Below are 144,179 nucleotides of genomic sequence, written 5' to 3'. Positions count from 1 at the left end.
CTAAGTTTGCTTATAACTTGGTCGAATGACACGAGGGTCTGTGACACTTGGTGAGAGAGTTAAGCTCACTTATAACTGGGCCGAATAGCACGAGAGTCTAGGATATATAGTGCGAGAGCATGCTCACTTATAACTCGGCTGAACGACACGAGAGTCTGAGACATTTATCGTGAGAGGATTCTCGCTTATAACTTGGCCAAATGGGGTGAGAGTCTGGGACACCTGGCGCGAGAGCATGGTCATTTATAATTCGATCGAATAGCGTGAGAATCTAGGATACTTAGGCACGAGAGCTAAGCTCGCTTATAACTCATCTGAACGACATGAGAGTCTGGGACACTTAGCGTGAGAGTTAAACTCACTTATAACTCGGTCGAACGGTATGAGAGTCTGGGACACCTGGCGCGAGAGCATGCTAGCTTATAACTCGGTCAAACAACACAAGATTCTGGGACACTTGGCACAAGAGCTAAGCTTTCTTATAACTTGATCGAACGACACGAGAGTCTGAGACACTTGGTGCGAGAGCTAAGCTCACCTATAACCCGATCAAACAGAGTGAGAGTCTGTGACACTTGGCACGAGAGTTAAGCTCGCTTATAACTCTTCCGAATGACATGAGAGTATGGGATACTTAGCGTGAGAGCTAAGCTCGCTTATAAACTGGCCAAATGACGCGAGACTTTAGGACATTTAGTGTGAAAGCTAATCTCGCTTATAACTTGGCAAAATGACACAAGGGTCTCTGACACTTGGCATGAGAGCTAAGGTCGTTTATAACTCGCTTGAATGACACGAGAGTCTGGGACACCTGGCGCGAGAGCATGCTCTCTTATAACTCGGTCGAATAGTGTGAGAATTTGGGACACTTGGCGCAAGAACTAAGCTCACTTATAATCCAACCGAATGACATGAGAGTCTAGGATATTTGGTGTGAGAGCTAAGCTCGATTATAACTCGGTAGAACAGTGTCAATTTGAGATTATTTTCCATTATTGTCATTAAATGGCGCAAGAGTTTGGGATACTTAGTGCGAGAGCTAAGCTCACTTATAACTTGGTCGAACGACGTGAGAGTCTGGGACACTTGGCATGAGAGCTAAGCTTGCTTATAACTTGGTCGAACAGCATGAGAGTCTGGGACACTTAGTGCAAGAGCTAAGCTCGCTTATAACTCGACCAAATGACACGAGAGTATGGGATAATTAATTATTTTTCACTTAAACATTCCTGCATTCATGGAACAATAATTTTTACAATTTACATAAATTTAACGCAAGCTTACTATCGGCTCGATAGGGCTATAGATGGTTTCGCTCCATGGTCGGTCCAAGATTTCTTGGAAAAACTGTAGATTTATTCGCTCTGGAGAATCGTCGGTTTTGAGTGCTTTACCCTTACGAGCATCTCGAGTGGGCGCGTTCTCGAAGGACGATCCTTGTATCTTTCTGCCCGACCATGCTCTTCTGAAGGCATTTTGAATAACACTTTTTGGTATAGGATCAACGCATTGGGCATTGGTGGTAAGTTGGTCGGTGGAATTGGTGCTTCGTGGAAAGTGTCCATTGGTTGGTGATTCAGCTGGTGCCCTACGTGACCCTCCACTTGCGTCTCACGTTCAGCATGTTGGCTAGTAGCGAACATGGTCGGGTCATTTAGCGTCTGACACTCGGCTACTATTTCCTGTTGTTATTGCACCATCTTTGCAGCTCGAGCATTTATCAACATCTCTAACTCTTTTGGGATTAACGTCAATGTGGTGAGCCATCCAACGTCCTCCATCTTCACGTCTTGAATGCAAATCAGATTTCCATAGACAACGCCAAATATAATCCTGTATGAAATTAGTGAAGGTGGTGAGCTGGGAACATGGCTCTGCTGACTCGTCGAAGACTCCGCGCTGTACTGCAACACAAGAAACATTAGTGTCAAGCAAGGGAAGGGGTCCCTGAAGTTGGCTATCCAACACTCAAGTCAATGCTTGATTTTGGAGAAGAAAGTAGTAGTTGTGAACTGTAGCAAATAGCATACGCAAATAAGAAGTATTGTATACCTCCATATACAGATGGAGATCCTCTTTTATAGTGTCATTGTTGCGTTATGCATGTATCTCAAAGCATTAGCACATTTCCCTAAGCTTTCCTAAGAAAGGACAGGACATAAAGTACCGCTGACACCTTTTCTTAAACGAGTCTACCATTCTCTGTGACTTGATAGGCTGGAAACTTCTAAAGGACGATTTGCCGACGGAATATTCTCTACCTTTTCGGCATAAACTTCCAAAAGAATATGATATGATAGGTAGTTGGGTCCCGTCGTAGGTCGACCGACAGTTGCTCGACCGGTATATCGCCAGCTCAAACGTCTAGAATGCAACTACCAATCTGTTCTTCACTCGGCCTTTATGTTGTTGGTGAGGCGCGCTGTGTCCGATCGACTCTTAGGTCCGATCGACAAAGACGGTGGACCGGATAAATTAGTACTTAACTCTAAACTTTGTTTGCAAGTTGCGGAGGATGGCTGTTCGGATGGTTTATCCGACCCTTTACATCTGACTGGCACTGCGAGTTCACTCGGCCATCCTTGCCTAATCAGCAATCTCTAAGTTCATTCGACTCTACGATTTTGACCATTTAACTTTAACCTCCACGTCAATTGATTCTCATAGCTGTGCCCCCATTTTTCAGGGGCATCTTTATCACCATATCAACATTCAAAGACACTCACCGGTAAAGAAGATATATGCAGTTGTTTTGTAGATGTCAGCATGATAATCATAGATAATAATCAATCACGGTGAACAAAATATTCGAGTTAAAATTAACTCACAAGGACCAGAACACAATACATGCAGCTGTAAATAAATAAAAACTAGAAAAAATAAAAGCCTTGAGTTAAGTGAGTTGCAGGGTTATGTGTATAATTCGACTTAATTAATTATCTTGTGGCCGGTTTGTTTGTTTGACTCCATGTCTAAATTTTTTACAGGGAGTTGCCATGGAGTGCGAGTTCAAAGAGGCTGATTGAAGCTCGTATGGTTTGCAGAAGGTGCGCACACTTCAATCAAGGTGGATCGTAAGTAGGTTGAGTCAGGAGAATGTATAGTGCATTCTAGGTGTAACCGAGTAGCTACGCTGGGTTCACAATGGGAATAGTCGATCTCCTTTGTTAGGGTTTAGATTAGCTCACTAAAGTTAATCAGAGTTCATTTGAGATAACATGGCTAAGTTGGCATGTGAATTATGAGTTAAAGTATAACCGTGCTCATGGCCATTTCCCAAAGGAAATGTTTTCTTTGGTCCTATTGTGGTTAATTGAAATGATTTTACTAGCACTACTCACGTTTATAATTGGATAAAACTTAAAATGGAACCCTTATATTGAAATCATCAAAAAAATAAACTCCACTATATTTCTAATTGAAAATGTCTTTACAACATTGTCATAGTAGCTATTCCATAGCTACTATAATGCGCAAAATTAAATTATTATTTTTAATTTAATTTAATCAAAATACTATATAAAATAGTTTTGATCAATATTAATTGATCTTGAAATGTTAAATTGTTTTAAAAGACTACTTTAACAATTGTAAAAAAAAAACCTCCAAATGACTATTACAATACTAATAGTAACACAAAATGGATGGTACAATAATGTTAGTAGTCAATTGCATGTAGCAGCTGTAGGATCGTTGCGGTCGGCTAGAAGGGGGATGTTGAGTAGTCCTGCAAAATCAAATTAAAAACAAACAGCTTTCTCGAACTCTTTAAGCTAATACTTACATAAATAAAGCAAAGCAATAATTAAAATCATAAAGAACGAGGCACACGATATTTACTTGGTTACAACCGGGGAGGTTGTTAATCCAAGGCAAATGTAGTACTAAATACTCCTTCAGGCGGAGAAGCCTCGTACAACAATGAAGCGCAGAAATAAAAACTTAACTCTAAACTAAAGCACACAAGTGTTGAAATTATAATTCGTGAGTTCGTTGAAAAGCTTCTGGACCAAGACTATATTTATAGCTTTGGTCGGGGCGCCCCGAAGGGTTCCGGGTGCCCTGGGGGGATAAAACTTTATCCCCCAACGTCTAGATAGCAAAAGACTCGTTCTGATCAAACTTCGACTCCGGGCGCCCCGATACGTTCCGGGCGCCCCGGAGGGAAAAGTCAACCTTGTTGACTTTTTCTAGCCCTGCGTCTTCTGCTCCGTTTGCTTGGGTGATCTCTGCCATCCGGAAAAGGGCTCACCCGAACCCAAGTTCCGGTCTTCTCGAACAGGCTTCCGCTCTGGCTTCTCGTCCTTCGGAATCGCTGCGTGCTTCCTTCTCGTCCGCCAGCGTACTAATCCGCAGTCTTCGTCCCTCGGTCGCATCCCGTGCCGACTTTCTCACTAGCTGCGTCTCTTGCTCCCCGAGCAATCTTTCGCTCCGATTTTCGTCCCTCAGAACCACCGCACGCTTCCTTTTCATCCACTGGGGTACTCTTCCGTAGCGCCTCATCCCTCGGACGCACCGCATGCCGTCCTTCTCGCTAGCTGCGTCTTCCGCTCGACTACATGTGCTCCTAAGTTCCTACACATTTAGACACAGGGTTAGAAACACACAGGACCTAATTTAACTTATTGATCACACCAAAACAATCTTGGGGTTCCAACAGCAGCATCATAAATAATTTGTAACGACCCCATGGGTCATCCGAGATGGTAAATAGTGGTATGCTTGTCACATGAGGTCGCGGGGGTCGAACTGCAAGGTTGTCGTGGAGTAAATCTCCGGACCCTGTGCAACTCACTCCACCACCACTTGTCCTCTTGGCTGTCATGATTTACTTCCCTGGGTCGGGTGCGACGAGAATACTGGAGGCGAGTGATTTTATCTTTTTTGCCACATCATAAACGATTTGTAGTTACTAGATTGCTACACTATGGTAGCTAGCAGTTAATACTTGTACAATAATTGTATAATGATTTTAATCATTGAATTTGATTATATTTAAATAATTTTAATTAAGTTCACGAATTATTTTTTGAATATAAAATGCTCTCTATATAGATTTTTTTTACTTAGTTGAATTAGTTTGTTTTTACATATTATATAACAACTACTCCGATATTAGAATAAGAGAATTTTTAGCAAGTGCGTTTTTTATTTTTATTTTAAAAAGAATGCCCTTCTATAGTTGTATAATTAATTGTGATATATAAAACAAGCTACTGAATGCTATTCAATTAGCACACAAATGCCACTTAACTGAGGAGAACCGTAACCGTCTTCACCTCAATCATGACTAGCGACAACGCCAAGGTCCAGCTCATCTCTACTTTTCTTTGGCAACGGCTCTCCACTCTCCCAATAAAATAAATCCTTTTAGTATATGACAGTAGAAAAAATAAGGATAGACATTGAAAGAGGGAAAAAAGCATGACAAAAATCATAAAGACTTTCTTTTTATGGAATCGTAGAAGGGATATTTATTATAATTTATAATTTATAATTAGAAAGTTACCTTAATCATTTTTAATTATATAAAAAATTACTCCTTCAAATTACTATATTTTCATCGTGTTGGCTCTAAGAAATCATACAGAAGCTCCATCAGCAAACCTTTGTCTGAGACTGCTATAAAAGTAGTCTTACTCATCAAGCAGACATCTTGGTGCTATAGATTATCCATCAAAGGTTGGTGCAAAATGCTGAAAGGGTTTTTATGATTTTTTATTTTAAGATTTTTAATTTGTCATAAGGAGTTTAAGAGTGTTACTTAATTTCTTGGATGCTTTATTAGATTTTTAGGCTATATATGCATTGTTTGAAGACATGTAATAAAGTGCTGTACTCTAGATTTAGACAAAGTTAGATAAATATAAACCTACAGAATTTTAAAATAAGTAATAATTTTAATTTGGGCTTAACTCCATATCACTTTGAATTTACTTATGCTTTTTTTTTTTTTACCTATTTTGTAAAAATTGTTATATGAGTTAATATTGTTCTTTTGTTACATGAATTAATGCAGTCATTTTATGTCATTATTTTTCATTTTTGGGTAATTTTTAGAACCATAGAACAATTTTAATCAAAACTATTATATACACTCAAAAGGTCTAAATTTCACAACTAATCTGTCATTGTGCACCGTAGAATGTATTAAGTCATTTTATACTATAGATTTGATGTTAGGTCCTACGAGATAATATAATAGTTTTACCTAAAATTGCTATATAAACCTACATAATCAAATTTTATGTTCTTTATAGTCGATGTAGTCATCTTATGACTTTGTTTTCCAATTTTGACTTACTTATATTCATATATCTCTGTACTAATTAAATTTTAAAATCGACTCCTTTGTTGTCTTCTTTGGAACTTGTAGGGTAGTTATAATAGGTGAATTGCTTGAGTCCTAAAATGTCATGTAACAAATTTAGTTAAAATTGTTAGAATGACTTAGATTGTCCTCTATTGTGTTCTCTAGAACTTTTTCACTATCTTAATGTGATATATATTAATTCAGATGTTTGAGTACTAAAATGTTTTGATCAAAACTATTATATTATTTTATACAACTTCACAAATAAGTTTTTATTTGTGAAACCTCTTCTAGCTTACTCTCTCTTCAATTTATAGCATGTCTTCAATTTGTTGTAGTGTTATATGATTTTAAATTCTTGTAGTAGATCGCATATAACATATTGTGTAGATAGAGGTGGAAAAAATATTGAAAATTTAGTAGATCACATATAACATATCGAAATATATTGAATCATATTGATATTATCATAATATTCAAAATTTTGATACACTATTATACTATATAGAATATTTTAGTATTAATATGATATTTAGTATTCCAATACAATATATCGAAGGGCATAGTAGATCCTAAATGTACCTGGGGTTAATCATCAAGATATAATAAATTAATTGATTCAAAAATATAAACAAAAATTGATTATTAATTTTTTCAAAATTATAGAACAGTAATATATAATATTAAATACATTCAAAATTAAAGTATAGAGAAAAAAATACTATTGAAATTGTGCTCTTCGATTTTTCTTAGAATCAAACTCATAATTATATCATTATCAATTTTTTTCAACCAACTCCGATTGAATAAACTCATTAAATAAAACTAATCAAATTAATTAATAAATTTTTAATAAATTTAATCAATTTATTAAAAGAAAAATAGTAATTGATTCATACAGATAATATCAAAAGAAAATATACTTACGACAATGGTCGTATCGATATCGTGTGCTATTCGAGAGAAGGGGTACTGTCGCGCATGCACTCGTTGAGTTATTGTCGAGCACCTGTATAGGACATGAATATAAAATACCATGCGAATGATAATGTAAAGATCTTCAATAAATTGAGAGATTATGTCGCCGAGAAATGAGCTCGATTGCTCGAAGGAAATCCATTCTAAAAATAAACAGATCTACTCGAACCTAGTGACAGAAAAAGAGGATCAAAATTAAAATCTTTCGTACCTACGATTTTGTGGATAAAAGGAAAAACAAGGAGGTGGGGGATAGCGACACTTGTGACTCTGCGGATAAAAGGAAAAATAAGAGGTAGCGTGATAGAGTTTATAAAATTTTAATTTAATTAAAATTCCTAATAAATTGACATGTGTTTTGGAAATTTAATTAAACAAAATCAAAAATTTTGATTTAATGAAAAGTGCATGCGGAAAACAAGAAATAATTAAGGAAAAAAATATCGGGATGATTTTTTTGTTGTTTTATTTTTCTAAGGTTGGTGGAGCTGGAGCTCATCCTAGTCCCAATGTGGCTCGTCATAATTGTATTGGTATCGAAATTTAATATAAATAATATGAAATTTATATTATACTTAAAATTTAATATATCAAAATTTAGATATAAATTTATATCAAACTTTTTGATATATGATTTAGGATTTAATATATGGTACTAAACCACCGCTAGTCTCGCTCTCATCTTATCTATCTTCTATAACTATTCTGCGCTTCAGCTTCCTGATCCAGTACATATGCCACAATGTTAGTAGTGTTATGGCACCGTGCACTGTGATAGCTTTTATTTGCGCTCCGTTTCGTATGGGAAGCTTTATCAAGGGAAAGATACACCTAATGTACCAAAATATATCGAATGATATCTATATTATCAATATATTAAAAAAATTTATATGATATTATACCCTCCATAATTTTTCAATATGAAATTTAATATTTTAGTATGTATCTATCATTTCAATATCAAAATTTATTATAAATGTTATAAAATTTATACTATATTATAAATTTATATATATATATAGAAATTTTGATATAATTTTTTTATATCAAACTTTTTAATATTCAATTTAGGATTTAATATAGGATAATGAATCATAGTAGTCTAAATTGAGCAAAAAAAAAAAATACAGTAGGATGAAAAAATCAAATGATTAATAAGTTTAATTGGTGTATTTGACTTCAAGGAGTGGTTAGATTTTTTTTGGAGTGCTAATTTATAGGGATATATTTTTTTTTTATCAAAAACAAGAACACTTAACTATTATAAAAACAATTGGGTCAGGTAGATCCTATAAAACTGGGGATTTAACCTCTCTCTCTCCAGCAAGGTCCTCCTTTTAAAACTCTGTTCTTCCCTGCTCTGCTCCATATCTCATTTTATCTATTCTACGCTTCGGCTTCTTGATGTATGCTCTGTTCTCGACTGGTTGAATGATGAAATCAGTTTGTGTTCATGTTAGTAGTGTATAAATTTTCTTTGAGTTGAGTTTATTGTTGTAAGCTTTCCAAAGGGAAAGATGTGATTATTTTGTTCTTCTCCTTTTAAATGGTGGATGCAGGGTAAGGGGAGGGGGATGATGACGAGCAATTGACAAGCAAGTGGAGTTCGTGGGAAGAGGAAGCAGATCGGGCTGGATTTCTGGTGTCGATGAAGAGAGCAGAGGGAAATAGTGACTCAAGCAAGAGCCTGCCATCGCGGTGGAAGCGGCGTCAAACAGGGGACTTACAGCGGCGGCGCGTGCTGCGCATCTTCTCCGCCGACCACGACGCGACTGATTCTTCCGGCGACGAGGGCGGGTGTCGCCGCCTCCGGCGTTTCGTCCAGGAAGTAAGGATGGAAGACAGTGGGTGTGCGGCGGAGGGTAGGAAGCGCAAGGCTGAGAAGGGAGGCGGAGGCGCCGCCACGGAAAAGAAGCGGAGGGTTACAGCCGAGGCGGGCAGCGGCGGCGGCAAAGAAGGGGGCGAGCGGAAGTTCCGCGGCGTCCGGAAACGGCCGTGGGGCAAGTATGCGGCGGAGATCAGGGATCCGCAGAAACGGACGCGGCTCTGGCTGGGAACCTTCGACACTGCTGAGGAGGCGGCGATGATGTACGACGCCGTCGCCATCAAACTACGAGGTCCGAATGCGATACTCAACTTCCCCAACCTCGCACCCCAGACGAACCTCTCGGAGACCAACCTCACCTCCACATCCGGCAGGTACGACTCCGGGGAGGAATCGCGCGACATCAACTCCCCGACCTCGGTACTACGCAGCTTCTCCTCCTCCTCCTTCTCCTCCTCTTCCTCCTCCTCCTCAACCAAGGTAGAAGAGAAGCACAAACCTCAGACGACGGAACTTGCCGCCAGCCCGCCGCCATTGGAGCTCTGCGGCTTCCTCCCCTTCAAAGAAGAGGACGCAATCTTCGACGGCCTTCTTCAGTTCGACACGCCGGAGCCGCTCGGCTTCCTCGACGAAGAGGCGGTCGCTCCCATCGGCTTCCTGGAGGAGGACTTGAGCGACGCCGTTCTCGGATCACCGCTCGGTGACTTCGGCCAGCTATCCATACGCGAAGAGGAGGCGGCGGCGGCCGACGACCTTTTCGCCGACATCGGCGACTTGTTCGCGATCTAATCCCTCTCCGCCATCTAACTCGAACACCAATCCGCTTCGTTTCCATAGTTCGTCCTTCTAATTCGGTGCTTTTATTTGTTTGGTCACCAGAGAATGTCTCCGTCCGCCTCCCAACGACCGGCGAACGGAGCAAATTCCCGGGAATTTTATTTTCTTTTTTTTTTTTATCAATGAATTAATGTACAAAAAGCGAAGGCTGCAGCAATCGAACAGACCCTCTGTTTTTTTTTAACGGCCTCGGACACGTGGAAGTGCGTCATAGGGAATGGCTGTGCATTTTTGGCATCCCAACGCCAAACACGTGGCCGTCCTGGACCGGCTTTCGTGGCGGTTTGTCGTCGAGTGCATTTCTCCTCCCAGAATTTGGGCCTAATGGGCCGTATCCAGTTGGGCCTTTTCTAGTCAGGCCTTCAGTGTAAACTAGGCCCCGAGCTTGATTGAGGTTGAGTCCGCAGACCAATCGAAGCCAGCTCAATTTTCGCCGGTTTGAATAGAAACAAAAAAGGAGATTCCATTTTTTTTTAGAAAATTTAAATAAAAGAAATAGAAGATGAAAAAGAAATTGTTGTCTTTATTTTGATACGTAATTTAATTAGCCGTAAATATGATGATAATTAGATCACATTGGATTCCTTTGGTTCAACTTGATAATGTGATCATTGAATGCCACATAGTGCGAGGAATAGCACATCATCGATTCAAACTCAGAAAAACAGTTATAAACTTTCAGTATTTATTTATTTATTTATTTATTTTTACCTCACTCGTGTCAGAAATCTGTTAGGTAGCCTAACTGGGAATTTGATGATGGTAGTTGCCATCAATTTGGAATCATGCAGATTCAATGCGGTTCCGGCCATGTCAGGCGCCATGGACCCGGTTCCTGTTTCTGATTCGGAAAGTGTGTGTATTTACTCTGCACGCTCGACAGGGATGGTCGACGCGTGCTTGTCCGCGCATTAACGTCAAGCTTTTAAACCTTAATTATGAACAAAAAAAAACACAAAACACCGAAAACCACACTGCAATCTGTTTGTACCCAACGATTCTGAAGTTTAGGAAGATATTAATATGGTCCCGTCAATTCGTCCTTAGGTTAACACGGAGAAGATTGATTATGCTGAATTTCGATCCCAAGACTTTATATGATAACATTTCATGTTTTAATCATCGCACCGACCCGAAAGGACTAATAGGGACGAAGTATGAGGAAGTATGAGCGTACTGACAGGGACGAAGTATGAGAAAGTATGAGCATACTGATAGGGGCGGAGAGGACATTAATTCAGTATAGGTAAATATGATTACCATTGACGGGCACGCTGCGTAGGACGGGTCATAAATCAAATACTTACAATCGAGATTTAGTCATTAAATTTAACTCGAAAGTAAATTTCAAAAAACATAAAGAGATAAGCGTCGCCGTCTGTTTTCAGGGAAGAAGGAAAATTATTTTTAATTGTGCTTCCTTACTTGTTATAAACAGTAGAGAAAGTGGGCCATGCCAGCTCCACCCTTCGTCTTGCTGAGAAGGCAAGCTTGGTCCGGTCGAATCGTGGCCACTGGACCTACAAATTAAATGCAGGCCCCGACCGGGTCGGGCCGGACAGGATCCCAAAAAGCTGGCCTTAGATTCACCAAACCGAATTAATTGAACCCAGATGGAGCCCGGTCCATACGGCTTAATCGACGAACGGGACCATGCGTTATCAGTGCTCCCCAGGAGCTACGAAACCGGATCCGTCTCCAAAATCAATTGTTTCCGGATCTCACTGGTCGCCCCAATCCATCATCGGCTAATTTTGGTCATTATTCAGATCAATACTATAATTTTTGGGGAAGGTAAATCTAAGAGGGTTGTCATTGGTACGATCGGCGTTAAAATCCGGCCAGATCTGAGAGGAGCTCGGATCGACGGTGGAGAAAAGTTTACTCAAATTCGGTTGGATTCTGATGTCGATCGTGTTGATGGTGACCCCCTTAGGTTCACCTTCTCTAAGAGTTATAATGCTAATCGGGACGATAACTGAAGGCTGCTGGTAGTAGGCTGGAGCGATGAGTAAAATACAGGAACAGATAATTTTAGAGACAGAGGATTTGATCTCAGGTGCTACGTGTGTCATGTGGAGTCGAACGTTACAACTCGTTCCGGTATGTGCGTTAGTTCAGCCCGCGTACGGCGTAACGCCCTTCTTCATTTAACGCGACAAATTGAATTAATGGCTTGGTCTCCTTTATGAATCTATGATATTATCTAATATTTTAGACATGTGACGCGACTTACAATAACTATGTATCTATTTCGGTATTTAAGTGTATGTTGCCCAAAACATGGTAAATAAAGTGCTTGAATAAAAAAAATTATAATATAATAAATATTTAAAATAGTAAATATACTCTTATCATTATATGTCGAGTAGGGAGGATATGGAAATTAAGTTTGGACTAAAATTAGTGAAACGAATTTAAAACAATTTATTGAGTATTTTTTTTTTTTTTAAAAGGCGACATATCGCGCACAATGTGATTTACAAAAATCATTCAACTATTATATTTTGATAATAAAAAATTAAAATAGGAACAATGATTTGAAAGTGTTGAACAAAGCTCAAATATTTAGTATACTAAATATACATCTAGTATAACAAATGATGTTTATACTCATATTTTTTATAGTTCAAGATAAATTATACCGTCAATTTATAATTAACCTTCAAAAAATATAGAACCGTTACATCAACGGCCCCTTAGAGTCGGTCCCACGGATATGGAGGGAGGTAAATACAGGTACACAGGTGGAAAGTGCATAGCGAAGACGTTAACCCCAGGCAGTGACACTCCGGGGATCGACCCCTGGACCTTTCAGCCACAGAACCATACACTCCCCATCTGTGCTACGCCCTGGGGACTATAATTAACCTTCAAGTGGCTATGGCTAGTGGCCAGAGAGTAATTTTTTTTCCGAAAATATACAACCGTCCCCTTATCCCATTGTAAAGTACTAAATATACATCTAGCATCGTATATCAGACACTAAATTAGTGTTGAATAAGTGAATGAAGAAAAAATTGAAGAGGAAAGCGACTCTATTATGAATAAGATTTTAGTCCCATATTGAAAGTTTATGTATTTTTATAGGTTTATATTGATTCATATATATTGAAGATGTGAACAAATATATGAGGAGAGGCTCTTTCTCACGCGTGAGTGCGTAGGGGTGTAAATCTAAGGCTCGGATTGCACTGAACCAAGTTGACTTGTGTGCGAACGCGACTTGCGCACACGAATGCCTCGGACCGGTCGGGGCAAAATTTGCCCAAGTGGAACAACCAACTTTAGCCATTGATCCGAGCTTCTATATAAGGAGGCTCCGATCATAGGCATGAATCTATTTCAAGAAAACTACGACTTGCAGGCCTCGATCGGCCAGTCTCTTTGACAACCCGCCTCTTGGCCTGTCTGCCTCATCTGACCGGCCTGACGTCAGGTCTGTTTCAAGGAAACTACGACTTGTAAGCCTCGGTCGGCCAGTCTCTTTGACAACCCGCCTCTTGGCCTGTCTGCCTCATCTGACCGGCCTGACGTCAGGTCTGTTTCATGGAAACTACGACTTGCAGGCCTCGGTCGGCCAGTCTCTTTGACAACCCGCCTCTTGGTCTGTCTGCCTCATCTGACCGGCCTAACACTCTGCTCACTCAGTCACTCTGAGGTTGACATTTGGATAAAAATCAAGTCCTGCTGGGAGCTTGAGATCATTTGCTCAAATCAGCACAACTTAAGTTGAATTTAAATTTTGTAATATTTAATTAGTTGATGGCTAAAAAGCAGGAATGTATCTTAATAATGACTGCGGTTCCATGATATAATTTATTAGAAATATATAACATATTTTATGGTCTAACACTATTATCTAAAATATGGTTTAATGCGGATAATAATCATGCAAATTTCTACTATATATATATATATATATATATATATATATAAATAATATGTGGTTGTTTCCTTAGATGAGTCTAGTGACTAGCGCATAAGGTATTATCATAATGAAGTCTAGGGTTCGAATCTCGGTAAAGCCGAGGTAAATATCTCCTTTATGTGCTAGTCACTATTCCAAAGACTAGTAGTCGTCCATGATTTACCTTCTCCGTGTTGGCCTTGGGATGGGTTGGCGGGGGCGCTGGGGGTAAGCGTATTCACCTTTTTTTGCCACAATAAATGGTCTATGGTCTACTTTTGTCGTTACGACCGTACTTAAATAGGATCTCTTCTACAACTTAAATTCACCGGATAGTCAATAACATTGATTAGAATTATCATCATAAATAGTCTATGGTTATCTCTTCCGGGCGATGTGATGATTAACATATGAGATATTTCATATTAGATCATAAAATCAAAACTCTACGTATTTGAACATGTCTTTCCCTATGCCTTGGGCACTACACTAATGGTTAATAGTCATTCATGATTTATCTTTTTTGTGTTAACCTAGGAACGAGTCAATAGAGGTACTAGGGATGAATGAATCGTCTTTAGTCACTTTATGGGTCAGCTATAATATGGGGATAATGGTGAACCAGAAATTTTATTTAGGGGTACAATTCATATAAATTTATAAAAAAATAATTTATATCTAATAACCGATGAGTAAAAAAGTTAAAACATTATAACTTTAATTCACATGTGAGTATGTGACTTACATTTATTTTTTTATAATAATTTATGATGTAATCAACATTCTAAAAAGATTTAAGATTCCAACTATCAAATAGATGAAAATTCAAAAATATCAAACTAACGATTAACAATAAAAAATAATAAATAAATAAATATAATATATGTTTCTAAAATGTTAAAATCGAAAGGCTAAAGGAGAGGGAAGTAAGAAAAAATGTGAACCTTCACAGGTCAAGCTGATGGAGGAGAAGGAGAAGATTTTTTTTTTTTTTTTAATGAGAAGAGGGCAAGAGGCTATTTGTTGTGAAAAGAATTGGAAATAAGGTTTGTGGCTTTTTGTTTGTGTAAAACAAATTTATTTTATTAATTACATCTTTAACGAAATACTAATCAATTTACGTTAAAAAAAATGAGAGGGGGGGGGGGGGGGGTCATAATCCCTATTGCCCCTTTATGAGTCCATCAATGCTGGGACAGGTTGTGAGGTATGATTGGGATAAATGTAATCATCTTTTATTTTTTTTTTAATAAATGGTCTTCTGTGGGCCTGAGGTAATGGTTAAACTCTCCAACAGATAATCAAGAGATTTAAGGTGCGACACATTACAGGAGAATTTTTCTCTAGTGAGAAGCAAGCCTAAGAATACTGGCCATTTGGATGAGCCTTCATTAGCGTTTCCCAATTTACCCCGGTGGTTCGTGGAAAACTTACATAAGGCTGGGTCGGGCCGATCACCTCAGGGTTGGTTCGAAGAACTGGATACCTTATGCCAACTAAAAATGATAAATAAATAGTCTTCCGTGGGGCCCATGGTATAGCCGAGTTGGTTATCACGTGACATATTTGCATAATCAAGCAAGGGTTGATTTTCGATGAAACTGACAGAAATACCCTCCCATGTGATGACTTGTTTTGGTTTTTTTATTTACTCCCTCCAAATGATGTGGAATAGTCGTTAAGGGGAGGGGGGGGGGGGGTAAGGTTATTGGATTACAGAGTAAATGGTCTTCTGTGTCTATAAAAAAGCCCGTTCCACTAGGGCAAAATGCCCTCCTAATTTACTTGTTTGTATCTTACCTTGAGACCGACAATACTGACTTAGGGATATCAACTTTTGCTCAAATAAATGGTCTTCCGTGGTTGGTACAGTTGGTACTTGCATGAGTATTTGTTCCAATAGGTCCTGGGTCAATTCCTAGCGAGTGTAAAATACCTCATTGGGTGTCTGACCTCCTCATACAAAGGGCTGTTGTGCTAGGAAAAAATGCCTCTGTGATTTACCAGCTTGTAACTTATTATGGGGCCGACACTATTGAGCCATTTGGGATGAGTAATATCACTTTTTTTGCTCTAATAAATGGTCTTTCGTGGTACCTACATGAGTGATTGATGCAATAATTCTTGGGATCCATTTTCAACGGGTGAGAAAATATATCTTTGGGTGTCTGACCTTTCCCATACAAAGGACGTTGTGTTAGGGTAAATGCCTCCAATGATTTACCCCTTTCAAAGTGTGTGGGGCCGCCCTAGAGGGGTCTCTAAGGTGACAACTTCACCTTTTGATGCAATAAATGGTCTTCTGTGGCCCCAGAGTGTAGCTGAGTTAGTATCCAAGTGGTAGACTGTTGGGATTCAAACAAAGTCTCACATTAAAAATATTTAGTAAAGATCTTATTTTAAAAGGATGTACGATATCTTCGTTGACATAAGACATTTTAGATAGAATCTAAGAGCAAAGCCATGAGGACCTATGCTCAAAGCAGATAATATCATGCTATTGTGGAGATATACGAACATCTTTTGACCACAACAAATGGTATCAAAGTCATGGTCCAAATCAGATACCATGTGGGGTGACCTTAAACGAAGTTGAGGGTGGGCCTGGGGTAGGTTAGGTTAGGTTGACCGGATACTTATGGGAAGGCCCTAGAGCAGGACAGGATGACTGGATGCTCGAGGGAGGCTCGGAGCAAGTCAGAGTGACTGGATGCTCGTGGGGAGGCCCGAACCATGAGAGTAGTTGTGGTCCTTCGTTTGAAAGGAGGATTGTTGAAATTCAATTAAAGTCCCACATTGAAAAGATTTGGTAAAGATCATACCTTTAAAAGGCCTTTTGAGTAAAGCTCAAAAGCAAAGACACAAGGATCTAGGCCCAAAGTAGATAATATTATATCATTGTGGAGATATGTGAATATTCGATAAAATTTTTTAATAGGGTCGGACCGTATAAATGGCGAAAGATTGAACTCAAGCGAGTTTGAAGATGTAAAATTTTCAAAATTTGTGGGCTGCAAAAAACTTTGAACATAAAGAAGACTCTAAAGTCATGCTACAAAGAGCATGGCCAAATTGGACGAGGGAATTTAAATCTGAAGGCCAATGACAGAACTCAGAGTAACAAAGCATTTAAATTTAAAATTCGAATTTTGAATGAGATGAATATTTAAGCAAAAAATGTAATCTCCAGTTACCTATCACATGCCTCACATAAAGACAATGGTACGAATATTTTCTCAGTTTTTAGGTATTTTAATAATTGAATTTTAACTATGGTAGATGCTGAATTTTTGCTAACGTGTAAGAATAAAAAGTTGATGGCATATATATATATATATAATTTTTAATTTTGAATATAATAATCCAAAAGAAAAATCTAAATCCTAGAAGAAAAATTTTATTAATTTAAATCCGTTATAACCCAATTACTATATCTTAAAATCTTAAATCCTAAATATATATAATATACCCCATGAATATTTAAAATTTTTTAATTTTGAATACTATAACTCAAGAGAAAAAAAAACTCTAGAGAGAAAATATTATTAACTCAAATCTATTATAATTTAACTCTTAAATTCTAAAATCTTAAATCTAAATATATATAACATGCCCCAAAATGAAATAAAAACAAAATTAATGAATCCTAGACTGTCCAGGCGTTTAGACCATTGTCATGCACACACCCATGATGACTGATCCGTAATATATATATATTCATTAAAGAAGAAAAGATTATTACTTTTGAGAAAAATAGAGAAGATAAGCTAGAGAGAAGAAGAAGAAGAAGAAGAAAAGGAGAACTTTACTTTTTTCGTTAGCAATTTCAATTAGTTTTGGTGAGCTCGATAACGACACAAAGAAAGCAAGGCAAGGTAAAATATGACTATTCTTGCAGTGCCAACAAAACCCTAAAAACTACGAGAAGAAAATATATGGGGCTAAGGGCTACTCAATCTTGTTGCTGGAAGAGGGCAGCAATTGATGCTGCATTTCTTGCTTACTGAAGAAGAGAAAGGAGAAGAAAAAAGAGTTATTTTGCTTCAGAAGAGGAGAGGAAAAAATTATAGGTTTACTTATGTTGGAGAATAGAAAGAGAAGAAGCAAATGGGAAAAAAGAGGAAGAAAAAAAAAAGGAATGGACGAAGGGGTTGCAACATGGTTAGGGAGAAGAGGGAGAGAAAAAATTGAAAGGGTTTGTTAAAAATATCCTAATTATTTTTAAATTGATCGAACTCGTTTAAACATTAAACTTGCTTCGGTCATAACTCAACTTCAAATCAATCCTAGTTTGAACCAACATAATCCTTATATTCGTATCTACTCGTTGGATTTAATTCAAATCTGATTCAATTTTAATTTAGCTTCCTTACTTCGTGTCTTACAATTTAGTTCATCCGTTTACAATTTAGTTCTTTTTCTTTCTCATCGATGATAAATGTTTTTCTTCCTTAACAATTGGCGTGGAAGTCAAAGTCGGCTGAGCAGGCCAGTTACGGACTAGCGGATGGTATGTCTGAGTGGACGAGCAAGGCCTAACGGATAACTCGAGCTTCAAAGACAAATAGGCAGTGCTTCCCTCGGTTGTCATCCCTGCCGAGCTGGCGCGGAGGCATGTTCGTCTGGATGAGAGGCATCCCTCCGACAATGGAAAAGATAAGTGAAGGGAGATTGTGCTGGTCAACACGACTGAGTGGAGATGTCTTGGCCGAGCACACGTCGATTAGCTTACAGTGGGACCCACTCATGTATCTCCTCGTATCCTTTTGGAGGTTTGTGCTACTGACAATAGAGCATGTTCCGCAAGTAAATCGTACTTTGGAAGCTTCCATCTTGTCATATCAGAGATATGCATGCTCGCTTAAGGAAAGGTGTCAGAGACACTTTTTGACTTATCTTTTTAGAGGAAGTTTGGGAAAACATGGGCATGTTTTGAGATGCATGCATAAACACTATAGTGACACTATAAAAGGGGGTTCCCATCAACAGGCGGAGGTATGCACAACTTTGGTATTCTACATGCTCTTTTGCTATTCTCCACATTACCAGGAAACTGACTTGAGTGTCGGAGGACCAACGTCGGGAACCCATTCCCATCCCAACAATGACACTTTTGTATTGTAGGACCACGTGGAGTCTTCGTCCCATCAAACTTCTAGCCACATCCCCAGCTTATCATTTTCTCTGCTTTAAGACAGGAACATATTTGATGTCGTTTGTGGGAAGTGCACCAGCATCTGAAACGAAAAGATGAAAGATTTTGGATGACTTACTACTATAATGTTAACGTAAGAAGACCTGGAGTTGTTGATCTGAGTGGCAAAGATGGTGGAGAAGTAACAGACAACAGCTGATTGCCGAGCAAACGACCCCGCAACATCAATGACATGCCAGCAACCTGAGCCCAGAGCCCGAGTGGAAAACCATGTCGCTCACAAGCTAAGCAACAGGTCGACTGACACCTTCAGAGAAGTGCCAAACGTGATAATCCCTTACCACCATGCATTATTCCACACACCATCAAAAGAGCAAGGCCAAACGGAAAAACCACAAAGTTCCTCTTTAGAGGGCGCACTCGTCCTAGACGGACGGAAAAGAAAAGTACCCTGGCTTGATGAGTCTCTGGAGCAAATGAATAGGTAGCTCTCTGTTATGCTCCGCAAGTGTACGGAAATGTCGCAAGTAATATAAAAGATTATCGTATCCATAGGACTGGTATAAGCACTAGAAATGTCTCAATGCGAATTAGCTAAACAACTATCCAATCGTTTCAAATGCAAAGTAAGGGTAAACAAATCTAATATTAAAGATCAACAAACAAGAGTTTAGTGTTTTGGGTTATGATAAAGGGAGATTCTAGGAGTTTCGGTTTCTTTGTAAGATTTCTTGAATGTAAATGGTTCACCAATTCTTTTCCCTCAATTGTCAAACACTTGTAGAAAGTTGCCGGTTCTCTCTTGCAATAGATAACCGGCTAAGGACTGAGAAATGTATCTAAATATGATCAATTAGATGTGAACCTACGTTGTCCTTACACAGAAGCGCACCTATTACTATGCCTTCCTCGGATATCAACATAGAAGCCCACAACTTATTAATCTATCAAGATACAAGAAACTAATCACAAAATCCATCCTACTCTCTTGAATATTCATATTTCCTCTTCAAGATTATCTCTCAAACGTCCTTACACGGGCTTGCACCTGTCACGTGGATCCCTCGGATGATCGAGTGAGAGTTTATCTCTACAAAGTCCATAAGAAATCCAAACAATCAATCAAGAATGAGAATTAAGCACAAATCACCATTAATCATTCAAGATCTAATTGATACAAGCAAGACAATGTCATTGAAACAAGAAAATGGCAAATCCATAAGAAATTACATCAATCCATCATACAAATACTCCCTTAATCCTAGAATACAAGATCTACTCCATGAATCGAGGAAGAAAACCCGAAGAAATAAAGATTACAAGCATTTCTTAAATCCCCAATCCAAGAAACCAAGAAGAGGGGGAAAGAGAAAACTTATCTACGAAGAAGCCTCGTCTTCGGATCCAATCCTCGCTCCGGAGTTGAAATCGTCAAGATCTCCCTTAGAATCGCCCAGAAATCCTCCCAAGAATGGGAGGAAACCACCAAATCTTGCATTCTCCCAAAAGGAGAGAGATCTCCTTTCAATTCATGAAGGAAGGTTTAAATAGAGGAGGAAATCGGGCGCCACACGACCCCACGACACGGCCGTGTGAGATTCACACAGCCATGTCCAGTTCCCTCTCTGCCAATGCTGCACGGCCGTGTGGTGTACACGGCCTAGGCCCTTCTGCTCTCTAGAAATGCTACACGGTCGTGTGGTACACACGGCCAACACCTGCTTGGTATCTGGAAACTCCACACGGTTGTGTGATGCGCACGACCACCATCTGCTTGGCCTCTGGAAACCTCACACGGCTGTGTAGATCCACACGGCCATGTAAGGCTTCTGCTCTGATTTCTTCAAATCAAGACACGGCCGTGTGGGATTCACACGGCCATGTCCTCTTCCCTTCCTGTTAAGACTACACGGCCATGTGTGGAACACGGCCTTGATGCTCTCTCCCTTCAATTACTTCCAAGCTTGCCCGAGGACGCATAATCTTCACCAATTTCGACTCCTGTGTACAGAAAATGCACAAAAAGCAGAACTCCGAACCAAAAGAGTAAATATGCTAAAAGGAAAACTGGAAGTATAAAAATGCATAGATCAAGCATGCTCAAAGTATGTAAATATGCGTAAAAACATGCATAAAAGAGTATATAATCTACGCACATCACTCTCCTAGGAGATTTTGGATGACCAACTGCCATGACACTATGGGCTATTGACAATCGGAGAATATACTGGAGCAACCGACCTAGAGGACCATCTGATCAAATTCGACAACATGACCATGCTCCACTAGTTTACTGATGGAGTCAAGTGTAGGGTATTCCTCACCACACTCTCCCGATCAACACAAAGGTGGTTCAGGTGGCTGCTCATCAGATCGATATGCAACTTTAAGCTTGGACTTCCGAATGACATTCCTCCAGCACTTCGCAAGTAGCTGCTGCTATCAAAAGACAAATGTCAACCTATTCACGGTCAAACAAGGGCTTAAGGAAGTCTGGTGGGCCTATATTAAGAAGTTAAACCAAGTGGCCATGGAAGTCCCATTGGCTACTCTAAAAATCTTGGTGAGTTCTTTCTCCTAAGGACTTGTAGACCGTGAGTTCTTTCCCTCACTCATCCAGAAGCCCCTAAGAGATTTCCATCATCTGCTCGGGCGACCACAGAATATATCAATGTGGAGGAGGCCCAGGTAACTCGGAAAAAGGAAATGATTCCTGAGTCAACTGCTGCCCTAGAACGTCGCGTGACCCATACACATTAACCACCAAAAGGGCCCCGAGTGGGGCTGCGTCACAACATCAAGAGTCCTGGACCCATGCGGTTCGGCATGTAGAGGCCTAGCAGACGAAGTTCATCGAGCCCAGACCATGGACGCTGCTCTTCTATTCCTATCATCGGTCACCAACACACAACACCATAGGCTGTTATTAGCTCAAATCGAGGCCACGCCGACTGATACCTTCAAGATTTCACTGTCGATCCCTGACACCCGATCACCACCATCATAGCCAATCGGGAGGACAGCAAGAGGAAGGCAGGCGGGGAGATGAGAAGCACCGACAGTAGCCCCCGCGAAGAGAGTACAAGAGGCCTGAGTGGGCATCTATCGAGCGACCATGTCCGTCAGCCAGGGAAGAAGATGTTAGGACCGATGGTCGCGGCTAGAGAGGGTGGTGTGAATAGCCGACCCAAATCGTTCGTTTCTTTCTACAAATCAAGGTTAGCGCAGCGGAAATAAACAATAGAAACGACAACGGAGAATAGCAAACCTCAAACTCGTCGATGTAACGAGGTTCGAAGATAAACTCCTACTCCTCGGCGTGTCCGTAAGGTGGACGAGCCCTATCAATCCGTCGGTGGATGAGTCCCCGGAGAACCGGCTAATAAATACTCCTTGTGGGTGGAGAAACCTCACCACAATCTCTTTACAACAGCAATAAGGAGTACAACAGTAGAGAAAGCAAACAAGAACAATCGAAATGTAAAACCCTTTGCTTGCCTTCTCGTTGCCGACTGGAATCCTGATGAAGCAGCAACTTCTTGGATCCAAGCTCAGCTAGAAAACCAGCAGGAAGCTCACCCGAAGCTTCGGCAGCGAGAGCTCAGCAGAACTCCGCATGAAGAAGAAGAAGCAAGCATTACTATACAGGCCCTCGAACTCCTTTTATAACCTGCGAAGAAGACACAGAAGAAACTAGCCGTTGCTACGCAACGGCTAGGATGTGGACCGATCAGGCTTCATCCTGATTGGTCCACAAGGGTCCTGATCGGTCACAAGACCGATCAGGCCCTTCCCTGATCGGTCATGGACCGATCAGGTCCTTCCTTGATCGATCCCATGACCGATCAAGCCCTTTCCCTCCTTCTGATCATCTCCTTCTGATCGATCACTGATCGGTCTGCTGACCGATCAGATAAGCAACAGAATGCTTCTGTTTGATTACTGATCGGTCACCAGACCGATCAGATAACCCAGTGTATCACTGGATCGGTCACCAGACCGATCCAGGTTTAGAGCTCCCAGCCCTAAACCCTACTTGGTCCTGAGAACGAGCTACCGAGCCCTCTCTGACTTCGTCCAGTCCAGAGAACGAGCTACCGAGCCCTCTCCGACTTCGCATGCCAAGCTTCCATACTTGGACTTTTCCCGTGCCATGTCTCCATACTTGGGCTTTTCACGTGCCAAGCTCCCTGCTTGGACTTTTCCGTGCCAAGTCTCCATACTTGGACTTTACCCGTGCCAAGTCTCCATACTTGGACTTTTCACCAGATGTCTAGTCAACCTTGACCCATCTGGATTCCCCTTGCCTGGCTTCACTCACCAGGACTTCCAAACTGCCTAGCTTCACTCACTAGGTTTTTCCCCTGCCTGGCTTCACTCACCAGGTCTTTCCCAATTGCCTAGCTTCACTCACCAGGACTTTCTCCAACTGCCTGGCTTCACTCACCAGGACTTTCACTTTCACCTAGCTTCACTCACTAGGATTTTCACCTGGCTTCACTCACCAGGACTTTCCGAACTGCCTGGCTTCACTCACCAGGACTTTCCGAACTGCCTAACATCCCAGTTGGGACTTCCCAGTCAAGTATCCGGTCAACCTTGACCTACTTGACTCTTCTTCATCCAACCTGATCAGACCCTGACCAGTATCTCTCCGCATGGACAACTGCACCTGCATTGTCCATGTCTACATGTCTTCTTGTATTGTCAAACATCGAAACCATGACCAAGATTTACGCTTGGTCAACTAGGTCAACCTTGACCTACTGGAAATTGCACCAACAGAAGAGAATCGAAGTAATACCGCTCGAGGTGACATCAATATTATTGTGGGAGGCCCAACCGACGATAATTCCAACCAGGCTAGGAAGTCACACTCTTGGCAATTGAAAATACACACTGTTAGATGTAGTAAGGAGAAAGTAGAGGGTTCGAAGATCAATTTTGGCCCTCGGGACTTTGCGGGAGTAGAGGTCCCTCATGATGATGCCTTGATCATCAAGGCAATAATTGCTAATATTCACCATACTTTTGTAGATATAGAAAGTTTGGTGAATATCATATTTAAAAGGCGTTTGAGTAGCTTCAGATCGAGTAGAGTGATCTCCAACCCATGACAACACCCTTATATGGATTCACAAGTAATGAAGTATTACCGATCTACCAGGCTTGGCTAGCCATATCACTCTGGGAGGAGCTGCTCTGATGGACGAGAACGACTAACTTCATTGTGGTGGACGTCCCGTATGCTTACAACGTCATATTGTACGGACCTATCGTTAATGAGTTCCAAGATATTGTCTCCACATTCTGCTAGAAGATTAAGTTCTCGGTGGAGAAATCGGTTGAGGAAGTAAAGGGAGACCAGCTAGCTACCCGCCGGTGCTACGTTAAATGGTAAAGATTGAGACGCAAGCCGTTCAGAAATCTCAGTAGTTGGAGGTGAATACAATCCTAGAAGAGCCTCCCACACTAGTCTATGGGGAAAAGGAAGAGGTTTAAGTGCATCTCGCTCGATCAGAGGCCACTACTTTTATAGCAGCTGATCTGAGTACTGAGAAGAAAGCGGAGCTGGTCACCTGCCTGAGGTAAAAGCATGATGTGTTTGCTTGGGCTACTCACGAGCTCCCGAGAATCTCGTTGAGCATAGCACAACATGAATTGCAGGTCCGACCGGACTCAAGGTCGGTGAAGTAAAGAAGGGAGACTTTAATGTATAGCAGAATCAAATCATCCGAGCGGAGGTAGATAAATTACTGAAAGTTGGACATATACGCGAAGTTCAGTTCTCGAACTGGCTCACCAATGTTGTATTAGTCTCCAAGCTATACAACAAATTGTGGATTTGCATCGACTTCTGTGATATGAACAAGGGTTACCCGAAGGATTACTACCCACTGCCGTGTATTGATCAGATGGTGGATTCCACAGCTAGCTGTGAGCTGATCTGCATGCTGGACGCATACCAAAGCTATCACCATGTTCCGCTCGCTAAGGAGGATCAAGAGAAGGTCAGCTTCATCATGATGGATAAAACCTTTTACTACAATGTCATGTCATTCGGGCTGAAGAACGTCAGAGCCACATATTAGAAGTTGATGAACAAGGTGTTCCATCGCTAGATCGGCTGAAACATGGAGGTATACATAGATGATATTTTGATAAAATCTCTTTGAGCTGCTGACCTCTATGCAGACATAGAAGAAATCTGCCGAACACTAAGGAAATATGGAGTCAAGCTCAAGCTGAACAAGTACCTGTTCAGGGCAAAAAGTGGATGATTTCTCAGTTACATCGTCACAGAGCGGGGGATCGAAGTAAATTCGAGCAAAGTGAAGACACTCTAGGACATGCCTCCTTCGTGCAGCTTGAAGGAGGCTCAACGTCTGACCAGACAGAATGCGACCTTATCAAGATTCATCTCCAAGTCGTCCGATCGGAGCCACCCATTTTTCAAGGTTTTATGTAGAGCTACGAAGTTTCAATGGGACGCCGAGTACGACAAGACACTGGAGAAGCTCAAGAGTTATTTAACTTCTTTACCTATACTGGCAAAGCTCATTGCTAGTGAGCTGCTTTGGATGTACTTGTTGTCCATAGAGCGGGTGGTTGGCTCAGCATTAGTGTGACAGAATGGCGTTAAACAACAGTTGGTGTACCTTTTGAGCCACATATTGCAAAATGCTGAATGTCGCTACCCTTGTTTCGAGAAACTGGAGTACGGGATGGTCCTCACCACTCAGAAGTTATGCTCATACTTTTTATCACATCCAATAATTGTGTTAACTAAGATCACTTTATGAAGAGTTCTCCTCAACCCTGAAGAATCCGGTCAGCTAATCAAGTGGACCATGGAGATGAATGACTTCTACATACAATACTAGCCAAGATCGGCGATCAAGGAGCAAGCTTTAGTTGATTTTGTGACTGAGGTACAGAATGCCGAGCCGGAGGCAACTTGGAGGATATACATGGATGAGTCGTCTACCCAGCAGGGCAGCGGAGTGGGGATACTTTTGATATTCCCCTGTGAAGACAGAATACAACTGTTTGTTCAGCTAGACTACCGAACTACAAACAACGAGGCAAGGTATGAAGCACTAATTGCTAGTCTACAAGTATCGAGACATGAGGGAGCCACCCGAGTCCTTATCTACTCAGACTCTCAACTGGAGCACAACAACTGTTAGGAACTTTTGAGATAATCAATGCCAGACTAAGGCTATATGCTGAGGCATTAGAAAAAATTAAAGGTCGGATTTCAAGAAGTGATCATCTAGAAAATTTCCCTAGCGGAAAATCAATATGCGGATGAGATGGCCAAATTAGCAAGTTCTTTGACCCCAATGGTGTTGGATAAGCTAATCAAGAAGGTAATGTTGGTAGCTTACATTGAGAGGCCAACTGAAAGGGAGACTTCAAGCGATTGGCGAACTCCTTTGATTGAGTTCCTCCGATTAGGCAGCATGCCGACTAACCGGGAGCAGGCTCGATTAATAAAAGAAGAGAGCCGGATGGTTTACATTAGTTAGAGACCACTTATATAAAAGGGCTTTCTTAGACCCTTGTTGAAGTGCATTAGAGTAGAATACATTCAATACATCCTATAAGAAGTTCACCAAGGCTCTTGTGGCAACCATCCTGACAGTCGTTCATTAGCAAGAAAAATCTTGTTAGCAAGCTATTTCTGACCTACTTTGCAATCTGATGTCGTTCGAACGGTAGCAACCTGCTTGCCTTGTCAGAAATATCATAACATAATGTATAGACCTACGGAGGAGCAAAAGGCATCTATTATCTCTTGCCCTTTTGACCAGTAGAGCATGGGCATTGTGGGACCCTTCCCATTGGCGATCGGATAGAGAAAATTTCTTCTTGTGGTTGTGGACTACTTCTCCAAATGGGCAGAGGTCGAGTCATTTGCTAAGATAACCGAATAAATGGTTTTCAAGTTCTTGTGGTAGAACATGTCAATTCAGCGTCCCTCACAAACTTGTCTCCGATAATGGAAGACAATTTCAAAGGCAGAAGCTAAGAGTGGTGTGCAGATTATGGCATTACACAAGCATTCACTTCAGTAGCTGACCCCAAAGCAAGGGCTAGGCAGAGGTTACCAACAGAGAAATCCTCAGAGGGGCTCCGGACTCGGCTTGACCACGTTGGGGGGAGTTGGGTAGATGAACTATCGAAGTGCTGTGGGCTTACTGCACCACACCCAGGGAAGTTACCGGTATAACTCTGTTCTATTTAGTATATGGAGGAGAAGCAGTAATACCAGTCGAGATAGGGATTAAGTCTAATTGAATGTAGCTTTTCGACAAGAAGAACCCTGAACGACATCTCATGGAGTTAGACTTAATAGACAAAATCAAGGAGAAAGAAGTCGTGCAACTGATGACATACCAGCAGATGATGAAGCAAAACTACAACAAGAGAGTGATTCTTAGATCCTTTTAGGTCAGCGACGTCACCAAGCTAGAGGCCCCATGAGGAGGACCATACAAAATAATCCAAAAGCTTGATTTAGGATCCTATTATCTACAAGATAAAAATGGAAGGAACCTGAAATGACCTTGGAGTGCAAATCATCTGCAACCCTATTAGGCCGGGTAGTAAGTTTGAAATTGAATTCCTATAAATTGTAAAAATATTTATTCTATGAATGCAAGAAAGTTTAAATGAAAATTCACTAAGTATTCTAGACTCACGTGTCGTTCGGCCTTGTTATAAGTGAGTAAAGCCCTCGCGCTAAAGGTGTCCCAGACTCATGTGTCGTTTGGTCATGTTATAAGTGAGCAAAGTCCTCGCACTAAAAGTATCAAAGACTCACATGCCGCTAGGCCATGTTATAAGCGAGCAAAACCCTCGCAGCAAAGTATCAACGACTCATGTGATGTGCTGTTCGGCTGTATTATAAGCGAGCAAAGCCCTAGCGCCAAAGGTGTTAAAGACTCACGTGCTGTTCGACCGTGTTATAAGTGAGCAAATCTCTCATGCTAAAGTGTCAAAGACTCACGTGCCATTCGGGCGTGTTATAAGCAAGCAAAGTGCTCACGCTAAAGGTATCAAAGACTCACGTGCCATTCGACCGTGTTATAAGTGAGCAAAGCTCTCATCCTAAAGTGTCAAAGATTCACATGCCCTTCGACCTTATTATAAGCAAGCAAAGTCCTCACGCCAAAGTGTCAAAGACTCACGTATCGCTCGACCATGTTATAAGCGAGTAAAGCCCTCACGCCAAAGTGTCAAAGACTCACATGTCATTTGACCGTGTTATAAGCGAGCAAAACCCTCACGCTAAAGTGTCAAACACTCACATGTCGTTCGGTCATGCTATAAGCTAGAAAAGTCCTCATGCTAAAGTATCAAAGACTCACGTGCTGTTCGGCCGTGTTATAAGCGAGTAAAGCTCTCATGTCAAAGTGTCAAACACTTACGTGTCATTCGACCGTGTTATAAGAGAACAAATCCCTTGCGCTAAAGTGTCAAAGACTCACGTGCCGTTTGGTCGTTATAAGTAAGCAAAGCCCTCATGCTAAAGTATTGAAAACTCACGTACCGTTCAGCCGTGTTATAAGCAAGTAAAGCCCTCATGCTAAAGTGTTGAAGACTCACGTGCCGTTCGACCATGTTATAATCGAGTAAAGCCCTGACGCCTAAGTGTCAAAGACTCACGTGTCATTCGACCTTGATATAAGAAAGCTAGGCATTCGCACTAAGTGCGCAAGAGGCACGAGTCGCTCGGCCAAGCTATAATTTCGTTCGGCATACTACATAGACAAATATAAAGAGCCAAGTATACTACGCTAGGGATAAGCTAAGGGATCACAAGGCTCCATAACAAAGAACATCAAAGTGTCGAATGGGAGCACTTGAATTCATACTTAGTAAGCTTTTTACAAAGTGCGCTTGGCAAGTACAAAAAACTACTGATAAACTTATATGTAGGATGGTATATAGTATTTCTGACCAGGCAAACTTACGGCTGCTTCGAGGTAGGCTGGCGCGCTTCGGTACCTTCTTAGAGGGGGAGGTTTCGACAGTTCGATCTGCCAACCGTTCGGAAAGACTGGCCTAGCGGGTAAATGGAAATAGAAATAATGCTCTTTTCGGTGTTTATTAAAGGACGACATTTTGTCAAAATATACAGCGCTCACTCAGGATTGGAAGAGGAAGGTACCCAGATTAGAAATCTTCGGGTAATAGAAGTAGTGGAAAATGCGAGGTACAAGAGGAATCCAGTACAGACGGAATAATACAACGTTTGAAAGAATTGGGCACTAACTGGTGCATGAGAATGTGAAAGTATGTGTAAATTTCAGAGAAAAAGGGATCAATGGGAAAGCGAAGGCCGACAAAAAATTAGTCTTTAAAGAAGGGGAGAAAACTATCAGGAGGCGTATGAAGGCAGTCATAAGCGGAGGGAATGACAATTTGATAATCGTTTGGGAAACGATAGGTCAGTTTCATTTGGTCGACCTTATCACCATTGAATTTGGACTCAGTGGAGGTGTACCACAACCCGGGGCCGACTGGGGTGGAGAAGGAGAGACTGCAATAAAATTGAAGGTCTAAAGGGGGAAAAGAGAGGAAGCTTACTAAGAAGGAAAGCGCCGGCGACGAACTTAGGTTGAGAAGCAAGAAAGAAGAAGACTAAGACGAGGAAGACAATGAGGCGAAGAGAGAAGTTAAGGGTTTAAAAACTTTGTCTGAGGCCACCCAGGGTCGTCATATCTAGGGCTTTGGAAACGGGGCTTCATTGTGATTATTGAATTCAAAAAGGTAGCCATCATATCAAATCTAAATAGACACCTATCACATCACGTATGCAGCGACATACAAGGACAACATGTGGCATTTGGTTACAGGTGACATTAATGAGGAAGCAGAGAGCATGATTACAGGGTATTGCCAAGCATGCTTGGCATCAATGATTGAGAATTTGAATAACTTTGAGAAATTATGGTGAAATCAACGGTAATTAAAAGGTACTACCTGAGTTGAGCGGTTAGAGCAAAGATCAAAAGGAAGTCAAAAAAATAGCTAAGTGTTGACCATGATATTACTGAGCGATGACTATAAACTCTTGTGCCAGTGAGCATTATAGTCGAGCGACGACTTTAAACCTCAGAACACATGGTTGGGAAGAAAGATTTCTGAAATATACTAATTATCCAGTTAGTCAGACTTGCTACCTCCTACGACTAGACTTGAGAGTAAACCTTGTAATACGGTGTTGAAGAGGGGCCCTACCAAAGATAGGTCAAAGTAAGGAAGAACGGTTGACATAGAAGTCAAAGTCAGCTGAGTGGGCCAGTTATGGCCGAGCGGACGACATGTCCTAGCGGACGAGCAAGGCTAAATGGATAACTCGAAGTTAAAAGACAAACAGACAATGCTTCCTCCGATCATTGTCCCTGCCAAGACGGAGGCATATTCACCCGGATGAGAGATAGCCCTCCGATAATGGAAAAGATAAGTGAAGGAAGATTGTTCTGGTTAGCATGGCTGATTGAAGGTGTCCCGGCCGAGCAGACGTCGATCGACCTACAGCGGGACCACCCGTGTATCTCCTCCTATCCTTTTGGAGGTTTGTGCCACTGACAACAGAGCGTGTTTTATAGGCAAATCGTATTTTGAAAGTTTCCAGCCTGTCACATCAGAAATATGCATACTCGCTTAAAGAAAGATGTCGGAGATACTTTTTGACTTATCTTTTCAGAGGACGTTTAGGAAAACGTGTGCATGTTTTGAGATGCATGCACATACACCACAGTGCCACTATAAAGGGATTCCCATTTACAAGCGGAGGTATACACAAGTTTGTTATTCTACACACTCTTTTGCTATTCTCCATATCACCAGGAAACTAACTTGAGTGTTGGAGGGCCAACACCGAGAACCCCTTTCCGGCTCGGTACTGACATTTTTGTGTTGTAAGACCACATGGAGTCTTCACTAGTCAAACTTTCAATTATATTCTTAGCTTGCAATCTTCTTCGCTTTCGAACTAGAACATATTGTTCAAATTAGAGATACTAATTTATGTTTTTCAAATGATGAAAATTTTAAATATTTTTTTATGCGTTATTCATTACATTCTAATAAATGAAGAAAAATATAATAGGAGATAACTAATGTACTTAAAAAAGAATTAGATAAAATATTTTATTTTATTTATAAATTATTTAGTAAAAATTAATTAAACTAAATTAGTAAAAGAATGATGTCAAAATTGAAAAAAAATCTTAATTCCAAATTTAAAAGTCTTGAAATAGATCAAGTAGTGAAGATTTTATAAAATATGAATATTTGATTGGATGTTGAAATGATATTATTTAAAAATGAAATCAAGATTTACCAGAAAAGTTAAATTTGGAAAACATAGCATTGGAGGAATATATTAATATAAATTATTAATATAATTAAAAATTTTGTAAAAAAAAAATTTGTCATTTTGGGATGCAAATGAGAAGATTTATAAATATAACAATGGCTTTTATATTTAATTGAAACGATTGCATAATTTGATCGGTAAAAACACCTTAAACATATTTTAAATGGTGAAATTTAATCATTATCTTTACCATAATATATAAAATGAGTTAATAAATATATTAATATTAGAAATAAATCGTACGTTTCAGTAGTTGTACTAGATGTAGGTTATCAAAAATAAATATCTGGTATATTAAGATATATAGATATTCAATAAATCTAATCAAAATAAAAGAATATCTTTAATAATAAAAGAGTATTTTATAGAATTTTTAAAAGTAGATGATATATTAGGAAAGTCTTTTTATACATTTATTAGTATAATAAAAAAAATAAATTTGATATAAATGACATAAAAGGATAGGAATATGATAATGAGTCTGATATGAAAAGAAAATAACAAGGCGTATAAAAAAGTTTATTAGATATAAATTCTAGAATTTTATATACATTGTGTGGTTGTAGTCTTAATTTAATATCTTTTGATATGACTAAAGCATCTCCTATAGTAAGAGCTCGCGGGGAGATTTTTTATGGTCCTTATAATACTATATCAACATTATATTAATGTCACATCAAAAGTAAAAAAATCTCACTATCTCTCTTATGGAAAACCTCATAACTTCTTTTTGTCCCACTTTTTAATATATTTTACATTATATATATAAATAATATATTTTATATATTATTTATATTTTATGTAGAATATGTATTTAATATATATATATATATATATATATATATATATATATATATATATATATATATATAAAATATAATACATATATATCAAGTTACGTCTCTATTTATTTATTTTTAACTACGTTCTCTTGTATATAATATTGGTTTGATATAATTTTACTAGTATCCTTGATAAGAATTTTAAAATCCTTATTAAGGACCCGGACTTCTGGCAAAGCTATATTTTTTTATTTGATATTCTTTAATATCTTATCAATCCGTGTCGATATTTTATTCTATTTTGTTGGTCTCTCTAACTTTGGATGTTTTCTTCCTTTTTGTTGTCTTTTTCCCTATTAGATGAGTGAAGATTTTATAGTCGTCCACATCAACACTCATATTTGGGTTTGATGTGGAAGTGTCATCCCTTGATTTAGATGTCCTTGTCTTGTTGCTAGAATAATGTCGAACTGATTATGGAATATATGTCTCATACTCTCTGAGAACTCTCCACACATGAATATACTTGAAGTTGTTGTTATTGTTATTAGTTTTTTACATATTTAGTGTGTTCTCTAATACATTCTTGTCACTCCATTCGCTTTAACGAAGAGTATTAAAATTATTGTAATTTGTAAAAAATCAATTCACCATCGCTGTGAACTTATAATAATGAGATTTTCACCGCTTCCAAATTCTTGACACAGTTTCGACTGGCTGATGCTTCTAGTAGTAATTAGCAATATGTTTCCAAAATGCTCAATCCTTTTGGTCATTACCAATGACTGCATCAATGGTGATAGTGACCCATGATTTTGCAAGGACTACATCTTCATCAGGAAACCAAACTGTTCGTTTCGAGTCATCTATCTCTGGTTCATATTTGTGCTCCATGTGTGATGAGTGTGGTGGCTATTGAGTTCTTGGAACAAATGATGGTGCTATGAATTCTTTTTCGTTGATAGATACATTGATACGAGCCCTTCTTGATTCGTTTGAAGTCATGACTGATAGTTGAGAAGGAAAAAATATGTATGATAGAGATGACATCTCAAATTGGTTGCCCATGACCAACCAATCTTAGGGTGAATGCATACCAAAAGGAGCTGGGGTGACGTTACTTAGATTAGTCAAGTTTTTTTTTACTTTGAAAATATGAGAAATTTGGAGGATATTGTGGAACATATAAAATATTTTATAAATTTGGAGGGTAAAGCATGTGAGAAGAAAATTAAGAAATTGAATATTTGGATAAATGCAGATATTTTGGGAAGATGTGTTTTCTTTTATATTTAAAGAATTCAAAAGATTTTTAAAAGAAGGACTAAAATTTTTATCCATCTTTAATAAAATTATACATATAGAATGAAATGAACAAAGAAGTAGAAGGTGGTAAGATGAATGAAAAAAAATAAAGATGTATTTATAGATTCTTTTTTTTAAAAAAAAAAAATTAGTTGTTTGTTCAATGACTAATTTTTTGCCATTGAACAATGAGATACTTTACTATTTTATTTTCTTTATAAAATAAAAATAAAAATTAATTTTTTCAAAAAATTAATTAGGAGAGGGGAGCCGCTCCCAACCTTAATTAGAAGGAGTTCCTTGCCACTTCTTCCATTTGACATGTCGACAAAAAGCTTTCATTGTGGATGCTCTTAATGCTATAATATTTCTTTGGTGTATATATATATATATATATATACTCATTATTTTCTTCTAAAAATGATGAAATTTTTACAAGACTATGTTTCTAATTTGAGTCATAAACCATTATTACAAACAGTGAAAGTCATCTTGAAAAGTGTTAAAGTAATAACATATCAAATTTCATTTATATAAGCGTGTAGAACTAGTGATGATTCTAAAATAAAAGTGAAACAATTTGTTTAACAACATATGAGATTGAAAATTTTAAAATTTTTATTAGGTATGATTATTTAGTAAGATATATTATTCACAATTAATATGGTTAGATAATTTTGTAATATAAAGATATGCACATTGTTATTGCTTTAGATCATTATATTAGGACCCATACGAGCTAGAGGGTGGGGATGAATAGCTCTCATTACTTCTTGTCTTGATTTCGTGCTTGTCATTTGAATGCGCAGTGGAAACTTGAATCAATACCGACGTTGCCACATGCATAACTCTAAGATTTACTTGGTATACGCCTCTTAGTCGACTAATCTAATGCCTACTAGTAATTTCCCTCCACTATGAACATTTTTTCGATTACCTTCCAGAGGTGGAAAATCCTCTTACAGCATGCACTTATAAAGAACACAACAAGAAAATAAATGCAAAGACAAATGAAATAGAAATTGACTTTACAATGAGGAACTTGCTTTGGATGCTTTCTTGTTGATCGAGAATACCTCTTGTTGATCCAGAGATGCACCAACACTTCGCCTAATAATCTCCAACAATCGACATCTTCTCCTCCAAATGAAACCCTACTTATAAGATAGCTCTTTGGGACGAAGCCTGCCAATCAATTAATCTTACTCAAATTGATTGCCACGTCAAATTTGACCGCTTAGACTTGTAGAATGATTACTTTTACCTAGTCAATTGATTGTGTTAGGATTAAAAGAATTTATATATCTCCATAATAATATGATATTATTCATTTTGTGCCTAAGTCCTCATGCTTTTATTTTTGGGCTCTACCCAAAAGGTATTATATCAATGTAGATATATTTTCCTTTATAAATTCATGATCATTTGTATGTATTTTCAATGTAGGACTTTGTTTGTAACCATTGCAACCGAACAATCCCCCCCCCCCCTTCAAACGAAGGACCTCCTACTCAAGCCTACTCGCTTGATGTCATTTAATCCTTGATCCACTAGGACTTTTCTGTCTCTCGATCTAACTGACCTACTAAGACTTTTTTACCTAGCCACAACTAGGACTTTTCTGCCTGGTGTATGACCGTCTTGATCCAGACATGGGGGTCCTCACTTCCTTCGTTAGAGGTCAATATTTCACACATATGACTCAGTTGGACCATGATTCTTGTGCACAGTCGGTGGTTAGTCCTTCTGGCAGTTCTGGTTCTGATACCAATTATTAGGATCAAAAGAATTTAGATATTTTCACAATGGTATGATATTGTTCATTTTGGGCTTAAGCGCTCATGATTTTATTTTTAGGTTTTACACAAAAGGTCTCATACCAATGGAGATATCTTTCCCTTATAAGTCTATGACCCTTTCCATGTGTCTTCAATGTGGGACTTTGTTTGCAACTATTGCAACCTAATAGATCGCACCAATTGATTCTATGTCCCTCCGACGCTCAAGTCAGGCAAAGCTCGACAACAAAGAAGTGACTCCAAATATCGTAGAATGCATACCTCCGGCGAAGTATAAGGCTCCTTATATAGAGCTGTGAAGGAGCTCATGCACGCCTACCGAGGCAAATACTTGTCCTTATCCCATACCTCGGTATGTGCTTGTCAGACAAGCTTACCTGACACCATACTGCTACAGTCCGAGCACGTCTATGATGTGACAAGGGAACCTGATGTCATAAGATCCTGCGTATGGTCCAATCGTCGAACATGCTCGCTGTAAGAATATGCTTCTCTGTCCTGTATCTTCTGTTCCTGCGCCGAGAGTCCTACCAGTTGGCAGTCATGAGCATCGTCCGACCGGTCGTTCATGCTGGTCCACTTAGGAGCTTCCCGGTAATGTGCTCTTGTGGAGACTGTTCGCAGTATCCGCTCGGCCATATGTCTCTGTTCAACGAGCGTCGGAACCCCTAGTCCCATTGGGTCGTCTTTGGTTCAGCTGGGACCCAGTTCGGCCGACCGGTCTCCGCTTCTCCGGTCGGACGTCGGATACTTTGACCTCCCCGTGGCGTTAACTTCCCAGAAAGGGGGTCCCCCGTTCTTGCCGCCGGATCACTTGCCTCCCCTTCAAGTCTAGTCGAAGGAGGCGATCAGTTCGACTGACAGGACCATCAGTTGGGTCGAGCGGCGCCATGAGAATACCATCCGCTCAGACGAATATATTCTAATTCGACAAGAGATTATTCACTGGATATTGATGAAGTACCTTTGGGTACTGGGCCGAGCAGAACGCATAGTTGGTCAAACGATATTAATAGCGATTACAAGTCCTTTTGATTGTCTTCTTCCGCTCGGAGGGTTTATAGACGCCGGCTCGTCTCTCGATTTTTAACGTCGGAGCTCGACGGTCTTCCGCTCGGAGGTTTATAGACGCCGGTACGTCTCTCGATTTTTAACGTCGGAGCTCGACGGTCTTCCGCTCGGCGGGTTTATAGACGCCGGCTCGTCTCTCGATTTTTAACGTCGGAGCTCGACGGTCTTCCGCTCGGAGGTTTATAGACGCCGGTACGTCTCTCGATTTTTAACGTCGGAGCTCGACGGTCTTCCGCTCGGCGGGTTTATAGACGCCGGCTCGTCTCTCGAGTTTTAACGTCGGAGCTCGACGGTCTTCCGCTCGGAGGTGTATAGACGCCGACACGTCTCTCGATTTTTAACGTCGGAGCTCGACGGTCTTCCGCTCGGCGGGTTTATGGACGCCGGCTCGTCTCTCGATTTTTAACGTCGGAGCTCGACGGTCTTCCGCTCGGAGGTTTATAGACGCCGACACATCTCTCGATTTTTAACGTCGGAGCTCGACGGTCTTCCGCTCGGAGGGTTTATAGACGCCGGCTTGTCTCTCGATTTTTAACGTCGGAGCTCGACGGTGTTCCGCTCGGAGGGTTTATAGATGCCGGCTCATCTCTCGATTTTTAACGTCGGAGCTCGACGGTTTTCCGTTCGGCGGGTTTATAGACGCCGGCTCGTCTCTCGATTTTTAACGTCGGAGCTCGACAGTCTTCCGCTCGGAGGGTTTATAGACGCCGGCTCGTCTCTCGATTTTTAATGTCGGAGCTCGACGGTCTTCCGCTCGGAGGTTTATAGACGCCGGCACGTCTCTCGATTTTTAACGTCGGAGCTCGACGGTCTTCCGCTCGGCGGGTTTATAAACGCCGGCACGTCTCTCGATTTTTAACGTCGGAACTTGACGGTCTTTCGACCGGAAGGTTTATAGACGCCGGCTCGTCTCTCGATTTTTAACGTCGGAGCTCGACGGTCTTCCGCTCGGAGGTTTATAGACACCGGCTCGTCTCTCGATTTTTAACGTCGGAGCTCGACGGTCCTCCGACCGGAAGGTTTATAGACGCCGGCACGTCTCTCGATTTTTAACATCGGAGCTCGACGGTCTTCCGCTCGGAGGGTTTATAGACGCCGGCTCGTCTCTCGATTTTTAACGTCGGAGCTCGACGGTCTTCCGCTCATAGGGTTTATAGACGCCAGCTCGTCTCTCGATATTTAACGTCAGAGCTCGACGGTCTTCCGCTCGGAGAGTTTATAGGTGCCGGCTCGTCTCTCGATTTTTAACGTCGGAGCTCGACGGTCTTCCGCTCGGAGGGTTTATAGACGCCGGCTCGTCTCTCGATTTTTAACGTCGGAGCTCGACGGTCTTCCGACCGGAAGGTTTATAGACGCCGGCCCGTCTCTCGATTTTTAACGTCGGAGCTCGACGGTCTTTCGCTCGGAGGGTTTATAGACGCCGGCTCGTCTCTCGATTTTTAACGTCGGAGTTCGACGGCCTTTAAGGCTAATTTTAACACGGATGATATACGCCCTACCGAGCGGCGAGGGGTCTTCGTCTTCGATGACTTGGCTCGGATAATTTTTACGCCCGGCCGAACGACACGGGGTCTTCGCCATTGAGTCGGTGGCTTGGATCTCATACATCATGGAGATAGGCCGCTCGGCGGATAATGTCAATTGCGTTTTTTAACATTTTGCTTCCTGTATTTCAAATATACAGCCAAATGGAAAATATGTAGCATACATTATATTGGCGCACCTTTCACCCTGCCCCGGAAAGGCTGGAGATAATTTGCGCTTCATGGTTGATCCAAGTCCCAATCCATCTTCATCCGCTCGGCGGTGCTCCCCCTTGAATGTCGATTTGATCTTTGTCTCGGGGGAGGCATCTGCTCGGGGAGCCTTGCCTGTTGCGACTTCAGGAGATGCTCGGAATAGAGCCCGATGAAATGCAACCGTGGCAGGCGGTGCTTCCGCTCGGCCACCTGATGCTAACGTTGTTTGCTGCTTCAGCCGCTCGGCTTGCGCATTCTCTCTCTGTTGCTCCACGAGCTTAGCTGCTCTTGCCTTGATTAGAGCGTCGAGCTCCTTTGTGGAGAGCATCACCGTGTGTGGTCGTCCAGCTTCGTCTATTGCTTCCGATCGGATGCAGGAGCGTTCCCACAGACGACGCCAAATTGATCCTGTCCAAACGCTGAATCAACGGACGCTGGGCACGTGGCGCTCTCCGAGTCGTTGACGTAGATCTCCGACCGGTCGTACGAACCTCCGGCGAACCTGCAAGAAAGTCGGGCCGGGAAGGGGTTCCCGGCGACGACCTTCCGACGCTCAAGTCAGGCAAAGCTTGACAACAAAGAAGTGGCTCCAAATATCGTAGAATGTATACCTCCGGCGAAGTATAAGGTTCCTTATATAGAGCTGTGAAGGAGCTCACACACGCCTACCGAGGCAAATACGTGTCCTTAGCCCATACCTCGGTATGTGCTTGTTAGACAAGCTTACCTGACACCATACTGCTACAGTCCGAGCACGTCTATGATGTGACAAGGGAACCTACTGTCATAAGATCCTGCGTATGGTCCAATCGTCGAACATGCTCGCTGTCAGAATATGCTTCTCTGTCCTGTATCTTCTGTTCCTGCGCCGAGCGTCCTACCAGTCGGCAGTCATGAGCATCGTTCGACCGGTCGTTCGTGCTGGTCCACTTAGGAGCTTCCCGGTAATGTGCTCTTGTGGAGACTGTTTGCAGTATCCGCTCGGCCATATGTCTCTGTTCAATGAGCGTCGGAACCCCTAGTCCCGTTGGGTCGTCTTTGGTTCAGCTGGGACCCCGTTCGGTCGACCGATCTCCGCTTCTCCGGTTGGACGTCGGATACTTTGACCTCCCCGTGGCGTTGACTTCCCAGAAAGGGGGTCCCCCGTTCTTGCCGCCGGATCATCAAGTATGATCTGGTCAACCTTAATAAACTTGACTCTCGTGCCAACGTAACTCCCTGTTGGAATTCTGATATCATTAAGTATCACATTAACCTTGATCTACTTGACTTCTCGTGTCAGCTTTCTATTGGACTTCTGACATCGTCAACTATCTGTTCAACCTTGACCTACTTAACTTTTCGTGCTAACTTCCTATTGGACTTCTAATATTGTTAAGTATCTGGTCAACTTTAGCCTATTTGACTTCATTATCATTAAGTATCGGGTTAATTTTAACATACTCGACTCTTCTTTACTGTCAATTATTTAGTCAACCTTGGTCTACTTGACATCTCACTAACATCTTGATCAAACATTGAAACTCAAACTCAAGTTAACACAAGTTTGATCAAACTAGTCAATCTTAATCTGAGATCAATTACACCAACACATTGAAGGATTTTATTATTTTTTTTAATAATTAAAAAAACATGGATTCATATCTTTTTTATTTCTTCCAAAGAATTACAAATGAAATGAATATATAATTAAAATTTCATGAAAAATTTGTAATTAATAAAAATAGATAATTTGATTAAAACGAAATGAAACTTCCACTTTAATTAATTATTTTAATTGTATTTTGATGATGTCATTTATTCATTTTAAAATAGATTTGAATATTTTGAGATAAATTAAAATAATTTTAATTTTTTAATACGTGGTAGAAAAGTAAAAATTACTTAATAATAATTTTTTAAAAGGAAAATATTTGAATTTTGAAAACTTTTTAAAATATTATATATTATTTGATATTGATAGTTTAAATTTATTTTCAGAATTAAAGTTTTAAAAGAAATAATAAATTCAAATTAAAAACAACATTTAAATTACTAAACTTTATAAAAAAATAAATTCAAAGACCAAATAATTTAGTAATTTTATCAATTTAAAAAGATTTATTATTAAAACATAAATATAAAAATTTATTTACATTTCAAAAATTGAAAACTTAATTTTATATAAAATGTATTTTTTAAAATTAATATTTATTTTAAAAAAACTATTAAAGGTCAATTTTTTTTTTTGTTGATGCCTAAAGGATCAAAAATGATTCCGACAGCGCGCCTATCCTCAATATTATTCTCTCTTTCATGCCTCTTCCGCGGTGCCATTCAATTCATTTCCCTTACATTTCCCTTCATTTTTGAACGTGGCCGCATTTTGGTAATTGATTAGCGACTGTTTTCATTCATTGTTATGTGCCTGTACAGGTTGTTGGGAGCAGTAAATGAGGGAGTAAATTTCTCTGACAAACTGATCAAGAACGTAATATTAACGCATGCAGATGACGGCTGATCCATAACCATTTCTTTCATCTCCTATTTTCTCTTCTATCCATTTCATTAAACATGACGCTGTATCTTTTTGGTGATCCCATTCAAGCCCTTGACATTGTACACTTGATCACTGCGCAATCTTGAAATTAATGCTCTTGCTTTTAGATAGTAAAGACTACTCATTACATTTATTAAATGCCGCTGAATGGATGCCTTTTTAAAAAGATGCAAGTGCATCATGTTTACCCTTTTACATTTATATGGGCAATGCACCTTTTCAAATCCAGTTTGGACAACGAACGCTATTTTGAAAACAACTTTCAACTTTTCATTTTGCAGCAGCTAATGGTAACTCTGTAAGCCCTGATATATGTTTACTGTCACCTGTCATTAAATACTCTGTAAAAGAATTGGATGCATGTACCCATGTGTTTTAATCTACCTTGCGAGAGGATGCATGAAATAGAGAATGCACGAAGCAAATTGAATGCAGAGCCCAACAGGTGAATTAAGAAGCCTGGTGATGTAGTTAATTAGTGAGACACGTCCCCCATCTCTCCTCTCTCCCTTTGCCCTCTCCAATCTCGCCATTTAATTAGCTAGTATCCAGAAACCAGAGCATCTCTGTGCAGCAGTGCAGTTTTGGAGCCCTTCAATTGAATGTGCAGGCAGAGCATGCATCTACTTCAATTTTAAGCTCCCATGCCATGCACGGTACCAATTCATAAAACATATATCCGCAAACGGTCCCTTTTCCCACCGCCTGGCCTCTTTCATGGAAGTTGCCATTGCTTGCTGATTTAGGCCACACCTCCACCAATTCGGAGGCTTTCAGCACTCACTCACACTTGAAGTTTGAAGTATTTATTATCAGAGGAGATCTATAGGTTTTGATTGTGGCAATGGGAGAAGTAGGCCTTTTTTCCTATCTCTTCGAGCAAACTGATATGGTAGGTGACTCCCCGCCGGAGGACTTATTTAGCATCCTCGAGACGTTTGAGGATGCCGTCAGTGGTAGCAAAGAGAGAGCTCCCTTTGGCCCCAAAACGACGACTCTGGTTGCTTCTCAAGTAATTGGCTCGCGCTCCAGGACTCTCGAGGTCGGCGCCGACGAACGCCACGCTTCGAAGAAGCGAAGAAAGCTGGATTCGCCGGCGGCGGAAGACCCCGGCAGCCAAGATGGGCAGCAGAAGACGTCCCACATTACGGTGGAGCGCAACCGGAGGAAGCAAATGAACGAGCACCTGTCGGTGCTCCGCTCCCTGATGCCTTGCTTCTACGCAAAGAGAGTGAGATGATGATCATGACCAGCCACTGAACTTAATTTCTTTCTATCCTTGAATTTGTTTTCTATTCTTAGAATCTATATATATATATGATGATGATGTCGTCAGGGAGATCAAGCATCCATCATAGGAGGAGTTGTTGATTACATCAAAGAGTTGCAGCAGGTTCTACACTCCCTGAAGGCCAAGAAGCAGAGAAAAGCCTACAGCGAGGCGATAAGTCCAAGGCCTGTTTGCTCCAGCCCCAGGCCGCCGCCACCGAGCCCGAGAATGGCTCTCCCGATAAGTCCGAAGACTCCTCAGCCCGGTAAACCTTACATGCCGAGCATTCAATTACCTCCACATGCACAGCATCAGGCTTACCTTTCCCCTACCGTACTTCAAGCAGCAGAGTCATCTCCTTCTTTTAGTAGCGTCGTCGCCACCACCGCGGCGAACTCCAAGTCGGCGGTGGCAGAGGTGGTGGTGAAGTTCTCGGGCCCGAATGTGATTTTGAAGACGGTGTCGCATCGCATCCCCGGGCAAGCTCTCAAGATAATCGCGGCGCTCGAGGGCCTCGCTATGGAGATTCTCCACGTGAGCATCAGCACCAACGTTAACGAAGACACCGTGCTCAACTCCTTCACTATTAAGGTAGCTGTAATTATTTCAATCAAAGCTTAGTAACCGAGAAAGGATACCGAATAGTTATTCGATTTGTCGTCTTATGCATGGACAGATTGGAATCGAATGCGAGCTGAGTGCTGAAGAACTCGCGCAAGAAATCCAACAAACATTCTTGTAACAGCAAGAGTTGTCTATCTAAATTTCTCCTATCGTATCTGGAGGTGAAAGTGTGGTCGGTTGCAAATTAAATAGAATGGGGGAGGCACCTGCAATCAAGTCCAAGTCTAATTATTAATTAATTAGCCAGGAAACTAATTAATAACCAATTAGTGCTGTAAATTATTTTTTTAATGCAGTCTTTCCGCTTAATTCTCACCGATCTAATGTCTTAAGTATGATCAGTCAGTCTTGGCAGATTTTGACGAAATAGGTTCACGGCAGACAAATACTTATTGCCTTTGTCTTATTTTACTATTTTACTATTAAGCCCAAAATAAATTAAAAACTTATTGTAATTTACCGAACCAGTAGATATGAAGTTACGGAATATCTAAATAAGTAAGTTTTAACATTATCAAATCAGGTTCTCAATACTCATTTTGCCATTCTTATTGTTTTCAATCGATTGAGAGATTTACCCATCAATTGAGAATGATTCTGTGCCTTTGTAACAATCATTTAATCGATTGCTATGGTATAGTAATCGATTGGTGAAATATAACTAGATCAGTAATGAGTTAAAAAAATTATTACTCTTAATATAATATGTTAAATTGATATTTGAGAGTATAGATGTATTAAGGGAATTTGGATGAGTACAAAGGTTTTGGTTTGGAGTGATTTGGAGTTCTCTAGGTTCATCAGTTAATTTTGTCCTCTAATCGATTGCTACAGTATAACAATCGATTGGTGCATCCTCTAATTGATTGCTACAGTATAACAATTGATTGATACAATGTAACTAGATCAGGAACGAGTTTAAAAAATCTTTGCTCTTAATATAGTATGTTAAATTGATATTTGAGAGTAAAGATGAATTGGATGAGTACAATTAAGGTTTTAGTTTATAGTGATTTGAAGTTCTTTAGATGTATCAGTCAGTTTTATTCCAAATCAACTGATGAATCTAGAGAATCCTAAATCACTCTAAACCAAGACTGATATTTTCGTCTAAGTCTCCTTAATATATTTATACACTCAAACATTAATTTAACATGCTATATAGTGTATCACATCGATGTTTGAAGTTTTCTAGGACTATCAGCCACTTTCGAACAAAATGAGTTGATGGATTTATGCCATTTAGAAAATTCAAATTTTGATATTGTCTGATAGAGGTGAGTCATATGAAGTCATTTGTGATGTCGGTAGTAAGTATCATTATCGTAGCACTTATAATGAACAATGAACATTTGATATAATTTTTTATACCGGTTGATGGACCTAGAGAAGAACTCTGAATCATTCGAAACCAAGACCGATCTACTTGTCTAAGTCTCTGTAATACATTTATACCCTCAAATATTAATTTAATTTACTATATTAAGAACAATAATTTTTTTAACACATTTTCGACTAAGTTACATCCCACCAATTGATTGTTGTTATACTGTAGCAATCAATTGGTGGAATGCTACACTAAACATTATTAATCGATTGACACTACAAAAAAAAGTTTTGGGGACGAAATTTGCAATGAAAAATTGAGGAAAATTTTGCGACGAATTTTGCAACAAGCAGTTTTCACCGAAAAAAGGCGTCGGAAATTTTTACGATGAATATATTTTTGTTGCAAAATTCGTTGTAAAATTTGAGATGAAAATATAAATTTGTCGCTAATTTGTCACGGATTTTTCACTCATCGCATTTGTAAATTTGTGCTGAAAAAATATTTTGTCATAAATTTACGATGAAAAAAAAAATTCATCGTAAATTCATGAAATTTTCCAACCAACAAATTTGTTGCTAAATTTGTCGCAAACTCTGCAATTTTTTCAGCAAATTTCTACTCCCAAAACTTATCAACAACCATACAAAACAATACAAATTCCACCAACAACCAAAACTTATCAAAACAATACAGAACAACATATCAACACCACATTAACAACATTAACAAACATACTACATTAACAACATTAACAACAAAACAAATGGACAACAAGTAACAAAACATAACAGCAAATGAGGTTGAAATATGATCTCTGTATCATATAGTATTGATTTCATTATTTAATCCACTCTCTTTAGCGTGACAGAAATGAGTTCATTCCAAAAACAAATTGAGACCAATGAACATATATACAAAGCAAAAGGCATCCAAAGAAGTTTTGTCGTTCAACAATTAAGTTTTAAGAAACCCTCATAAGACTCCAGAAGCTAAAGAGAAATAATTAAGTTCAAACAGCTGCAGCTGCAGCCTTCTTTCTTGGTGCTGCTTCAGTACCTGAAAGGAGAGTACTAAAATCAATATCTTCCAGGGGGAATCTGTCGATTATTTGTCACATTACAAATTGGAAGAAGAAAAATTGAATACATTCCGCTGAAATTGTTTTTGAACCTTCGTGGCACATGATGAAGATATCTCATCCTTCCAATGCCAGTTGTCTTCCTTCTGTTTGCCTTTACACTCCAATTATCTGTTGCAAGAACAAACTTGCTATAAAAAATAGGAAAAATCAGAGGAAAAAACTAATCTCATATTGAGGTATCACTCAACAACTTTTATGACTAGCTGAAGATTGGTTTATGCTATAGACTTTTTTTTTTTGAAAATTCAGACTATTTGACATGCCAAAAATTAAGAAAATGTAGTGGAGAGGGAAGAAGTAGAAGGACAACATGAGAAAAATTGATGTGAAAGAAAGACAACAATAAAATTAAGAATAGCTAATGTTTCCAAATCAATGGATAGTAAAATACCAAATCACTCTCCCTGTGCATGTTCCACACAAGATTGGTTATTACCAAATTGTTGCAGGGGCAGTATTTACCAAATAGTAGTGATATGATTTCTGCGTGTTCTTTTTCAATTCTTTATCTTTCATTTTGTTGGACTCCCCAGCTAAAAGGAGCACAACGTTGTTATTAATTGTTGAGCAATAGTTGTTAAACTCCTTTTCTACCCGTATTGACCACATCAAAGGTCAAACTAATGTTCCCCAACGTATTGATCATCTCACAAACCCTAATGAAGTTCATAAAACTATAGATTTGAATTACATTCTTATAGAATGAGTTATACTCCAATAGAACATAATAGATGAAATTGATTGAAATCTATTACAATTCAAGGTGGAAAATGATGAAGCCAGTTTAAATTTTGTCAAATTAGGTTGAATTTAGAGATCTCCACCAATCTAGCTCACTCTCTGCCACTTTCTCTTAATCAAACTAGTCCATTTCCATTTCCTCTAAATACCTCAAAATCGAACAAAGCAAAACAAAAATGTCGGCATCAGATTTAGATGCAACTTACACTTGTGGATCTGAGCAGAGGGGTAGCCAAATTGTTAGTGCCAAATTGGCGGTGCATTCTCAGTTTGTGGCCAAATTTGTTGCCAAAAAAATCATGTTCCCCATACCAACAATGATAACCTAATTGGCTATGAACTCATAATTGATATGCGTAGAATATATATATTTTTATCCATGCTTTAACACACATTTACTTGCTTTCTTTGCATATGTTCTATGCATTTTTACCCTCTTTATCATATTTTCAGCATAATTATTCCTTTTGTCGGAGATCTAATTTTGTTTGATTTTCTGTTGATAGGATACATCTTTAGAGCAAAAACGATGTTGAAATGTACTTCAGAGAGATAAAAGAAGAAGAGCAGAGTTTTGGCTGTGTGATTTCACACGGTAGTGACCCTTCATCTGTGGGCAAACAGCACACGACCGTGCCAAAGGGAACGACCGTACCATTCATCCAGAGAAGGGTCAATCTCTGGCCGTGTAGTTTCACACGGTCGTACCAACTCACCAAAACTCAATCTGTTGGTATCCCCAAGGTTGTTTTGATGTGATAAAACAAGTTAAGTTAGGTCTTGTTGTGTTTAACCTTATGTCTAAGTGCGCAGGAGCTTAGGAGCACAGGAAGTCGAGCAAAAGACGTAATTGGCGAGAAGGACGGCACGGGAGAGAGCCGACGGGCTCGGTGCGTCTGAGGGACGAGGTGCTGCGGAAGAATACATGGGCGGACAAGAAGGAGGCGCGTGACATTTCCGAGGGACGAGAAGCCAGAGCTGAAGGTTGCTTGAGAATGCCAGAAATTGGGTTTGGGTGAGCTCTATTCCGGATGGCTGAAATCACCCAAGCAAGCGGAGCCGGAGCAGGAGTCCCAGACCAAGGCGAACAGAGCCGGAGCAGAGGGTCCAGACCGAAAAAGTCAACAAAGTTGACTTTGTGAGTCCGGGCACCCGAACCCATTCCGGGCGCCCGGAACCCAAATGCTATCATAATAAACGTGGACTTTGACCAACGCGTCGGCGATAGAATTCTATCCCACTCTAGGTGCCTGGAACCCTTCCAGGTGCCCTGACCAAGGCTATAAATACAGCCTTGGTCCAGAAGCTAAAGAACAATAAGCATTCTTGCATCAGCACTTGTACACACCTTAGTTTTCATTTAGCTTCTCATTTTCTGTGCTTACACTGTTGTAAAGAGACTTCTTCGCCTGAAGGAAAAATTAGTGTGTTCCACTTCCTTGGATTACTAACCTCCCCGGTTGTAACAAAGTAAAATTTCGATGCCTCTGTCTTCAGTTCATTTCTTATTTTGTTTATAAAAGTGTTCTTTTAAGTCCGAGAAAGGTTTGTTCTGTTTTTGTGCAAGGGCTATTCACCCCCCCCCCCCCCCCCTCTAGCCGGCCAATGGTCCTAACACAATCAAGCTAGGGTTGTGCCAAAAGGCACGACAATACTAAGCAACCAGAACTATATCAAGCTTGGCTTTGCCGAAAGGCACGACCATACCATTTCCAGCCGAGTGGAGTCACACCACAGTCGTTCCAAAAGGCACGGTTGTGTCACTTAGGCAAAGCGGCTTGAAGCTCAAGCTGTGCCAAAAGGGTAGAATCGTGACACGGGTCGTGCCCTGCGTCGTGCCCTGCTCTATAAAAGTGGAGTTCTTCCCCTTCTTCAAGGGAGGAAGGTTCTCCCCTTTATAAGATCTATCTTGGTTCAGATCTACGCCCTCTCCACACTCTAATCGAATATCTGGAGCCATTTTCATCATCTTCTTTGACTCCGGAAGCATACGATTGGATTTGAAGTCACTCAACATCTCGGATAAGCTTCTTTTCCCCTCTTCTCTTTAGATCGAGTTTTGAGCTTATGATTTCAATATCTTAGATTTATTCATTCTTGTTATGGAGTAGATCTTATTGTTCTAGGATTAAGAGTGTAATTATGATGTGTGATTGATGCATTCTCATGAATTTGCCAATTTTCTTTCCATATGGCATTGCTTATGCCTTGTATTCATTCAATCTCATGTATGGTTGAATGATTGTATGGTTTATTCATCCCGTAGAGGGAATGCCCTAGATCGTATGACCGGGGGACTTAGTGACAAGGGTAACCTTTTAACCGGACATCTAAAGCATTGCCTTGAAAGGGGAAGTAATTCTCTATAAAAAGTGTAGAATTAGGTTTATTTGGTTATTTCTATGTTCATGTTATCAAGAGTTTTATGTCTTCTTGCTAATGTATGATCGGGAGGCTTTAGTGACAAGGGTATCTCTTGAATCGGACTTCATAGGAATCACTTTCATTAGATAGCATTGGATGTTAATAGAAATGACACTTCGACATGACCACCATGGGGTAGTGTCGGTAATGAATTAAACTTCCTACAGGTACATAGAGATAGAAGATGGGTGATTGGTAATCCTTAGTACATTGATTAGCATCACAATGAAATTAAACTCCTAGAACGTTTCTTTCAACCAAAGTGCTCAATCAAACCTCATCTCTCTCTCTTTCATCCTGTTTCTCTCAATCTTACTTCTCTTTATTTAAGTGCATAGATTCTCAATCATCGATCGTTTAGTTAACTCGTTGTAATTGATCTCTAGTCTTATATCTAGTCCTTGTGGGTTCGATATATTTTAGTACTTGATGACAGCCATGCACTTGCGGATTGTACACATCAATAATTCATCACTAATTTAGCTATCCTGAAGTGTAAATTTGGCAAGATTCATTGCCAAATTTACGACAAAATTTGAATTTGTCGTCAATTGTGCGACGAATTATAAATTTGTTGTAAATTTGTGGTGAATTTAAATTTCGTCTCAAATTTGGCAACGAATTTAGAATTCGTCGTAAATTGACAATGAATTTTGTGACAAAATTATTTTTAACGATGAAATATTTTTGTTGCTACTTTTGCAACAAATTTTTTTTCGTCGCTAATTAGTGATGATTTATTTTTTGTAAAAATTTCATTGTAAATTAGCGATGAATTTTTTGTTGGGACCAAATATGTAGCTAGGAGGGGGGTGGGGGTGAATAGCTCGGTGCACTCGTCGTGCTATTCGTTGCTTGTTTCTTCAAGATATGCAGCGGAAAATACAAAGAAATAAAATATACAATGCTAACAAGAGGATTTACTTGGTATCCACCTCACAAGAGGTGACTAATCCAAGGATCCACACACTCACGCACCCTCCACTATGAAAACCCTCCTTTATGGTAACTACCAAAGGCGGAGAAGCCCTACAAGTTCACACTACAAGAAGAAAGGGAAAGGGAACAAAATACAAGTAAAAGCTTACAAGTTTGCGCAAGAAAACCCCTAACCCTAGATTTCTTCTTCTCGCTGTAGATCCGCCTCTTGACTTGGAAGAACCTCCAAGAACTTCAAAAACTGGCGGTGAGAACTCTGTGGAGAAGCTCTGTGCTCGCTGGAGAAGAAGCCGTGGAAGTTCTACTGAGAGAACAGCTCGCCAGCAGCTAAATACGATGCCAACGGTCGGATCTCGATCGATTGGATTGCTCCCAATCGATCGGGGAGGCTTTGGATCGATCGACCGATCGATCCAGAGCACCTTTGTGCTCTCGGAAATTGCCTGAATCGATCGGCTGATCGATCCAGCCTTTATTGCGCAGAATCACGACTCCCAATCGATCCACTGATCGATTGGAGGCTCCCAATCGATCAGTGGATCGATTGGGAGGCTTTCTGTTCGCGCGACACTTCTCCCCAATCGATCCACCGATCGATTGGGAGAAGGCTTGTCGCGGGGACTCTCCCAATCGATCGACCGATCGATTGGGCATGAGCAAATCGATCGGTTGATCGATCCAGCCCATGTAAGACTTGCCAAATCAAGTCCAAATGTCCCTCAAACCAACATCCGGTCAACCATGACCTATTGGTACATCATGCCTAGCATCTGGTCACCCTTGACCTACTAGGACTCCCTTACCAAGCGTCCGGTCAATCTCTTTGACCCACTTGGACTTCCACTAGATGTCTGGTCAACCTTGACCCATTTGGATTTCCTCCTGCCAAGTATCCGGTCAATCCCTTTGACCTACTTGGACTTCTCAACACCAGATGTCCGATCATCCTTGATCCATCTGGATTTTTCTTGCTTGGCTTCACTCACCAGGACTTCCTTTCTGCCTAGCTTCACTCACTAGGTCTTTCACGTCTACCTGGCTTCACTCACCAGGACTTCCCGTCTGCCTGGCTTCACTCACCAGGACTTCTCTTCTGCCTAGCTTCACTCACTAGGTCTTTCACCTGGCTTCACTCACCAGGATTTCTCTCCTACCTAGCTTCACTCACTAGGACTTTTTATCTGTCTGGCTTTACTCACCAGGACTTCTTAGTCAAGTATCCAGTCAATCGTGACCTACTTGACTTTCCTTTATAATCTCACCACATGAACAATTGCACCTGCAATCTCCATGTATTGTCAAATATTGAAACCCAAATATTAAGACTCGAGCTTGAACCAATTCAAGCTCAGTCAACCAGGTCAACCTTGACCTAGGGAATATTGCACCAACAATCTCTCCCTTTTTGATGTTTGACAATACCACTTAACAATACCTCTTGTAAGTTAGGCTAATCCCATAACCTGAACTTACTTCATGCCAATATGAGAATGAAGGCCTAACTTAATCCTACATTCTCCCCCTATTGGCACACATCAAAAAGAAACTCTCCCCCTAAAGAGTTACTCACCGTTGTTCACAACTTCACTCGTTGTTCACAACACGATTCAAATGAAGGTCTCATACCCTTCATTGTCATCAAATGCTCACCCGTGAGCAAACACCACATAAATAATGAAGATATCTACTCTTCATTACATTCAAATGCCCAACCTTGAGCATTTTAGCTAAAGAAGGTTAACCACCTTCCAAGGTGTATGAAAAATATTTTTCATGTCCTTAAAGAGTAACTCCCCCTAAAGATATGCACGAAACTTCTATCATTGCACCAACAATGACTTGGAATCCCTAAACCTTTAGGAAACCCAAAATTAGAAGTTTTGAAGTTCATAAATTCAATAATGAAACCAAACCTCAACCTAAACTTCGACTTAGTCTTCCTTAACCAATCCATCATTGTTTTCATCATGAAAACTCCCCTTAAATGTGTATAAATATGTTTTGAGGGGTTAGGAATGGTTACCTAGACTAAAGATGGTTCAAAATGCTGAAATCAGACTTTACCAACCAAAATCAGCATTCCCAATCGATTGGAGTTGGGTTTCAATTGATTGAACCTGCTTGAATCGATCCACTGATCGATTCAGGAGGGCTGGATCGATCGGTGGATCGATCTAGGAAGCTTCTGTTCGCAAGAAGCTTGCTCTCAATCAATCGCCCGATCAATTGAGACCCTTCAATCGATCGGGTGATCGATTGAAGCTCTGAAAAAGCTGAAATTCCATTTCAGTCAATTTCAGAAACCCCTAGAAAAATCTACAAAATTCCAAAAATCATAAAAATCATTGTAGACATTATTTAGGGCATATAGTATCATGGAAAAATAGTTTTCTAATAAAATACTTCATATTTTCAAAGATTGACACAAACTTGAAAACTTGTAAACACTTTAGTGTTTTCTTCAAGTTTGTGCTCAACTATCCAATGATGATTACTATCAAAAGATAGCCTTCACTAAGGTTTTCCAAAAGCATTTTAAAATGATTTTCAAAACCAATATCCAACCATGTTCCTTGGGCTCAATGCACATGACTTGTACATTAGCTTTCCCAATGATTAGAAAACACATAACTATGTGTTTTGATGAACCTAAAACTCAAAAGAATGCACTAAATCACATCTTGAGTTTTGTTCATCATCCTAACATCTCACTTGCATCTAATGTATACAAAAACACATACAATTCACCTTATAGTTCTTTGTAAGATGTAAGTATTGGTTTTGCCCTAATCTAGGGATCATGCATATCTACCTAGGCATTTTGAGGTTATGAACATCCACCAAGGATGTTACTTGTTAATAAATGTCATTAGTCCTTAATTGCAAGGGATAAACTAATGCATGATAATGTTATGGCATATATCAAAGAAAAATAATTTTCAAAAGAAAATTTCCTATGACTATATGATGTATGTATGACATGACATGGTATTTTTATATTTTTCATAATAAGATATGAATGCCAAAGCAAATAAATATGATGTCATGACATATAAAAGGCAAACAATCATGGCAAGTTTTAGCATAAATAAAATACCTAGATTACCTATCTAAATATCCTAAAACCTTGGCTAACTTAAAATTTAAGTCCTAGATTGCCATTAAGTCCCTAATAAAATGTCAAACTCCCAACTTGATATTTCTTTTACTCTTAATTTGTTGTGCAAATTGAAATTAACTATATTCCTCAAATTTTGGCACAATCAACTCTTCCAAGAGTAACCATTTGAGTTAAGGCATAGATTGCCTTTAATCCCTTAAGAAATTACCAAAATATCAACTTGGTAGTTCTTATTATTATCCCAATTGTGCCAATTTAATTTAGAAACACAATTCCTCAAGGTTTGGCACATTTTACTCTTACAAGAGTAACTATTTAAAAATAAGGCCTAAATTGCCCTTAACTTTCTAAGAAAATGCCAAAATCCCAAATTGGCATTTCTTTTACTCATATTTTGTTGTGCCAAAATCCTAGAATTAAGTGGTGGAAGTTAAAGGATGGGAAACAACATATATTTAAAGAGAAGGTAGAAGTATAAGCATTAGGTGAAATATACGATGACTCTAATACAACATGGGATAAGATGATATCAAAGTTGAAAATAGTAGCTAAGAGTGTCCTCGGTGAGTCAAAGGGGCATGCACCGCTAAGTAAAAAATCTTGGTGGTGGAATGAGAAAGTACAAGAGAAAGTGAAGGAAAAACGAATAGCTTATAAGGAATTATATATTTATAAGAACGAGGAAAATTTAAAAAAAAATATACAATAGCCAAGAAAGAAGCTAAGAAAGTAGTGAGTGAAGAAAAAAAATAAAACTTTTGAACGGTTATATCAAAAATTGGATACAAAAGAAGGGGGAAAAGACATCTATAGAATAGCTAAAGTGAGAGAAAGAAAAACAAGAGATCTTAGCCAAATAAAATGTATTAAAGATGAATGTAATAGGGTATTAGTAAGCGATGGAGAAATAAAAGAACGGTAGAAGAGGTATTTTCATCAACTTTTTAATGAAGGTTTAGGAGACCAACTTAACTTAGGTAATTTAATTAGGTCAAATGAGCATCGAAATTTTAATTTTTATCATACAATTCAAACTTCAGAAGTAAAACAAGCTTTAAATGAGATGCACAATGGAAAAGCCGTTGGACCAGATGATATTCCGATAGAGGTATGGAAGTGCTTAGGGAAACAAGATATTGAATGGCTTACAAAATTATTTAACATGATATTGAAAACGAAAAAAATGTCTGATCAACGGAGGATAAGTACTCTAGTTCCCTTATATAAGAATAAGGGAGACGTACAAAATTATGCAAACTATAGGGGTATTAAACTAATGAGTCATACTATGAAACTTTGGGAAAAAGTAATAGAAAAAAGATTAAGGAAGGAGACCATAGTGACAGAAAATCAATTTGAGTTCATGCCTGGAAGGTCGACAATAGAAGCTATACATCTTCTTAGACAATTAATTGAAAAATATCAGGAGCAAAAACAAGATCAATACATGGTATTCATTGACTTAGAAAAGGCATATGATAGAGCCCAAGAGAAATTATATGGAGAATTTTAGAAAAGAGAGGTATTAGCGTAACATATATTGAACTAATTAAGGATATGTATGAGAATGTAACGACCAGAGTAAAGACTTCAGGTGGAGTAACTGAAGCATTTCCAATAAAGTAAGGGTTACATCAAGGATCAGCTCTAAGTCTCTATCTTTTTACATTAATTATGGATGAACTCACTGCACACATTCAAGACACAGTACCGTGGTGCATGTTGTTTGCAGATGATATTATTTTGGTAAATGAGACACGTGAAGGAGTAAATGCTAAGCTAGAATCTTGGAGGGAAATACTAGAAGGGAAAGGTTTTAAGCTTAGTAGATTAAAGACAGAATATATGGAATTTAAGTTTAGCAATATTAGAAGTAATGAAATAATTGTTAAGATAGGAGAGGACGAGTTGCCTGGAACCGAGAGATTTAAATATTTAGGATCATTTTTACAAAATGATGGAGGGATTGAGAGAGATGTCTTACATAGAATACAAGCAGGATGGGTGAAATGGAGGGGAGCGTCGAGTGTTTTATGTGACTGTAAAGTACCTCTTAAACTTAAAGGTAAGTTCTATAAAACCGCAGTTAGACCTGCTATGTTATATGGAGCTGAATGTTGGGCTATGACTCGAGCACATGAGCAGAAGATGAGAGTTGCAGAGATGAGGATGTTAAGGTGGATGTGTGGACATACGAGGATGGACAAAATAAGAAATGAGAGCATTAGAGAGAAAGTAGGAGTTGCATCTATTGAGGAAAAACTCAGAGAGACACGTTTAAGATGGTATGGACATGTACTTAGACGACCAATAAATGCTCCAGTTAGGCGATGTGAAACTATAATAAACATGCATATAAAACGAGGAAGAGGAAGACTAAAAAAGACTTTGTTAGCAACAATAAAACAAGATAAAATTTATTTAAATATAGATGATGATATAATAGGAGATAGAGCTCAATGGCGTAAAAGGATTCATACAGCCGACCCCACCTAGTGGGAAAAGGCTTGGTTGTTGTGTTGTGTATATTTTGTTGTGCCATTGAAAATACATCAAAACTTCTCAACTCATAGCACATATTACTCCAATTAAGAGTAAATGGTAATCCTTTTCATTTTCAAAGGTTAATAATAACCTTGAAAATGCTCCTTGAGTATCAACTTTATCATGATTAGGTTAACTACCCTTTCAATTTAAGTTGACACTCTCTAACCCATCTATAGGGTAGAGAAAATGCTCCTAGGAACCCAAAACTTATTGGTGCTCCTTGGATGCTCTAGGTACTCGCTAGGGATAACCTCCCTAGATACCTTCCTAGTGACTTTGTTTGGCTTCTTAGAAGCCTTGGTCACATTTTCTAGGTCAACTCTAGGAATTTCTTCTCTAGTGACCTTGTTAGTGACTTTCTTGGACTTCTTAGAAGTCTTAGTCACTTTTGTTGCAAAAATACTCTTAAGAATAACCTTCCTAGTATTTTTGACTTGACCATTTGACCTAGACTCGGTTCCATAGCTATATGGAACTCTATGGTAAGAAATTACATCCTTCTTAGCCTTTGGTTTGTATCCCAAACATCTATGGCCATTGGATGACTTTTGTTGTCCTAAACCTAGGTAATGCTCATTTTGTCCTTTAAGGATATTTTCATCCTTTTTAGGGTCTTTTCTAACTTATCAAGTCTTGACCTCAAGACTTGATTTTCCTTCCTTAAGTCCTTAGCTTTAGGTTTTTCAATGAATTCATGAGCATTTTTATTTCTAGACCTATAACTAAAATTCTTAGTTTTCTTGTCTAGATTTTTATCTACCTTTCTAAACCTAGGTGTGGTAGTTTTAGCATGTAGAACCACATGTTTTTCTTTAAAGCTCTCATGCTTTCTATTCTTATGGTAAATAGCATTAAAATGATAAAAATTAGAACTAGCATGTTTTTTACCATTATTCAATGGAGTAGGCTCAATAAATGATACCTTTCTTTTTACCTTGGAGACTCTCCCTTGAGTTGTGCTTCCTCCATGAGCCTTGACCGTTTTTTTCCCCTTGGGACATTGGCTCCTATAATGTCCCTTTTGATTGCAAGAGAAACACACAATGTGCTCCTTGCTCTTCTTTGTTGTGGGGACGGTCTCCTTGGGCTTCTCCTTGCCCTTTGGTGCCACTTGACTCTTTTTCTTGGCCAGTTTAGGGCATTTGCTCTTATAATGCTCATGCTCCCTACACTCAAAACATATGATATAATTTTTATTTTTATTTGAAACATTTATACCTTCATATGTAGGAATGACATCTTCTCCTTTTGATCCGGAGGTAGAGGCTTCCTCTTGATCCGATAATGATGCTCCTCCAATAGATTCGACTCGACTTGTGGAGGTGGAAGCTTCTTCATCCTCTTCTTCTCTTGACTCGGATGTGGAAACTTCTCCTTCTTCTTGATCAGGTGTCATCGAAAATTGCTCCCCCCTCAATCCTAGAGGTGGAGGCTTCTTCATCTTCATCTTCTACAAGAAACAAAGAGTATGCACCATCTTTGTCCTTTTCGTTGCATTCCTTTGAAGATGAGACTTCTTGGACTTCTTCTTCTTCGGAAGTTGAGCATCTCTCAACTTCGGAGTCCTCCTTCTCTTGGTCTTGCTCCAATGAGTCGCCCTCTTTGGATTCTTCATTATTTTGTACAGTGGAGGGGATCTCATGAATTGTTGCCAATTTGCTCCAAAGCTCCTTGGCATCTTTGAATTCTCTGACTTGAGCCAAAATATTGCTTGGCAATAAATTGACCAAAAGCTTGGTCACTTTTTCATTTGCCTCGCACCTTTGAATTTGCTCTTGACTCCATTTGCTCCTCTTGAGAATTTTTCCCTTGGAATTTATTGGAGCTTCAAAACCTTCCATTAGAGCAAACTATTCCTCTATCTCCATCATCAAGAAATTTTTTATTCTTGATCTCCAAGAATCAAAGCTTGTCATTGTGAATGGTGAAGACATCCTTGTATTGAATCCAAGTCCATCTTGGAATTTCATCTTGAAGTTGAGCCTTTTGATGAAGTCTTCGACTTGTAGAATTTTGCTCCAACTTCTTCACCCTCTAACTCTTTGCCTCTTCCGGCGATGATTCCGGTGAAGAGTGGTCTTGCTCTAATACCACTTGTTGGGACCAAATATGTAGCTAGAGGGGGGGGGTGAATAGCTCGATGCGCTCGTCGTGCTCTTCGTTGCTTGTTTCTTCAAGATATGCAGCGGAAAATACAAAGAAACAAAATACACAATGCTAACAAGAGGATTTACTTGGTATCCACCTCACAAGAGGTGACTAATCCAAGGATCCACACATTCACGGACCCTCCACTATGAAAACCCTCCTTTATAGTAACTACTAAAGGCGGAGAAGCCCTACAAGTTCACACTACAAGAAGAAAGGGAACAAAATACAAGAAAAAACTTACAAGTTTGCACAAGAAAACCCTAACCCTAGATTTCTTCTTCTCGCTGTAGATCCGCCTCTTGACTTGGAAGAACCTCCAAGAACTTCAAGAACTGGCGGTGAGAACTCTGTGGAGAAGCTCTGTGAAGATCTGTGCTCGTTGGAGAAGAAGCCGTGGAAGTTCTACCGAAAGAACAGCTCGCCAGCAGCTAAATACGACGCAAACGGTCGGATCCCGATCGATTGGATTGCTCCCAATCAATCGGGGAGGTTTTGGATCGATCGATCCAGAGCGCCTCTGTGCTCTCGGGAATTGCCTGGATCGATCGGCTGATCAATCCAGCCTTTATCACGCAGAATCACGACTCCCAATCGATCCACTGATCGATTGGAGGCTCCCAATCGATCCACTGATCGATTGGGAGGCTTTCTATTCGCGCGACACTTCTCCCCAATCGATCCACCGATCGATTGGGAGAAGGCTTATCGCGGGGACTCTCCCAATCGATCGATCGATCGATTGGGCATGAGCCAATCGATCGGTTGATCGATCCAGCCCATGTAAGACTTGCCAAATCAAGTCCAAACATCCCTCAAACCAACATCCGGTCAACCATGACCTGTTGGTACATCATACCTAGCATCTGGTCACCCTTGACCTACTAGGACTCCCTTACTAAGCGTCCGGTCAATCCCTTTGACCCACTTGGACTTCCACCAGATGTCTAGTCAACCTTGACCCATTTGGATTTCCTCGTGCCAAGTATCCGGTTAATCCCTTTGACCTACTTGGACTTCTCAACACCAGATGTCCGATCATCCTTGATCCATCTGGATTTTCCTTGTCTGGCTTCACTCACCAGGACTTCCTTTTTGCCTAGCTTCACTCACTAGGTCTTTCACGTCTGCCTGGCTTCACTCACCAGGACTTCCCGCCTGCCTGGCTTCACTCACTAGGACTTCTCTTCTGCCTAGCTTCACTCACTGGGTCTTTTACCTGGCTTCACTCACCAGGATTTCTCTTCTGCCTATCTTCACTCACTAGGACTTTTCATCTGCCTGGCTTCACTCACCAAGACTTCCCAGTCAAGTATCCAGTCAATCATGACTTACTTGACTTTCCTTTATAATCTCACCACATGAACAATTGCACCTGCAATCTCCATGTCTTGTCTCCATGTATTGTCAAACATTGAAACCCAAATATCAAGACTCGAGCTTGAACTAATTCAAACTCAGTCAACCAGGTCAACCTTGACCTAGGGAATATAGCACCAACATTTTTTTCATCATTAAAATTAGTCACTAAATTTGTATTTTTTTTGTAGTGTTGTAAATCTGTCAATCAATTGAAATCAATAAGAAAGGTAAAAAGGATATTGGATAAGTTGATAATTTTAAAATTTATTTATGTGATTTGAATATTTTAGAACTTCACCTATGTGGTTTGGCAAATTACTAAAAAATTTACGAGACAACTTTTGAAGTTATTAAAAATGATTGTTCTGTTACAAAGCTCTCAACAAACCACTTCAGAGATGTGAAAATTTCTGCCAGTTCTTCAATTTGTTTGTTGTGCGTTGCTATTCTTTGCCTTATGGTCCAAGAAGGCTCCTTTGATCTTAATTGGACCAAATTCAATTTGTAAGGAACTATAGCGCTAAACACGCTGAAAAGTGCAATGGAAAAATAAGTTTCTATTCAAAAGATCCATGAGAAGGAAACCATATACTAAGTTTTGTTAAAAGATATATACCTTTGTTGCGTGCCCTTCGTAATCCCGACAGCAACGTTTCTTTAGGATGTAGATCTCAGCGCGATCAACACGTCCGTACCTCTACGGCATCCACACGAAGACGTTCTCCGTTCGTCTCACGAACTCATGAAATGGAGAAAGAAACAATCAAAGGTTGTACTAGCAACCTCTTTTGGAAGTTTCGACCAAGAGTGGAAGAAGGAAGAAGAGCAAAAACTAAGAAGATCACCATCACCCAAAAGGTCACTTCATCTATATAAAGTGACTTCACAAAAGGGGTTACTTTACCAAAAAGGTTACTTCACCTAAAGGTTACTTTACCTAAAGGTTACTTTACCAAAAAGATTACTTGACCTAAAGGTTACTTTTACAAATGACTTTTGTATTCATCCAATAAATACAAAAATATTTTTGTCTCTTGATCTTCCTTTTGATTAATGATATATTAATTTCTATTAATATTCATTAATCTTAATGGGTTGGATTTAGAATATTGGATTAATCATTAACCCAATAAACCATTAACCCAATAAACCAATGAATCTAACCCATTACTCAATAAGTCTAATCCAAATTCATTCTAGTTTAACTTAATGTGTATAATTCTGATTAAACTTAGCCCCAAAATCCATCTCCAAATCAGCATGTTCATTGTGTGTGACTCAATAGGCTCTCGTAATGTTGACAATGTATCTAAAACCATTTTAGATACATAAGTAATAAGTGGTATTTAGCAATGCATCATTGTTACCCAAGTGATGAGAATGTCGAGATCCGACCTAACCTTTCCGTGTCTATTATCTTGTATGACTCAATCCTTCTATCCTTGATATCTAGATTGATCAATGAGGTATAGAACATGTCATCTTCTTAGCAATCTTTATGTTTCTTGATCTCTAAGTAGACACACTCAATTAAATAAGTTCAATATCACATATTGACTCATTTGAACATGACCATGCATTCTTGTGTCCTACTAATCAAGGGGCCAACAGATATTGCTTCCGTCATATGAAAGGGATGGATCTCATCTACATCACTCATATCTCTCCGCATAACTTATTGCATACCCAGTGATCAACTTTGTAGTCTACCTTATTACAGGTGATCGTAACAAGGCGGATCATTCAGTACACAACTCCTTATGTAGAGAATCGTAGTGACTTCAGGTCTAAGGACTATTCATACCAATAGTCATATGAGAATGTTTATGACACTCATATAACGATCCATGAAACATTCTCATTGTGGATCATTCAGTACATATTCTCTAATATATACCCATGTGTCAACCTGATATCTCATATCCATGACTTGTGAGATTAAGTCATCCATTGACCTACATGCTAGTCTTAATGCATTAATATTATCCTTGTATATTAATGCTTGACTAGGAATAGTTAAGAGTAGTGTTCTATGTATATCTACAATATCCCACTATCAATTCAATCAATTGATATGTTGTAGACTAGAACTACTACCATAGGACATTGTTATACTTATTCATTCGACATTGAACTGAAATAAATATAATAACAAACATTATCTTTTATTAATAATGAAATATGATACAAAAGGAGCCATTTACAATCATCTCTTAATTGGTAGTAGGGCTAATACTAAGACAACCAATCCAACCCTAATCGATTTGTCAGGCGGAGTGGAACTAGTTGATGCCTTTACACTATAAGAGATATATCAATTACTGACGAAAATTTCAGTAGCTAATTGATCGCTAAATTCATATAGCGACTGATTAGCAATAAAAATAAATTATCGCAACAAATTTGGTGGCAAATAGACTTAGCGACGGAGATAAACTTTCGTCATTAGAAATAATTTTTCGTCACTAAATTAACGATGAAACTTTTATTTCTGTCGTTATTTTAGTGATGAAATTTTGATTTCCATCGCTAATTTAGTAACAAAGTTTTTATTTCCATCACTAATTTAGCGATGAAAATAAAATTTCAACCCTAAATTTAGCTAAATTGTGAGATTTAAATCCTATTTACATCCTAATTTAATTTAACATTCAAAAATACTGATTACATTACAAACTATCCATGATACATTTACAAAACACGATGCATTCAACATTCACTAACTCATTCCTTTATCAACCAAACAATATTCATGTTTAACAACAAAACAATATTTAATGTATCATACATGGTTCAAAAATATTACATTCATTACTTTCATCACAAAAACAAGCATATATACACATCTCATCCTACTAAAAAACTAATACATTCATAATCATTATATCTCATTATCTCATTCTACAGCAAGTATAATACTATAAGTTATTAAAAAAAAGCATATAGTTTAAACTTCACTAAAGTTCTATTTTTGCTTATATATGAATCTAAAGTTAAAATAGATATACATAGACAAAACTACTTAACAGAAGAATACAAAATTGATAAACACAATTTTAACATGTTTTAAAAGCATATATACCTTAATGATATAATACAGTATCAAATCTAGTTTTAAAATACTGATCTTTTATCTACAGTGTTCTTGAAAAAAATGCAATACAATTAGAGCTGCATATATTATCAAAATTAACAAGACAAGTTTGCATATTTTATGAGTGACAAAAAAAACTAAGTTGTAGGTTAACACACCTCAGAAAAATTGTTATTATTATGAGCTATTTATCAATAATATTCGGGTCTTGAGTCTTATGTGAGTCAAAATCATATGGCGTCGGAAAAATAGAAAGACTCATTAATGGAAAACGTGTTGGTGCAGTTGATACCAATGATCAAACTTGAGTTTTGATGAATGACAAGTGGATTAAAGTGAAATGTTTTATTGATCTAACCTTATTACTGAGTGCATAGGATTGACTAACTTGACGGGTTAAGAGGAACAGACACCCGACAGAAAGTCTAGTCAGGATGTGTGATTCCTGATTGGCTAAGTCCAGATGTGGAATTTTGGCAGGAGGTTGGGACGTTCGATTCCCGATTGGTTGAAGTCCGAATGTGTGATTCCGGCAGGAGGTCAAGATGTTCGATTCTCGATTGGTGAAGTCGGGATGTTTGATTCTAGTAGGAAAACCTGGTGGGCCAGATTGGATATTAAGGAGGTAACCTGGCATTTGGTAAGTAGAGGTAAGTTACTGGAGGAAAGTGACTCAGTGAGGACGTTGTTAGTACCCCAAGATAGTTTTGATGTGATCAATCAAATCAGGTTAGGTCCTGTTGGTATTTAACCCCTGTGTTTAAGTGTGTCGGGACTTAGGAGCATAAGAAGTCGAGCGAAAGACGCAGCTAGCGAGAAGGACGACACGGGAGAGAGCCGACGGGCCCAGTGCGTCCGAGGTACGAGGTGCTATGGAAGAGTATGCAGGCGGACGAGAAGGAGGCGCATGGTGTTCTTCGAGGGACGAGAAGTCGGAGCGGAAGTTTGCTCAAGAAGGCCGGAAGTTGGGTTCGGGTGAGCCATATTCCGGATGACCGAAATCATCCTAGCGAGTGGATCCGGAGTAGAAGATCCGCACCAATGTGAGTGGAACCGGAGTAGAAGACTGAGACTAAAAAGTCAACACCATGTTGACTTTTTGGTCCAGGCACTGGCACCCCAGGATAGCCCGGGGTGCCTTATTTCAGCATCTTCATGGAGCGGGTTTAATCCAGTCTGGGTGCCTGGAACTAGTCTAAATGCCCGGACTGAAAAAGCTATCGACACGCCAGGTGTCATGAGCCGTTGCGACAGGAATAAAAATTTATCCCCCTTCAAGCGCCTAGAACCCTTCCTGGTGCCCCGACTAGGGCTATAAATATAGCCTTGATCCCAGAAGGTCAAAACAACACTTGTAATTGATTATTCTTTAGTCTTGTTCTGTAATTGAGTGCTTCAACTACTGTAAGAGACTTCTCCGCCTAAAGGAGATTGTTAGCGAGCTTTTCATCTTCGTTGGATTAACAATGAAACGACTCCTTGACTTCCTTACAAGCACAGGACTCCTAACACCTTTACACTACCTCTACTGAATAAATGATGATAAAGATTTGGATATCAAAGCGCAATTTTTCACAAGAGCATAGGACACATAAAGGAGTGCATCACATTCAACCACAATTTCCAAGCAAAAGTGTAGATTCAAAGCTCAATAGAGCTGTTATTAACAAGTGCTAGCAACAGTAAAGAGAACCACAAACACATAACCTCATGACAAAATCTGCACAACAAGAAACCCATGTCCTCACCAACTCCTAGAAATCCTTGGACAATGTGTCATGGTTCCATCCCGTCTCCTCGCCTACTCAACATGCATGTCTTCCATAACTTCTTGAGAGGTGTCTCCCTCACCTGTATCATATACATCATGACTCTATGGACCCAGCAAGTACATTCCAATATGAAAAATATAACATCCATAAGAAGCAAGAATAGTAGCTAGTAGGCAAAGGATATGAACTAAAATATAATATAGAGTAAAGCACAATAGGTAAAAGAGTCTACACAACTATTAAGGGTGAATATGCCATACATGTAGTAACCACCATTTGAGCCAGTCATTTAGTTCATAATCATGACCCTAGAGGTACCTCCTAGGAGAACATGCAGTCATATAGCCGAAGTTAACATAAATCACATTATCAGTCATGTTTGGAAGGGTCCTCCCCGGAGCTCATCCCGGGACACTCATCCCGTACTGTCACTACAAGTGGACATACACATCCAATTAGCCACAAAAAAAAAACATATCCTACTCTTATCATACCTCACAGTACAAGATGCATATAGCTACGAACATGAGAAAACTAAAGTAGAACAATTACTTAAAAATCGTATTCATTCTCATTCTACTGAGATCTGTCCTGGCAATTCCATTAACAAGAGGAAACTAGCTGTCACCAACAATTACTTAACTCAACAATATCAAAAACGCAAAGCAACCTTGAGATCCAATCACAACCAACCAAAACTGACCAAAATCCCAAGACCAATATGAAGAATAAGAAGAGCATCAGTGTATTCAAACTACAAATCTCACATCCGTCAAGAAATCTGAAGAGCATAATGAAGAAGAAGGGCATCATCAAAATCCACTATAATCACTAATCGATCGAGAAATCTGAAATAAAAGGAAGAACCAGAATCGTAAAGAGGGAGATCATCATCTTCCCAAGTCTAATTCCAACAACATGCTTTCCACAAATTTGGAAGCAAGAAGGAAAAGCAAAAGCATCTCTGATCGATACGTTAATCTATCGACACTGTCCCAAAACCTCCAAAAGCTGTAGAACTAAGAGAACATCATGCCTACATCTTAAAAAATTTCATCTAGAAACGACTTGATTCAACAAGAAAAAACAAAGTAACCTTACAATCAAACTCCAATACCCAAATCCGTCATTAGAACCCGATATAAGCCACAAGAAGAAGCAAGAACAACAAAGGAAATCGAATCATGACACATTCCATCAATCGGACAATAGAGAAGCTCATCGACTCCTCCTAGGCACCTAATCCTTACCTCTATGATCTCATACTAACATAATAGAAAGTACTTACCTTTCCTTTCCTGCCGGAAGCCCTCACCCACCAATTACGTGCCACCGGTGCGGAGGTCGCAAGCTTCCACTTCCTATCGCGATGCCCTCAGAGGGATTGCCCACGTGGGGTGGCGCTTGGTTGAGTCTTGAAAACCGGTGGTGAGCTGGGTCGGTGACAACGAGGTGAGAGTGAGGAAGGAGTCGGCGATTTGAGGGAGGAACAGTGAGGGAGGAGCAAGGGAATCAGTGGAATTTAGGCTTTTATACTAGGTCAATTAACTCTAACCTAGGGTAATTAAGGTCAATCAAATCCTAATTTAATTAGGTATCATATACTTCCATCAAGTTTAATAGTTCTATCAATAGTTCTATCCTCTTGAAACGTATCGTACCATATCATTAAAAATCTTGAGAAATCCCTAAAATTTATAGAAAATTTTATAGACAAATTCCTTAATTAATGCTCGTGAGACTTTAGAAAATTTTGTAACTAAATTCCTTGATTAACGCTCGTGAGACCTTACAAACAACCTCCCCGATTGTAACCAAGTAAATTCTCTGAGTCTCTTCTTTCTTTGATTAGTTTTCTTTTGTACAAGTGTTTATGTTAATATAGTTATAAAGTTGAGAAGAGTTTGGTTTTATTGTGCAGACTATTCATCCCCTCTAATCGGTTGCCGAGTGACCAACAAGTAGTATCAGATCTCAACAGCTTTAGGAGGACTAACCGTCGAACGAAGCACAAGAGATGGCTGAACCGAGCATCAACCCGCCGAAGCTCGAGGGGGAATTCGCTAGCTAGGAAAAAAGATGGAGGTATTCTTTAAGACAGATTATGATTTACTTTTAATAATGAAATTTAGTTTTGTAGCACATGAGGGTAAAGATGAATACCAATGGACGAAGAAGGAGCAAGCCGACTTCGTGGCAAACGAAAAAGTAGAGTTCTATCTGTTGAGCATCTTTTCGTCACAAGAAGTCAATCAGATCAAAGCCTATGAGTCTACCAAGGAGCTCTAGGAGAAATTCCTGGAACTATATAAAGGAACCTCTGAGGCAAAACTCACGAGACAGGATTTGTTCAGGAACCAGATCAGCAACATCAAATTAGAAGAAGGAGAAACCGTTGCACACCTTCACTCAAGAATAAAGGAACTCTCACCGGACTCTCGAATCTTGGAGAAAAGGTAAGCAACCAAGATTCGCTAAGGTATGTGCTTAACGCATTTCCTAGGACTATTGAATGGACATCATTAGTAAATGCTTATTATATATCTAAGGATCTAGAATCAAGTACTTTAGAAGAATTATTTTTAACATTTGAACTCCATGAAACAATATGTGCAAATCTGAAGAAGGAGCCAAAGCGCAACATTACCTTAAAGGCAAAAACGGATGAACAAGATTTTAAATCTTCTCTTGATGACGATGAAACAACACTCATGGTAAGAAAATTTAAAAAATTATTTAAAACTAATAAATTTAATCAAGTGCAGGGTAATAGAAGGAAAAGAAAGATAAGACACTGCCACTGCAATGAAGGCACGTGAAAGACAACTGCTCTAAATTAAAGAGCAAGGACAAGAACAAGGAGAAGAACAATAAGTCATCCCAGACAAAGTATAATCTAAAAGCGACGTGGGATGAAACATCGTCCGAATCGGATATAGAAGCCCTCGCCGGACTTGTGCTAGAGGCAAGTCACCAAGAAGACGAAGACAAAGCAAGCTCATCCTAAATGAGCATCGAGAGCATCAATGAAGGGGGAGCGACATCAGAAGAAAGTAATACTTCAGGGGGAGCTTCAGATTACGAGATCGACAAGGTAAGTCAGGTACGGTCTCTTTTTCTTGAGAAGTTATTTCAGCTCATAAAAATGTTATCGAAAAATTATTGTAAGTTAGAAAAAGAAAATAAAGAGTTAAAATCTACCTTAGCTATATCTTGTTGATTAGAAGATCTCAACAAAATAAAAATGAAAAATGAAAAATTGAAAACAGAAATAGAATATTTGAAGAAACGTGCATGCTCACATGCTCAAAATATTTGAAGATATAATGGTTTAAATTGACATTTTAAATACCATAAGGGTCAAATTAGAAAAATATCATAGAAATATATTCCTGAGAAATTTTTGATTAATCCTGTAGGAAGGAATCTATTTTGAGTTCCAAAATCATATTTAGATTAATTGATTTTTTGAACTTTCAGAGAGAAAATTAAATATTTACTTTCATTAAAAGACTTTGTCTAAAAGTGGTTGTTGTTCCAATAACCAAAAAGGCCTAGTGCATCACCACACAGTCTGGAAGCCAATTATTAAAATCAATGTTTAATTACTAACTATGGAGCATTTAATTAAAAAAAAATTATCTAATGCTTTCAAATACATTAGAACATTTTGACAAAGTTCAAATGGAAAATTCTAAGTTAAAAGAACAAATAGGATCCTTAAAAAAGAATACTGCATGTTCAAAATTTTCAAATTTTAAAATTATAATGGACTTAATTGGTATATTAGGAACCATAGAGGACAAATTGCAAAAGTATTTAGAAAATATATCTCAGAGAAATTTTTGGAAAATATAGTAGATAGGAACTTATTTTCGGTTCATAAATCCAGCTTAGTTTAAATTATTTTTTATGTATGCATCAAATATAAATTTAATTCAACTTTTTACTTGCAAAATTTAATTATTTCCTATAATTACTGTTCACAATTTGAGTTAAAATTTTTTCCTGTGGTACAAGATAAATTTTTTTGACTAACATAAATTTTTACAAAAATATTTAACTTCTATACATCTTTTAAAAAATTCTTAATTGGGAAAATAAATTTTGATGATTTAAAAAGACTACAAAAACATAATTTTCCAAATTTCAATTTTTTTTTTGTTATAGCCTTCTTCCTTTAGCTCTCATCCCTCGGATGCATTCAAGTCCGCAGCTCGTCCCAATGTCATTTCTCTCGGCTCTTGTCCTTACTGCCTTGTCCATGGTCCCTCGGATACTCCATCCTTCACCGGACCCGAAGCAATCAAGCTGAGTCATATGTATATCCTACAAACCTACACAACTCAAATACATATTTCAAATATAAGGGTGAACCTAACTTAAACTCTTTACCCAAACACCAGAACACATGGTCTGATGGACCATTGAGATTGCTCCAACACTCATTGCCTAGCATCTGGTCAACCTTGACCTACTGGGACTTCTTCACCAAGCGTCCGGTCAATCCCTTGACTCATTTAGACTTTTCTCCTTGTGTCAAGTATCCGGTCAATCATTTGACCTACTTGAACTTCCAATTACCAGATATCTGGTCATCTTGACCCACTTTGATTTTCATTGTCTGACTTCACTCACCAGGACTTTCTTATTGCCTAGCTGCACTCACTAGGGTTTTCACCTAACTTCACTCACTAGGATTTCCATTTTCCTACCTTCACTCACTAGGACTTTCCTGTTGCTTGGCTTCACTCACCAGGACTTTCTCACCAAGTGTCTGTTCAAATACTGACCCACTTGGATTTTCATCTTCTGCCAACCTTCATCTCCAATTAGGACTTCCCAGTTGAGTATCCGGTCAACCTTGACTTACTTGACTCTTCTTCATATTAAATTGGTCAACCTTGACCAATCTCCCCAAATGGATGATTACTTCTGCAATCTTCATACATTGTCAAATATCAAAACTCGCACATTACAACTCAAGCTTGAGCCAATTCAAGCTTAGTCAACCTGGTCAATCTTGACCTAGGGAAATTGCACCAACACTTTGGTAGGATGAGGCTTGGTCCGACCATTAATTTTGCTTCAGTCGACGATTAGTCCTTCTGATGCATCCTTGTTATGATACCACTTGTTGGTCCTTAGCGGCAGGCTAGAGGGGGGTGAATAGCCCTGAAAAATATAAAAGGAAACCTTTCGGGACTTATAGCTTAATTAAACTAAACACTTGTACAAAAAAAAAGAGAAGTAAATTAACTAAAGATAGAGACACAGAAAGACTTACTTGGTTTGCAATCAGAAGATTACTAATCCAAGGCAGTTAAAGCTCACTAAAAAACTCCTTGGGGTGTCAACCTCTTATAACGTTAACAACTCACAAGCAAGTAGTAGAACAGAAAAGAGAATCGTTTACAAGTGTTGTTCTAAACTACTGAGATCAAGGCTGTATTTATAGCACTGCTCCGGACACCTAGAAGGGTTCCGAGCACATAAGTGTCAATAGAATTTTATCCATGTCGTAACAGATCGTGACATGTGACTTGTCAATAAACTTTTTAACTTGGGCGACTGGATCGGGTTCGGGTGCTTGGACCGGGCTAAACCAGCCCGTGATCAGGCTTCGTACCCGAGACACCTTGGCTGCCTTGAGTGATCTGGGCGCCCAGACTTCAGGCGCCCGAAATAGCTCCGGGCACTTGGAGTAGAGTCAACTTTTGGTTGACTTTCTGTCCAGGTCTTCTGCTCCAGTTCCATTTGTTTGGATGATTTTGGCCATCCAGAATAGAGCTCACCCGCACCCATTTTTTGGCCTTCTCGAGCAACCTTCTGCTTTGGCTTCTCATCCCTCAGCAATATCGTGCGTCTCCTTCTCGTCTGTCACCATACTCTTCCGCGGCACCTCATCCCTCGGACACACCGATTCTGTCGACTCTCTTCCGTACCGTCCTTCTCACTAACTGTGTCTTTTGCTCAATTTTTTGTGCTCCTAAGTTCTTGGACACTTAGACACAAGACATTAAACTACAACAGGGTTTAACTTGATTTGGTTGATCATATCAAAACTACCATGGGGTACTTATACGCTTCACTCATTAAGACTTTCACACCACGTGTCCGGTCAACATTGACCCACTTGGATTTTCTTCTTTTGTCAACTTTCCCATTGGTCTTGCCCTTGCGTAACCTCCGGTTCTCTTTCAAGTATTCGGTTAATCTTGACCTACTTGACTTTTCTTGTAATATACCAAAACTATAGCTAAGGATTTAAAATAATTAAAGGTTGAGATAATTAAATTATTTCAAGGGAGATAAATATATTTTAGTGGATAATAAATATCAGGAAATATATGAATTTATGAAATTTATTAGAATTTTTTGGATTTTAAATGAGACGTTTTAGAATTTATGAAGATAAACGAGTAGGATTTAAAGTTTGTTTAGAATACCCAATTAAAATGAGAGGTAATTGGATATATAAACTAAAGTTTTAGTTAATCAAACCCTAAGTTTTACTTTTCTTCCCCCCCTCTCTCTCTCTCTCTCTCTCTCTCTCTGTCTCTCTCTCTCATTTTCTCTCGTGCACTTGCATTGTCGCCGTTGCACGCAACCAACAACCAACAATCGGCTGTCGTCGCTGTCCTCTGTTCACGCGAGTAGCCGGGGCTGGTGCCCCACCTCTAGTCATCCTCCCCTTCGGGCTGACCGCCTGCAACCGTGAGTCACCGTCGGAGAAGAAGACGTCGTCTCCTCTCCACGTGCGTCCGAAGTTGTGGACCGTCGTCGCCGCGGTCGCCACTAGCACCCACCGGCTATTTCTCCTCCCTCTCCTCCTCTCCATCGACACACTCAACAACACGTCCGCCGTCGTGATCGACAGCGCGTCCGCTGCCGCGCTCGATAGAGAATTTGTCGTCGCACTTGACAGCGCGTCCGTCGTCGCGTGCCCCAACCGATGGCGTCACTTCCGTCCAGGAAAGATGACAGCATCCATGCCTTTTCCTTTTGTCCCGGGCACCCATTGCCACCCTCGACGATGCCTGCACCATGCAGACCCGGCGCAAGAGTAGTCGTGCGTGCCATTCCTTCACTGTTCGTGCCGAAACATCCGCTGCTCAACGCCGTCGAATCATGCATTCAACCGGGAAGGCACTCGACTTGGGAGAAGCCGATGTCGGTGTCTCGATCTCCTCCCTCGCACGCCATCATCACGGAAGCCTCTGCGCCGCTAAGTGCCGAAGCAATGGGAGGTCCGCGACACTACCGCCTTCGACTTCCTCAACCAGTGCTACTGCCTGAGCTCCGACTGCTGACCACCACCTAGCCACTGTGAACCACCACTGGAGAAGGTATTGCTGATGGATTAGGGTAAGCTTGGATTTGCTTGATTTGATTATGGGAGTGAATTGATGATATTAGTTTATTTTTAGTTAAATCGAATCTTGATTAACAATTAGGTAAATTGAGTTATCAACTTAATAAGAATACATTAAATGACTAATTGGCAGTATAATTATTAATACCTTAATAATCTTTTAGTCTATTGATTAATTAGATTATCATTTGGAACAAATTAAATTGTTAAGTTGAAGATGAACTAATTAAATCATGGTTTAACAAATGGATTAATATATCTTTATTCGTTGTTTTGCTGTTGTTTTGCTACAATGAATAAGAATATTAAGATAGTTATTAAAGGGGAAAAATAAATGGTTGACCTACGTATATTGTTGGTGGTTACTAGGAGTACACTATACTTAGTTTTGCTTCGTATCTTATATGTGTAGGATTCAAGATTGAAGCAAACCTCACTTTCTTGAAGATGGCTATGATGATTCTATAGTTGAGATGGGTAGATCTTGCTTATCTTCTTGATAGCTTTGATTATAATGCATGATTGGTTATTGTCATATTTTAATGAGGTCGCAGTTTCTTGTTTATCTTAAGTTTGTCCTATATCACTCTTGATTTTGATACCTTATTGTTTGTCCTTAAATGTTGACCTATTATTGATAGCTATGCAGTTATGTTTAATATTCATCATTGTTTTTATGGATATGCATGATATTACCATATCGTAGTGTAGGACATTGGATATTCTGCTAGGCCCCTTAGTAGATGATTTGACTCTGTGTTTATTGTAGGATCGAAAGCGCTATAGGGGGAATGAATAGCGCTCATGGCTATTTCGTTCATTTAAAGCAATCGAGTAATACACAACGAAATAAAAGCAATAAAAGAAATGACACGTTCGTTTTATTTGGTTTGGAGCCTGTGGTGACTCCTACTCCAAAGCCTACGTTCATTGAGCGTTTACTTTGGGCAATCACTATAAGCTCAAAAATTTACAATTTGAAATACAAGTAAAGCAATAATGAAATTATATCGATAATGGAAAACACATAATTTTAAAGCTACAGGTCATCAATGTCTTGTTACAGCTTTATCGTATCGTCCTTTGAGCAACACACGGAAGAATGGTTGTGAGTTCTTGTTGTACCCTTGCTACTGCTCGAACTGGGCTTAAGTATCCCGTGGAGGGCGCCTCCAACACCATGGAGGGCGCCCTCAATCCAGCCAAAACCGCAGCGTGGATGAGCTCCGACCTGGTTGCTGCTTATTCGCCTGAGGGCGCCTCCAACTCCATGGAGGGCGCCCTCCACCAGCGTCCAAGGTGCCCTTAGCTCCATGGAGGGTGCCCTTTGCCCAACGTCTAGGGCACCTCCAGCTCCATGGAGGGCGCCCTCTGCCTTGTTGCGCGGAGGTGTTCGGCTAGTGCACCTGAGGCGCCTCCAAGCTCTATGGAGGGTGTCTCGGGTACTGTTTATCTAAGGCTTTATATCTTTTTTACTCCCTACAAGATGTGTTAGTCCAAAATATAAAATATATCTTGCAAAACAGAGTTAGGCATAATAATATAAGATTAAGATAAATATTTGATAGTCATTGGACTGTCCGGTTCTGACTTCGGATTTCCAACCAGAAACCCTAGGTCGAACCGACGCCTATTGTTCCCTCACCGGAGAACGCGTCATCACCTACTCCACTTAAGTGAATATACATGTTGCCAGACCGATCCTCCAGAATGACTGGACTTTTGCTCAGCGCCCAAGGTTCCAGGACTTTCCGCTAGACGTTCCCTCCTCGACCCTTCCAGTCTTCCACGTGGTTCGTGACACCAGGACTTTCCACCTAGAGTCCCCGACTCTAGGACTTTTGCCTGAAGCTCTCGACCCGCCAAAACTTTCCGCCTAGGGTTACCACCCCCTAGCACCTAGGGTTACCACCTCCTAGGGTTTTCCCTTTTGCCTAACCGCAGCTAGGACTTTTCCTCACCTAGGATTTTCCACCTGCCTAACCGCAGCTAGGACTTTTACCTAAGTACACTTAGAACTTTCCTGCAATCTCATCAAACTTGTTAGATAACAAGACAACCTAACTTTGAACCCTTTGACATAATCAAAACACAGGTTCGACTGTCGGATGCTTCCCGCACCAACATTTATTATTAGGATGATCATACCGTAGTATAGGATATTGAGCATCTTGCTAAACCTTTATTTATTATTTCATACTTAGTGTAGGATAATTGAGTATCTTAATATGCCCTTATTGTTATTTAGGTCTATTCCTAATGTTCATGAGTTTTATGTTATAGTATGGTTATGTACTTAGGCTCATGCCTATAGGTCACTAATAATATAAGTAGTATAGTTGTATACTGGTGCGAGGGCATATATGTTAGTGAGATCATATTAACCTATGCTTGATGGAAATCACTCCATAGCAGAAGGGTAGTATATTCCACTAGGCTTCCCCCTCTGAATCAGTCCCTAGGATTATTTGATCTTGATTCTGTTGTTTATTATATCTAAGATGATTTCATGGAATTAGTCGAGATATTAATGCTAGGTGACTAGTAACTTGGGGACGTGATTGTCTATTTTTTGCTTATATACTAGTAGGATCATATCGTAATATAGGGTACCAAGTATCCTAATAGACTCTTACTTGTTATATAGGCTCATGCCTATACATTAGTAGAATTATACTATAGCATAGTATTTCAAGGATCCTACTAGACCCTTAGTTGCTATATCCTATTGACCATTGTCTCCCATTCGTGGTTGAGAGAGTCATCAGCAACCATTGCTATATCCTATCAACCATTGTTTCCTATTCATGGTTGAGAGAGTCATCAGCAACCGTTGATATATCTTGTCGATAATTGTCTCCCATTAATGGTTGAGAGAGTCGTCAGTGACCGTTAGTATATCCGATCTCTCATGCATGGTTGAGAGAGTCGTTAGTGACCATTGGTATATACCCTGTCTGCCCACGGGACCATCCATGGTAAAGCGTTCTCTCGCAGATAGTGACTAGTTATTTATCCTTTCCGCCTACAAGACCATCCGTGGTAGAGTGTTCTCCCGCGAACAGTGACTAATCATTTACCCTGATTGCCCACGGGACCATTCATGGTAGAGCATTCTCCTGCAGTCAGTATTGGTTATATGCTTGCCATATGTCGATCATATATTTGTGCGTGTAGGTTTGGATGCACTGTATGTACTCCTGATTTGTTAGTTATACTCGGTTGAGCAGGTTAGTGAAGTGTTATGTTATTGATTATACTTTTGGTTAGATGGTGATTATTTTGAGACACCTACATTGGTTAATAAGTATTTTGCCTAAGACTGTATCCTTTGATCTCCTGTAAGTATGTTATTTATGCACCATCTTCTTCTACCCACTGAGTAGTTGTACTCACTACTCTTTGTTTTTCCCTTGACTTTCAGGTTAGCAGATAGAGGAGGTGTTGTGTCACTCAGAGGTCCTGGCTACCAATCTCGCTCGAGTTGGATTTATGTTGAGTTGCTTCATTTTATTGTTTCCGTTGCTTATAGTTACAGTTCTTTCTATTCTGGATTTTTTAGTGTTTCGCATGTACATGCATACATACGTGCATTGTCATTCGTGACTTGTTGTTGTTATATTACATCAGTATTTTTTCATGTTGGCTTGAATTGGTTCGATATTGCATTTCTTATATTGTCACTAGGGGTACCGTCTGATTCGGCGGACAAGTATACCCTCGAGGCATGAGACTTCTTCACATCAAATAGGTCAAATCTTGACCAGAAAGGAATTATGCTAATAATCTCCCCAAATAGATAATTGCACCTATAGTCTCCATATATTGTCAAATATCAAAACTCAAACATCAAGACTCAAGCTTGAGTCAACTCAAGGTTAGTCAAACTAGTCAACCTTGACCTAGAAAAAATGTACCAATATAAGGATCTCAAGGTAAGTACTTTAGAAAACTTTAGAACTTCATGAATCTCAATGTGCAGAACTCAAAAAAGAAAAGGAGCTGAAACACAACTTAGGGCTAAAAGTTAAAAAGATCAAATCAAATTCATAATCATCCCTCGACGAAAATGAAAAGGCCTATATGGTAAGGAAATTTAAAAAGTTTTTTTAATTTTAACAACTTTGATAAGACACAAGCCAAAAAACTTCTACAAGGAAGGAGTGAGGTGTTACAACTGCAATGAAGAAGGGTATATCAAGGACAACTACCCTAAATTGAAGAACAAAGAAATAGAAAAGGACAAAAGGTTAAGAAGGTTCAAATAGAAGAACCTCAAAGTAACTTGGAGTGAGTCAACATCAGGAGAGTTTGAGACAGGGGAATACATCAGACTAGCACTAACAACTGATTATCAAGAGGAGAGCATCGATGAAGGGGAGCTACTTCAGAGGAAAACAACAATGAAGGGGGAGCATCCAATTACGAATCTGACACTATAAGTGAGGTACGTTAGCTTTCTCATGATCAATTATACGAATGTATAAAAATATTTTCTAGATCATTGTGCAAACTAAAAATAGAGTATGTAACATTAAAAAAGGACAACATTGACTTAAGAGTTAATTTACAAAATGCATGTCCCATAGAAGAATTTGATAAAATTAAGGTTGAAAAAAATAAAAGATCAAATATAAATGTTAGAAAAAGATAGTATAGTCTTAAATTCAAATTTCTTACTAATTTCAAATTTTAAATATTATGGAGGGTCTAATTGGTATATTAGAAATCATAGGGCTCAAATTATAAAAGTATTAAAAATTTTATTCCTAAAAAATATCTGATCAATCCAGTAGGTAAAAATCTATATTAGATTCTAAAATCTATTTTATTCTGTTAGTATTTTTGGAAATTTAATTGATAGAAATTAATTTGTTTAATTTGTTAACATGATTGGCAAAATTAATTTTATATTTTCTGTTTGATTTTCTTTAGGTTTAATTTTTTTGTAATAAAAAATATGTTATTTGCTTGTAGAAATTTTTTTCGACCATTAAATTAATTTTTTATGATTTTTTCCCAAAAAATGAAATTTTAATATTTAAAATTTTTAGTGATTGATTTTTGAAAATCTTGATTTTTCTACATATAAACATTATATTGTAAATATTAAGAAAAAATGGTAAATTATTTTGACATATAAATATATTTTTAACAATTTAATTTCAAGAATAATTATATTTTTTCAAAAATATTTATTTTGATTATAAGAAAAATAGTTTTCTCATCAAAAAATTTTTTTGTGATCGGATTGATTCTATTTGACATTTATAAATTTTTTTAGATTTTCAAAAATTAATTCTTAAAAATTATTTTATATGCAAAATAATTTCAATAAAAATACATAACCTTAGATGATCTATAAAACCCTCCAAAAAAAATTTTCAAATGTTTTCTATGCCATTTTTTTTATTTATTTATTTTTATTTTTTGATGTAATCAAAAGAGGAGAGTAATATTAAATTAAGAGGGATGACTTAATTGCAAAACATTATTATTATGATTGCAAATATTTATGATTAATTGTTTATAAATGATTTAACATAAATTATTTATTATTTGTTTTCTCTAACTTTAACTCGGTTTGATGCACATAAAAAATGAGAGATTGTAAGTATTCCAAGTTAGTTTTGATGTTAATCAACCAAGTTAAGTTATGTCTTGTGTGATTTGATGTATTATGTCTAAGGGTGTAGGAACTTAGGATCACAAGAAGTCTAGCAGAAGCCACAGCGAATGAGAAGGATGATATGAGAAATGAGCCAATGGGCTCAATACATCTGAGGGACGAGGAGCTACAGAAGAATATATTAGTGGAGCGAGAAGGACACACGTAGTGCATTTGAGAGACGAGAAGCGAAGAGGAAGTCTGCTCGAGGAGAAGGTCAGAGTTGGGTTTGGTTAAGCTCAACTCCGGACGACCGGAGTATATCCAAGTGAGCGGAATGAAGAATGGTCAATACTGAGATTGACCACTCGACTGAATAGTAGACTGGAGGCGCCTTGGATGAATAAGAGCCGAGGCGTTTTAGATTAACGCAAGGTGCCTCGAATGAGATTGGAGTTGTTACCATGGAGATAAACAATGGAGTCCCCATTAGCTACACTAAGACGCCTCCATCGGAACTAAGGCTCCTCCGATGAACTGAGGCACTTCCTTTAGCCATATCAATCGAACATTGGCAAACTTCATTCTGTTCAAGGCACCATAAATTGCCACACCAGCAAAACAATCATTTCAACCAATGCACTATAAATAGTGTCCTAAACCTAGTTGTAAAGTAACACACTTGTACTTTCATTTCCATTCCTGTTATGTCAAAATTTGAGCTTCCAACTGCTATAAGGGACTTCTTTGCCTCCGACTTTGTCAAATAATGAGATTTTTAGTGAGTTGTTATTGCCTTGGATTAGCAACCTCTCCGGTTGTAAATCAAGTAAAAAGTATAAGTTTCTTACTTGATGTTTTTATTATTTGTTTTTAAATAATTAGTGTATCCTTGCTAGTTTAAGAGCAAGAGAAATAGTTAACTTTTATTGCAGGCTATTCAACTCCCACTAGTTGGTCCACTCGATCCAACATATGTTTCATTGAACAAAAAGCTCATGTGGAAATATGCGCTCAAATTTACATAGTATAATAGGAATGTCTATTTCTAATTGAAGCACATCATCCGTCATAATAACCCTCAATCTCAAATATTTGAAGAACAGATTCAATTCTGTAAGTTCTTACAAATAATATTAGGAAGTAGGTCACGGAAAACTATTAGAATAAGTCTTTACATAAACACAAGATAGTCATGACTCTTTATTCCAAACATTTTTAATTTCTTCATAGTTACGCATCAAGCCATATTCAAGGCATACCCATCAGAGAATTAGATTTCTTTCAACTAACTACATAATGTCTACTTACTTTCTTTGTCCAATGTATAGCAAGCCATTGGAAATTTATTAGTTGTTTCATTTTTTGATGTAACTCAAGTCTATTAATTAATTTATTCAATTTCTCGCATGATTTTACTGTGTCTTTAGTTTTACCCAGAACATTCATCACAGTATTAAAAAAATTATTGATTTTTTTTTTCAATATGCATCACATCTAAATTATGTTGAATGAGCAAATACTTTCAATATTAGAATTTCCAAAATATGCTCCATTTTTTCTAATCACACTTGCATATCCTAATAATATATTTATTTAAATTATCAGAACTCGGATAAGTTACTAGTTCAAATTCATAGTTTTCTATTTCTTCAAGGATTTCCTCTCTTGATGTGATTATGAACGGAAGTTTTTTTGACCATTTCATTCATCATGAACTCTTTCTTATTTTACCTAAAAGGGTGCTCTAAAAGTAAAAAAATTTACGATAATTATTAAATTAAAATATCTTCCTACTACAAAATAATATTTAATACAATATGCATCTGACTCTATCTTACAATGCGGACATACAAACTTATCAATCATGCTTTATTTTGACAATATTGAGTATGTCGAAAAATCACTAATCGCCCATAATAAAGTAGCATGCAAGGTAAAAATTAGTTTTATACTTGCAATATCATAGGTCTCCAACTCTAGCTACATTCTACATTCTATAATTCTTTCAGCTCGACAATCAAAACTTATATATATATATATATATATATATATATATATATATATATATATATATATATATATATATATATATATATATATATATATATATATATGACTTTTAGATTATTTGAACATGGAATAACATAGTAAGAAATATGTATTCATCTTTCATGTACATTGATGATGGTAAGTTATACGGTATTAATATGACTGATCAAGATGAATATTATTATTTAGATTGACCAAATGACTAAAATCCATCTATTGAAAGTCTCAGTCTTATATTACGTGGTTTCATTGCAAAAGAGGAAAATATTATATCAAGATATTTCCATGTAAGAGAGTCAGGAGGATGACCCATTATATTTCTTTGTGTACATGCTCATGATGTCACCTTATGTGGCTTGATATACGGAAGATCCATACAAATGTTGAAGTCTAGGAGTTAAAAGGATATTATACATTCTGCATTCAATAAGTTCACTATCTTTATTCCAAAAGATCATGCTTTATATAATATAATCAATCTTTTCTAATGACAAATCTAAACCCCTAACATTATTGAACGTGCATATACTTTAAATTTAAATTTAAATTTAATTAAATCATTAAAACTTAATACTATCTATAAATAATCATTCATAGGATATCTAAAACCGATGCAAAAGAAGATTGCCTTCAAATAAAATGCCAAAGCTTATACAAGTAACCTCAAATAAAAAAGGCTACACAAATAATATTATAAAGTCAATATCAGAATTAGCTCGTCCACCCCACCTCCCGACCAAGGATATCACGGGGCTCACATCCCGTGGGCATTGCCCACTCATTCGCGCGCCCAGGCGCACACTCCTGGGTGCAGCGTAACAAGTTCAGTTAAATAATAATTATGTATTTAAACGCTATGTCAATCCAATCATCGATAGACTTATAGTTGGAGCAGGTCACACCATCCAATCCAATCCCATCCACGCACAGTCTTGTCATTTTGTCTCTCAGTCCCCGGGTTTGACTAGGTGGTAAACGATAAGATGTATCTGTAAAGTTTAATTCGAATTATTAGGGGGTATTTTTGAATTTATTTGTGTTGGATATTAGGATCTTAAATGGACCAAAACGATTTTGAGGAAGGAAGCTATCAATTGTTGAAAGTCGTAATTGACTTCAAAATTGAAATCTACGATTCGCGTAGATAGATTTAGACTATTAATTTGCTCAAAACCGATTAAGGGTGAATGAGAAATTAATGTTTAAAATCGGCCCAAAATAACATTTATTATTCATTAATAAAGTACATGGGAGAATAGTCCCACATCGAAAATTCTCGATGTGTATTCTCTACTTATTAATGAAGATGTGTTAATGGAGTTAACACAAAAATAAAAGGACAGGTGCTCCCTTAGCCCAGGGTGAACAGGTGCTCGCACCTGTGAGCTCGCCACCCGCCACGTGCGCAATGAGCGCTTTGTAGGCGCACTTTGCACGTACGTACGCATCGTCGCGAGGAGCATTAAGGAGCTTAAATTTATGCTCCAGGTGACATGGCAGTACCTATACGGCATCCTCGTGGGCAAAGGGAGATGACTGGACAGTTGACTTAGGGAATGGATGGCTACCATTGATCAACGTTGATCAAATAGGTATGATGGATCGCTTGTGATGCGATCTAGAGCGTTGGATCGCAAAGAGTAACGATCTGACGGCTTGGGATGAGACTTGATCTGAAACATCGAATCAATGGATCCAGATCCGATGACCGATAACAATAGGCGGGATCTGAGGGTCACAACTCCTCAAATCTGATGGATGAGATTGAAGTGGGCTTGGTGAAGGGTTACAACCCTTCAGAATGGATGATCTAGATCGATCCAGCCCAAGGAACACATCCACTCACCCAAAGGACACTCAACCTGTTCTTTCAGTATAAATAGAACCCTCCAGATGATGGAATATTCACTCAATCCTCTCTTCTCTTCCTCAAGCATTCATCTCATCTTGTGCATTCAAGAGTCCAAGAAGTCTACTAGAAGGTTCGCTGGTCTCGGAAGTCGGAGTGCTACGATTCCGAGACGTTCGTCGTCGTTGTATATTGGGAACGAATTGCAACAATCCGTTAAGCACCGTAGCGGAGCAATATCGTTTACGGAGATAGTAAAGGTTCGCTGGTCTCGGAAGTCGGAGTGCTACGATTCCGAGACGTTCGTCGTCGTTGTATCTTGGGAACGAATTGTAACAATCCGTTAAGCACCACCGTAGCGGAGCAATATCGTTTACGGAGATAGTGTCGAACATTAGCCTCGACGATCAGTTTGCATACTCCAAAAACTACCCGGGAATAACAATTTGATGGGTAAAATATAAATTTATATCAGAATAATTAATTGGATTGTAAAATCTAAATTATCTAGTATAATAAAAACATTGAAAAAATTTCTGACGTCTCTCGGACCTGCCAGGATCGTAGTATAGTCCAGAATTAATTAAATTTATTTAAAATAATAATAATAAAAATTATATAAAATTAATATCAAATTAATCCAATGTCCACCCATTTCAACCTCATCCGACAAGCAATTTTGACAGCACGGACCTCATCCTTCTAAACCACATTTTATGCTCACTTTACATCCTCCGATTGAGCCTCGATCCCGCAGGATCTCTGCCAGTGACTCACCTCCCACACCTAAAAATGGCACCCATCCGAAGAAAACCAACGAGGGGCAAAAAAAAAAAAGAATAAATGAAAAATAAAAAGCATGCAACTACTCGTCCGCTGAGGGCAGGCTTTGGCTTGAAATTACAGCTTTTCGCCACCCTCACCTGCCGTTCTTTCCCCTACTTGCCTCCCTCTCTCCGCCCATTTAATTACCTTGTTCAAAAGCCTGCGCCACCGATCTCTCTGTCTCCTCATCCATCTTCGGCTCTTCTCTCCCACCTACTTTTTTTTCCCCTTCCCTCGAACGCTATATATTCACCGGGCAATACACTCTCTTCTCTCGATCGTATACGTACTCTGTCTGGGCCTTTGCCATGGAGCGCCGTCGCAAGAAGCAGCGCAGGTCGTCCAACGTCTCCGAAGGTGAGCTTCTCCTCTGTTCGCTCAACCATGTAGCTCTCTCGAATTGATTGGTGAGTTTTTAGAAGAGGTGAACAGTGCGGAGTGGAAGTTCATCAGCATGACCGAGCAGGAGGAAGACCTCATCTTTAGAATGTATCGCCTCGTCGGCGACAGGCAATTCAGCTCCTCCTGACTCTGTTAATTAGTTTATTTTCTTTTTCCTTCCTTCTCTCGAAAAGAATAATTTAAGTTTGTTTTACAGGTGGGATTTGATAGCAGGGCGAGTGCCGGGTCGAAAACCTGAAGAAATCGAGAGGTTCTGGATCATGAGGCATCGTCAAGAAGCCTTTGCCCGTTACGCTAGTCGTGCAAAATATGGGTAGCGAACTGGCCGGGATGTAGATTCTGTTAGCTCTGAATTGTTTGATGGGTGGGTCGGTGTGTTTGTTTGTCGTTTACTTAGGATTTGATGAATAATTTAAATCTTGAGCTATGAGAATGTACGAGCCTGCTGCTCATTGTTGTTAGATGCGTCCAAGAAGGAGAGCAGATAAGCTCAATAATTTAAGACTCGACTCAATGGTTGAGTCTTTTTTATTTAATCTATTTTATATTTTTAAAATTTAAATTTAGATAATAAAGTAAGTGAATAAATAGGTTAGATGGTCTGATTGAGTCGATTTGATGAACTAGTTAAGAGGACCAAGGAACAAGCTACTTAAATTGATTGGGTCGGGCGAGACCATGAAGATTCCAAGTAGAATGTAGAGACAAAGATGAAGTTTTAAACCAGAATAGCATAACCTCCGGACTGATCGGGAAAAAAAAATAACCCTCTGGGCTATGTATTTTGTTTGTTTTCCATTTTTTACGGGACTAGCTTCCTCTTTCGCTCTTGAGGGGCATCTAATAGAGTATCACAATGCAAGTTGCCTAAGCATGTTAAAAGCTATATATTTGGAAGACTGTGAAAATAATACTATGTGGCACACAATAAATTTATGAGATCTTATATGAAGTTGGACTTGAAGGGCAATATCATCAAAGGAATCAAATCTAGAAGAAATTGGACTTGTGGGTTATCGTAAGTTTTTCCCTTTGTGTATTATTAAATTTCAACTCAAGTAAATCTTTATTGCAACTGAAAATTATAGTGTGGAAAACAACAGGATAAATGGACCCTACTGTCAACACAAGGCTTGCTTTGTTGGGCAAAAAAAAAAAAAAAAAAAAAAAAATTTGAATACGTTTGCCTCCAGTATTCCCACCAATACGTCCCAGAATCAACACGGAGGAGATAAATCATGGACGGCTATTAGCCTTTGAAATAGTGACTAGCACATAAGGGAGACATTTACCTCGCCTTGGCCGAGATTCGAACCCCATACCTCATGGTGACAACACCTCATGTGCTAGCCACTAGACATATCTGAAGGGACCTATTTCATCTTTGAATGATTTTAATTAAGGTGGTAAATAAATTAAATATCATGAATAAGTTTAGAGTTATCCGTTTATTTATGTTCATTCAATATTTATGTTCATTCAATATAAACAAGATCAATTAAATAAAAAATTTTGAATAACTTGTTAAATTAAATAAATAAACTTGAACACATGTGTGTTCAATTATTAATATTTATGAATAATATTATGAATAGTATTTGTGAATAATGTCCATGAATAATATTTATGAAACCATCACTACAAGAATATTCTCTAGCAACGATGGAATTAACGACTGAATTATATTCAATCGCTAATTTAATAACTAAATTAATATTTCAATCGTTATATAATGATGGAATTTATTTTGATTGCTAAATAGAGACTGAAATTTTTATCACTAATCTAAATAATAATTCTGTCGCTAAAATCCAATATCAATTAATAACTAATCCTTATTTTAGCAATTCTAAGTTTCCTTGCTAATAACAAAATATATTTTTCTTATCATGCATGAAAGCTATTTTTCCTTTGTAATGACTATTTCAACCCTCATTTGTTTTGTTCCTTAAATCAAAGTTCAATTGATAATGAATATTTGTAAGGTTTAATCCTTGTACATTCTTTTTTTTTTAAAAAATAAATATGAATTTTGGGGCTAAATTAAGGATCGAAGTATATTTTAGTCGCTAAATCAATTTACGACGAAAAGTTTACTATGTTTATTTTTCCCGTTACAAATTGATAGCAACGGATAATTTCATTGCTAAATGTGGATATTTTTATTGTGCATATTCATTAATAAATCTTTTATTAACATACTAAATAAATAAAGAAAATTTTAAAATAAATAAATAAATTTGTATTATTAAACTCAATAACCAATTAAACAAGTTAAAAAAGTAAAAAATTTCAAATAATCAAATAAATTTGAATTAAGAGCTTGATAACATCTAAACGAACCAACCAAGCTCATTAAAAAACAAACCAAACTTGAATAATTATTTTAATAACTTAGTTTATTTAGATTGGTTTACCTTAGTGACCTTATCAAACAAGTTTGAACACAATAAAACTTTGCTCAGTTTGTCATCCTAATTTTAATTTCAAATCCTTAGGGTGGTGAATTATTACAGCTACAATATCTCTACCATTAATATACTTATTTAGTTTCATATTATAGGATTCTCCCATCAATTTATCATCATTCTTGTATAGTTCGATATGTTTATTTCCTTGTTAATTATATAACTTTTATCACTCAAAGAAAATGCAATGGCGAGAATCATTTTGTTCTACAACTGTCATGTAGATCCTTATGTTCTCACCATATCGTCTCTTACCACCATTGTTTTCGTGCTCAAAACCTCGACAAGCAAGTTGAGTGCATGAGAAAGCTAGTGTTTCTGATACTAAGCCATTGTGAGTTGTCCTGCAGAGTGTTGTGGGGCATCTAATAATGTTTTACCTAGTTTACCACTGTCCTGAATTAAAAATCCTGTGACAATATGACAAAATGATAAGTAGTAAAACGGATAAAATCGACATGGAAACATAAACAATGAGACTTGGAGACAGTGGACAAAAGACAGCTATGTTACTGAAAGAAACAGTGCACGGGGCCCTGCAAAATGAAAAAGTAAACAGTGTGAAACACAGTAAATGAACCTATTTTAACATTCTCCCCTATTCTGATTCCTCATCTTGTTACAAAGCTATCTACTGGCCACTCTCAGCAACCGGTCTCATCTTGACTGCTTATTTGTCCTTCAGTGTTTAAACAAATAGATGCTCCTCAGAATATGTTTTGAGCTGAATAGAAATTTTCATTTTAAAAATATATGGTAGTAAAATATGAAATTCGTCATCCCAACAGCCCTACGAGGAGATAAATCAGAAAATTATAATTGACCATTATGAGGACTTTTTTCTTCAATTTTCCAGATATTCAAACTCTTATCGTATGATAGTAAACTTTCCTCCGTACTAATCAACTTAACTCTATCCCAGGACATTCATTTTAAAAACATAGCTTCAGCAAATGGTTGCTCTTTCTCGTGAAGGCTGTCAGAAATCATCAAGAAACTGGGGAAATGTGAGTCAAACCCAAGTCTACCAAAAACACCCAAACAAAAGTTGCAAACATAATTATTGTAGCTATTTAATATAAGTACACAACAATAGCTTCATATTACACTCTCCCCTGGCTCTTAAAAAAAATGAGAAGATGGTGAAATATGTACAGAAATATCAGAAAAAAAAATTATAAAAGTTCTAATGATATGCGACAAATATTAAGTCTTTACCATCTTCCATCTACTTTGGCTAACTGCTACTGCCACGAAATGGTACAGCTCAAATACTTGCTCATATCTTCGTAACTCCATGGCCTAAGAACCATGAACTTTGCTTCACATTTGACTAGGATGGCTGCAATGGGAAAGTTCTGAATGGCTTACTAGGCAAAGATATTCCTGAAGGGAAGGCTAGTGTAAAGTGTTGGACATGAAAGTAAAAATCTAGCACATAATATCAAAATCTGCAACTATCTCAAAGTCTACAAGTGAACTCAGTCTGCACCTCCATGCATTCATGTATCAGAGCGCATTGTACTCTGTCTGATCTTGAACTGCCAAACGTTCTGATATCACAGCCAAAGACTTGAGATTGCATTTGATCAAAGCCTCGACAAAAAAACAAGTAGTCTTTAGTGTTCCCTTCAGGCACATCAACTATAAATGACTCTACAACTAAAGTCCCTTGTCCACCATCAAGAATCTCAGGATGCACAGTTAGCACCGATGAGTAGTTCTGGACAGAAAAATGAAGGTGGATGATTCAGAAAAGAGATCAAACCAACATTGAATTTATCAATGTACATGCAACAAATTGTATAAGCTGGGATGGAGCACATACATTGCAAGGGCATTCGCATTCATTAGTCTCCCACATAGATAAGTGTGGTGATCAAACATGTCTATATAGGGTGTCTCCCTCTCAAGGGATTAGTCATTTTAAGATAGATTATGCTCAACCTCAATTCAACACAATATCAGCATGTATCCAGTAGATCAAATGGGGGACAAAGGAAAGCTGTGCTATTTAAACGTTACGTCAGCCTAATTATAGTGGAGGACAAATGAATGATCAAGCTTACCACATGCGTATAATCAGAATCACACAAATGTAGTGTTTGAATTCTCAGTCATTTCAAATTATCAAAGAGTTACATGGGCTAATTCAAAAATAAAATAAACCAAAATTCTAGCATAGACTATGAATAATAAGCACAATAATAGTGCGGAATTTTATCACTAAGTTCGTTGTGTTATCATCCAGCCATGTTTATCTCTCTAATTTACTTCCTAAAATTGTAACAAACTCTATGAAGGCATAATAGAAATAGGAGATAGTTAATTTGTTAATGAGAACTAATTTAATATGTCTGCCAAAAGGTACCATTATTGCCGGCCCCAAGCCTGATAAAGGAGAAGGGTTGTCTTAGGTTGTCAACCATCGTTAAACTATGACAAATGTTCAATGAATGAATCTATTAAACTATTGTGCTAATGCTATGTTATTACCTAGAAGGAACACGTCGTAGGGTCCGACTGTAATGTCTCGGAAAGAACCGCTATATCTTCAAAACTCGGGTGTAGTGCTAAATATGCAAAAGTTCGTGTTGCAGGGTTTGACTGTAACTATCGGCAAGAACCACTATATCTCCATGAGAACTTGGGTGTAGTGTTAAATAGGCAAGAGTTCTCACACCAGTTGAATAAGAACATATATTATAGGAAAATTAATTGTCTAATATTTGGAACATGGAACGTAGGAACCCTTATTGGTAAATCAATGGAGGTAGTAGATATGAAGATTAAGAGAAGAATTAGTATTTTATGTGTATAAAAGACAAAATGGGTAGGTGAGAAGGCAAAGATGATAGACAACTCGGGTTATAAGTTATGACACACAAGAAAAAGTAAAATAAGAAAGTGGATATTGTAGTAGACAGTTTATTAAAGAATAAAATTGTAGGAGTAGTTAGAAAAAATGATAGAATTATAGCCTTTAAGATAATAGCAGCGAAAGAAATTATGAACGTAATTAACATATATGCACCACAAGTAGGATTAGATTAAGCTACCAAATCAAGGTTTTGGGATAATCTAGATGAAGTATCATAAAAATATTCCGTCAAATGAAATAATTTTAATAGGAGGTGATCTAAATGGGTAGTGAAAATAAGGAATATGAGAGAGTATATAGGGGTTATGGGTTTGGAACGAGAAATGAAAAAGGGAAAACTATATTAGATTTTACAATAGCATATGATCTTATATTAGATAATATGTTTTTTTAAGAAAAGAGAAGAACATTTGGTCACGCTCAAAAGTAGGAATAATAAATCGTAAATTGACTTTCTTATGATTAAGAAGAGGGATAGAAAGATTTGTAAAGTTTGTAAAGTCATCCTTGGAGAAAACTTAACTACCCAACATAGGTTAGTAATGTTGGATATACGCCTCAAGCATAGTATCAATAGAAAGAAAAAATATACGACTCCTAAAATTAAGTGGTGGAAGTTAAAGGATGAAGTAAAATATATTAAGGAGAAGGTAGGAGTATAGACATTAGATGAAATATATGGTAAATCTAAAATGACATGGGATAAGATAGTATTAAAGTTGAAAATAATAGCTAAAAGTGTACTCAGTGAATCAAAGGGACATGCACCACCAAGTAAGGAATCTTGGTGGTGGAATGAAACAATACAAGAGAAAGTGAAGGAAAAACAAACAATTGTAAGAAGGAGAAAAACTTAAAAAAATATACAATAGCCAAAAAAGATGCTAAGAAAGTAGTAAATGAAGCAAAGAATAAAACTTTTGAATGATTATATCAAAAATTGGATACAAAAGAGGGGGAAGAGACATTTATAGAATAGTTAAAGTAAGAGAAAGAAAGACAAGAGATCTTATCCAAATAAAATGTATTAAAGATGAATGCAATAGAGTGCTAGTAAATGATGGAGAAATAAAAAAACAGTGGAAGCGGTATTTTCATCGACTTTTTATTGAAGGTTTAGAGGATCAACTTAACTTAAGTAGGTCAAATGAGTATAAAAATTTAAGTAGGTCAAATGAGTATAGAAATTTAAATTTTTATCATAGAATTCAAACTTCAAAAGTAGAACAACCTTTAAATGAGATACACAATGTAAAAGCTGTTGGACCAGATGATATTCCGATAGAGCTATGAAAATGCCTCGGGAAACAATGTATTGAATGACTTATAAAATTATTTAATATGATATTGAAAATGAAAAAAATGTCTGATCATTAGAGGATAAGTACTCTAGTTCCCTTATATAAGAATAGGAAGACGTACAAACTATAGGGGTATTAAACTAATGAGTCATATCATGAAACTTTGGGAAAGAGTAATAGAAAAAAAATAAGGAAGGAGACCACAGTGTCTAAAAATTAATTTGGGTTTAGGTCTGGAAGATCGATAATAGAAGCTATACATCTTCTTAGACAACTAATTAAAAATATTAAGAGCAAAATAAGATCTATACATGATATTCATTGGCTTAGAAAAAATTTATGATAGAGTCCCAAAGAAATTATATGAAAAATTCTAGAAAAGAGGGGTGTTAGCATAATATATATTGAACTAATTAAGGATATGTATGAGAATGTAACGACCAGAGTAAAGACAGAGTAAAGACTTCAGGTGAAGTAACTAAAATATTTCCAATAAAGATAGGGTTACATCAAGGATCAACTCTAAGTCTCTATATTTTTACACTAATTATGGGCAAACTCACTGCACACATTCAAGACATAGTACCATGGTGCATATTGTTTGCAGATGATATTATTTTGATAGATGAAACACGTGAATGAGTAAATGCTGAACTAGAATCTTGGCGAGAAACACTAGAAGGGAAAGATTTTAGGTTTAGAAAAATAAAGACACAATATATGGAATTTAAGTTTAGCAATATTAGACATAATGAGACAATTGTTAAGATAGAAGATGATGAGTTGCCTGGAACTGAGAGCTTTAAATATTTAGGATATTTTTTATAAAATGATAGAGAGATTGAGAAAGATACCATACATAGAATATAAATAAGATGGTTTGATCCTGTCTGAAATCAGGAAAGATAGTGCGCTGGGTAGGTGGCTTCGCTGTTGACTATGATAAGACTTTTGAGCTGAAAGCAGAGGGTGCCGAACGATCCCGCGTGTCAAAAAAGAATGTCGAGGGAAGAAAAAATCAGCAACCGGGCCAGGGAGGGGTCCCGGCGCAGGCATTCTAACGCTCAAGTTAGTCAAGTGATCGAAAGAAAAAAGAATGTAGTGAACAGTAGACAGGAATGAACTCTGAGTCTGTAATGTTGTGTAGTGTACCTACGCCTTTAGGAAGAGACCCCTTGTATAGTGTCAATTTTCCTCTGTGTATGAATATTGATACATTTCTAAAAAAGGACCGACCATTTTGACATTCTGACACCTTTCCAAAAATAGACCCACCTCTACACTTTGTAGCGTGGAAGCTTCCATCGTAAAGACTGCATAGGGAATATTCCCTTGATTCTCTGACAACCGTTACACAAAACGTCAAAAAGGAATATTAGGTCGTTAGGTTGGTGGACCATTAATATGTTCTAATGGTAAGTCAACCGAGTCGCCTCTATCGCCCGATCAGACCTCGTTGCATACAAGGTCAAGTTGGTTAAAGAATGATGACCCTCTCAAGGACTCAGTCTTCGCTCGACGTCTCTGCTCGTCCAAAAAGCCCGGCCGGGCCATGTGCTTAGCATGGCCAAACCACTCAACCGAGACGTGTGCCCGTGTCAACCCCGAGTAACTCAGAGGACTCAACTCTGAATGATACTGAAACAACTCGAGGTTTCATCGACCCTGAGAGACTCGGGATCCGATCGAACTAGAGGTTCGATCGGCTAGACCACTTTGCCGAAACATGTGACCGTGATAGCACCGAGCATTGACCCATCCTTAACTTTGACCACCACGTCAGCCAACTTTCTTGACTTTGTCCCCGACTTCGGAGGCCCCACCTTATTCGTCGTATCATGGTTGAAATGGAGAAGAGGAGTGTTTTATGTGATCGTAAAGTACCTCTAAAACTTAAAAGAAAGTTCTATAAAACCGCAGTTAGACCTGCTATGTTATATGGAGTTGAATTTTGGATTATAACTCGAATACATGAGCAAAAGATGAGAGTTATAGAGATGAGGATGTTAAGGTGGATGCGTGGTCATACGAGGATGAACCGAATAAGAAATGAGAGCATTAGAGAGAAAGTTAGAGTTGTATCTATTGAGGGGAAACTCCGAAAGACACATTTAAGATAGTACGGGAGATAAAATTTATTTAAGTATAGATGATGATATAGTAGGGGATAGAGCTCAATGACGTAAAATGATCCATATAGCCAACCCCACCTAGTGGGATAAGGCTTTGTTATTGATAAAAGGTACCATCAGAGTTGATAAGGTCATTTGTATGTTGAGATTTTGGGAATGAAACTCGTCTGTACCCATAAATATGTACTATTAACTGATGGCATCACCTCAAGCATAAGCTATCAAAACCATCTACTAGAAATTTGTTAGGTCAAAGAATCACTTGAGAGGATATTAATCACTATGGTTTCTTTTCCTTAAAGAGCACAATGATAATTATATGCTAATTCAAGATGGTGCAGCCATTGAATAATTCAGGACAACTCGTATATTACTTCACATGTGTATGTTGCATACGCCAAGCAGGTGGACAGAAGAGTAGAAGCATGATGAAGGAATTCTTAGAAAAACCAAAAGTGAGAAGATTAGAGTACCTGAAGCCTATGATCACCCCCAACAATCTTGATGCCCAGGATGTGTTCGTTGTCATCGAGCTGTTCTAGCCTTTCAGTGCTGGTGGTAGCAGGAAGCCCTGATTTGACGTTCACTTCTCGCAAACACCCTACTGCAAAATCCCCCCGCATGATGCACCTGCTCACAAACGGCTTGTAGCTCTGTGGCTGATCAAATCGCCTCACCAAGGACCAAACCTGACACAAGAACCGAATCGAGTCACCACCAACCTAGACAAATTTAAAATTTATTTTCTAGAAAAAAAAACTTTTGAATCGGCTCGGTTTCAATTCAACGCAAGCAAGAAACCAGTGTTCGTACAAGAAAGAGCACAGTTCTTGCGAGGTTACGAAACTATAAGGAAAAGAGACTTATTCCAACAGTCAAATCAAGGGCAGAAATAAAATCTGATAGCGAACAAAATGAAGAAGCTAAAATCCAGAGCACGCCAAGAACCAAGGAAGCGAGAAAAAAGAGAAAGAATCTCAACTAGCTGGACGGGGGCTTTGATGTGATTGACGACGGAAGAGCTGCACTGATTCTCCAGGGGTTCATGCCGATGGAACCGTCGGAGGCACTCCGCCTCCATGCCGGTGCACCGGGCCGCCGGCGCGTGCATCTCGTCGGCGAGCCGCCACGGACCTCCGACGGAGTTACTGTTCTTCCAGACCATTCTGCACCTCCGGATTCCGATCGCACCTTTTGATTCAAGCTCTGGATATGATTGCCATCTTCAATCTCAAGATCGGATGAACAATGCCGTTTCCTTTTCACGCGATCATGTAATCTCTCCCAATCCTACTCGCTGATAATAACCAAATAGCCACCAGACCTGAGTTTATAACAGAATTGCCACTGGACGGTTTGGAGGTGCCGCCGGCTTATTATTACGAGAATCCAAATTAGTGGGCCGTTTAAAATATTATAAAATTTAGGAGGATGTTTAATTCGATTCCTCCACAATATCGGTGGATGTTTTGACTTTTAAATGTATACATATTGCCACCAAATTTATAAAGGGCAAAAATTAAGAAGAACGTCCATATTTTTTTAAGAATTAACAAACGACGTCTCTGTTTTTGTTTGTTTGTTTTTTTTTTTAAAAAAAAAATTTCATTCTACCTAGGACGGTAAATGAATCAAGCGTTTATGAATAAATTTGATATTTGACTTAGTAAGAACTTATTTATATTCATTCAATATACATTTGATTAATTAAACAAACAAGTTTGAACAACTCGTTAAACTAAACAAACAAACTTGAGCATATATGTGTTCAGCTCGTTAACGTTTGTGAACAATATTCACGAACCATATTTATTAATAAAATTCTTTTCAATATGCTAAATAAATAAAAAAATAAAATAAAATAAATAAATTTAAATTATCAATCTTAATAACCAATCAAAAAATTAAAAATTTCAAACAATCAAACGAGCATGAATTGAGAGCTTGATAACATCTAAACGAACCAAGTTCAAACCAAGCTTGAATTGAGAGCTTGATAATATCTAAACGAACCAAGTTCAAGCCAAACTTGAATTGAGAGTTTGATAACATCTAAACGAACATAAACTTGAACACCCTAAAACTCAGCTCGGTTCGGCTCGACTCGACTTGTTTATAGCCCTAATTCTACCAATAATTTATATATAATTACTTAAATGTCTTCGACGGTATTATTCATAATTATTTTTCTTCTAAATCCTAAATTGGGGACACGTATTTAACATATTTAAAAATATTTATAATATAGTAATTATAATATTGTAACAATTATAACATGAATCTAACCCGGCTGTTATAATGTTGATTTAACTTGCTTATTTATCATTCATGTTGTAATAATAATAAAATTATTTCATGTTATAATAATAATAAAATTATTACTAGTATAATATATATAGTAATTATGATTTTATATCTGTTATAATAATTAAGATGTTAATATATATATATATATATATATTGTGCAAGAAAGGCGGGTCCCGCCGCCTATCGGCCCCCTAGGCCTGGCCCCACAGAAATCCTAAGAGGAGGTAAATCAGCGGTGAATGCTGGTCCGGATAAAGCGTGGTGTCTCCGGAATTTAACACAGCCGGCCCAGATTATTCATCTGGTGCGCGTCCGTGGACCTTCGACCCTACGACTCATTGTGCAAGGATGTCACACTTTAACCGGTTGATCCAGCCCGCGGGAGCTTTTATATATATATATATATATACGGAAATGTTAGCCTGCGGTGCTTATGCTGCGGCATCGGTGCGGTATATTCCTGATCGATCTCTGGACCGATCAGGGAACCTCCTGATCGGTTCTACAGACCGATCAGGGAATATCCTGATCGGTCAGGGAACCTCCTGACCGATCAGGAAAACTCCTGATCGGTCTGTAGACCGATCAGGAGTTTCCTTGATCGGTCACCAGACTGATCAGGGAGATAACCACACTAAAATCGCAAGAAATGTACCGTAGGAAATTATTTCTCTCTCTATATATATATATATATATATATATATATATATATATATATATATATATATATATATATATATATATGAGAGAGAGAAAGAGAAAGAGAGATAATGAAGACGATGTCTTAGAAGACAGTTGGTGAAATTGGATGATAAAAAAAAGTATGATGATTTTAAAAAAATGAGATGTCATTTTTTACTTTTGTCCATTTATAAAATATGTTTATTTTAAATGCAGTGTCATTTTATTGGGAATATAGAACTTACTTTTAAAAATAATAAATTTATTAATTTTGAGGTGTGATGTTATTTGTAATATTGGACATCAATTTCAGAGTAAATTATTGAGAGTAATAATATAATCTGCCACTTATGAGAAGACATCAACAGTGACTCTCACATGTAATAGTTGTGGGTGTTGACAAAACACCGACCTTATCCATTATATTTTTTTTAATTATCAAATTGGAGGAATCACATATAATTCTATGATATAATAATTTAGGAGTAGATTAGAGGAATCGAATAAAAGTAACTAGTGGTTATTTTAATAATAGACCATGATGATAGCCATATAAAATTTACAAATGACATTATTTTATGTGTAGTGTCAGATAATAGAGTGATGTGTTATTAGATGGAAGATTGGCTTACTTTCGGTGATCCTTGCATTTAATATGTTGGAAGTTTTTTTTTTAGCTCATTTGATATTGAGTTTATGTCAATTAATTTTGAAGATGATCGGTTCAATCCTATATAAATCGGAAAATATTTACAGTAAGTGATCTATCAGTTCAATATTTTTTGATCAACCTCCTATTAAGGAATTAGAAAAATTCATCTATTAATTCATCGAAACTGAGACTCAATTTATAGATGCCTAATAAATAAAAAAAAAAACACGGAAGATGTTAAACACCACACTTAAAAATCATTAGGTTATCTCATCATATCATTCAACCTATGGTCTAGGTGACATTAACCAGAATGTTAGGCTAGGGCACATGACCAAATTAGACAGTGCAAATATGGATTCCGAGACCTATAAATATAATCCAAATATAAAAAAAGAGCTTTTTGTTCTCCTATAGAGAGTGTCATGAGAGACAAAAATCAACGAAAAGAACAAAGCTCCACCATTTTGCACCTAGTCCATCATCACTTTTACCATCCATCTCGAAATGCACCTTGCATGATATCTAGAGACACCAATCGACAACAAAATAATTATTAAATTTTTATCATCCCTCATGCATTAGTTACTATTTAAAGATAAGATCATCCGTGATTTACCTCTCTATAAATTAAATAACTATGGAATTAATTATGTGGGATGCCCGAAATCAACATAGAATCTTTTGCTACCAGAGAAACACATCTTATTTAGGCCTAGACTCTAGCACAACTCATTTTTTTTATTACTTATATAATTTTTTTACTTGGTTATCATCCCTCATGCATTAGTTATTATTTAAAGATAAGATCATCCGTGATTTACCTCTCTATAAATTAAATAACTATGGAATTAATTATGTGGGATGCCCGAAATCAACATAGAATCTTTTGCTACTAGAGAAACACATCTTATTTAGGCCTAGACTCTAGCACAACTCATTTTTTTATTACTTATATAATTTTTTTACTTGGTCAACTAAAGCTTATTCTTTCCACATTCAAAATCGAGCGCACCTCGGTTCAAGCCCACCCCCTCCCAGCTCTAATTTCCCTTATAACATAGAATCTCATTCAACTGCCATGTAGTCAGGGACGTAACTACATGGGGCCGAGGGGGTGTGACCGCCCCCCCCCCCCCCTTTGAAATTTTTGGGGGAAAAAATAATACAGTGATTTAAAAAAAATGATTTAGTTATAAATTCTAAACATTTCGGGATTTTTTTACAAAATATTCAATTAAAACAAACAAGAACCCAAACCTTTTTTTCTCTCTTTCGCCAACCCTTTTGTTTCTCTCTCGATATTTCTTTTCTCTCTCTCATTGCCCTTACTTTTTCCCCCACTCCTCTCCTGTGTTTTCTTCCTCCTCCTAATTCCCTCTTGTTTTTTCTCTCCCGTGGTCTTCTTTCTCTCATAATCCCTTTATTATTCTTTCCCTAACCTTAATTTTACCCTCAAAATCCTTCGTCACATATTGATGTCGTTGTCATTCACGTTGCTATCGCCGCTATCAACAGCACCACTGTCATTTGCTGCCAGTGTTGTCGTCGTCGCTTTGCCGATGCTCCATAGCAAACGCGTTTTGATTGAGGTAAAGTTTTCTTGCTTTATCTCTTTCGATTACAAATTTAAGTGTTGGAAAAATATAGTGTTAATTTTTCATATATTTATAATTTTATTTGCTAGTTAAGTATGTCAAAATTTATAGATATTGAGATCTTCTATGCATTTAATGTTTGATTGTTATATGAAGGTGATCAATTTCATTGACGATCACCCAAAATTTGATCAATTAAATCATATCATTTATTGCTTCTCATCATATAATTCACTACAAGAAAACCTGCAATTAACGACAGAATTTAATTTTCGTCACTAATTAGCGACCGAAATAAATTATGGTCAGTAATTTAGCGACAGAAATTTAATTTCGTTGTCAATTCCATCTCTATACTTATTTAACCTATTTAATTAACTACAAAATCTTAATTCCCTCGCTATTTTAGCAACAAAATAAGTTCTCAATTAAGTTTTCATCACTAATTAACTTTCTAATTAAGGTTTTTATTCTCAATTTTTCTTCACAGCGCCCTAAAATCTTCCTCTCTGATCGACCTCCTCTCCAATCTCTGGCACGCTCCTCTCCTCTCCTCTTCGATCTCCGACACTGCCATGCATCTCGTCAGTATGCATGATCTTCTCCCCTTCCCTCTCCTCTCTTAGTGACTGCTTGGTGGTGGCCTCACAGTGAGGTCAAACTTTGGCCACAGCCTCGCAGTGAGGTCTTTCCTTGGTTACGACCTTACAGTGAGGTGGCGAGGTTGGTTGTGACCTCAGTAGTGTGTCGTGGTCAGCTTGAATTTGCCCCTAGCCTAGTTGCCATCTATTGGACATTTCCGGACCGCAAGAAATTTTCCGCACAGAGCAAGAGGATGAGGAGGCTTCAGCCTCCCCCACCTGGATGCTGCCCACGACGCTAGCTGCCATTGCCGATGTAGGCCATGTGGCAGTGCATCGGTGCCGCTACGGCAGCGGCGCGTTGTGCTGTGCCGGAGAAGAAGGAGCATTTTTTTCATGTTCTTACCATTTTTAATTAAAAAATATGAGTGGGGCCCAAAGTTAAATAAATTAAATTATAAAAAACATTAAGCATGAACTTGAACTCTGTAAATCTGCTTTTTTATTTTCTTTGCCCCCTTCACTGCTGCTTCGCAGAACGACGAAAACCCTAAGTCCCTAACTTCTTCCTCTCCCACTCCAACTCTCCTCCAAGGCTCTAGAGTCCAAGCCTCCAACCAAGGTAGTCGGTGCCTCGGTGGAGTCGGAGTCGCGGTCTCGCTCGCGGATGGCTAGGTGGCAGGCGACGACAGTAATATGAAGTCTCCATTCTCTAATCGGTAACCGAGTCTCTAACTCTAAGGCTCCAAGCTCCAACACCATTTCTCCATAAGGTTAGAACTTAGATTTGTTGTGTTTTAATTTTTTTTATTATTTGATTTTTTTTAAATGTATATATTACCATTGTAGTTTAGTTTCCTATTAGATTGATAGTTTTTCATTATTATTTGATTTTTTTTAAATGTACATAATTATATTTGTAGTTTCGTTTTCCATGAGTATTCTATTAGATTGGTATTGGTATTGTGGTAGTTTATTAAATTTTTAGTTCAACGTATATTTTTCCATTACATTTGTAGTTGTCCATTACATAATTTATTTTTAGTTATTTATTTGTGTAGGATATGGAGAGATTTTTTAAACTAACTTGTAGTTTCGGCTTTGGCTCCTCTAATGAGCCGAATGTTATTGAACAAGTGGAAAATCAATCCCGTGTAGAATTTAATTTGGATGATATTGTTAGTGATCCGGGATTACAAAAACTAATTAAAGAATTTAATATTACTATTCGAGATCAAGCTCGAAGAGAGTATGCGCTCTGAGGGCCTTGTCAACCAAATGGTCATGTGTATCCAAAAATAACTTTTGGTAATCAAGAAAGAAGTTTTCAAGGAACTTGGTATAAAAAATATACATGGCTATAGTATAGCATATCAAAAGATGCTGCATTTTATTTTTGTGTTATCTTTTCAAACCATTAAATAAAGAAAATGTAGATAATGCTTTTATAAAAGATGGATACAACAATTGGCAAAGGGCATTAGAAAGATTCAATTGTCATATGGGATTATGAATAGTTGTCACAATGAAGATAGAATACAATTTGAGACTTTTCAAGATCAAAGGCATAGTGTGGAGAATATTTTACGAGTACATAGTCGCGATATGGAAATTGATTATCGTATTCGTTTAACAGCAATGTTGGATGTGACACGCTTTCTATTGAAGCAAGGGTTGCCTTTTCGAGGACACGATGTGTCAACTAGTTCTTCAAATAGAAGTAATTTTTTTGAGTTGCTTGAATGGTATAGTCAACGAAATGAAGAGGTTTCTAAAGTTATAAAACAAAATGCTCCTGCAAACAATCAATTGACTTCCCCAAAAATTCAAAAAGATTTAACACGTGCTTGTGCTTCATAGATCACACTTGCTATAATCAATGATATTGGAGATAAATTCTTTTCCTTGATGGTTGATGAGGCTCGAGATAGTTCAGTGAAGGAGCATATGAGAGTTGTTTTGAGGTATGTAAATAAAGAAGGATGTGTGATTGAATGATTTCTTGCAGTTGTGCATGTGCCTGACACTAGTTCTCATTCTTTGAAAATGACTATTGATGCTTTATTTGTGCAACATGGTTTATCATTATCTAGATTGAGAGGCCAAGGATATGATAGAGCTTCAAATATGCATGGTGAGTTCAATGGATTGAAATCTCTGATACTATAAGAAAATCCATTTACAATGTATGCTCACTGTTTATCTCACCAACTCCAATTAGTTCTTGTTACTGTTGCCCATGATAATTTTACCGTGAGTGAATTTTTTGGGTATATCACCATGATTGTGAATATATCTGGAGTATCTTGTAAGAGGAGAGATCCACTTAGAAAGATTCAACATGATAAGATAATTGTTGAATTGGAAAGTGGAGAAATTACTAGTGGAAAATGAAAAAAAAAAATCAAGAAATTAGTTAAGCAAGACCTGGAGGTACTCGTTGGGAATCACACTACTTAACATTACTTCGTTTATGCTCTATGTGGTCTTCAGTGATAGAAGTGTTAGGAAATGTACATGATGTCACCTCTTATTCTGCGAATAAAGGTGTTGTCGCAGGTTTAATTGAGAAGATGGAGAGTTATCAATTTGTTTTTGTGTTACATTTGATGAAGTATATATTGGGAATTACAAATGAGTTATCACTTTCCCTACAATAAGGGGATCAAAATATTGTTCAAGTCATGTCCTTGGTTAGAAGTGTGAATTGTCGACTACAAGACTTCCGGAATGATGGATGATAGATAATTTTGGAACAAGTTAACACATTTTGTGAATTGAATATGATTCCAATACTTGATATGGAGGGCAACATGCTAACTCGTGGTCATGGCAGGTGTAGAGGGCAACTCATCACCACTTTTCATCATTATCGTGTGGAGAATTTTTGTCAGGTATTATTTCTAAAAATTTATTTATTTTTTGTTAAAGAGATTTCATTTATTATTAATGTTATCATGGTTGTCAATTTGAATGCTAGGTTGTTGATTTAATTATACAAGAAATGAATAATCGTTTTTCAGAAGTTAGTACGGAATTGCTTGGTTGCATATCATGTCTTCATCTAAGAAATTCTTTCTCTCAATTTGATTTTCACAAACTCATCCATCTTGCTAATTTTTATCCCGAGGACTTCTGTGATACTGATTATTTATTTTTGGAACAACAATTTATGAGTCATTTTTATAATCTGCAAGATGATCCTTACTTTTCTTCAATTGATGACTTGGGAATTCTTGCTTAGAAATTGGTTGAGACTGAAAAACATTTGGTGTTCCCATTGGTTTATCGTATGATAGAGTTGACATTAATTTTACCAGTTGCAATTGCTTCAGTTGAATGAGTTTTTTCTGTAATAAAGACTGATTTACGTAATAGAATGGGAGATGAATTGATGAATGACAGTCTAGTTGTATACATTGAAAAGGATATTTTTGTACAATTGAAAATGAACAAATATTACAACATTTTCAACAAATGCAGTCTCGTAGAATTTAATTGTCTCCTCTTGTACCGACTTGTCGGTCATCGCAGACTTCTGTGCCAACCCAGAGATGAAGCTCGCCTATGGAAGAAAGGTACACTAATCTTTCCTAAACTTCTAGTTTTTTTTCTTGCAAGTTAGATCAAATGTTCTCAATGTTAATTTATCAGGTTATGGAGATTCGGTCGAGTATGAAGTGGGACAAGGGAAAGGCTCTCGAGTTCTAGTCTCTTGGACTCATGGTAAACTTTAACAATATCATTTCAATCACATATTGTAAGTATTAGTATTGCAGTCTGTTATATGGTTTAAATAAGAATCCTAAGTGTTCAATAAGATCAATTGGTTGTGATTAACTTAATACGCTAATAGCTTTTGCATGGAGAGTGTTTGTTGTTATTAGTCATCAAGTGGGTTGGAAAATGAGATGTACAACTATTTCTTATTGCTTCTGTATTGGAAGAAACATTTTCTATTAAAGTGTTCTTTGTGTTGGTGCAACCTTAGGTCAAGGTTGACCTGGTTGACCCGACTCGAGTTGACGTGACTCGAGTTGTATTTTGATGTTTGACTTGGGAAGATTGTCGGTGCAACCTTAGGTCAAGGTTGACCTAGTTGTGTTGCATGTTGATGTTTGACACTCGTGAGAGAGTTCTATTCTTGATGTGGGACAAGAATAGATGTTTGGGAGATTATTGGTGCAACCGTAGGTCAAGGTTGACCTGGTTGACCTGACTCGGGAAAAGTCCAAGTATGAAGACTTGGCACGGAAAAGTCCAAGCAGGGAGCTTGGCACTGGAAAAGTCCAAGTATGGAGACTTGGCACTGGAAAAGTCCAAGCAGGGAGCTTGGCACGTGAAAAGTCCAAGTATGGAGACTTGGCACGGGAAAGTCAAGGGAGTGCACGGGGAAAAGTCACAGTGAGTGAAGCCGGGCGGTGGAAATCTGGTGAGTGAATCGGTGAAAATCCTAGTGAGTGAAGCTAGGTGAAGGTGAAAGTCACAGTGAGTGAAGCCGGGCATTGGAAAATCACAGTGAGTAGGCGGTGAAAATCCTAGTGAGTGAAGCTAGGTGAATGGGAAAGTCCTAGCGGGATGTTAGGCGGTGTGGAAAGTCTGGTGAGTGAAGCCGGGCAGTGGGAAAGTCCAGTGAGTGAAGCCGAGCAGTGAGTGAAGCCAGGTGTTAGACCTAGTGAGTGAAGCCGGTGAAAGTCACAGTGAGTGAAGCCGGGCAAGGAAAATCCAGATGGATCGGGGATGATCGGACTTCGGTGTTGGAAAGTCCAAGTAGGTCAAAGGATTGACCGGACACTTGGCGGGGAGTTCTAGCAGTCGAGGGTGACCGGATGCTAGGGATGAAGTACCAATAGGTCAAGGTTGACGGATATTGGTTTGGAAGTCTTGGGACTTGGTTTGGGCAAAACCAAGCTCGGATCGGTCACCGGACCGATCGGTGATCTGTTTTCTCGATCGGTCGATGATCGATCGGATCAAAGAAACTCTGTTGATTCTTGATCGATCGGTGACCGATCAAGCAACAGGCGGCGGTGATCGGTCCGCGAGGCCGTCGGGCCATCTGATCGATGCAGGGACCGATCGAGACGATGTCGCGGAAGCACGGCGGAGTTAGGATCGTGCGTGGACCGATCCGGTATCTGATCGGTCCGGACCGATCGATCTGATGAGCTACGTGCGGCGATCGATGCGGGGACCGTCGGCCGATCTGATCGGTCCGTAGATCGATCGAGTTCACGTTGCAACGGCTAGTTTCTTCGCCGTCTCCTTCGCGGTATAAAGGGCTGAGGGCTTCTACAGGGCGACTACTTCCTTTCTTCTTGAGCTTCGCTCTTCACTGAGCGCTGGTGTGCTCTTGAGCTTTCTTGAGCTCTCATTGCTGAAGCTCTGCGTGAGTTTCTGCTGGTGTTCTAGCTGCTGGATTCATCAAGGTTCCAGTCGACAACAAGAGGCAAGCAAGTGTTTTACAATTTCTATTGTTCTTGTTTGTTGTCTCTATTGTTGTACTCCTTTGTTTGCTGTTGCAAAAGATTGTGGTGAGGTTTCTCCACCCACAAGGAGTATATTATTAGCCGGTTCTCCGGGGACTCATCCACCGACGGATTGAGAGGCTTTGTCCACCTTACGGACACGCCGAGGAGTAGGAGTATCATCTCCGAACCTCGTTACATCGACGCATTGAGGTTTGATCTTCTTGTTTTCGTTTCCTTGTTTGTTTTTCCGCTGCGCTAACGAATTGTAGGAAGAAACGCGATCGATTTGGGGCAGCTATTCACACCCCCCTCTCTAGCCGAGTACGAAGGATCCCAACAAGTGGTATCAGAGCGAGGTTGCTCTTCGTCGGATCAACACCCGTGGGAGCAAAGCTAGAGAATGGATCTCTATGGAGAAGACATCACCATTCCACCCTTCTACGAATGCGGCGACTTCGCGTATTGGAAGGTAAGGATGAAGTACTTTCTTATGACTAACATAATGAATTGGTTTTGTGTACAAGAAGGTTTTACTCCTCCGGTGGATAAGGAAGGAAAACCACTTGAGAAGAAGGAGTGGACAAGAGAACAAATTCACAAATCCGAAATCAACGAAGAGGTAACGAGAATAATTGAATTTTCATTGCCTACTAACATCTTGTGTAAGATAGGTTACAACAATGCCAAGGAATTATGGGATAACTTGGCCAAGTTCCATGAGGGAAGCTCAAATTCAAGCCATGAAGAGGAGCTAAGTGAGCCAAGTAGCTCACATCATGGAGGAGAAGATTTAGAAGTTGAGGGCCACTCAACATCTAAAGAAGAAGAGGAGGAGAGTTCCTCTTCAAGATCGGAGCAAGAAGAAGAAGCTTCTACCTCCGGAAGGGATGAAGATGAGAGCGTTCATCCATCCTCAACCCTAGGTAACTCAAGCATTTTAATTTCTAGCAAATTACACATAATGTGCTTCGAGTGTAGGGAATTTGGACATTACAAGAGTAAGTGTCCAAAGAGGGTAAGAAAGACTCCACCGGCGCCAAAGGTCAAGGAAGCCGGAGTCCCGAAACGCAAGGGCAAGGAGCACATCGTGTGCTTCCAATGCAAGCAAAGGGGACACTATAGGAGTCATTGTCCGAGGGGGAGGCAACCTCACAAGGGCAAGAGACCGGGCACATCGATAGGGGGAGCTAAGGCAAACCCTAAGGTAACCTCTAAGGTTCATTTTTGCAATTCTAATAAAATGCATGCTAGGAATTTTATTGCACTTGTCGATAATAACAAGCATGATAACCTTAGGAATCAATACATGTGCTTAGGAGCTAAACATGTGAGTCTAGATAAGGATAATTCTAGAAAGGCTAACCCTAGGATCAACCCATCTAAGGCTAAGGATAACCTAGGTAGGAATCCTAAATCAACTAGACATATGCCTAGGAATACCTCAAGGAAGAGTGATAAATCAAAAATTGAGGTATTAGAGAAGGAGAATCAAGTCTTGAAGTCAAGACTTGATACTTTGGAAAAGACTCTTAAGAACTTGGAGAAGTCATCTCTAGGGTTTAAGAGTCAAAAACCCAAGTCCAAGGACAAGAAAGGTTTGGGTCACAAACCTAAGTCCCAAATGGTCAAGCCCACTTACCACAATGTTCCATTTGATTATGGAACAAAACCTAGGGCTAGGAAGACCATTACCAAGGTTACAAGGGGAGTCACCCCTATAGTTGACCTTGATGAGACCCAAATGACCAAGGCTTCAAAGCCTAAGAGGGTCATTAGGAGGGTTGCTAGGGAAGTTATCCCTAGTGAATATTTAGTGAACCCAATGAGCTCTAATAGGTATTGGGTTCCTAGGAGCATCTTCTCTATCCCATAAATGGGTTAGAGAGTGTCAACTCCAATTAGAAGGGTAGTTAACCCAACTTTGAGGAAATTGACACTCAAGGAGCATTTTCAAGGTTTTGATAACCTTTGAAGATGAAAAAGAATTATTATTTACTCCTTGAAGAGTAAATTGTGTCATATTTGAAAAATATCGATTTTAAACTTATTTGGCACAATTTAAGAAAACCTAGAGAAATACCATAATTGGGATTTTGGTTTCTCTTAGGGATATATGGGCAATCTAGGGTTAGATTTTAAGTTAGCAAAGGCTAAGGATACTTAGATAGGGAATTTAGGTATTTTATTTGAGCTAACTTGCCATGACTAGTTGCCCTCACATGTCATGACATCATGTTTAGTTTTACTATCATTTGAAATGTCATGATAATGCTTAGGCTAGTTTTTATGCCATGTTTATTTAAGTTTCAAACTTTATGCCATGACATCATGACATTGGCACATGTGTTCATTTATGATACCATTTTATGCCATGTCATCATCTCTTGCATTATAATCAATGAAATTGATTTAAGGACAAGCATATAATTTGATATTGAGATCAAATTGGTGTTTAAAAAATGCATGAGAACTTAGCCTAAGTTGACCTTAACCCATATCTCACATCAAATTGACTTGAATGTGGTTTGATACACCTTAGATGTGTGTGAGATATTAGGATCATGAGTTAGGATCAAGGTGCATAGTTCTTGTACCTAGATGAGCCTAATTCAAGAAATGGAGGATCATAGGGAAAGCTTGTGTACAAGTCATGTACATCTAGCCCTAAGATTATGGTCCTAAATTCAAATGATTTTAAAAGCATTTTAAAATTGATTTGAAAAACCTTGATGAAGCTTTCCTAGTGATAGCATTCATCATTGAACATTGTGATACAAAGTTGAGTTAAACTTGAACTATTTCAAAGTTTTTGAACTTTGTATCAAGATTGAAAAATGGAAACTATTTTCATAGAAAATTATTTTTCCGTGATAGTATATGGTATGAGGAGTGTATCCTCAAAATTTTACGCTTTTTGGAATTTTCTGGAATTTATTAGGAGTTTCTGAATTTCCGGGAAGGGAAATCAGAAATCTCTGATTTCAGAGTATGGATCGGTCACCGATCGGTCTACGGACCGATCGCTCCACCCTTCGGTGAAATCTGGATCGGTGCGGGGACCGATCAGGTGAGCCTGGCACGCAGAGCCCGATCTGATCATTTTCTGATTTTCAGCTGTTGGTCTGAAATTTCAGCTGGAAGTTGGGTTTTGTGGATTTCTAAAGGTTTGAAACTCGCCAAGACATTGTTGGTGCAATGGTCAAGGGGGAGTTGACCTTTAGGGGAAGTTTTACCTAATTGTCAAGGGGGAGTTGACTTTTAGGGGGAGTTTTTACTCCAAAAGACTTTTAAGGATTAGTGATATGGGATTATCACTAAGTTGATTGTTGAGTTTAGTATCAAGGGGGAAATTAAGAGTTTCAAATGAAAGGTATGGGACTTTCATTAGGAAGAAACTTTTGACCTTGATACCCTCCTTTTTTTTCTTTTTGATGTGTGTCAAAAAGGGGAGAGTAGTCATTGGAGAATTATTGTAGAACCCAAGTTAGGTTATCGGGTTAACCTAAGCTAGGGGAAGAATGTCAAGGAATGTTCTAGGAAGAACATTGGAATTCTTTTTGATGTGTGTCAAAAAGGGGGAGAATTATTGGGGAACCCAAGTTAGGTTATCGGGTTAACCTAAGTTTGGGGGAGAAACGCTCAAGGGAGAATATTGGAGTTTGGAAAGAATGTTCAAGGAAGAACATTGGAAAACCTGAGTTAAGGTTATCGGTTTAACCTAACTTGATTATGGTTTTGTCAAACATCAAAAAGGGGGAGATTGTTGGTGCAACCTTAGGTCAAGGTTGACCTGGTTGACCCGACTCGAGTTGACGTGACTCGAGTTGTATTTTGATGTTTGACTTGGGAAGATTGTCGGTGCAACCTTAGGTCAAGGTTGACCTAGTTGTGTTGCATGTTGATGTTTGACACTCGTGAGAGAGTTCTATTCTTGATGTGGGACAAGAATAGATGTTTGGGAGATTATTGGTGCAAGTAGGTCAAGGTTGACTGGTTGACTGACTCGGAAAAGTCCAAGTATGAAGACTTGGCGGAAAAGTCAAGCGGGGAGCTTGGCTGGAAAAGTCCAAGTATGGAGACTTGGCCTGGAAAAGTCCAAGCAGGGAGCTTCGTGAAAAGTCAAGTATGGAGACTTGGCGGGGAAAAGCAAACAGGAGTTTGGCACGGGAAAAGTCCGGTGAGTGAAGCCGGGAAATCTGGTGAGTGAATCCGGTGAAAATCCTAGTGAGTGAAGCTAGGTGAAGGTGAAAGTCCTGATGAGTGAAGCCAGGCCTGGTAAGTGAAGCCGGTGAAAATCCTAGTGAGTGAAGCTAGGTGAATGGGAAAGTCCTAACTGGGATGTTAGGCGGTGTGGAAAGTCCTGGTGAGGAGAAGTGAAAGTCACAGTGAGTGAAGCGAGGCGGTGAGAAAGTCTAACTGGGATGTTAGGCGGTGTGGAAATCTGGTGAGTGAAGCCGTGAAAGTCTGGTGAGTGAAGCGGGCAAGGAAAATCCAGATGGATCGGGGATGATCGGACTCGGTGTTGGAAAGTCCAAGTAGGTCAAAGGATTGACCGGACACTTGGCGAGGAGTTCTAGCAGTCAAGGGTGACCGGATGCTAGGGATGAAGTACCAATAGGTCAAGGTTGACCGGATATTGGTTTGGAAGTCTTGGGACTTGGTTTGGGCAAAACCAAGCTCGGATCGGTCACCAGACCGATCGGTGATCTATGTTTTCTCGATCGGTCGATGATCGATCGGATCAAGAAACTCTGTTGATTCTTGTCGATCGGTGTGACCGATCGCCAAGCAACAGAAAAGGCGGTGATCGGTCCAGGCCGTCGATATCTGATCGATGCGGGGACCGTCGAGAGCGATGTCGCGGAAGCACGGCCGAGTTAGGATCGATGCGTGGACCGATCCGGTATCTGATCGGTCCACGATCGATCGAGCTACGTGCAGCGGTGATCGATGCGGGACCGATCGGCCGAAGTCTGATCGGTTCGTGAGCCGATCGAGTTCTAACCGTTGACGCAACGGCTAGTTTCTTCGCCGTTTCTCCTCGCGGTATAAAGGGGTGAGGGCTTCAGGGCGACTACTTCCTTTCTTCTTGAGCTTCGCTCTTGAGCTGCTGGTGTGCTCTTGAGCTTTCTTGAGTTTCTTTGAAGCTCTGCGTGAGTTTCTTGCTGGTGTTCTAGCTGCTGGATCTGAGAAGCTGCTGCTTCATCAAGGTTCCAGTCGACAACAAGAGGCAAGCAAGTGTTTTACAATTTCTATTGTTCTTGTTTGTTGTCTCTATTGTTGTACTCCTTTGTTTGCTGTTGCAAAAGATTGTGGTGAGGTTTCTCCACCCACAAGGAGTATATTATTAGCCGGTTCTCCGGGGACTCATCCACCGACGGATTGAGAGGCTTTGTCCACCTTACGGACACGCCGAGGAGTAGGAGTATCATCTCCGAACCTCGTTACATCGACGCGTTGAGGTTTGATCTTCTTGTTTTCGTTTCCTTGTTTGTTTTTCCGCTGCGCTAACGAATTGTAGGAAGAAACGCGATCGATTTGGGGCGGCTATTCACACCCCCCTCTCTAGCCGAGTACGAAGGATCCCAACACTTTATTCATCGTTGATTCCTCAAAATTCTGAGCCTCTTTTTTTTTGCTCTATTCTACACTATCTGTCATGAGAATTTCATGCATATTATGATTTATGTGAGTGACGTTCATGTTTATTTGACTGCAGTTTCTGCAACAACATATATTATGCAAGAGTTGGAGCCTTGGAGGGATCAACACATTGGAAATGAATAGACTAGAGCTTAACTTCTTTGTCCATTAGATTTCAGACTTCATGTGTATAGTTTCTGCAGCATCGTATAATATGCAAGATTAGTTGATGTAAAACTTTAATTATTAAATATTTCTATTTAGTCGTAAAAAAAATATCTGTGCAATTCAGTCCCCCTGAATTTTTTTTTCTAGTTCTACCCTTGTCAACAACCTATTAAAATTAACCAGGAGAGATTAGTATATTAGGTAGAGGTTAAGGAGACATGTTTTTGCATAAAAAGAACAAGTGTAGATCCATAAATCAACACAAATATGTTTGATGAGAGACCGGATATGGTCTCCCTGCTCCAATCTAGATGGTTGTTTGTGCTCCAAGCCACCCTAAATAAGACAATAACCATTGACAAAGAGACATGAGATTATATGAACTACTCTTAGCTTTAGTTCTTGACCATCATGGTAAGGAAGGGGATCCTAAACCATGATAACGTCCTAAAACTACTCATCAAGCTATGAGTTAGAAAGATGTGAATTCCAAGTAAGGTGACTTTGTAAGAGAGTTAGTATTGGGATCAAGACATTGAGGGAGATGAAGGTAAGAAACTTTATATGTCAAGATAAAGTCAAACTTCCTTTTGGGATGCTTAATCTAAAGGCCCCATTAAAAGAGAAATTCTACAAGTCTAGCACCCTTCTAGTCTATGAAAATTTCTATGTTTAAGAGATTATAGAGCTGTGTCTAGAATTAAAACTCTTTTATTCATACTTTTACTATCCAATTTGGATGAACTCAGTGCACACTAATATGTTTGAATTTCTTATTAGTATTGTATAACAATTATTTTATAATAGTAGTCTTGACATAATGGTAAAGTTGTTATCGTGTGATCTAGAAGTCAAGAGTTTGAATCTAAAAAACAGACTCTTATAAAGCAAGGTAAAGCTATGTACAATAAACATTTCCTTAGAACCTCGTATTAACAAGAGTTTCGTGCACCAAACTATTCTTTTATTATATAACAATTGTTTACTTCAAAAGAAACATTATAGGAAGAATTGAAACCCCAAAGAGACATCATATAAAAATGACATAAGACCTCAAGGATACAATTAAGGTATGGACCATAGTTCGATCCTTTACTGGGGCATGAGCTAGCGCCAAATTTGATAGAAAACTTGTGTTGGGCGGGCTTGGTCCAAAGTACCCACGTACGAAAAAATACTAAGAGTTTGCCTTCGCAAATAGAGTACTCATTTCAATATTGGAATAACCTTACAGGGACATCAAAGGTAGTGGAGATCAACTACTGATATATTTCTACGAGCATTTCTGATTGTACTCGGTATGCGAACTAGGAGGGAGGGCCTTTCCACCTCTAAGATGGTTTCATCGTACGATTTTTTCGATCTAAATCGAGCAGGTTTTACATGAAGAAGATTTTGTTCAGCATGTTCTATTCGATACTGGTAGGAGAAGAACCCGACTCGGTATTGTTAAAAAAAGAAAGGAAGCAGAATTAAGTCAACAAGTCAATATGATATAGATCACCCCTTCTTTTTGTGCCAAAGATCTTACCATTTCCGAAGGAACTGGAGATACATTCCTTTTCAATTTTCATTCAAGAGTTCCTGTGTGTTTCCACACCTTTTTTTGAGACCTCGAAAAAGAAAATGGACAAATTCCTTTTCTTAGGAATACATACAAGAAAAATGATGAAGGTTTTACATGAAGAAGATTTTGTTCAGCATGTTCTATTCGATACTGGTAGGAGAAGAACCCGACTCGGCATTGTTAATAAAAGAAAGGAAGCAGAACTAAGTCAACAAGTCAATATGATATGGATCACCCCTTCTTTTTGCGCCAAAGATCTTACCATTTCCGATGGAACTGGAGATACATTCCTTTTCAATTTTCATTCAAGAGTTCCTGTGTGTTTCCATACCTTTTTTTGAGACCTCGAAAAAGAAAATGGACAAATTCCTTTTCTTAGGAATACATACAAGAAAAAGGATGAAGGTAACCCATCATTAACTACTTCATTTTCATTTATTAATTTCATAGTTATTAATTTCATAGTAATAGAAATACATGTCCTACCGAGATAGAATTTGTAATTTACTATCCTCTTGCCTAGTAGGCAAAAATTTACCTATGTGGAAAGACTGATTCATTTGGATCAACTTGAGGGATTAGTCAAGTGAAGCTTGAACGCATGAGTTATCAAAAAAAAAAAAAAGACATCAGGCCTTGAGCAAATGGTCAATAGATCCTCGAATCTAACTAAGATCTCCATATAGACATCATAAAAAAAGTATATAAAGGATATAAAATCTTAGGAAAGTGATTGAGAGATCTTAAAATGACTTGAAAACGCATCTAATGAAAATGAACAAGACCTTAGGAAAGCTACCAAGAGATCCTCAAACCAAAATAAAGAACTCCAAAGAGGTGTCTTGTGAAAACGACATAAGACCTTGGGGAAGTGAATAAATATCCTGAGACCAAATTGAAGATCCTTAAAGAGGCATCGTATAGAAATGGCATACGACCTCAAGGAACTGACTGGGAGATCCTAGGATCGAATTGAAGACCTTAAAAACGGTGTCATTTATAAATGACATACGACCTCATAGAAGTAATCAAAAGATCCTTAGTTTGAACTGAAGGCCCTCAAAAAGACATTATATAGAAATGACATAAGACCTCCATAAAGTGGCTAAGAGATTCTTGTGTGTGCTTCTAATACAAGAATTTAGTGAACCTCTCCTAATTAGAAAATAAATGGTACCTCAACTCATGGATGTTATCTCAAATTGAATGGAGCTCAAATTAAGCGGGATTTTTGAGTTTCCAATTAATTGCCTATTTACTTTATTTTAGTAATAATGTTGGGGAAATAATACTTCATTTATGGTTGGGTTTAACTACATAATTTTGATACGTTGACAATATGATTTAACTATTTCCTATGTTTTGATATTTGCATCAATTATACAAAGATTTGGATAGTCACATTGAGTTCATAGAACTTATCGATTGGATGACATTGAGCTATGAACTTAGTAGATCAACATAAAGCAAGCCCATTGATGATTAAAGAATTGATTGATTGAATAGGAAGTCTATTGGAGGCTCAGGATATAGTTGAGTTGGTTATCTTTAATAGATTTATAAAATTAAGGATTGAATCCCGATAAAGATCGTGAAATTATCATAGATGTAATAGTTAGTTTCGGTTTCTTGATTTACTCCTTGCCAAGATATGGGATAGTCGTAGGGAGTCCAGATCCTCTAGTATGCAGTCCTTAGTCTCTTCTTGATCCCTTCCGTAATTTGCACGTCTGATTGTGGTTGGAATCCGGCCAAAATTAACTGTGATCTTTCCTGGATTCATCTTCCCACCTACGTTTAGTATTGGGTTAGCCAAGCGACCAGAGGCCGTTGGCGGTGAGTGGACTGTTCCTTACTCAGTACCATACAATTCGTCTATCGTTGGTGGCCTCCGACCGTTTGACTCGATTCAAAATTATAACCTAATTAGGAAGGTGAATTCAGAAAAAATCTTATGTGCAAATTACAGAAAACATCAAGAAAAGATGAGAAATTGCGGGCTAAGGATCTGGTTTCAGTCGTGGAAGGACATCAACACGAAGGATTTCAATTTTTTTTTTTGGAATATGAAGCCCATTGAGGTTCCACCATCACGCACCGAATAATGCTCATTCACACCGGTGGACGCACTGATTTGAAGTCAGATGCTTACCAATTGATGACGCTTACCGGAAAACCTAAAACCAAGTGAGATGCTTACCGACCGATGCAGTGTGTAAATTAAATGACGAGCAAATGCGAGAACACGTGCGAGCACTAATGCGAGCACAGTACGCGCACTCTCGATGGCCAGGAGAGCAGAAGACAAGAGAGGGAGAGACAGATGCTGCATTCCGACCAACAACAACCAGCGCAGTGTCTGGGATCGGAAGAATCAACATCAAAGATCACTGCATATGTGGAGAAGTCATTCACCAACTTTTCTGAAACATTTATCAGAAGATACACTTAAAATGAGAGAATTTTTTCAAAAGAGGCACTTAATTTTTCAGATTTTCAAAGGATACATTTATTATTTATTTTATCTCTCCTATGGTGTTGCATTCAAAAAAAAAAATTACCACTACGATACTGAATTTCAAACTATAATACCATTGTGATGTTATATTTCAAAAAATCACACTACTGTGAAAAATCAACATCCAATGGTACTAATTCGAATTTATGCAGTGCCAAAATAGTACTGATTTTTGAAATACGGTATCATTATGGCTTTGATTTTTAACAATCATCATAGTGTTGAGTTTTTAAAATTAATATAATAATAATAATATTGATTTTTGAAATATAATATCATACTGATGTTATTCTTTGAACCTAGCATAGTTGACGGGAGGAATAAAATGAAAAACGATATACCCTTTGAGAAATATAAAAGTTAAGTGAGCCTTCTGTTTTACAATTTTAAATAGGCCTTTTGATCGATTACCGTTTTTGAATGTTTAGATCATTTACTTTGACCAACAATAACATTGATTTTTGAAATGTAGCATCATAATGAAGCTATTCTTTAAATGTAGCACCATAATATTTGATGGGGAAGGTAAAATAAAAAATAAATATGTCCTTTAAAAAATATAAAAGTTAAATACGCTTTTTTAAGGATTCTATAATTTTAAATACGGCCTTTGTTGCTGTTTTTGAATGATTAGATCAGTTATTCCAACAGAAGTATGGACAAGGAATTTACCCTGCTCTCTACTGACCAACGGAACTGAGATTACTCTCCTTTTACATTTCTTGATTCACGCAGTTTCCGCTGCAGGCAACACAGCCAGTTTACACACCCCTTGGTATTTTTGTTTTTTTGATCAATAATAAATGAGTTTAAATAGTAACAAGATACAAAAATTTCCCATGGGTTTACAAAAGAAGAATTAAAATGTAGCAATATTTGAACTTTATAAATTTAAAAGACTTCATTCCCCATAATCAGGCCATCTAAATGGCGGGACAAATTGTTAACAACGACAACAATAAGTTCTTGAAATATTCGGCTTCCAGCAACTCTCATTGAAAATCATTTTTTGTCCACCATGAAGAGCATGCAAATTGAGCAAAGAGCAAAAAAAATGTTCTAAGAATAGAACAAGAACTATAGTTGACATAATAATCAAAAGAAATGATGCATATAGTTATCAGATACCACAAGAAAATATTACATACATATTGTTTTATTCAAGAAGAATAGTAGGTTCTGAAATAAATTTCTTAAGAAGAGCAGCATTGTGATAAAACAGCAAACTCAGTTCGACTTTGAATGCCACACGACACCATTGACAGCGCCACGGATGTCGTGGGCCATTCATCTTTCAGCTGCACTAGAAACACCGATATCCACACCACGGAGATGAAGGGTCTTTAAAGGTAGATCCGCTACGAACATAAGGAAGATGACACAAAGCTCTGAAAGAAAATTCATTTTTTTTTTAATCTGGTACAAAAGGACTATGCTTCATTGATACATCAATGTAGTTGCACACATACATTAGGCTGGGAAACAAAGGAACTTCATAATCATGAAAAATCCATCTAGTTTTTGCCAAGTTGTGAACATACTCATTTAGATGCCTATGATGATATCTCTGACCTCGTTTCCACATGAAGTTCAACTTTCAGTTTTCCATAATCCAGCTTATCAAACTAACACATGAGCAACAGCACTAATAAGTGTGCCTAATAGTTCCAGGAAGAATAATTTTTCTACCAAATGCTGAAATTTTCTACGTAGCCTCTGGTTTGACATGCATCATTGTCAGTTCCTCTTATTTACTTTCAGCCATCCTTTTCCGAATCTCATGTGCTGTATTGAAGATGCCAAGTGTTGGTTTGTTGCAGACGAAACACTTCTTATTCTTTGCATGATGCTGTCAAAAAAAAAAAAATTGTAAATATAATGAATACAAATTAAGGTGTCAGAATGAAGTTGAGCATCCTAACTTAATAACAAAATTTTTACAGCTTAAGCACCAATAGCTAGTACAATTACACATCTTAACCTAGTGAGTCCCATTCCAGTATATATTGACACTGTTAATGATTCTATATAGTAAAAGGTCCAGTTCACATTCATAGCTTCAGTTTGATATGGGAAAAACAAATTCCAAGTCATTTGAATGTGCCAAATCTTGAGAATGCTGAAAAGAGAGTCTTGTGTCAGTGTAGGAACAATGATAACTTAGTGAACCAAAGATATGGGAACAAACTTATAATGAAAGCTTTCAAATCACTTGAGATCTAACATACTACTTTTTGTTTTTTGATAATCTAGGAGTCGGGTCTTCCCCTGCTTTGCCTACTAGGTAAATATGACGCACAACTTATGCACACTTAGAAGACGACCTCCAAGATATTAAACCATGGTCCTCTTATTGCTCCTTGACTGCTTTACCAACGCACTACTACACCCATGGGGGCTTTAACATACTAGCTTTTGCTGATATATAAACTGGTCAACCTTGATAGGTCAAATATAAAGCAATAAAGAGATTGCTATCCAGAAATGAAACAAACATGCATTATGCCGTCAGTGCTAAGATTGGGTGTCCAAAATAAAGCGGTATTTAAACAATTTAACTTTATAGCATGATTTACACTGGAATCACCTTACAAGAACGATATGGTTATTTATGATAAATCAAGATGCATGCATTTGTATAGCAAATATCCTTTCTAATTATGTAAGCGTTTTACTTGGTAGCAGAAGGAAATATATGACACATAACTCGTTAGAATACATGAGAAATTCCATACTGCCATCTTCACACAGTAAGCCCAGCTAACAAACACATTATGCAGATTAAAAGCTTGGACCTTAGCATAATGGCTTGAAAAATTAAATTAAACAATGCATGTGAGTAGCATACAAGCTGAAGGAAATCATTATCAGGAAAAGCATATGCCAACAGATGCAACATAAACATCCCATACCTTTAGAGCACAATGTTCACAGAAGTAGTGTTTGCACTTGGTCACTACCGGATCCTCAAAAGGTTGTCTGCATATAAAACAGGCAAAAGGAAGGATTTCGTCGTCATCGTCGTTGTCATTGCCATCCTCATGATCAGCCTCATCGTCGTCTCCTCTACTGCTTCCTGCGAGTCTCTTTTTCCTTGCCTTCTCAGCCTCATCCCACTCCTTCTCCAGTTGCCACCCTGATTTATAATCCCCTCTATCGTGCATAAACTTACAGGAATCACCATACCCACAATACCCAGTCTCCTTATAGTCCTTACAGATGTCAGGCTGGTAATCAAACCTAGCCGATAACCGGATGTGTGCGGATGCCCTCAGTGGCCCATGGGCACCGCCTGCTTTCTCACCTGCCACTGTCTGTTCTCTCCTGAACCCTGCTTTGTAATCGGTGTACCCGTGGATCCCCTTGTATACCTTTTCATCGCCCCCTCCGCCAGGCTTGGACTTGCCCTTGAGACCCTCCTCCGCCCTCTTCAGCACCCTCTCGCGGATGGCGCGGGCGTCCTTGGAGAACTCGGTCTCCGTCTCGAGCGATGCGGTGGCGCGGCTGTCGTGCTGGACCTGGATCTCCTTGGACGAATCGAACTGGAACAGGGCGCCAGCCTGGATCCCGCCTGCGTCTTTGTCAGGGTTATCAGTAGTGCCGTACTCATCGGAGGCTTTGGAAGAGGGCTTGGAGGAGGACGAAGAGAAGGAAAGTTTATTGTCAGCAAACTTCTTAGCTTTAATAGTAACGGGACCGGAGGACGGAGCATCATCGCCGGAGTCATTTTCTTCATCGGAGTAAGCTTTTCGCTTGCGGATGTTCTTTTGCCTTGGGGGCTTGCGGAAGAAATTGCAGACATCGCTAGATTCCGCCATGGATTGAGATTGAAAATTGGTGTTTTGCTTGTATTAGGGAAGGAATCGACGAAACGAAGAGTTAGGGTTCTTCCTTATTTACCTGTATCCGGTGTGGGTTCCACAATGAGTATCTAATCTCCAATAAAAAGACAGGTGGAAGCTTGGGTGTCACGCTTAGGTTCAACGAAAATAAATAAATGATGATATAAATTATTAATTTTTGCAAAAATAAATCATAAAATCATTATTTAAATCTGCATGCAATTTTTTTCCCAGTGAATATAAATAAAACAAATGACATTGAATATATCTACAACAATTGAGATGACTAGATTTTAAAAAATATAATAAAATTTATTTCTGAAATTAATTTGAATTTAAAATATAAGGTTAAAAACAGAAGGTTATAAATTTTATTGTCATTTTATACTTTTTAAAGTTTAGACAATAATTATTTTAAAAATTATTCGATGTTATAATTAAATTTAATCAACAAATTTATTTATTTATTTTAATTTGAAAATATTATTAGATATTTTTGATAGTTATTCATACAAGAAAATGAATGCAATTTAGGATCTATTTAAATTAAAAAAGAGAATTAAATAAAAATAGAGGTTGCTATTTACTATTGATTTTTTTTATCTACTATCAAATATTTAATCTTTTGGTCTTATAAAAATTTTCTATTAATTATCAAGATAAATCTAAAGTATGTATAACGGATGACCTAATTGTTTAATATCTCAAATTTATCATTTTATTAGAGGAAAATATTCTATAATCCCTAGAAATTGATATTGATTGATTATGCTTAAAGAGAATAAGCAACTAGGGATGAACAATAAGAAGATAAATTCTACTAATATGTATTCGACAGTTTCACACAGGAAAGAGCAAAAGATGAATCTAGAATTTTATGATATCTTCATTAATTCCAAGTAGATGAAAATATCATTAATTAAAGTGTTTTTTTTTCATATTTTATTTTTTTATTTTATTAGTTTTTATGTCGATATAACAATAATCTAGTCATTTTAATCAAATTGGATTAAAAAAATATTAAGCTAATTTACTTTAATAGTATAATAATTATTGCACTGCTACACATTTAACAGTTTTAATAACACTAACATAAAAAAAATTTTGAGATAAAAATACGATAAAATGTTATTTTGATATTTAAAAAAAAACTTTTAACAAAAATAATAATAATAAAGAGTGTTTTTTTTTAAAAAATACCTTATAAATAATATATTTATGATCCAATCCTACATAATTTATTAGTCGATTTTCCTCCGCCTCCAATATTTTTACCCAAATAATATAAGGGGGTGTTTGGTTGGATGATATGAGAGTGAGGAATAGGAAAAGGATTGAAAGTGGGTGTTTAGTTTGGGGGATTAGTGGTGGGCCCCATTGATTCATTACCCTAAACATGGGAATGAGTCATTCCCTAGTAAAAGGAGGAGAATGGGAAAACCCCTATTTCCATTCCCTACTTCTATCAATCTCATTCTTATTCTCATTCCCTTCAATGGACCAAGCACCCCCTAAGCCCTACAGAATTAGCTCAACTCAAGATCATAAAAGCTAATAACCCTCATCCCGAAAGTTTTTTTAGGATTAATCTATGCAATTTAGAAGGAAGATAAATCATGAAGATCTTCGTCTAGCTAAGTGACCCTTGAGCTAGATGAAAGATAAAAATCATTTTTGAATAGACGTCAATGTCCTTGATCGAAATTGCCATGCATAAGACTGATTTGATCGGACTCGACTCAGTTCGTTGAAGAGAGACATACAAAATCAATAGAACTATATGCATCAGATAGCACTAGTTTGAAATAATTAGGGCTTCACTATTGTAATGTAAAGTTTCCAGTGATGTAAATAGAATCGCTTATGTATCAATCAAATGGAACCTACTTTACAGGACTGGTCGCTTGGTTGCAAATCTTGGCAAGATGTAGACCTGCAGAAGACCTGCTGGTTTTGATTCTGGCGTTGTAGGTGTAGGGTGTTAGCTTTGTCCTTGAGTTCCTGAAACGCTCTCATTGTTTCGACATCAAAACCGCTAGCAAACTGGATATGATCGAAAGAAAAGGGAATCAACAACAGCTTTATATTAGCGCGTGTAGGTGCATTGCAAGTGTATATAGAAAGTGTTCCTCAAGTACCTGGTGCACTCTGAAAGCAAAACGCACACCCTGCAGCATCAGCTCTTCTTCGTCGGGACTACCTGCTATAATCTCCAGTTCAGTGGAAACCCTCTTCATGTATTTCATTGCCAACTTCACTGATGCTAACTTGATCTGGTTATAGATTTATACAAAGAAGAACAATTTAGCTGACCATTTCATGATTGTGTTTAATGCACACTGTCCGTCCTTGGAGGATCGAAAAATACTAATGATGCATGCAAAGAGTAAATATTAAGGATGTTGAATCATAACAATGAATCCCTTCTTGTTGCGGAATCAAAATGCAAAGAATGACTCTGACAGTGGTGATTTGCAAAGTATGACAGATCACAAATATTGACAATGAAGAATTTTTATGTGGAAATTTGAAGACTAAAGAGTGCGAACGAGATAGGAAGTCACTATGGAGAAGAACAATAGGAAACGATATAGCAATTGCATTTAAGAAAACACAACAATAAATTTTCATAAAATGAGCACAGTTATGTCCTCAGAATCTCCCAAATCACAAAAGGGGGCATATGCATCGGATGGGATCATAAACTAGTTAAACTATCTTTGACCCCATAAACTAGTTAAACTATCTTTGACCCATTTAGAAATATATGGACATTAAGCTATTTAGATTAATGTTAATCTAAATACACCATATCGCTTGCAGTCTAATTGGTGCATTGGTGCATTTGGCCTGACTTACTCACTTGACCTAATCAAATTGAACGACCTGCCCGCTTTGTTCGGTTCATTAATAATATTTATTGTTAAGATAATTTTGAAACGACACTTTGTTAATAAACATCATATTTGACAAAGGTAAAGATGCTTTCTGTTGGAGAAAACAATCAGTTGTCGGAGATTTGGAGAATTTGTCGAATTCAAATTATACGAAATTAAATTCAACTTAGCTGTTGAGATGACCTGAGCTAATAATCTCAGGCTGCCAGCAGGGGCTGGTGTCTGCCTAGTGCCGAATGCAGCCTCCACAGTGGCCGAGCGAGCGTCTAGCAAGAGTCAAACCGGGCGAGTGAACTGAGTGATTGGTCGGGCGAGAGGTCAGCCGGGTAAGTTAGCCGAGCAAGTAGACGGTCGAGCGAGTTGGAGGCTAGCCAGGTGCAGAGGCTGGTCGGGTGGGTGAAGCGACCGAGTGAGTGAGCCTTTGTCTGAGCAAATCGACCGGACGGGCAAAGAGACCGACCGGGTGAAAAGGCAATGCACGTGGCCAGCGGGGCGAACTGATAGAGCGACCGCGCGAACTGTCGAGTGAGTGACTGGTCGGGCGAAGTACCGAGAGGGCGGTTGACCGAGCGAGTGGTAGAGCGAGCTAGCGAGAGAGCGGTCGATCGAGCGAGTGGCCGAGCAAATGACTGGACGAGCGAGCTAGCAAATGACCGGTCGAGCAAGCTAGCAAGAGAGCAGTTGGACATGTGAACCAAGGCCTACGATACACAGTTTCCTTGAAATAGATTCGTTCCACCTTCGGCTGTGCTTCAAGGCTTTCTTGGGTCGTCTATTTCCTAGGATACAACGGTGAACCGTGATTCCCACCAAACACTGATGGTCACGGCGAATTGAGAGCTACCCGACTGCTATCACGGGCATTCCACCGAGCAAGAGATGCATGACAGAGAAAAAAAAGGAAACATTGGTGGAGAGCTTCTGTTGCTACTTTTCTATGTGAGTAACCTTTTGCCTGCGGCCACAACCTCCTTATATAGGAGCTCAAACCAATGGACAACGTTAATGATCGTTTAATTATCATTATTCGCCAGCTGTGAAACGCTAACGTTTCACTCGGCTGCATTAATCTTAAATTTAATGCATCCATTACACCCTTAAATAAGCAGCAAAAAGTTTATGTGGTAAAATGTTAGTTGTTCCACTTGAGCAAATTCTGCCCCGACCGGTCCGGCATTTGGCGCGCGCAGATCGTGCTCGCACACGAGTCAACTTGATTCAGTGCAATCCTGGCCTGTATTTGCACCCCCCCCCCTCCCCCGGTGCACCCATGCGTGAGAGAAAGCCTCTTCCCTTGCATTTGTTCACATCATCAAAGCATGTGAATCAATATAAACCAACCAATTTACCTTGAAGCTCCCAATGTGGGACTAAAGTCTCATTCACAATGGAGCTCCATGCCTCTTCCACCTCTTCTTCATTCACATATATCCAACAATTCCCCACATGAATGGAGATAAGGTATGTGATAGCATTCAACAGTTGAGTCTAGTATAGGACAAGTAAGTTTTACCCTTCGAACATTCCCTTGTGAAGATCTGTTTGCTTAATGGCTGATAGTAGACGCGATGTCCTTGAACTGTTCTGCTGTTTGTGTAAGCATTGACATATCTCACCTGAGACTCTCCTTGATACAACTCAGTTCTCATGAGTGTGTTCGTTCTTAGCCATAAACACGCCTAGTTCTATGAGAAGCTCTAAGAATTGTACTTCCAATTTTTTTCGAAACGGCCCCACTTCTTTCTCACATGGGTGATCTCTTAAGAGTATTCCACATTACTCTTCTTGGATCATTAAAAGTTGTGAGCTTAACCTCCATCCTTCACTGATTCATTGGGTCATTCCCCTACGGTGAGCAATGTTGTCGGTACAATTAGGTTGTCCCTTTGAACCTAGTTCTTGGGATCCCCAGTCTGCATAGGTTAGGTATTCCTCTACACCAATATTTCTCATCGGCATCAAACTCATCCCTCGCGATGAGTTGGCAACTAACTTTGTGTTCAATCCCTTAATTAACGGATTTGCTAGATTATCCTTTGACTTCACATAGTCAATAGGGATAACCCCGTTGGGAGTAGTTGTCTAATGGTATTATGTCTATGACGTATATGTCTAGACTTACCATTATACAGATGGCTCTGTGCTCGACCAATTGCTGATTGACAGTGTCAATTGCAATGTATACAAATTGCTAGCATAGTTTTCGGTCATCTTGGAATATCTTCTAAGAATTGTCGTAGTCATTCAACCTCTTTACCACATTTGTCAAGAACTACAAATTCAGATTCCATCATGGATCTGGTTATTACCGTTTGCTTAGAAGATTTTCAAGAAATGGTTGCACCCCCAGAGTGAATATATATCTACTCGTAGACTTAGAGTCTTTTATGTTAGATATCCAACTCGCATCGCTGTATCCTTCGATCACAGTAGGATATCTCGTATAGTGCAGACCATATTCATGAGTATACCTCAAGTATCTCAGTACTCTTGTTATCCCTTTCCAGTGCCCAACACCGGGATTACTCATGTATTTACCAGTTTACTTACTGCGTAAGCCAAGTCTGGTCATGTACAACTCATTAAATACATCAGATTTCTAATTACTCGAGAGTACTCTATCTGAGAGATACTTTCACCTTAATTTTTCGATAGATGTTGACTCGTATTTATCGGTGTTCGTGCTAACGCAGTATCACCCTTGGCGAATTTCTCAAGAATTTTGTCCACGTAATGGGACTGACTAAGAACAAGTCCTTCTATTGTTCTAAGAATTTTGATTTCTAGAATCACATCAGCTAGACCCATGTTTTTCATGTCAAATCTTGAGTTCAACATATTTTTAGTGGATTTGATTATCTTATCATTACTACCAATGATAAGTATGTCATCTACATATAGGCACAAGATGATGTAGTCATTTTCTGTGATTTTCATGTAGACACATTTATCACATTTATTACTCTTGAATCCACATTCCGTCATGGAATTATCAAATTTCTCATATCATTGCTTTGGTGCTTGTTTCAAGCCATATAATGACTTCACCAATCTACAGACCTTGTTTTTCTATCCTGGCACAGAAAACCCCTCAAATTGCTCCATGTAGATTTCCTCTTCTAAATCCCCCTTTAGAAAGCGGTCTTTACATCCATTTGATGCATTTCGAGATTCCATAGAGCGGCAATAGCCAACAATATTCTAATGGAAGTTATTCTCGACACCGAATAATACATATCAAAGTAATCGAGGTCTTCTTGTTGTCGGTATCCTTTGATCACCAATTTGGCCTTATACTTATCAATTGTGCTATCTGACTTCATTTTCTTTTTTAAGATTCACTTGCAACCTAGTGGTTTACTTCCAGGAAGAAAATTCACAAGTTCTCAAGTGTGATTTTACAAGATAGAGTCAATCTCAGATGCAATTGTCTCTCTCCGGTGAGGTTCATCATAAGAGCCTACAACTTCTGAGTAACTTCGAGATTCACTTTCTAACATGAAAGTAATAAAATCCGATATGTAGGATTTTTCTACCCGAGCTCTTTTGCTCCGTGTAAGCTCAACCTCCACTGGTTCCTCATCATCATCTTCACCTTGTGTTTCATATGCCCGCTTTGAAGAGCTAGCATCCTCTCGGATCTTATACAGAAACACATGCTCGAAGAATGAGACCTTTCTCGATTCGATTATCGAGTTATTGTGTATCTCCGGTATGTGTGACTCATACACACAAAACTGATATGCATTGTTATTATGTGCATATCCAATGAATATGCAATCAATAGTTTTTGGTCCTATCTTAATCCATTTCGGATAAGACACCAAAACTTTAACAAGAGACTCCCACATTCGTAAATATTTGTAGGACAGTTGTCTTCCATTCCACAACTCATAAGGGCTCTTATTTATTTTATTTCGAGGCACCTTATTTAAAAGGTAATTAGTTGTTATCACAGCTTCCCCCACATGAACTCTGGCAATCCAGAACTCAATAGAAGAGCATTCATCATTTCCTTTAGAGTTCGATTTTTTCGCTCAACAACTCCATTTTGCTGAGGAGTATAAGGAGTTGTTGTTTCGTGTCTGATCCCATGTTCAGCACACAACTCAGCTAACGATGATACATATTCACCACCTCGGTCACTTCGAACCACTTTAATCATTTTATTAAGTTGGTTTTCAACTTCATTCTTATAGAGAGCAAATTTCTCTATAGCTTCATCCTCTTTTAAGAAGATACACATAACAATATTTTGTGTTATCATCTACAAAAGTGATGAAGTATTTGTTTCCACCACGTGTTGGAGTACCTTTGAGGTCGCACATGTCGGTGTGAATTAGCCCGTGTGGTTCGTTGCTTCTTTCAACATGTTGAAAGGATGACCTTGTCATTTTCGATTCAACATAAATCTCACACTTGTGTTTTGGGTCAAGGTTGAATGTAGGTATGCTTTGTATATTTATTAATCTACGCAACACATCGTAATTAACATGTCCTAGTCTACCATGCCACAAACAAGAAGAGAGCTTTCATTTTTATTTATCTTAGGCCTAATCACCATTACATTGAGCTTAGACAACCCATCAGATACATAGCCTCTTCCTACAAACATTCCATTCTTAGACAGTACAACTCTGTCTGACTCAAAAATAATGTGAAAGTCATGCTTGCTTAACAGTGATCCAGACACTAGATTCTTCTGAATCTCCGGAACATACAACACATTATTCAGAGTGAGGTTCTTGCCCGAGGTCATCTTCAGCACCACTTTTCCTTGGCTCATGATGCCCAAGGTTGCTGAGTTCCCCATGAGTAGATTGTCTCTATTGACTTCTTCGAAGTTGTGGAGCAACTCCTTGTTGCAGCACACATGTCTGGTGGCTTCAGTATCAATCCACTATTGTCGCGGATTTGAACCCACCAGGTTCAACTCAAAGACTACAGCGCAGAGGTTGCCCATTTCTGGTCCCTCGTTCAGATTAGCCTCCTGCTTCTTCTTCGGCTTTTTGCATTCCGAAGATTTGTGACCCACTCGATCACAGTTGAAGCACTTCCCAGAGAACTTTTTGTTGATACCTCCTATGAGTCCCATCTTGGAAGACTTGGTGTTCTTTCATTTCGAGCTTTGACCGTGCTCAACCACGTTGGCTTTCATAGTAGCCTGATAGAACATCTTTCTCTTTGAACTCTTGTTGTCTTCTTCAATGCAAAGTCTAACAATGAGTTCCTCTACATTCATTTCTTTCCGCTTATGCTTCAGGTAGTTCTTGAAGTTCTTCCAGCTTGGAGGCAACTTCTCAATAATAGTAGTTACCTAGAAGGTTTCACTCAGAACCATCCCTTCTGAGTGGATCTCGTGCAAGATCACTTGAAGCTCCTGGACTTAGCTAATCACCGTTTTAGAGTCAAACATCTTGTAGTCCAGGAATTGTCCCACGATGAACTTCTTGCCCCTGCATCCTCCGTCTTATACTTCTTGCCCAAAGACTCCCATAGATCTTTTACCGTTCTCTTCATGCTATACACAACGTACAGTGAGTCGGCAAGGCAGTTGAGGATGTAGTGTCGGCAAAGGAACTCAAAATGAGTCCATGCCTCCACTGCACTAATGGTTTGCGCATCAGCATCCTCAGCACGCTTGGGAGGGTCCTCGATCAAGAACCGAGCCAAATTGAGCATGGTCAAGTAGAAGAGCATCTTCTGCTGCCACCTCTTGAAGTTCAATCCACTGAACTTCTCTGACTTTTCCTCGTGATTGATTGGCACAGTTCCAATCGAGGTGGAGGCGACATTCATGTGTTGAGTCTGTTGCACCTCAACATTCTCTTCGGTGGTCATCTCAACAGAAGCGAATCTGTTTCAAGATTGTTGGAGAAAACAATTGTTGCCGGAGATTTTGGGACTTTGTCGAATTCAAATTACACAAAATTAAATTCAACTTAGCTGTCAAAATGATCTGAGCTGATAATCTCAGGCTGCCAGCAGGGGCTGGTGTCTGCCTACTGTTGAATGCAGCCTCCACAGTGGTTGAGTGAGCCGAGCGAGCGTCTGGTAAGAGTCAGACCGGGCGACTGAACTGAGCAATTGGCTCGACGAGAGGCTGGTCGGGCGAATTAGCGACCGGGTGAGTGAGCCTTTGTCCAAGCGAATCGACTGGGCGGGCAAAGAGACCGACCGGGTGAAGAGGCAGTGCACATGGCCGACCAAGCGAATTGATAGAGCGGCCGAGCGAACTGCGGGGTGAGTGACTAGTCGGGCGAACTACCAAGAGGGCGACCGATCGAGCGAGTGGCCGAGCGAATAACCGGCCGAGCGAGCTAGCGAATGACCGACCAAGTGAGCTAGCGAGAGAGCGGCCGACCGAGCGAGTGGCCAAGCGAATGACCGGCCAAGATAGCTAGCGAATGACCGATCGAGCGAGCTAACGAGAGAGTGGTCGGGCGTGTGAATCGAGGCCTGCAATATGTAGTTTCCTTGAAACAAATTCATCCCACCTCCGACTGTACTTCGAGGCTTTCTTGGGTTGTCTGTTTCAGTGAACCGTGATTCCCACCAAGCACTGATTGTTACAGCGAACTAAGAGGTACTCGACTGCTATTACGGGCACTCCGCCGAGCAAGAGATGCACGATAGAGAAAAAAAAGGAAACATTGGTGGAGTGTTTTCTTGTGCGTAACCTTTTGTCTGTGACCACAACCTCCTTATATAGGAGCTCAGACCAATGGGTAGCGTAGCGTTAGGCATTCAGCGCGCATAAGTCGTACTCACACACGAGTCAACTTGATTCAGTGCAATCTGGACTTTGGATTTACACCTCCCCCTCGCACTCACGCATGAGAGAGAGAGTCTCTCCCCTTGCATTTATTTATTCAAATCATCAAAGCATGTAAATCAATATAAACCAACCAATTTACCTTAAAACTCTCAATGTGGGACTAAAGTCTCATTCACAATGGAACTCCATACCTCTTCCACCTCTTATTCATTCACATATATCCAACACTTTTTGCCCAGATATGAAATGTATTTTAGTAGCATGACTCAAACCCTGAATTAATTATTTTATTTCAAATTGTTCATCTAAATATTAGAATAAAATCCTACCAAAGAAATCATTCTAATTCAATTCTATTTTATACGTGTTCACAAGGTGTAGCTAGAGCCTGGGACATGGAAGGATGGCTATTTCTTGATCACTACTAGTCAATCAAAGCTAAGAAAAGATTTAAAAAAAAACAATGATGAGTATTTCTTCACTTAACCACTAGTCATTCAAAGCTAAAAAAGACAACTTATAGGGACAAAAAGACTCAAGAAGAGACAAGGATATCTGTACATCTGTACGAGTGCATTGCTGTAAAGCGTCCAAGGACTCACAGGCATACTTACCGGTCCCTAATTTAACTCTGATGTCATTTTCTTTTCCGGGTCAATGGTCATCTAAACTCCGAGCCTACTGGAGCACTGATATGGTTCATCTGAAGTGATTTAGTATTATCGCCCCAGTAAAATATGAGCAGATAAATTATGAAGGACAATTTGTCCTATTCTTTATAAGGAAGAGATCACACCTAATAATAAGATATTTTATACTGGTTGAAAATCAACCTTAAAATTTATTTGAGTAAATATTTAAATACTAACTGCGCTGAACACCGGGCCTATGAAATTATTGAATATTGCCAGAAGACTTTCTTTCCATCACACAAGAAACAAGGGTATGTGCATGCCTGGCAAATTGGCCAAAGGGCCATGGGCACAACGACCAAAACTTCCCTTTGTCCTTTCTTCCTTCCCACACCCACCACGAACTTCCCAAGAAAACATTGATGAGATTACACGAAAGGCCCGAAGTAAAATAAATAAATAAATAGATAGATAAAACAGAGATCGTAGGGTGGTACCTGACTAAGGTATCCGCAGTCCTGCATCCATTCACAAGGAATGCCAAACCCCTTGTATCTCTTTGTCGCATTATCTCGAACACGTGATAGGTTGTATACGGCTTGCTCCAACCTGTTGAGTAGAAACGTTGGCCAGACCCTGAGAGCTAGTAGAGTCCCTAACCAAAGAAGAGAAGAGAGCAGAGCAATAGGGGTCATACTTTTCCAGGAGCGCCTGCATCTTCTTTAGAGCGCAAGCGTATGGCTGCCGACTGTCGTCGCGAAAAGACGACGCCTCGGACTCTAACTTTTTGAGGTCGCAGTAACCGAAGGCTGCTTCGCGCATAGCGTCCGCTTTCTGCTCCGGCCACTCGAAGTGCTTCAACACTGCTCTCTCGTCCACCTGGCCGCGTCGTCCGCGACATCATCAATGGGACGTACTGATACACAGCTTAATGAAATTTGCTATGGGAAAAAGAGAGAGAGAGAGAGTACGAGGAAGGCGAGCTCGTCATCGAGCCATTTGACGAAGGCGACGACGTCTTCGATATTGTTGAAGACCGCGTGTTCCACTTCTCTGATTAAGAACCTAATGAATTCGCCTTGCGTCTCCACGTCCGTCTTTATCTTTGATGAATAGAGCAAACAAGAAAGAGCTTAATCAAAAGAAGTAGAATAGACTATACCCTATGACGCGAGCCAATGGCCAGTGAAGCGGCAATTGTGCCAATTTGAGATAGGAAACGGCGGCGAAGTGAAACGGAGAAGGGACTTACAGCAAGGAGGTGGGCGGAACGGTTTTCGATTTCGCCGATCATGTTGCGTGTATTTGAAGCGACGGAAATGGTGGCTGCTTCAGGGCCCCCTCCGCTCGACTCCTTCTTGGTATCTCGCCGCATCAAGGAATGGTAGAATTCCACCACCTCCGGCACTCGCTTCACGCATGTCGACGCCGGTCTGAACCCCCTCGACGGTGGCGGGGGCGGAGGGGGAGGTGGAAGCAGCCGGCCTCCGTCATTAGGAGAAGGGCCCGCGTGTGGAGCCGCAGGTGGAATCGGCGGAAGTCCTGCTAATTTGACGGATTTACTCATCGTCCCACCAAATGGAGTCTCTGAGAGGAAAGACGAAGAAGACGAGGCGGAGACGTTGTTCGGCATAGGAGGGGGCTTTGGAACTCTAGCAATTCGGAGCTTCAAGACGTCGTCTTTGTCAAGGCCGCGAGGTTGCTGATGCGCCCCTTGGGTTTCCGCTTCATCCGCCTTCGCATCTCCTCTCTTGGAGGTTTGGGCGTCTTGATTTGGGCCGACAGTGTCTACGCATTTGGGGGCTTTTCGCAAGCTCCTGAGGAGATTCGACCTCGCGGAGGCGTCAATAAACCCTTGGAACTGCTGAGACGACGAGCAATCCTCGACCACTCCTTCCGCCAAAGCCCGTGACTCACGATGGCTCTGCTCTAGAGCAGCCTTCCTCAGCTTGTCCGACTCGGCTTCTAACTCCGCAATCTTCTTCTCCCTACGCTTGCTCTCCTCTTCGCTGCTCCGCAACTTAGAGCTCAAGCCCGCGACCTCGTCGCGCAGCGCACAATTTTCCACCTCTAGACGCCCAATCCGGTCGTGGGTCTGAGAGAGCTCGTCGGTCTTGTCGGCGATCTCCTTCTCGAGGAAGGGTACGATAGCGACCGTCTCTTGGAGGAGCTTCTGCTCCAAGAGCTGGGTCCGGAGGAGCGACTCCTTCTCCTGTAGTTCCTCCACGAGGCGGAGCAGCTCGGCGACCTCAGGCGGACGGGGCTGCACCTGGGCGTTGGTGCGTGGGAAGTAAACGCCAAAGGATCGAGCAAATGCGGCAGCAGTTTTGGGGTTGAAAGAAGGAAGCGGAGTCGGCGGTGCACGATGTCCCGTGGTCCCCGGCGACGGCTTCCGGGAAGCAGAGGTCGAGGAGGACCTGCAAGTAGCCTCGGCCTTGGGCGTGGCGGAGCTTCGGTGGAACCCCACGGCAGCCTTCACCTTGCCGGCGACCATGGAAATCTCTGTGCGTTTGCCTCTGTTTCAATTCACAGCGAGTGGGGCGGTCTTGCCTGATCAGGGAGCCGGGCTTTTTATGCTGCCTATCGCCTCTTCTAGATGCAAAATTTGAAATAAAGGCGAAGTAAAATGATTAAATAAAGGTGGCAATTTGGAAAGGGAATGAATAAAGAGTATGAAAGTGCCGATTTTTATCAAATTTATAAATAAATAACCAAAATAAACTTATAATATCAACCAAACAAATTAAAATATATAAAATTTTTAAGCAATTACATAAGCTCAGCTCAATAATAACTAAATAAAATAAATTTAAGCTAAAGTCGAACAAAATGTAAGCTAGTAAAAGTAAATTATTGAAAAATTGAACTACTATTTCAAGAGGTTGTTCATTTGAGATATGATTTTATTTGACTTAATTACTTTATCAATAATAAACTTGAATAATATAAGTACTAGACATTAACCGATTACAAATTTTATATTAGATTGAATTGGCAAAGTGTAGTATATGAATGCACTGAATTATAGTGCTCCGTAAAATATAATAATTTTGAACGCAGTGAAAAGTCTCTGTTGATCACCAGCCTCTGCCTACCGTCTGCTCGTGCGAAAGCCCCTGCCAACACCATGCAGTGCACTCCCTGCGTATGGCAAGATCCTCTCTTCCAAATTGGATTGATTTGTCCTGGTGGAGAGTGCGGAGGCTTTGCCACGCTGTTATTTTTTAATTTAACCGATGTAGCAGAACAATTTGTCAATTACAGAAAAATCTTTAATCATAATTTTAATTTTACATATAATTTTCATATTCAGAAAATTTTATTTCCACTCACTCCTTTATTTAAAATTTTATTTACTTTAAATTTTTCATGTAAATATCATTAACTAATTATCCTTTAAATTTTTAATAAAAAAATCTAAAAATAAATATAATTTTAAACTAGAATCGAGTATATTTTTTTCCTACTTAATATAATATACTCCTAAAATCAACATCATTTAAAGAAAATATATTATATTTTCATCAACAGTATTTAAAAAAATCTAATATATATATTTTTCATCCAATTGAGATAAAATAAGAGTCATGTTTAATTTGATTAAAAATATATTAAATTTAAATTTAATATGATGAATTTAAGAATAATTATATTTTTTTAAATTTTTTATATCTAAAAATATCAAAAATAATTAAATAAATTAATATTCATTGTATTGACTAAGAATAGAAATACATATAAATTTTCCTACAGAACAAAGCATAAATCGATAAGAGCTATAAAGAAATTGAAAAGCTCTCAGGGCGTAGCACAGACGATGGACGCATGATATTTTTGGCATAATGGTTAGGGGTCAATTCTCAGGATATCTGTATGAACCTCTCTCCATATCCGTAGAACCGACACTAGAGGGACCGTTAAGGTAACGGATCTACCTTTTTTATAAAGAAATTAAAAAGCAATAGAATATTTTGCACGGCATATTGGCTAGCTTTTTGACCTTATGCCTCGACCGTTTGAGATTTCTTTTTGTAATCTTGAAAGCTACTCATACAATAAGGCTACCAGTTGAATTCTCCATTGACTTCAACCATCTTTATTTTCGACTTTAATTTCTCAAGAAGTTGACTATCCAATGCAATTATTTAATTCCTCCGCTGTATATAATCATCTATTCACTTTCCGTTACGTCCTCAAATATATTCAACTGAAAAAAAAAATCAGTCAACTAATTTTTTTTCCAATCAAATTAATTTTTTTTCGATGGGTTTAAAAAAAAAATTCATCAGTCAATTTTGACCAAAATCGACTGATAAACTAAGAGACATTGAAATAGCATAAAATCTATTTTTATGTGTTTGACAGTTCTTCGGATTGGAAAATTACTATCAAATATCAATTTGACCAAATATATTGAGAGCGGTAATTTTTTTAAACATGAATGTGTCTGAAAATTAATTCGTGTTTAAAAAATCACTGTTCTTAATATATTGGGTCAAATTGATATTTAAAAGGTATGAATATAATCATAAGAACTAGAAGAATTTGCATGATCTGGTTTCACTTCATTCTGAGTTTTTTTTTATGTTCATCAAACGATTTTGGCCGAATGAACCTATATTGATTTTATATAACTTCATTGGGCCATTGTTTAAAAAAAATCGCTACTCTTAATATATTACGTCAAATTGATATTTGATAATATTTTTTACAATCAGAAGAACTACATGCACATAGAGGAACGAGTTTTATGTCATTTGAAGGTCTCTAGGTTCATTAACTAATTTCGGCCAAAGTCGCTTGATGAACCTAAAGACTTAGGAATGATATGAAAATAGTTCTATGTGTTTGTCTAGTTCTCTTGATTATTAAAATGCTATCAAAAATTAATTTAACTTAATATATTGAAAGCAGTAAAATGAGATATGGATATACAATTTAATAATTTTAAAATTATGATACAAGATTCAGGTATTTTAGAAATTTATCTACTGCGTTCTATTAAAAATTTAGAATTCATATTACCACAGGTCAGTCTTCTTCATTGAGGCAGTTTGTGGTTCATCCACTCCATGCAAAGGACAGAGTGGTAAAAGGAGGAGCCACTGGCAGGTGAAAGGAAAAACATAGGCCAGCAGAGGAAAGAAAGCAGGGGACTTTGTGCACTAGCGCCTGGACTTTATCTTCAAAGTAGGAATCTTTGTATGTAGGCAATCCAAGTCCAAAGGTAGCAGCAGAATCTGCAACGTACAAAATACAGATCTATTGTCCTTTGTCTCTGTCTCTTTATCCTTCTTTTCCTTGAGCTGGGGCCTGTTGAAGAATCCATGAGTTAGCTGAAAGTGCTGAAGTCTCGCGTAATTTGCAGTCTAATCTATTCATCGGTGGACTTTGCTTAGGACACAAGGGTGGAGAGGTGAAGTCGATCAATTATGACATTGCAAATGACGAAGGGGAAGAACACCCACTCATGGAGTGAAGTGACCATGGATGGGCTTTAATCGATTGCCTGTGTGGGCTTGTGATTGTTAATTATTGACTATGTTCCATTTGTTTTCAGCCTCATGTCTTGCCTTAGACTCAAAGATGCATTTAACATTGAGGGTGCTTATGATTCCATTCGGTGTGAATTTTTAGTGGAATAAGAAATCTCAAATTTAATTATAGAAATAGCCTTCTACTATCAATTTGTATGGAACAAAATGATTTCTTAATTAAACTTCCACATTCATGTTTGACATCTATAATGCACAAACCCTTTAAAAATGGTTTGAGAGGAGATTAATATTAGCACATTTAACAAGTAAAAGAATTATAGAAAGAAATCTCAATATCTTATCCAAATTATGTAGAAAATAAACTTACCAAGTCATCATAAATACAATAGAAAGGAATACATGGGATGTATATTTCGAAAAAAATGTATTTAATTATCACAACTAGTTATACTTTATCCCATGATCATTTAACTTTATATAACCTTATATTAATATCCAAATTAGTTAATTATTTTGCTTGAAGTTCACTAGTTATAATTCACTAATTATTCTTTCATAGGTGCAGGTTTATATGATTACCTCTTAAATGGAAAAGGACTGCATGCTGGTGTGGCTAGAATCCATTACCTTCTCAAATCTCAAACATCAATCTTTTTTGACACTCATCCTAATGCTTCTTCTGCCATGTCTTTATCCTATTCTGTGAACAAGAATCGCTAAAACGATCCACTAAACTTTAGTCAGCCATTCGAGTAATGTTAGGAGAATGGTTTTATTATATATTTGATCCATCTCGAATGATTAATATAATTACTTGCTAGGATTATCATCATGTATGGGGTCTTTCCTATCGTATTTATGGTGCACAAATGGTTAGCACAACTTCCTACAGGGTCTATAGCCAATTTCGATGAGCTAACACATAGTTTCAAGGCATACTTCATGCATAGCTAGCGAATAGCCTATAATGCTGACAATCTGTATATTCCACTGATGAAGAAAAGTGAATGCTTGTCACATGAGATCATGAGGTCGAATCGTAGGACTGTCTAGACGTAAATTCTTGGATCCTATGCAACTCACCCCACCACCACTTGCTCTCTCGGCTGTTATGATTTATCTTCTTCATGATAGCCTGGGGTCAGATGCGACGGAGACGTTGGAGACAGCAATTTCATCTTTTGCCACCTGATGAAGGAAAGTGAAGAATGACTCACAAGGTTCATAAGAAGATTTATGAAGAGAGCCCAACAAGTAGATGATTGCAACTCTTCCATCCTAATGACATCATTTAAGTTTTGTTGAAATGACATAACACTACAAAAGTCATCGATTTGCACCGAATTTTATAGAAAATATCGTCGCAAAATTTTTTCCAATGAATTTTGCAACAATTTTTTTTCCATCACAAATAAATCGTCACAAATTCTACGATATAAAAATTGAAATTTATCATAAAATTTGCATTAACAAAATAAAAGTTTATCACAAACTTCGTTGCAAATCAACAACGAAAATCATTTTCATCACAAAATGATAAATTTTGCGACAAAAATTCGAAGTTTTCTACAAACTTTTATTTTGTTATAAATTTTATGATAAATTTCTATTTTTTCACACAGAAAATCTGTAAATCTGATACATCATTCATATATAATTAAATCTGCCGGTAAATGTGATTCATCATATCTGATATATTCATACACAACAAACAAATATCTCGTAATAAAATCAAACATATATACCATAACAAAACGATAAATCAAAGATCCCATAACAAAATCTGATACATCATATATGGCAAACCAAAGATCCGATAAAAAATCTAATACATCATACACAAACAAATTCCAAAACAAAGTTAATATAAGAAATCATCAACAAAAGATTCCATAACATTGTTTAAGTCAAACTAGACAATGTAACAAACTCTCTTCTATGATTTCATATACTTCCTCCTCTTCCTCTTCCTCTTCCTCTTCTTCTTCTTCTTCCTCTTCTTGATCTTCTTTCTCTTCTTCTCCTTATTAGAAAACAAGTAAATTAAAAAAATAAGATAGTTAAGATGAAAATATGCACCGATTCTACTAACTTCATGCGGAGGTAGCACACTCAATAGATGGAATTCAGCTCGTCCGTTAGCTACAAAGTCCGCTTGTTCTTTCTTTGTCCATAAATCCTCCTCTTTCTCAACTCATTGTTGGTCCGTGGGGGCTACAAAATCATATTTCATAATTAAGAGAATTTCAAAATCCATTTTAAAAATTACCTCCATTCGACGTTTCAATTGTTGGAAGTCTCCCTCAAACTTCGATCGATAAATACTCGGTCTGGCCATCATTTTTGTACTTCAATCGGTGGTTAGTCCTTCTGAAGTTGTTGGACTCTGATACTACTTGTTGGCACAGTGGAGTTGGTAAGAGGACAATCTATTTACTTGGTTACAACCTAGGTGGTAGTTAATCCAATGCGTTAAAGAAAGCTCCACTAGAAAAACTCCTTTATTGAAGGTGAAGTAGCCTCTTACAGACGTTGACAGCTCATAGAATGACTAAGAAGTGAATACAAGACTTGTAGTTCAGTTGTTAATTATTTCTTAGGTCTAGGAGTCTTTTTATAGCCCCTGAAATGTTTGTAGGAAGGGGTTATGTATCTGATGGGTTGTTCAAACTCAATGTAATGACCATTAGGCCTAAGATAAATAAAGATGAAAACTCTTCCACTTATATACTTGAGTCTTTATGTTTGTGGCATGGTAGACTAAGACATGTTAACTATGATATATTACGTAGATTAATAAATATGTAAAGTATACCTACATTCCATCTTGACCCAAAACACAAGCGTTAGACTTGTGTTGAAGCAAAAATGACTAAATCATCCTTTCAACATGTTGAAAGAAGCAACGAACCACTCAGGTTAATTCACACCGACATAAATGACCTCAAAGGCACATCAACACGTGATGAGAATAAATACTTCATCACTTTTGTAGATAAAAATACAAAATATTTTTATGTGTATCTTCTCAAAATTAAGGATGAAGCTATAGAGAAATTTTCTCTCTATAAGAATGAGATTGAAAATTAACTTAATAAAAAGATTAAGGTGGTTCAAAGTGACTGAGGTGGTGGATATGTATTACCGTTCGCTGAGTTGTGTACTGAACATGGGATCAGATATGAAACAATAGCTCCTTATATACCTCAGCAAAATAGAATTACTGAGAGGAAGAACCGCACTCTAAAGGAGATGATGAATGTTCTTCTATTAAGCTCTAGACTGCTAGAGTTCATGTGGGGGGAAGCTGTGTTAATAGCTAATTAACTTTTAAATAAGGTGCACCGGAAGAAAATAGATAAAAGCCCTTATGAGTTATGGAAGGGAAGACAATCATCCTACAGATATTTATGAATACGGGGTGTCTTGCCAAAGTTTTAGTGCCTGATCTAAAAAGGATTAAGATAGGACCAAAGACTGTTGATTATGTATTTATTGGATATGTACATAATGGTAGTGCGTATCAATTTTTTATGTATGAGTCACAAATACTGGATATACACAAGAACTCGATACTAGAATCGAGGAATGTTTTATTCTTCAAGCATGTGTTTCTGTATAAGATCCGAAAGGATGCTAGCTCCTTAAAATGGGCATATAAAACACAAGAAGAAGAAGATTATGAGGAACCAGTTAAGGTTAAGCTTAGAAAGAGTAAAAGAGCTCGAGTGAAAAAATCCTATGGAATAGATTTTATCACTTTCATATTGAAAAGTGAGCCCTGCAGTTATTCAAAAGCAGTAAACTCTTATGACGGACCTCACTAGAGAGAAGTAATTTCATCTAAGATAGAATTTATTTTGTAAAATCACACTTGGAAACTTGTGGATCTTGCTTTGGGAAGTAAACCACTAGGTTGAAATGAATCTTCAAGAAGAAAATGAAGTTAGATAGCACAATTGATAAGTACAAGGCTAGATTGGTAATCAAAGGATATCAATAATGAGAAGTTCTTGATTACTTTGATACGTATTCTCTGATGTCGAGAATAATTTTCATTAGAATATTATTGGCTATTACCACTCTATGGAACCTAGAAATACATTAGATAGATGTAAAGACAGCTTTTCTAAAAGGAGATTTAGAAAAGGAAATCTACATGGAGCAACCTAAAGAGTTTTTTATGCTAAGATAGAAAAATAAGGTTTATACAGTGAAGTCATTATATGACTTGAAATAAGCACAAAAATAGTGGCATGAGAAATTTGACAATGTCATGAAGGAATATGGATTCAAAATCAATGAGGGTAATAAATATGTCTACATGAAAGCCACAGAGAATGACTACGTCATCTTATGCCTATATGTAGATGACATATTTATCATTGGGAGTAATTATAAGATAATCAAATCCACTAAAGATATGTTGAACTCATGATTTGACATAAAAGATATGGGCCTAGCTGATGTGATTCTAGGAATTAAAATTCTTAGAACAACAGAAGGATTTGTTCTTAGTTAGTCCCATTACGTGGACAAGATTCTTGAGAAATTCACCAAAGGTGATACTAGGTTCACATAAACACTGATAGATATGAGTCAACATCTATCAAAAATCAAGGTAAAAGTATCTTTCAGATAGAGTACTCTCGAGTGATTATAAGTCTGATGTACTTGATGAGTTATATACTAGACTTGGCCTACATAGTAAGTAAACTGAGTAATCCCAGTGTTGAGTACTAGAAAGGGATAATAAGAGTACTGAGGCACTTGAGGTATACTCATGAATATAGACTGCACTATACAAGATAACCCGTTGTGATCGAAAGATGCAACGATGCAAGTTGGATATTTGACATAAAATACTCTAAGTTTACGAGTGGATATGTATTTACTCTGGGAGGTGCATCCATTTTGTAAACATCTTCTAAGCAAACTGTAATAACCAGATCAACGATGGAATATGAGTTTATAGCTCTTGACAAATATGGTGAAGAAGATGAAGGGCTACGATAATTTTTAGAAGATATTCCAAGATGGATGAAACATGTGTGTTGGGATCTTAGATGGCTAGAGTGGGGTGAATAGCCTCTTGAAAACTTAAACACAATCTTTCTTAAAGAAAAACTTGTTAGCACAGCGGAAGTAGAAAACTAAAACGAAGGAAGAAAAACACACACAGCAGACACAAGGATATACGAGGTTCGGGGATAACTTGCCCCTACTCCTCGGCGTGTCCGTAAGGAGGACGACTCCTTGATCTTTTGGTAGATCACACCCCGGACAAAATCCGGCTAAAGATGTCTCCTTCTCGGTGGAGCAACCTCTCAACAGAGTCTCAGTTGATTATAGAATTAAGCACAAGACTTACAGTGGCTGGGAAGAATAATCAGATGAGCTTACAGCCACGCGGAGAAAAAAACAGAGCAGAGAGCGCACAACGACCTTCTTAGCAAGGAGCTCACAGCTTCACCAACTTGCTTTCTCAAAGGATTGATCGAAAAGAAACAGAGAATCAGTTTTCTTTCTGAACCTCTCTTCTTCCTTCTTATGTCTCTCTGCTTTACTGGCTCGAATCACCGCCGCCTGCAGAATCGCTGCTGCCAACAAGGCGTAGCCAATCACCTCTCCTCCTCATCTGGTTCTCTGAACCCATGCCAATGGAAATCACTGGCGTCTCTGGATACGAACCAATAAGTAGAGGTCAAACTGAGCGCAGCCCAATCGCAATCAGATTCGCCAGTGAACGTTGATGCCTCAAATGCATCTGTTGCAGCAAATCACAGTGAAAAGAGCACTTGTCTTCTTCTCTTAATGAAGCTCAATTTGAATTCAACCATGAGAGTGTGACCTGCAACCTGCAAGCTAAAAAGACTCACAGCAGATGGTTAAAAACAGATGGGTGAAAACAAATACGGCAATCAGAAAAAGTGCATGCAAAACAAACAATACCGTGGGTCGGTCTGCAGACCGATCCACGCTTTCTGGATCATCGCTGATCGGTCTGGCAGACCGATCAAGAACTAATCTGATCGGTCCCCGGACCGATCACACTTCTCTTCCATGCGCTGCTCGATCGGTCTGCGGACCGATCGATGTCGCTCTTCCCAAGCACTTAGCCTCGACGGTCTCTGACCGATCAGAAAATCACGAGACCATCGATCGATTGATCGGTCCGCAGATCGACGAATCGCCGCAGCCATCGATCGATTCCTCGATCGGTCGCCGCACCGATCAGTGTCCAGTTTCACCGGATCGGTCCGCCGACCGATCCAGCTTCTCGATCTACCGAGCCCTCTCGACCTAGTCAGGAGAAACGAGCTCCCTAGCCCTCTCCGACTTCATCGGTCCTAGAGAACGAGCCACCGAGCCCTCTCGACTTCGCATGCCAAGCTTCCTTCTTAGACTTTTCAACACCGATGTCCGATCACCCTTGATCCATCCGGATTTTCCTTGCCCGGCTTCACTCACCGTGACTTGCACCTAGCTTCACTCACTAGGGTTTTCACCGCTTCACTCACCGGATTTCCAACCTGGCTTCACTTACGTGACTTTCAATCGCCTGCTTCACTCACCAGATTTTCAATGCCGGCTTCACTCACCGGACTTTCCAACCGCCTAACATCCCAGTTAGGACTTCAATCAGTCAACCAAGTCAACCTAGATTAGTAATTAATCTGAGTTAAATATCGATACAAACTTAAATCGGTGTCAACACAAAACAACATCCGGGTCACAATCTCCCCTTTTGTTGTTTGACAACACGATTTAAGTTTAGATCGTAAATGCTCATATACCCATAATTTTAGGGAAATCGGAATCCTCCCCTAAGACGGATATACCTTAGTTATCTTCTCCCCCTTTTTCATATTGACTCGATGAAGTCAATTCATCACTTAACTTAACTTAGTCGAATAGGTGCGAATTAGGTAAGAGGATTCAAAAAGACTCAAAGTCATCCTCTCCCCTAAAATCAACCTTTCATTCATTTCTAAACTTAGTTATCTTCTCCCCCTTTGTCAAACACCGAAAAGGTGCGAATGGGGTGATAAGACTCAAAAGACTCCCCCTTAACCCATACTGTCTTGCACCTAGAGTTCCCTCTAAGTGTATAATATGACAGTAAGAAAGAGATAATATACAATCAAGTCATGGCATAGGAACAACATATTAATATGAACTGAAGCATAAGGAAAAACGAGAAATGGACAAATGAATAGCAAAAATATATGAGTAGCATAAGTATCCAGGTCAGACAAAGATATCCAACAAATATCATCCAACATACAGACAGGCAAAATAACACATAGAATGTATCAATCAATTTCCTCAACACGAGGAACATCATCATCATCCACGGGAGACTCGTAACCCTGAGGCGGCATGCTGGAGCTCGAAGGTGGATGGCCCGAGAAATGCTGCGGAGGTGGGTAGTTGGCCATCCAGCCCAGAAGTAGCTGCTGCGTCACCAGCTGCTGACTGCGCAAGTCATCGTAGCGCTGGTCGATCCGAACACGCAGTCCATGGAGCTCAGCAGCCAGTAGCTCATCGTGTCGATCAAAGCGACTCTCCAGCTCGGCGATCTGCCAGCGCAGATCAGGATTGGCCTCTCCCTCGTCAACAGCAGGAGGAGCAGCAACAGGAGCAACCTGTCGTGGAGGTCCCCGTGGTAACTCACCTAGTGCTCTTCCATCCTTCCACCGAACATCCCCATTTTGTCCTATGATTCCAGACTTGGAAAATGCCCGCTTCCCAAGTCTGCAATCCTGTCTGACCATCTTGACTATTCTACCCTTAGAGACATCAATCTGAAGGGTCTCGAGCCAATCTGTAATTATATGCCCATAAGGCATATAAACAGTGGAGTTGCTAGGCTGAGAATAAGAGATGATCGAAGAGTAGATACTCGACATGATATCAAAGTCGAGACGCCGACGCAAACTATAAAGCATAAGACAATGATATGGTCGGATCTCAGATAATGGTTTAGATGTGATAGGTAGAAGGCAGTTCGTGACAATCTTAAAAAGAATATAGTCTTGAGAAGATAATCTCAAGGCTGCAAAAGTAGGGAAGTCAACATCTAACTCATCTAGTCCATCCGGTCTATGGTGTCCAAAGAAATACTCATAGATGGAATCAGGTGAGACATCAAGTGGAGGAGGTAATGACTCTGGTAAATCAGGATAGATGGAAAAAAGATCTCCTGAACACATCCGACAACCTAGATACCCAAAGAATTCTCTGATGGAGAAATCGATAGTTCTTTTAGCGACTCGGGTTTTATAAACACCATCACTGTTCTGATGAAGATTATTATAGAACTTAGAAACTAGGTCAAGGTTGATGTCCCTTTCTAAGTAGACTACCGAGTCAAGTTTATAATATGCTAGGGTTTCGGATACAGAGGGACAAAATTCATCCATGTACTTTCGATCCACAGATCGACATGGAAGCAGCTTGAATGTCCTCTGTTGAAATGCTTGCTCAAACTGGCGGTTCGGGAATCTTGAAGAAGAAGAAGGTTGAGGTCGGGAGGGTGCCTGGGACTTGGATTTCTCAGGTGACTTAGATTTAGAGGTCCCTTCACCCACTACTTTCTTTCTAAGGGTTATCAAAGTGGTAAAATGGGGCAATGAGTGAGCACCGGAGCCACCAGCACAAAAAAAAACATATATGGTGAGAAATGAAACCGAACTGCCAAAGTTCTAGAGAGGTAGAGAGTTACCTTGATGCCATTGAACTTTTGGCTAGAGTTTCAGAGTGCTAGAGCTTCAGCTAGGGTTCGGCTAGAGGTCCGCGTGCAATGAGAAGAGAAAGAGTGAGGTGAGGGAAGGAGTCGGCTAGGGTTCTGCGTGAAAGAGGAAAAGAAGAGATCGGGAAGTTTTAATGGTTTACTGATGGGTATACAGTTGATGAAATGATCGGACGGCTGTCCGATCAAGAGAAATCCTGACCGATCAGGGAACATCCTGATCGGTCAGGGATAGTCCTGATCGATCGTGGAGACCGATCAGGGAAGCTCCTGATCGGTCCCCGGACCGATCAGAGGTGGATCAGTGTGCCAAGCCTCCTGATCGGTCGTGGAGACCGATCAGGGAAGCTCCTGATTGGTCCCCGGACCGATCAGAAGTCGATCAGTAACTACTGATATGTGCCAGAACCACTGATCGGTCTGCAGACCGATCAGATATCGAAGAACTCTCCTGATCGGTCGTAGAGACCGATCAGATATCATCCTGATCGGTCCCTGGACCGATCAGTGTCTGATAATCAGTGACTTTAGTCTCTAAAATTCGTATCGACAGCTCTGAAACTTGGTTCAACAACTTCCAAGTTCAGAACCTAGGATCTGAAGAGCCCACAGATTATATTCAGTGATACCAATGAATATTTCCTAATGATGAGCTCTAATGATTTTGAATTATCAAGGGCTCGAAAGTTTCAGACACTTCATAACAAATGTGTTGAATCTCAAAGTTTCAAGAGAGAAGTTTGTGTTAGTTGTTTGCTGAAACTATGATTTATAGTGAACCAAGGTAATAAATCTGACTCAGGCTATCGGTTCACGATATATCCTTCCTATAAGTAGTTACAAGTTTGTCAAAATATGTCACGTTTCTTCACCAACTTGTCCTATTTTCAAACAAAATCAGGAAGGTATCAATCAAGGGTATCAATCAACACATCAACCAGGTTAGATGATTTCTAGACACAGATCCAACCAAGATTCCTTGGTTGGAATATATGAGTAAGATCTAGGAGTCAAATACACATGAATTATGTAATGGCCTTCCCCATACTCAATTTATGTCTCTTCAACCTAATTATTCAAGGGATGCATGATACATTTTGAATAATTTGGTTGATCCTAGCATCTCACCCCATTTCTAGCAAATAAAAATATTTTATTAAACCTTATAGTTTGTGTGAGATGTCCCCAAGTTGCCCAAATTAATTTTTCAATTTCTCTTGTCATTTTAATGGTCCTTATTGATCATGATGTGGTCAAAATGACTTATTGAGCCAAACACATTCCTAATTCCCTCCTTAAATGACTAAATTCATTTTCCGGAAGGGGTTTGGTGAAAATATCGGCTAAGTTTGACTTTGACTCAACATATGTGAGTGCAATGTCTCCCCTAGCTACGTGATCTCTAATGAAGTGATGACGCACTTCAATGTGTTTGGTCCTAGAATGATGGACTGGATTTTTCGTTAGGTTTATTGTGCTAATGTTGTCACACAACACTTGCACTCCTTTATATGAAAGTCCATAATCTTCTAGAGTGTGAATCATCCACAACAATTGTGACACACTCTCTCCCATGGCAATGTATTCAACCTCGGTCATGGAGAGAGCAACACAATGTTGCTTCCGACTTGACCAACTAATCAACGATGAACCTAAAAATTGGCAACCCCCACTAGTGCTTTTCCGATCCAATTTGCATCCAGCATAATCGGAATCGGTATAGCCTATCAAATCAAAAGACTCCGTACGAGGGTACCACAGTCCTACTCTAATTGTGCCCTTGAGATATCTTAGAATTCTCTTAACTGCAGTTAAATGAGATTCCTTGGCACAAACTTGATATCTAGCACACATGCCCACAGCAAAAAGTATGGTCGACTAGCTGTGAGATATAGAAGACTACCGATCATGCTTCTATATTGCGTTAGATCAACTGGTTTCCCACTCTCATCATTGTCAAGACGAGTGTTTGTCGCCATTGGAGTGGACACTTCCTTAGAGTCACTCATGTTGAATTTTTTTGAGCATCTCTTGAGTGTATTTCGTTTGATGGACATAAATTCCATCTCGAGTTTGTTTGATTTCAAGTCCAAGGAAGAAAGTCAATTCTCCTACTAGACTCATCTTAAACTCACTTTCCATGTGAGAAATAAATTCATTCAAATAGCCCTTGTTATTTGAGCCACAAATTATGTCATCGACATACACTTGGGCTACAAAAATGTTTTCACCATCTCTACGCAGAAATAGTGTTGGGTCTATTTGGCCTCTTACAAAACTCTTTTCTAGTAAATATGTTGACAACCTTTCGTACCAAGCTCGTGGTGCTTGTTTAAGCCCATAAAGTGCTTTCTTGAGCTTGTACACGTGGTTTGGAGCTTCGGTATTCACAAACCCCGGTGGTTGTTCAACATAGACTTCTTCTTTAATAAAGCCATTTAAGAAGGCAGATTTAACATCCATTTGATAGAGCTTGAAACCTCTATGTGCAGCAAAAGCTAGCATCAAACGAATGGACTATAATCGGGCCACGGGAGCATAAGTCTCATCATAATCGAGACCTTCGACTTGACTATAGCCCTTGGCTACAAGTCTTGCCTTGTTTCTTACAACTTCTCCCTTTTGATTTAACTTATTTTTGAAGATCCATTTAGTTCCAATAATGGTGGTCTTCTTAGGTCTCGGAACTAAGTCCCATACTTGGCTCCTTTCAAATTGACATAATTCGTCTTGCATAGCTATGATCCAATCAGGATCGTGCAATGCTTCATCAACTAGTCTTGGTTCAATCTCTGAGATTAAGGCAACCTCATTGGACTCATTTCTAAAGAATGATCTAGTCCTAACCCCTTGTTGGATGTCTCCCACAATCTGGTCTTGGGGATGACTAGAGGCTAACCTAGACTGCCTTGGTGTTGGCGGTGCCTCATGAGTGGTCTCACTCGGCACAGGCGAGGACTCAGTATCAGGCAACGGGTCTGCCTGAGTTCTTTGTTGCCCTTGCTCATCATCATCAGAGTCAATTTCGACTCTTTCCATGTTTGGATCATTCAAACCTAGCCTTCTAAGTTCGAATTGAATTTCTTCTACATTCCTTGATTGATTATCAGGGATTTCTTCGAAAGCTACATCCGAGGACTCTTCAATCAATTTAGTCCTCTCATTGTAGACTCGATAGGCTTTGCTGGTAAGAGAGTACCCGACCAGTATCCCTTGATCAGCCTTAGTCGTGAACTTCCCAAGATGATCCTTGGTGTTCAAGATAAACACCTTACAACCAAACACCCTAAGATGTTTAATTGTAGGCGGTTTCCCAAACCAAAGTTCATGGGGAGTCTTTCCTAAAAACCTATGTATTAAAACTCGATTTTGCACATAGCAAGCTGTATTCACAGCTTCAGCCCATAAGTAGCTCGGTAGTGAGTACTCATTGAGCATGCTTCGTGCGACTTGTAGGACTCGGTTCTTTCTCTCCACAACCCCATTTTGCTGTGGGGTCCTTGGAGTAGAGAACTCATGCCTATATCCCTTTTCTTGACAAAACTCTAAAAACCTATGATTTTGAAATTCCCCACCATGATCACTTCTAATGGTTTTAATTGTTGTCGATTTTTCATTTTCAGTTCTTCTACAAAAAGAAATAAAAATATCTATAGTTTGGTCCTTATGTTTCAAGAAGAAAGTCCATGTGTATCTAGTAAAATCATCAACGATTACCAAGCAATATCTACTTCCATTCAAAGATATTACACTACTGCAATCAAATAGGTCCATGTGCAATAAATCTAAAGCAGTAGATGTACTTACAGTGCTTTTACCTTTATGAACAACTTTTGTTTGCTTACCCTTTTGACATGCATCACATAGTTTGGTCTTGTGGTACTTGATGCTGGGTAAGTCTCGCACTAATCCTTGGTTGGCCAACTTCCGGATGTTCTTCATGTTTACATGTGCCAACCTTCTATGCCATAGCCAAGACTCTTTTTCTTTCGACATGAAACACTTAATCAAAGCATTAGTAGCACTTTTAAACGATACTTAATAAATATTATCAACCCTTGTGCCTACTAGTACCGTGTCAAGTGTGTCAATGTGTTTAACCAAACATTGACTTGAATGAAATTCAATTATGTAACCCGTATCACACAATTGACTGACACTTAGGAGATTAAAAGTCATCCCCTTAACTAGAAGGACATTCTTGATATGGAGACATTCGGATATATGAATGTCTCCAACTCCTACAACCTTAAGGCTACCATTATTACCAAAAGACACATTACCTCTACTTTTGTTTTGAATGATTGTAAACAGTGATTTGTCCCTGGTCATGTGCTTGGAGCATCCACTATCAACAAACCAAGTTGATAGATGCTCCCCCTCGACCAATGCCTACAAGACACGGAAGATAGAGGCTTTAGGTACCCAAATCTTGGGACCTAACGCTTCTACAACGAAAGACCTAGGAACCCATGCCTTGGTCATACCTTTCCTAGTTCCATGAGCCCTAGAAACATGTGATCTACTATTTTGAG

The 144,179-nt window shown here is 38.8% G+C and overlaps 5 protein-coding genes, 1 long non-coding RNA gene and 1 pseudogene across 9 annotated transcripts; 3 read left to right on the top strand and 4 right to left on the bottom strand.

Moving 5' to 3' along the window:
* The first annotated feature begins 8,616 nt into the window (after positions 1-8,616).
* LOC121994500 (pathogenesis-related genes transcriptional activator PTI6-like) lies at positions 8,617-10,042 on the top strand. Its single transcript, XM_042548511.1, has 2 exons — positions 8,617-8,746; positions 8,851-10,042. The coding sequence occupies exon 2, from the start codon at positions 8,940-8,942 to the stop codon at positions 9,903-9,905; it is 966 nt and encodes a 321-aa protein (XP_042404445.1). The 5' UTR covers positions 8,617-8,746; positions 8,851-8,939; the 3' UTR covers positions 9,906-10,042.
* A 31,295-nt stretch (positions 10,043-41,337) lies between these two features.
* LOC121994499 (transcription factor SPEECHLESS-like) lies at positions 41,338-42,917 on the top strand. Of its 2 annotated transcripts, XM_042548510.1 has the most exons (4): positions 41,342-41,881; positions 41,987-42,185; positions 42,267-42,511; positions 42,597-42,917. In XM_042548510.1, exons 1-4 carry the CDS (start codon positions 41,495-41,497, stop codon positions 42,660-42,662), a joined length of 897 nt encoding a protein of 298 aa, XP_042404444.1. In that variant the 5' UTR covers positions 41,342-41,494; the 3' UTR covers positions 42,663-42,917. The 2 variants fall into 2 exon arrangements, with proteins under 2 accessions (XP_042404443.1, XP_042404444.1); XM_042548509.1 differs by having other exon boundaries at positions 41,338-41,881; positions 41,987-42,511.
* A 20,074-nt stretch (positions 42,918-62,991) lies between these two features.
* LOC121994497 lies at positions 62,992-64,665 on the bottom strand. The gene is made up of 3 exons (XR_006115749.1): positions 64,452-64,665; positions 63,424-63,594; positions 62,992-63,242 (listed from the first exon to the last, which is right to left on the bottom strand). It is a non-coding gene; the product is annotated as an uncharacterized LOC121994497 (long non-coding RNA).
* Positions 64,666-80,850: 16,185 nt separating this feature from the next.
* On the top strand, positions 80,851-81,735 carry LOC121994496 (transcription factor TRY-like). Of its 2 annotated transcripts, none has more exons than XM_042548508.1 (3): positions 80,851-81,229; positions 81,295-81,382; positions 81,471-81,735. In XM_042548508.1, exons 1-3 carry the CDS (start codon positions 81,181-81,183, stop codon positions 81,589-81,591), a joined length of 258 nt encoding a protein of 85 aa, XP_042404442.1. In that variant the 5' UTR covers positions 80,851-81,180; the 3' UTR covers positions 81,592-81,735. The 2 variants fall into 2 exon arrangements, with proteins under 2 accessions (XP_042404442.1, XP_042404441.1); XM_042548507.1 differs by having other exon boundaries at positions 80,856-81,229; positions 81,292-81,382.
* A 3,047-nt stretch (positions 81,736-84,782) lies between these two features.
* On the bottom strand, positions 84,783-91,482 carry LOC121998342 (annotated as a pseudogene).
* Positions 91,483-112,631: 21,149 nt separating this feature from the next.
* LOC121998341 (zinc finger CCCH domain-containing protein 1-like) lies at positions 112,632-115,127 on the bottom strand. The gene is made up of 2 exons (XM_042553239.1): positions 114,155-115,127; positions 112,632-113,091 (listed from the first exon to the last, which is right to left on the bottom strand). The coding sequence occupies exons 1-2, from the start codon at positions 115,058-115,060 to the stop codon at positions 112,990-112,992; spliced, it is 1,008 nt and encodes a 335-aa protein (XP_042409173.1). The 5' UTR covers positions 115,061-115,127; the 3' UTR covers positions 112,632-112,989.
* A 1,753-nt stretch (positions 115,128-116,880) lies between these two features.
* On the bottom strand, positions 116,881-127,929 carry LOC121998340 (protein CHUP1, chloroplastic-like). Of its 2 annotated transcripts, XM_042553237.1 has the most exons (6): positions 126,644-127,929; positions 126,363-126,494; positions 126,089-126,270; positions 125,889-126,000; positions 117,223-117,357; positions 116,881-117,127 (listed from the first exon to the last, which is right to left on the bottom strand). In XM_042553237.1, the coding sequence occupies exons 1-6, from the start codon at positions 127,883-127,885 to the stop codon at positions 116,957-116,959; spliced, it is 1,974 nt and encodes a 657-aa protein (XP_042409171.1). In that variant the 5' UTR covers positions 127,886-127,929; the 3' UTR covers positions 116,881-116,956. The 2 variants fall into 2 exon arrangements, with proteins under 2 accessions (XP_042409171.1, XP_042409172.1); XM_042553238.1 differs by lacking the exons at positions 116,881-117,127; positions 117,223-117,357 and adding an exon at positions 125,639-125,795.
* Positions 127,930-144,179: the final 16,250 nt, after the last annotated feature.

This window comes from Zingiber officinale, chromosome 6A, assembly GCF_018446385.1.
Source record: "Zingiber officinale cultivar Zhangliang chromosome 6A, Zo_v1.1, whole genome shotgun sequence".
NCBI lineage: Eukaryota > Viridiplantae > Streptophyta > Magnoliopsida > Zingiberales > Zingiberaceae > Zingiber > Zingiber officinale.
This window is presented reverse-complemented; position numbering and strand designations above follow the sequence as displayed.

Bases quoted from the DNA above. Each gene is read 5' to 3' on its own strand.
- LOC121994500 (XM_042548511.1), top strand. From the start codon at position 8,940: ATGAAGAGAGCAGAGGGAAATAGTGACTCAAGCAAGAGCCTGCCATCG.
- LOC121998340 (XM_042553237.1), bottom strand. From the start codon at position 127,885: ATGGTCGCCGGCAAGGTGAAGGCTGCCGTGGGGTTCCACCGAAGCTCC. The intron at 126,271-126,362 runs GTACTCTCTCTC...CGACGCGGCCAG, and splicing joins ATGACGAGCTCGCCTTCCTC to GTGGACGAGAGAGCAGTGTT. The intron at 126,001-126,088 runs GTATGACCCCTA...TCTACTCAACAG, and splicing joins ATGCAGGCGCTCCTGGAAAA to GTTGGAGCAAGCCGTATACA.
- LOC121994499 (XM_042548509.1), top strand. From the start codon at position 41,495: ATGGGAGAAGTAGGCCTTTTTTCCTATCTCTTCGAGCAAACTGATATG. The intron at 41,882-41,986 runs GTGAGATGATGA...TGATGTCGTCAG, and splicing joins CTTGCTTCTACGCAAAGAGA to GGAGATCAAGCATCCATCAT. The intron at 42,512-42,596 runs GTAGCTGTAATT...ATGCATGGACAG, and splicing joins TCAACTCCTTCACTATTAAG to ATTGGAATCGAATGCGAGCT.
- LOC121994496 (XM_042548507.1), top strand. From the start codon at position 81,181: ATGGAGCGCCGTCGCAAGAAGCAGCGCAGGTCGTCCAACGTCTCCGAA. The intron at 81,230-81,291 runs GTGAGCTTCTCC...GTGAGTTTTTAG, and splicing joins GTCGTCCAACGTCTCCGAAG to AAGAGGTGAACAGTGCGGAG. The intron at 81,383-81,470 runs GCAATTCAGCTC...TTTGTTTTACAG, and splicing joins TATCGCCTCGTCGGCGACAG to GTGGGATTTGATAGCAGGGC.
- LOC121998341 (XM_042553239.1), bottom strand. From the start codon at position 115,060: ATGGCGGAATCTAGCGATGTCTGCAATTTCTTCCGCAAGCCCCCAAGG. The intron at 113,092-114,154 runs GTATGGGATGTT...TTTTTTTGACAG, and splicing joins GTGAACATTGTGCTCTAAAG to CATCATGCAAAGAATAAGAA.